The sequence below is a fragment of the Lampetra planeri genome, chromosome 16 (assembly GCF_965212315.1).
Source record: "Lampetra planeri chromosome 16, kcLamPlan1.2.h2, whole genome shotgun sequence".
NCBI classification, from domain to species: domain Eukaryota; kingdom Metazoa; phylum Chordata; class Hyperoartia; order Petromyzontiformes; family Petromyzontidae; genus Lampetra; species Lampetra planeri.
The window spans coordinates 5779387-5887073 of record NC_136122.1 but is presented as its reverse complement, the minus strand read 5'-3'; the positions used below and the strand labels follow the sequence as shown (position 1 = coordinate 5887073).

Sequence of the window (107687 nt, the reverse complement as noted above, 5' to 3'; positions counted from 1 at the left end):
CAATTGTCATCAAGTGGGACAACAGCAGTTTTTTCTTGCTGTGGTTGTTCCACCTGATGAAGATTGCTTGTGTTGCGATCGAAACGTCGTGATCTTTTATTTTTCTACCTACGTGACTTTACCGAAAGAACCAAAGAGAATGGATGCCTATTCTGTGAAGATGCTGACCCTTGACTTGGAAATGTGGATTTTCTGCCACTGGCTCAGGGCCATCAACAGAGATTATCAAGTATCAGGATCTCTGCGGGAGTGCGTGTTAGCAGACAACAGGGTAGCAACATCTATTGTTGTAGTATAACGTCGTGATCTATTATGTGTTCTACCTACGTAACTTTACCGAAAGAACCAAAGAGTATGTTGTAGTACACTGCTATGCATCCACGTCTATACTCCCCACCTTCACCAGTCCACAATAATCAGTGTGGTGACGGGACATCCATGACCCACACAGAGAGTAGGGAAGTCCTCATCCAGTAGGAGATTCAACGAAGGCTGGACATGTGTAGTGGGATCGGTGGAGGCAACTGCATGAGGCATAAGCCGGCCTGTGTGAGGCCCGATGCGCGCGGCTCACACCAGCCACATGCAGTGACAGCCTCTGGCGGTTTGGGGCCGAGAGCGCCAGGGAGGGCGAAGGGGTTCACCTGGAGCCATGGCATTCCAGGTGAACCCGGAGGCCCGAGGTCGCAACCAGGTAACCCGATACCCGTACCCTACCCGATACCCGGCTACCCGTACCCGGCCGGGTACGGGTAGCCGGGTACCCGTACCCGGCCGGGTACGGGTACCCATTTGCGACCCTGGTGCGGCCGGGTACGGGTACGAGTAGGACGTGAGTCACTGGTGAGTAACCGTTTGTCACTCATTTCGGGTAGGGTACGGGTAGGGAACGGGTACCCATTTGCGACCCTGGTGCGGCCGGGTACGGGTAAGGAATCAAAACCCGTTTGCGACCTCTGCCGAAGGCCTGGTGACCGGAGGTAACGGCCAAGGGGCCCCAAGGAGGGGGCTGGCCGGACCACGGGACCAGGTCCCTCTCGAAGGCTCGAGAAGGGAGGTGTGGCCAGGGGCGGAAGAAGCCCCGGGACTGGCAAACTAAGCCGGACCCCTGAACGGGTCCGGCAGCTGTTGCAAGACTGAAGACAGAAGCCGTCACCCAGAGAAGACCTGCCCGACTACAGGACACAGACTTGAGCCAGGGTCCGGTCCGAGATAGCCACCCCGTGTGAGCGAGGGTTAGCCAGCCCGGAGGAGACACCTCCATAGGGGAGCTGGGAAGGGGCAGTTATTTCCATTCGTGGTTTTAGGGCTTATTGTACATCAACGTGTTGCCTCCAAGAAGTCTCTGTCTCCCTCGTGCGAACCACTACACATGTACATGCCAAATGTAAAAAGATAAAATACAATGGTAAATCCCCACACAGGGTGTGTATCCAAAAACAAAAAGGCTTCATAATACAATACCAACGATACCATTTTATTTTGTACACCTGTTAATACAAAGCTGCTTCACGTACGGAACTCGTTTGAACCTTCACAAGTCTCGAAAAAAATGCATTCCATAGCAACCATTACAAACATGTAAACATCACAGTAAAAATAATTTTAAACTGGACAAAAATAGCAAAGGGTAAATGAAACGTGACGTGGTCTCTCCGCGACACCGGTAACGGCAAACATGCTTTCGATCTCTTAGCTACTACAGGGCACAATCAACAACACTGCCAGTCACTGAGATTCTAATGTGATTTTTGCTCCACAAAGTGCAGTTTGAGCAAAACAAACCAGATAGAAAAGCAATTAAATGGATAAAAAACATATCTAAAAGAACCCAATCTTTATCAAGACCAGGACAATATATTTACACCTGATGTATATATATATTTAGAAGAAATATTAATTGTACTACCAAGTAGGTTGTCGCAGTTGTGCTGCATAACTCTGATGTGTTTCGCGATGCGTTTGACTCCACGTGTCAGGGAGCTTCAGTTCCTAAAGAAGTTTTCAGCACGTGGATAAAATCATCGGACATCGTGCCCAGCAACATGCGGAAACAACCCAAAAACGCATTGGAGATCTAAGAATTTAGGTCGTTGGCTGTAACTATGGGGATTTGGGATTTTTCCTTTCACATATGCTAGTTCTCCTACTTATAATTGGAAATTCAATAAGCGACTTTGTAAACACTGGCCAAGGTTGCAGTTGGCGGCTTGCCACCTTGTGACCGTGCCAATGCTTCAAAGCACCGCTATCCAAAGATGTCATTTGACCTGCGACCATTACAAAATGGATGGCATGTTTTCAAATTTAGCCAACTCAAAGATTATTCTGGGAAGTGACACTTGGCGAAAATAAAGACTTCCAGTTTTGGCCAGGAAACCAGGGGATTTTAAGAATTCACAGAACCAAAAAAAGCAAGCTTGTCCATGCTCAAACAAGCAATGGGGGTGGCATTCAACACCGGTAATGGCTTCTAGATTTGAAGCTTTCGTGACTGCAATGATTCATATTCTTAGGTTTTATCGGTAAAGTCACGTAGGTAAATACATTAAAAAGTAAAATTAAATAAAAATCACGACGTTTCGGAGGCAACACAAGCTTCCGTCTTCAGGTGGTACCGTCACAGCCACGACAGCTGTATCAAGTAAATGAGAGATTGCAGGAGCTACCACTCCGTTTAATGACATCTTTGGATATATAAACGGAGTGGTAGCTCCTGCAATCTCTCATTTACTTGATACAGCTGTCGTGGCTGTGACGGTACCACCTGAAGACGGAAGCTTGTGTTGCCTCCGAAACGTCGTGATTTTTATTTTATTTTACTTTTTAATGTTTTTACCTACGTGACTTTACCGAAAAAACCTAAGAATATGAATACCAGTAATGGGCCTAAGCCAGCAGTGGAAATTCCACATTAGCATGGTGGAGGCTCAGTGTCTAAAAGACAACCATTCCTGACTTCCCACTAAACGATACTTACTTGTATTAAATCCAGAGGAATCATGGGGTTGAGTCAACCACCGACCAGCATAAACTCGCAAGGCGAGCATTCTAACCACAGCATCAGACACGATACAGATACATCCACGGACATTATTTATAACACGGTGTGAGATCATCAAGACAAACTATTTTATAAGGGCGAGAATATATCAAAATGACAAACCATATTCTACAGATGTATTAATAACCTCGAAATTGACAGTAAATATTAACGGTAAATGTAACAAAATGTTCAACCAAGAGCACAAGTTTAGTTATGCTTTTGTTCGTTTCATATACAGTATGTATTTTTGCAAACCGGGACAAAGCCACCTGCCTTCTTATTTGGAAACTGATTCCAAATACATTTGGCCAGACTGACAGATGATGTTGGATTACAGAGACAATAACAGCACATGCATTAAACTGAATCGACTCATTTCACACGTACATGCGCAAGTTGACATTTTGACTTTCATAATGTATTTGGTTGACGTTGTGCAGTACAACGCCATCAATTTGGCAAGTTGGCACTGAACACTTCCCGGCCTAGGCTTTTCTTGTGGTGAGAAGTTACCCTCCACTGCAAAATAATTCGACAAAATTGCACACATACCATGCACCTAACCCAGCGGCATGCCCGTAGAATTTACAGGGGGGAAGCTTTGTGCAATTCAGATTAACAGTATTTAGATAAGCATTGTTCAGATTGATAGGATTTAGATTAACGTTGTTCAGAATAGAGTTGAGCTTATTAGCAGCGCTATCACGAGCATCATTCACAATATTACTCTGCAGATTACTGGTGTTCAGAAACGCTTTCCCAAGAGTTTCCGGGATGTTCCGTGTGTTGTTTGTTGACCTGATGCCCGACGTTTCGTTCCACATGCTGGGACCTTCTTCAGGAATGGAATATTTATTAAATATTTTTTACAGAGACTGAATATTCACTAAATATTCAGTTTTGCAAGATCCCAGCACGTGGAGTGAAATGTTGGGACATCATGGCGAACAAACAACGTAGGGAACCCAAAAGCACATTGGAGAGCTATACGACCTTCGCAGTTGTTCCGGTGAAAGTTGTTCCGATTAAAGTTGTTCAGATGAGTCATCGTTCAGAACGTTGGTGTTACGAGATCGGCATTGTTCAGAGCACAGGGTCGGACAATTATTGTCCCGAGTAGCATTGTGAAAATTAGCAGTGTTCAGACGAGCGGGGTTCTGAACAGCGGTGTTAATATTTGCGTTCCATCAAGCAGCGTTGTACTGTACAGCACGCCATTTAAAAAAAAAACATTTTAAAAAATCAGAGCCGTTAATTCTTACTTTAATAAAAATGTGACAAAAGAGGACATTAACGCGTGTGGTTGAACAACTCGGTGTAACGCGAACAAACAGAATACAGACTACACTCGTGTAAATACGATACAAAACTCTATTTGTATTTACTCGTAACACTACCAATAGTGAAATAGCTCCTTCAGAGACATCGTGGTTACTGAAATCGATCAGGTGTGATAGCACAATTCTATAATTCAAGTGATCTAAAAGTGGGTTTTTGGTGGATCATGTTAGGATCATGTGCACAATACACCCATCTGCTGGGAACAAGGAGGGGTACAGCAAATAGGTTTGCTAATCGAACTACGTGGCTTTGCCGAGTGTTTGCTCCCTCCTCGTAAATGTGGCTATCTCGAGACATCTGGGCTTCCACCCAACACAGTGGAATTATAATCGTGAGGACATTGGCCAACTATTCCAGAGAGGGAAAAAAAATTTCTCGAGGCTCTCAGTAAGGATTTTAGACAGCAACAAGTAATGAGATGTTTTCCATCGTTATCTCACATGGCTGTGTCTATCATGGTTATAACATTTGATCAGGAATACAGTTTCTGAAATTGTAACAGTTTTGTGTTTAATGACTTTCTCTGCTCCACGAACAATAAAAAAAAAACATGACTGAAATACAAAATAAATAAGCACACATTTTAAATTTGTAAACAATGGCTGTCTAAATATATTTAAACCCCAAAAATTGTAAAACAACAAAAAAAGTAAATTTTTCAAAATGAGATGAACATACAGCAACTACGTTAAATATACCTTCACAATATCCATCACGTTAATCACAGCGAAAAACCTTCATATGCATAAAGTGATATCGATACACCTCCAATTCGTCCACCAACAATAAAAACCGGCCTTATTTTGTCTATCAAAGAATGAAGAATACCTCTCCCTTCTTTATCAATGTTCACAAGTGATAGCCGCAAATGCTCCAATACCCAGAATCCCAAGCAGATACATATTTACAGCTGATGGAGTGATGAAGATTTCCGATCTGTGTGGTTGTTACCGCGTGTCGTTCGGCACAGTGTCAAACGCTTTGCCCCCAAGTGCTGGGAGCTTCATCAGGAGCTGAATAAGAAGATCCCAACACCTAGAACTGATTCGGCAGTTCTCGGCAAGCGGAGTGAAACGTCAGACATCGCGCCGAACAACACGCGGGCACAACTCGAGCATATTAAACGATCACAAGTGTTAATCATGGTACAAGCACTTGTGCATTCGTCTTCATTGCAGTCTCAATACAAGTTGGCATTGCTATGCCGAGCTGAGTATTTTACGTTAAGATGCACGGTATTCAAATGCTGTTTCACACAAGGCAGTGTTTTTCTTCTACCAGTGGTGCAAACTGTGGGCTGGACACAAAGTGTGTTTCTGACCTATCTACTTGGATTCTTTTTCTCTGGGAACTTTGGTTTCCTCTCACATGCGAAACATATACAGACTGGAGACCTAGACCCAGCATGGTGTTGTTCCTGGTAAGATAGAAGCCATGATTATAAATGGCCGGGTGTTGCTGTGGTCCGAGCGCTAAACTCACCATAGGAATCTTGCAAGTTCAAACCTGACGCGGAATCAGCTGAACCCATGATCCTTCCAGGGGCGATAATATGAGGACGACTTTGTGGGCAGTCAGTCAATTGTGGTAATCCCCTGGATAAACGGGCCCGCCCCTTGCATTGAAATGTGGAATTCCCACTGCCGACTGGGGACCACCAGCAGAAATGAGTGCTGCGACGATAACTCTTCCATTCGAACAGAAACACGCAGGCCACCATTTCAAGAATAAGAGTCACCCCTTGTGTGAAAGTGCGTTCACAGAGTCTAGAGTCTCTATAAACAAACCCCCGCTTTGGTCTGGTGAACTGATAAAAGGCACACAGTGCTGCTATGGCACAATCACTCCGAATCGGCTAAATATGGTCTCCCCGCTGTGTGCAGTTTAAGGGCTCGCTAAAAAAGACGATGCGTGGTTTATGAAATTTTTACGCGGGATAATCTATTTGGGGCGTCGTTTTCCCAAAGCTGCGTTTACTCTCTCTGACATGTTTTCGGGTCACGCACCTGCACGTGAGTTTTGTTCAGCAAGATGTCCCGACGTTTCGTTCCGCGTGCTGGGAGCTTCGTCAGGAACGTCCGATATCGTGCCGAATAACACACGGTACAAGCCGAAAATGCCATCGGAGAGCTTAAATAGCACAACCGCGAAAAAAAAAACTCCGCAATCAAGCTGTTGTACTGTTATTACCGTTATCACTGATCCGGTCGAGCAACACATTGCTTGAAGGTAAAAACAAATGTAATAATTTAATTTGAATACTAAATCATTTAAATGCTATTCTTACTATAGTTTTTAAATGCACATTTGAAATGTTCACTTGTGCAATGGCTATCTTTATTTAATTAAAATGCACTGCGATTATTTAGCTAATTTACCGTTACATTTAAAAAAACACGTCAGCCATAAAACGAGCATGCAAACGTTTAAATACAACTGAGAAAATACAACGGCTTCCATTGTGATCTAAACAACCAGTGGGCTCCCACCAAAGTTGCTCAAACACAACCACCGTTACACAAGAACGCAAAGCGTGCCCAGTCGCTGTCCACGAGAGACCGAGGCATTTCATCACATGTCTGCAATGGGCGCTCGCCCAAACCCTGTGTCAATTGCGCTGTCTTTCTTTTACTTATTATAAGTAGCTTACAAAAAGCCCAGGCAGAATTCATACTTGGGGTGCACAAGCGTAAAAGCTACTGCTGCGCTTTGCAAAATGTGGGTACTTGAAACGTGTGTATTTATTGTGGCCCTGTCAATTGTTTATATAAAATAAATTCTATTCATCTGCAATGTTATTCCAATTGTGCTCTTGGCTCATGGGACGAGATGAAGAAAATTCCTTTTTCAGGACTCTCACGGACGAGCGAGCGAGCGGTGTAACGTTAGTGACTATCAGATAATGGCCCCAGAAGATTATTTTACGGGGACTTTTTTTGGAGCCACTTCACGCACTAGGTGCCGCATCCCTTAATATGCCCTGCAAAGAGTGCTGATGGTATGGCAATCCGACCTCAGTTTAAATGTTGAAATAAGTAAAACAATTGTGAGCAGGCCTGTGGAAGGTGATACCACTGAAGCACTTCTGGCATCCCTTCAAAGTGACCTCTCACTCACACACTCGGGGCACACTTTTTCATGCCCCCTTCTATTTGTAGCTGATCATTTTCATGGCAATCAAACTTCAGTTTCGTTTGTTGATTCTCCGAACTTGATTTTTTTAAACCAAATTAAGTGAGAAAAAAAACGATTCAAAGATGTTCCCACTGCAGTAATTGTTGACTGGTCTGAGGCTGCCACCTCACTGCTGCACAAGGGTACCTGATTTAATCGCATATGACTGAAACTCGGACTTGAACCCAGGTTCTCTGCAATGCTGGATAATTGTTCTAACACGATTTTATTTGACAATTTATACACCCAGCCACATCACTGAGCCTGCCAACTGCTGCTCATGAGCGAGTATGGGTGGTATCATCCACGTTTCATATGAAAGCTGGACTGTGCAGTTATGCCTGAGAACTGAAATCGATGAGCATCAAGTAAAACAAAAATCCCTCCCTTAAACCCGATTCCAGTACAGCTTTGTTGTAAATGAATAACACAACAGAAGCGCATTGAAATTTGGTGTTTGATAATCTACTACAAATAAAAAATGATATATATGGCATGGGATATAAATTGCTTGTCCAGAATAGAAACATTTAAACCAGAGCCAAGTTTGGAAAGTAACATATGACTCACCATATATATCCCAGACTATTTAAACTTTTTATTTATAAATAATTGTGGACTTTTTTTTGGGAGGGCAACATCTTATTTTGACACCAATGTACTGTACTGTTCCACATGCGTACAAATTTACAAATGTAGCTTTTCGCAATGTGGTCCAATAAATTGAAATGTTGACATTTGTGAACAACGTTGCTACTATGTCGAACTACCATAATAGCACTCCTTCGTAACTTACCACCGCACGCAGTCGGCAATGATACACATCGACCGTGGGGTGGCGGCGGACTGTGTGTGTGACTCACAATACCAAGTTTGTGAGTTAACGTTCAACTAAACCGAATACCAAAATACCGAGTCGTGGAACGAGAATGTGGAATTTCTCCCACTAGGTTAGAACTGCGAACGTATAAGTACCCAAAACTGTACTGAGAGGGGGGAATATGAAAACCAAAAAAAATCCTAATGTAAGATCGTGAACCGCAAGTCTTGTGCGAATGTGCTACGCTTTGAATTCCCGGTTCGCAAACGTACACACGGCCACCCCGCTTCACGTGTACATTTCACGTAATATATACACGATAAAATCTACACACAAGATGCAGAGGCTGCTAAGCTGAAATGCACAATGCACTGTAACTTCATCAATCTCACCTAAAATAAACATCCAAAAGTAAGAATCAGTGCAAAGTCAGTTTAATGCAAACTTCAGTAATAAGTACGTGTGTCTAAAAGAACCCACCACTTTTTCAAATGCTACACAATTATAGTAAATGTATGCTAAAAAGATACTTCTCATTAAGTTAAAGTTTAATTTGTCCTCGTTAAAAGGTAAACTGCTCTGAATTTAAGAACAGCCGATATGTCTTCGTGAAACTTGAAAATTTGGCCTCGGGAGAAAAACATCAGGAACGATGCAACCGTCATATTTAAATGTGTGCCTTATAGATTAATAGCAATTGCGGTAAAAAAAAGCCTAATCTGCACTGTCGGCTAATGTGTGGGGGTATTCGTGCACCATCTAGCACCTACATCTTACATGCATTTTCAACAAAACATTCAAAGTTTTCAACACGAGCGGAAAAAAAAATTGTTATGCCTGCGAAAACAGCAGTTTTTTTTTTCTATCACCGTTTCTAGGAAAAATCAAACGGGTGTTGCGAAAAATTAAATGACACTCGTCTTTAGTTTCCTGCCCACCGATTCGCCGACTCAACCTGGCGTTGTCTTACGCGGATTTCGGTGGAGCGAAGCTTGAGGCTGATCGTGGCTTTTGATCCAGTTGTGTGGGATTGAGGCTGGCGTGAACACGTGCAAATTGTGTCACATTGTTGTTACACCTGAAAAGCGCCAGCGAACGGGTCGCTTCCCGTGTCCATTCGCAAAACGAGCATCAGCCTGACGATCATTTCTGCACTCGTGTCACCCGCCCGTCTCATTCACAGGCGGAGAAGGACGGACGGCAGTGGACACGGCGAGGCAGAGTGTGAAAATAAATGTAAGCGTTCTTAAAAGTCAGAAGTCACCGTGACACCGACTGCCCGTCCTCTCGCGCTCTGGGCCACGCGGGGCCTGCAGCACGGAGAGCGGTTTCACCGGCTCGTTAATTACCGCGGGGGTCCTCGCTAGGGGCGCAAGGGAGGAGCTCGGCTTGGTGAGGTGGGTGGAGTGGGTGGGGGGAGGTCACGCGTCCGAGAGGCAGCCCTGGATGTGGTCGCTCCACTGTTGCGCCGACGCGGCATCCTGGGCGCAGAAGTTGTACACGCGCTTCGTCGTGCGCACCTGTGTGTCGACAAGAGCGCCAAGTTTTATTTTGCGACCGCTATCAGGTTCGCCGCCAAAACGCCGCCGTGTGAAGACTGCCAGAAGTATAATTATTGACTATTATTGAAAGTTGTTTTGTTATACTGTACTGCACAGCGCTATGAAACCTCCCTGTGGTCTGGTGCGCATAACGCATTTAAAAAATAAATTTAACATTTTAAACTTAACTATTTTCATTTTACCAGGTGAGGCCCACTGAGCTATGTAGCTCTTTATCAGAAGCGACCTGGCCACAAATAATAGCTCAACTGAAAGTGGCTCATCACGTGGAAAGTTACAGCAGCCAAATACTCTAAATGCATGTTTATAAACGTGGAGGGAAAAACCGGAGGACCCGGAGAAAGATCTACGCGACCACGGGGAGACATGCAAACTCCAAATATATAGGTGTCAGTGGTCAGAATCAAACCCGCGGCCTCCTGTATATTAGGCGAGGTAATTAACATCTTGTCACCGTATCGCCCCTAACAGTACTCCTCCCTTGTCTACATTGATTTAATCCATTAATGTAATTAGTATTTTCTTCAAATATGACTAGGCTTACCATTCAATGTTTTCAGTTTGTGTGGATAATTATGAATTGGAAATGTAATTTTTTCAATGTTATATATGAATGAATGTTCTTAACTCCCGTTTGTCAGTTAAATGTAGTTTGACAATTGTCAAACTGCTATTAACACGACCGAGGGGAGAACATGCAAACCCTCAAATATAGAGCAGGCGTTAGGGTCGGGATCAAACCCACGACCTCCTGCATGCCAGACGAGGACGTAAACATCTCGCCACAGCGACGCCCCAAAAATAATTAGAGCCCGGCTCCAGCTCAGTTCCCTCGTTTTAAGGACCCGTGGTGAATCGAGCGGTGGGGCGGCGCCGACGTACGTCGAAGAAGGCCTTGTCCTCCATGTTCTTGGGGGCCCCCAGGGTGGCAGTGGCCGGAGTCACGGACTCCACGTCCCCCAGGTCGATCTCGCCCCTACAGTGCTGGTCGTCCGCCGTGTCGTAGTAGCGCAGCTGTGCGGGCAGACACGAGCGCACGCACGGTCGTCACGCACGCAGTCACGCACAGGGCCACAGGCACACGTGCGCGCAAATACACGCACGTACACATCCGCCGTCCGGCCATGCGAGACTCCCAAGTGCTGTTAGCGAGCACCTACGAAGGCCGGTGGCGGCACACGAGGGGGTGGGTGGTCAGCATCACGCCCATCCACTTTTGACTCCCTCGTTGGCGATATTTACACACTCTACTAGGTGCTCATTGAGGCCAATTTGATCTGAAAATTAAATACGAATAAGCTGTTCAGTTTCTGCTTTGGTGCAATTATACGTGAAACACCAGGCGAATAGAAAATAACACCAGGTATTTAAAAACAAAGAGGAATAAAACAAAAATCTCAGTTTTTTGACCAAATGGCCTTTTTGCAACAAATAGTCAACAATCATTAACTGGTTTAAATATCTTGATTTGAAGCTTTCGTGACTGCAGGAATCCATACTCTTTGATTCCATAGCCACTTCCGTGCCCTCGTCTAGGAGGCCGCTCTCCTATCTTACAGTTACATGCTAATTTATCACAATAACATCACTAGCCCCGGCCACTTCTTTATAACCCTTGAGCTACACCCATTTCAAACCTTTTAAAACAGTCTGCCTGGGACAACAGCAGTTTTTTCTTGCTGTGGTTGTCCCACCTGATGACGATTGCTTGTGTTGCCCCCGAAACGTCGTGATTTATTTTATTTTATACCTACGTGACTTTACCGAAAGAACCAAAGAGTATGGTTTAAATATCATCATAATATGATATTTTAAAGGGAACTGCAGATCAAAACAACTTTTTTTTACCAGGTTTTCAGAAGCAACCTGGCTATCACAAATGATAGCTCAACAAAGTGGCTTCACATCTCGTGGAAATTTATAGCAGCCAAATACTCGAAGCATATTGATTGTAAATGTGGAGGGGAAAACCGGAGGACCCGGAGAAAAATCCACGCAACCACGGGGAGAAAGACACCGCAAACTCCAAATATACAGCAGGCGTCAGGGTCGGGATCGAACCCACAACCTCCTGTATACCAGGTGGGGTAGTTAACATCTCACCACCGTGGCACCAGCTCACTGGCTGGCTGCCTTCCATTCTTGTGTGTGGTTCCTCCTTGCAAATACTGTGCAGCATAATGGTGATCTGAAATTAATATGAATTGTTCTTGAGGTTTTCAGGGAAAGAGGAGAGAAAGAGTCTATAACAGTGTTGTTGGGGCGAAGGCGGGGGGGGGGAGAGTGGTTGCTTACGGATCGATAAAGCATTCCAAAAAAGTTAATATTTGTTGATTGTCTGACTGGAGCGTAATCAGTTTTTCATCATCCTATTCCGCAGCTGACCAAACGTGACTGATTAGCACATGTTGTAATCAATAGGACTGTGAATGTGAATAAGCTCTTTGAAGATAAAATAGCTTTTGAAGATAAGGGTCCTGCACAGTATCTGCATCCCACATGCCTGTAAATGGAGCCGCGTGGACTGCTTATTTGCCGCGTGTAGGCAGAAGACGCAAATGTACAGTGCTGAATGCCTTGATGGAAATAAAATGTCGAAAGAGGAAAACCAGACATAACTGCGTAGGTTCGCTGCAAACCAACAGATTCACAGGTGACGGATGCATTTGAAATACGCACAATTTTTCCACCTAGACAGCTTAAGCAGTGAAGTGAGAATTTTGAAAGTAAAACCTTTTCTCGAACAGGGGATATTCAGATGGTATCATGAAGTAAGCCCACAGATGACTGAACCAGCCGCTGTGCTGACAACAAACACACATTCATCAGCACAGGCTCAACACCACCCCCTCCTCCTCACCCTCCCATCCCAATTACCTTCGCTCACCCTCACACACCACTCACTCACACTCCCATCCCACTCACCCTTCCGCCCCACTCACCCTCACTTATCACCCACCCTCCCATCCCACCCACCCTCACTCACTCACCCTCCCACCCACCCACCCTCACTCACCCTCCCACCCACCCACCCACATTCATCCTCACACACCACTCACCCTCAAGCCTCACTCACCTTCACATACCCACCAACCTTAACGTACCACTCTAGCTCGCAAACCACTCACCCTCACATACCGCTCAACCTTCACGCCCCACACTCACGCTCACGCCCCACTCACCCTCCCACCCAATGTGTACCTGGTGTTTCGTTTTGTCCAGCACAAACCAGCGTGCCTTCCAGCCCTTCAGAAGGGCACCTCGCTTGTAGAGAACACCTTCGTATGACCTGCACACACACACGGAACCAAGACAAACATCCCCCTTCAGCTGCTGAGACCAACGTAGCACGCGCTGTCACTGAGCACGGTGAGACGGTGGGCCCTGGCCGTCTTTGTCTTCCCAGTGTCAACGTGCATGACCACACCACAGAAACCCATAAGAGGCTCAGTGCAGCTTCAGGCATCACTGACGTCGCGTGTGGTCAGGAATCGAATCAAGATCGCTGGAATCGCAGCACCACGCACGATCCACCTAACCACTGTTTGTAACTCCCTCGCACACGTAAGACAAAGGTCTCCCATATTGCCATATACATATTTAGGGCCAGTGCTGTTAGTGAGCACCCATTAAAGCAGACAGGGCGTTGCCGAGGAGGTGTTGTTGTGGCCGGTACCACGGCCGGCCACCTCTGTCACTCCAGTTCAGTAGTTGTATACACACTGCACCAAGTACTCAGAAACCAGCTACTCACATACCAGGTACTCACGGCAGATAGTCTTGACGTCATTGCACTGTGGAACACAATGTAATGCTCCTAAGGCATCCTGATAACCACTCAGGTTTCAATGAGAACATTTGTGGCAAGAAAAGTTAATCTCCACAGGTGTGCAAGCTTACTTACACACCAAGAGCATTTGAAGCTAAAATGAACATCGGCGAGGCCCACATCTACACTGTCAGTCCTGGGTTAGTGGTGGACATTCCACATCGCTTAGGCGGGGTCACTCTCACCATAGGATGACAAAAAGTTGACTTTCCGCAGAGTCGTACAAATTTTGTCAGCCTCGCCAACTGCAGGTTTAGTTGAACATTCTGTACTTGGTTAAACAAATTCTTTGGTGATTCTACTGCTGCGTTGGCAGTGCTGCACAAACACAATTAACAAAAACACTCAACCCATTCGTTTCAATGAGCAAAGGCGCGGGGTTCATAACTGTAGGCATTGGCGAGTGGTAGTGATTCCTTGGTCTTATAACGGGGCCCAGTTTGTCCGTGGGACATCTGATGCAGATTTTGGAATGAGGCATCAACCCCAGGAGGAAGATGATGATGATGATGGCGACAGCCAGTGAGCCAGATAAGCTGCGTGCTGGATGTTTATGCATAAAAAAAAATGTATGAATTGTGCATCAAATGTACATTTAATGAATAATAATGTGTTCGTGTTGCCCGCCGAGCCACCTCCATCTCTTTCTCCATCCGTAATCGTGAGAGATTTTTGCATGACAAAATAAACCTGATCACGTAAGCCTCGGGGGCAGGCGAGGTCACAACGACCTGCACAGACATTCTGAGCGATTGTTACAACCATATATAAAATAAAAACTAATCTCAAAAAGATGTTGAACAACGTTCTGAGCTGCAGAGCCACGTGACATGCAACTTGATTTCCCGCAGTCTTGCAGCCAACGTTTAACGGGTCTCGAAGAACAACAGCATGGCTTTAAGCACTTGGCAGGCAAGCTGCACTGTTCAATTTGAGCCTCACAATGTAATCCTCAAAGCCATATTTCACTCGTAATTCAACCGTGATTCCACACAACAACAAAAAAAAACCCATCAAGTTAAATCTGATTAATGCATTGAATTTGGCAAAATTCCAGCTCTGAGACTGAAACAATATCAGTTTGCCTGCCATGCAAAGAAGATTACTGTCCAGGACAGCTTTGGTTGTAAAGTGCTGCCCTCCTATCGCGTGGACCGGCGGTCACTTAATGTTCTTCCAACACAGAGGGCTGCGCGCACAGCTCTGCGAGCAACAGCAATGGTCTCTTCATCTCGTGACATGACACCGGTAGCGTAATGGGGATGAAATATGGATGAAATGCGCGGAAAAATATGCAGACAAATCAACCATTTCCCAATGACGTACGTCAGCGGTTCTTCTTTTGATTTGGTTCCACTTACCTATGTTTAACATTACGAGACCTCCTTTGCCAGTAGCAAGATATAGTAATAGGTTTTTAACCCTTTTAATGCATTGCGTACCCCGAGCTCTCAATACTCTGATGGTGCGATGTCTTTGAGTTGTGCGCCTTTTGGCGTCATTTGGTCCAACACCATGTAAGACTAGGCTCTAAGAAAAGCTGTCTCGGGTGTGGACCAATCAATTTCAAGGACAGTGCATACATTATCAGAGTTGTCTTTTTGTTTGCATTTTGACCGCAAGTGTTGTGGTTAATGCAAACATGATCCCTTGTATAAAGGTGTCAGTTTTTTTGCCAGGTAAAAGGGTAAAATACCTATTACCTATGTTTAAATCATCGGAACAGAATCGATTCTCAACGGAATCGTAAGTCAGTCAAAGTTTGGCGCCAACTAACGTAAAGTGCGGTCGTGTCACTATAGTTCTCTGCAGTGAGTACAGTAAAATGCCTCTAAAAACAGCGGCGCTACGCCTCTCAAAATAAAACTAACGGCGGGGAAAGGGACACCCACCCTGCAACTTGCAGAATTGGAAAGGGTGGAGGAAAACATCAAGAAGTATCGGGAAGCGAACCTCTGCTCCGAGTCGCTGATGGGGAAGCCAGAGTAGTAGTCGACGTCGGGGGTGAGCGGCGGCTGCGGCTCGTCCATGCCGGACGACGTCGGGGCCCACGACGCGACGCTGTCCCCGTCTCCGGGCCCGCCCGGGTCCCCAAAAGGGGCGTCCAGGGCCTTGAGCGACGCCCCCACGCTCCCGAGAGAGGGACGCGAGTACGGGGCCCCCGACGGCACGAGAGAGCCCTTCTGTTGGCACGGCGAGCGGCTCGTTTTTAAATGCCTCCGTCGCTGCTACGGTACCACCCCACAACGTCGTCATCATCAGCCATGATCTGTCCACTGCTGCGTGCGTGAAGGCCTCCCCAAGCCGGAAACAGTCTCTAGCGGTCCTGCGTTGTAACACTCAAGCTACCATGGAGCGAGTTGGCTGCCACCATAATGAAGGTATATATCTTCTTGGTTCTTTCGGTACTTCCCTTCTACGTGACTTTACCGAAAGAACCAAGAAGATGAATCCCTGCAGTCACGAAAGCTTTAAATCAGAAGGTAAATATGTACACACACATGCACATTATACTACCCATATAGCCATATAGACTCCTGGGGCAAGTGCTTTTAGTAAGCACTTATTAAGGCTGACGCAATACACGATGGCATGCTTTTTGGCCAGCATCACTCATGGCTGCCTCCCCCATTGCAAATGTTTACACACTTCACCAGGTACTAATTTAAGTCAACCTAGGGTTGGCCACAGGCAGGTTCAGGTACCACTGATGCTAACCGTGGATGGAAATAGAACTCAGGTCTCTGCTACCTTAGATCAGTGTAGACCTAACCACAGTCCCTTTGATAGACACACTGGTAACTACATAAAAATGTTGCATATCCAGCTGCTCACACATATCCACCTGGACTGATTAACCGCCTCGCCCAGTGATGTATTTGTACATCGTGAAACTGTCACGCTCTACAGACGTTCACAGACCAAAACTTTTCACACATCTGCTTATACTTCAATCCCCAGAGAGACAGACATGTAACGTCGTACCACTGTACTACTGTATTTGTATTCACGTAAAAGACAAAGACCCTCCACTGCCCCGTATAGACTTCACAGACTGTTGGAGCAAGTGCTGTGTGCGAGCACCTACAAAGACAGACATTGGCACACGAGGGGGTGGGTGGCCACCACCATGCCCTGCGGCCGCCTTTGGACAGCATAACAGATAAAGACAAAGATCCCCCGTATAGCCTTAACATACTGTGGGGGCAAGTGCTGTTAGCGAGCACCGATAAAGGCCGGCACGGCACACGAGGGGGTGGGTGGCCAACACCACGCACGGCCGCCTTTGTCTTCCGAGTGGCGATGTTCACACATCGTACCAGGTACTCATTTGAGGCTGAGTCAACCTAGAGGAAGCCCAGGACCGGTACAGATAATCGTCACTGGTGTTTTCCGTGAACGGGTCGCCAGGTTCATAGTGCAGCACGCTAACCGCTACACTACCGCTCCCCATTGGGACAGCATGCACATACAAACACACACACACGCACACACGCACACACACGCACGCACGCACACACACGCAGTGCGAGAAGCTACCCCTCTCGGTTCCGTGCAGTCTCACCGGGGAGGTGTGGGGAACCTTGGCCCTGGCGCGGTCCCAGGTCTCCTTCCAGTGCTCGCCCGTGCGGCCCAGAGCCGTCTCCAGCCGCTGGATCTCCTGCCGGGACACAGCGGTAGCAGCAGTGTCAGCCCTCCACTCGTACAGCTGTAGCAGCACTTGTCCACGGGCGGCAGGGTGGTGGTGCAGTGGTGATACAAGGCCTGGGTTCGGTTCACGACTCGGGTGCCCTTTCTGTGCGTGGAGTTTGTATGCTGTGGCCCCCTGTTCTGCGTGGGTTTCCTTGGGCATTTCTGGTTACGTCCCATAGCTAAACGCATACAGTAGCATTGGTGTTAGCCCAGTGGCACAATGCAGGGACCCCTTAATATTTATTATTGACCTATTGGCTTTCCTGGTTAAATAAGTAATTATCGTGATAACATCCCCTCATAAATTTCGATGTAAAGCTTTCGTGACTGCAGGGATTCATATTCTTGGTTCTTTCGGTAAAGTCACGTAGAAGGGAAATAATAAAATAATAAAAAATAAAACAATAACATTCTCACGACGTTTCGATTGCAACACAAGCAATCATCATCAGGTGTGAAAACCACAGCAAGAAAAAAAAAACGTCGTGAGAATTTATTGTTTTATTTTTATTCTTTTATTATTTCCCTTCTACGTGACTTTACCAAAAGAACCAAGAATATGAACCCCTTCATAACTTCGGCCTCGTTTACATTAAACTTTACATCGAAATCCCTGGAAAAAATAGTGTCCCAGAAATAAAATATTTAATTGCCTCTGCCAGTTTGTCTTATTTGGTACCCCGGGGTACCGCCATAAGAATCAAACGCAGCCGGGTGTGGCGTTGGCCACCCACCCCCTCGTGGATTGTGCCGGCCCTTCATAGGTGCTACTCGCTAACAGCACTTGCCCCAACAGTCTGTTAAAGGCTATACAGGGGGCGGGATCTTTGTCTTTGCACCTGCAGCATGGCGGTGATGGCATCGGGCTGAGTCCGCGCCACCCCGTCGTAGCCCCACCACAGCGTGCGCCGGCTGCTCTGGGCCACGGCCGTGCCGCAGCCGCCCCCCCCCGGCGCCCCCCCGTCGGGGGCCCACTCGTCCGCCCCGTGCCCCGCCTCGGGCAGCAGCTCGGGGTCGTAGGGGGGCCCTTCCCTGAGAGCCTCGCCGGTGTAGTAGCCCCAGAGGTGCAGCGCGGCCGTGGAGCAGCACAGGCGCAGCACCTGGCATGCGGACGCGCGGACGCTTGTTATTGTCGCGAGTGGAGAACCCGTTGCGCTGCGTAAGAGACAGCTCTCCTTAAATCTTTCGTGACTGCAGGAATTCGTATTCTTGGGTCTTTTGTAAAGTCACGTAGATAGGTTCAAATAAAATAGCAAGAAACTATGATGTTTCGATCGCAACACAAGCGGTCGTCACCCTTTTTCCTGAAGACGACCGCTTGTGTTGCGATCGAAACGTCGTAGTTTTTTGTTATTTTTCAACGGTTTTACTTAACTTGAAAGCTGTGTTGTGGTCAAATCTTGTAATTAAAAGTTAGTCTACTTCCTGTTGTCCAATTCCAAATGTTGCACACGTACTCAGATCCGGTGACAATGCATGCCTGTATTAAAATCGGCATCAATTCATCAATTAATTGCCTCCTTTCAAGCAATTACATTTTTTTTTCATGGACGGCATGTTAATTATAGATTTTTGTGTAGGTGAAAAACGCCGCGGTCTCTAAGCTGTGGAATCGGCTCGCACAAAAAGCAGGTGCCGCGTGTCTCTTGTAATCAAGATGTCGTTCACTTCCCGTTGTCCAATCGAGTTATTTACTTTTTACAGCACTTTAAAATAAAACCGTTGTTTTTTAAAAACTTTTGTAAAGGAGTTTATTTGTTATTTTCTTTGAACCTATCTACGTGACTTTACCGAAAGACCCAAGAATACAGCTCTCCTTGTTCGTACTTTCATCACAGTCCTCCTGTACTCGGATCGCTAAAAGTAACCAGATTTTTTGCGTCATTAAATGCCAATATAATGCATATTTTGTGAGTTTTGTTGTGATATTATCTCTACGATTTAAAGGATATTCCGGTGAAATGAATACATTAATTGGAGCACGAATTCTAAAGTTAGAGTGATTTTAAATGAACCATGGTCAGTCTGCTCTGTGTTCGCTGCTCCCACCTCTTCGGTGTCGCTATCCATTATACGCCTTCTGAATTTCTTCCATTTCAATTCAACTCAATGCTCATTTATTACATGGGAAATCCAGCTTGTATGTGTGTATGTTGAACTTCTTTCGAACCTTACGTAGCTAAATGTGCCAGTTACCCAGCTAGTTTCGGTGGCAACAGCCCACAGCCATTAACAAAACAGAGTGACTGTTGTGGTGGAGAGGAGCACAGCCAGCAGCCAGCCAGGAAACTCGAGGCATAGGTGATTATTAATAGCAGTACGACTACGACGCCCGTTTGCCCAGCAAAGCCTCGCCGAGTCCGAAAACTCTCTCTGTTCACGAGGGTCCCGTGCAGGTTTTCCACTCCGCATGGTCCCAGCGGAGTCACGCGTGCACCTCGCTGTCCTCGCCGGGGGAGTAGAGGAAGCTGTAGAAGAGGGGCGCCCTGCGGTGCAGCGAGTCCACGTACTCCCAGAGTGACTGCCCGCACGAGCGCGCGCCCTTCTCCTCGTACAGCACGCCTGCGGCACGCGGTCACACACACGGCAGCCTTCAGGGGGCGCGTGTTTGCGGGTGCGTGCGTGCGCATGTGTGTACAGTTTGCTCGCTGCGCTAGGAGCCCGGCGACCCGAGCTCGTGGTGACCGTGTGCTGTGTACGTGTGTTGCTGTATTGCTGGATGCGTGTGCTGTGTAAGCGTGTTGCTGTGTTGGTGTGTGTTGTGTCTGTGTATTGCTGTGTTGCCGTGTGCGTGTGCTCCCAGGAAGAGCTGCGTCTGAGCGCTCACCCCCGCTCACCCCGCACGACGCGCTCGCCCTGCTCATACCGCTCACCCTGCTCGATGCGCTCGTAGTCCGAGTCGAGCAGGAAGGTACGGAAGCGGTTGGAGACGTGGTGGTAGGCGAGGAACCGTAGGTAGTAATCGTTGAACTCAAACTCCGTGGGAAACTGATACTGCAGCTATGGGGGGGGAGGGGGCGGGAAGAAGAGCTGGATCAAAGCAACGGGTGAAGCGGGTTTGCGCCCATGATGAGCCACTTCATTGAGCTATCATTTGCGATAGCCAGGTCGCTTCTGAAAATGAGCTTTACAGCTCAGTGGGCCTTACCTGGTAAAATTGAAAATAGTTTTAATAGTTTAGTTTTAATCTCCAGCGCCGATCACGGCCTAGTCTAGGTCTATAACCATCCGTGCTTCCGTCTTGGCTTTGCGGAGTTATGGTGCGTTATAAACATTACGTTGATCGATCGATCGGAAAACAACGGGCGAGCGAGCGGGAGGGGCGAGCGAACGTTGCCAACGGTTTGCAGACCGCTGTCGGACAGCCGCGGGAGGCAATCACCTGGTGCACGCAGTCGAGGAACTGTAGGAAGACGGGAGTGAAGTTGGCGCTCTGCCCGCCCGCGCCCATGTTGCTGCGCTGCCCGAAGCGGTGCCCGAACGCCAGCCACTCCTTCTCGATGAGCAGCCGGAAGCCGTCGAGCGTGCGGTAGAACGGGTCGCTCAGCAGCTGCACCAGGCTCACCACCTGGCTCACGGAGCGCGGGGGGGGGGCCGCAGCGGGGGCATCGGCCGTCAATCGACGGCGCGCGCACGCCCACCGATCCCGTGGCGGGCGCGGATGTACGTACGTACGTAGGCATGTTTAACTACTTTCGCACAGCACGTAGCCAACCGTGCTGATCGGATAACGCGATCGCGTCTGCCTCGTAGCGAACGGCCCTGATCGCGCCCTGTCTCGTCCGGTCTCAGAAGCGAAGCCGCGGTGAGAATCGTGAGTGCTTTGATGGGAGACTGCCTGGGAATACCAGGGCAGGTTGCCAGAAGACAGCAGTACAGTGAGGGATTCTTGAGATTAATCTCTGCAAGCTGTGTACCCCCACGTTTATGTGGGTTACTAAGATAACACCTTTCATGACATGAGCTTTATTGATCAGAATTCGATCAACACACTGGCCACGTATAACTAGTATCTTTGTAAATGTGACAATCTCGTCGGGTCGTGGAGGGGTTTAATGACGAGAATTTGGGTATTGCACTGCCATTTGGCCCACACAGAAACAACTATCAATTGATGTTGTTGTTTCTAGACAGTATCTGGGCTTACCAATAGTGTTATGTTTGTATGTACAAAAACACAGCGGCCATGCACATTCACAGGTGTGTGTGTGGGGAATGGTAGTGTAGCGGTTCGCGCGCTGCGCTACGAACCGGGGTCCCGAGTTCGAATCCCGCTCACGGCCAACACCAGTGACGATAATCTGAACTGGTCCTGGGTTGGTGTGTACACATCGCCACGAGGGAGACAACGGCGGCCGGGCGTGGTGGTGCTGGCCACCCACCACCTTGTATGCCGTGCCGGCCTTCATAGATGCTACTCGCTAAGAGCCCTTGCCCCAACAGTCTGTTAAGGCTACACGGGGGATCTTTGCCGTTACACCGTGCCTGCGTGGTCGTGTCCCAGCCATCCTCCAGGCCCACGATGACGGACGATCCTCCCTCCAGGAGCTCCACGACCAGGCCACTCAGCTGCAAGAGGCGCTGCAGCTGTGGGTGAGGACGCCACATTGTGTGTGTGGAGGGGGAGGGGGGAGCGGGGGGAGACAGAGGGAGAAACAGAAAGCTGCATTTAAATTGCACTATGGGTTTCCACGCTGTGCCGCAAAAGCAGCAAGATACAACGTCAAGACCGTAAGCGGATGGGCTGCGTGCTAAAGATAAATGCATGGAAATCTCATCGGTGTCTCCTGGACATCTGTGAAAGAGAGGTCTAAAGCTTATCGGATTCCTCCAATATACATAAAGATTCTGATTCTGATAGGCAACATCAAGGTTTTGATGTTGCCTATCAGACACGAGGTCATCGAGGACCATGCAAGCACACTTTGCCATCAATGAAACTTCCTTATGCTAGATCCTTCATCACCTGACCTCCAAGGTCAGGCATTTTTTTTACCAGTTTCAGTAATCTTACCGACACCCAACATTGATCGCTAAGCTGGGGAGACGTGGCTCTCTCGCGCACATAAAGTATTACGACCGTCGCCGAAACACTCACCCTCTGTCCCCGTAGAACAGAACCAATCACAACGGTTTCCCAAATCTCTCGACTGGCTCTCAATCAACTCGCAAATCATCTCCAAGACTGCGCTCCCTCTCTTCAAGGTCCTACAGGAGTAACCCGCTGCCTGCCCTTCTCACCCCTCTTTCCTTGCTCTACTCACATTCAGATGCTCACCACTCCAGCAACCAATGCCTCTCCGTCGACACTCTATCACTCCAAATTGGCTTTACAAATGTGACAACTTCACGACGCATTTTCAATTGAATGCACCATGACGGCATCCCGATAACAAACAAAAAGGTGCGAGCGAGCCAAATTCCCAAACCCTTCGGCTAAAATATTACGGCCAGTTCCGCCCGAACACAAAACACGATGGACGGCACCTGTGGCAGCCACTCCGACTGCTCCAGCGCCGTCAAGAAGGCGGAGGAGCCGCTGTCCGTGGGCGTGGAGCTGGGGCAGCAGGCGTGCAGCAGCTTGCGGAAGCTGCTGCGCGTGGCAGACAGGTCGGCCATCTCCACGGGGATGGTCTCCATTGCCACCAGGCCCTCCTTCCTCCAGCCCTGCGGGGTCGGAGGGCGATGGCGGGCAAAAAAAAAAATGAGCGCGGAAACGACGGCGGTCGGAGACCCAGTGGGCTGGCTGTCCACCGCTTTAGAGTCAACGTCTCGGGGAGAGACGGCAATCGCAACCTCGGTAGAATGTGTGTACTGTGTGTTGAACTTCTTTCGCACCGTACGTAGCCAACCGTACCAATCGGAGGTACGGGGGAAGGACAACAAAAATTAAACACAAAAAGCAGTTCCAAAGAAATTAAATGTCAATCTAGACGATTTAAAAATACACCGCTCCAGTGGCTTTCTAATATTGTAAGGAAGAGCGTTCCAGACGGCCACAGAGATGAGCGGGCGGATCGTCGTGTTTGAGGGGTGGTGGGGGGGTGGAGAACGGTGGGGGGGAGCGGTGGGGACCCCCCACCTTCAGCTGGGCCTTGTCTCCCACGACGTAGAGCGCCGCTTTGTGGATGCTCAGCGGCAGCTGGTGAGGGTCGCGGCCGCCGGAGGTCTTGCCGCGCACGTCCAGGCGGGGCGTGCCGGGCGGCGGGGTGGTGGTGGTGGCCGCCGAATCGGCCGGAGTCTGGTTCAGCGTCTGGTTGCTGCCGCTGGTTGTGCTGCTGCTGCTGGTGAAGCGACGGCCCACGCGCAGGCTGCCCCACTTCGCTGCGGTGCGAGTGCGCCGGTGTGTGCATGTGTGTGTATGCGTTTGAGTGTGAGGGTGTATGTGTGAGTGTGTGAGCGTGTGTTTGTGTGCGAGCGTGTGAGTGTGAGCGTGTGTGTATATGTGTTTGATTGTGAGTGTGTGTGTGAGCATGTGTGTGAGCGTGTGTGTGAGCATGTGTGTGCGAGTAAGAATGTAAGTTATCATTATTGTGTGAGAGCGTACCGGTGTGTGAGCAGTGAACAAGTGAGCGTGAATGTGTTCATGTGTGAGGCCATGCCGGTGTGTTAGAACAGAGGGGACAGACATACATAAGCTCATGCCCAAGCACACGCGGAACAGATTCACTTTCATGAACAGACGGACAGCACACATAAAGGTGTACACACACACACACATGCAGACATGCACGTACAGGTGCCTGCGTGCACAATAACAACAGCCACCAGTGCATAGCCATTGCTGAGAATTGAACTCCAGCAGTCGTGTTCACAGTGCAGTGGAACAACCACGACACTGCAGCTCCCCACGATACACACACCTGCAAACAAGATCCCCCGTGCAGCCTTAACAGACTGTAAGGAGCAAGTGGTGTTAGTGACCACCTATGAGGGCCAAGACAGCACACAAGGGGGAAGGTGGTCAGCACCGTGCCCGGCCGTCTTTGTCTCCCCAGTGGCGACGTTTACACACCACCCCATCAACTCATTCGAGGCTGAGTCGACCTAGGGGAGGCCCAGAAACGTTTAAGATAATCGCCGCTGGTGTAGGCCACGAGCGGTAATGGAACTCGGGTCGCCAGGTTCGTAGCGCGGCGCGCTAACCGCTACACGACCGCTCCCCACGCAACTGCACACACGTGCACCTTAACCCGCAGCCTCACGGAGCGTTGGGGCGGGTGCTGTTAGCGATGAGCGTCCGCGAAGTCTCACCGGCGTCATGGTTGGCCTGGGACCCGCGGACGGTGACCCCGCGACCCCAGATCTCCGCGGCCGCCCCTGGCATGGTGGCCATGATGGCCAGCAGGTACTTCTCCTGCTCCAGGCTCGCAGAGGACTCGGACGAGGCCGGACCTGATTCGGGTGTCAAATCAACCAATCAAGAGATCAATCGATCAATCAGCGAATCGATTGGTCAGACCGACCGACCAATAAACAAAATAATAAAACCAAACTGCCGACCGATCGATTATAATTATCTGATCAATCAGCTGACCGATCAATCAATCAGCTGATGATGATAAATCAGTCATAAATAAATTAATCTGGCAATCAGCCACCCAATAAATCAATCAGCCAACCAATCGTACAATCAGAGAATCATTCAGTCAGCCAATCAATTTAGGCGCCCAATCAATCACTTGGCCATCAGCAAACCAACCAGCTGACAAAATCAAGCAATCAATCACCTGATCAATCAATCAATTTATTATTTGACCAATGAAGCCCGCAATGGCAGTCACAACCACTGCATTATATAATGACGATGACTGCTTTGATTACCCGGGACAGCCTCAGTGGATCTAATAATGAAGGTGACAAGAGTGATGATGATGATCGTCCGTAATTTGATCTTCGGTGGACCAGCCGCAGTGACCGTCATTCTCGATCACCTTCGTCGACTCACAATTCACGTTCTATCAAAATATATGCAAAAAAAAACGCTTCGTCGACAAATATTAACGTCTCTGATTTCAGTTCGCCAAGGGTTGGGCGGGGGGGGGGGGACACGAGGGGGTACGGAGAGCTCACCGAGGCCACCGTTTCCGCTGCCGTGGGGGCTGGGGTTGCGGAAGAGGCCTCCCACAACCCCCTTCTGCTGCAGCCCCCCCGAGCGCAGCAGCACAGAGCGGGCGCGCGGGTGGCGCCAGCACACCACGGGCAGCCGGCCCTGACGGTAGCAGCGAGACACGCGCTGCAACGCCGCGTCGCTCGCCGCCTGCGGCACGATCAGCAGCCCCGGGTAGCTGGGGGGAGACGGGGTGGGGGGGGGGACGGTGCACAGGAGGGGAGGAGGTTGCCCACGTGAGTGTTGTTTAACGTCATCGTCACTGCCGTTGCCATTGGTGTCATTGTCGGCAGCAGCAGCTACAGCAGCATTACAAATGGAGCCATCGGCAGCAGCTGGAGAAGGAGATTCATCGTCATCATTATCATCAGCAGCAGCAGATCCATGATCATCAGCAGCATTATTGTCATAAGCAGCGTCACCATCATTATTACCAACAGCCTCAATCATCTTTGTCTGTGTCACCACCAATAGCATTGTTATCATCATCATCATCATCGATGCTGCAGAAACAGCATTAGCAGTATTTCAATATCAGCAGCATGATCACTGTAATATTTAATATCATCAGTCACCACCACTATAAAAATATCAACTTGTCAGCTTCGATGACGCCCACGCTGGGCAAGTGTAGAAGCAATCCAGAAGCACGCCATGCGTACGCGAGTGTACGTACGTGTAGGTATGTGTCCATGGGGAGCAGTGGTAGAGTGGTTTGTACACTGTTCGTGGCCAGATCCCAGCCACGGCTGACGTCAATGGCATGTGTGCTACTTGAATCTGTCCAGCTACCTCCTTTCCTCATGGCGGGCTCAGCCTTAAACCAATACCTCGGGCTGGCCACATCACCTCCCTCGTGGATTGTGGAGACCAGAGGAGGGGATGCTCCAGTCGCGTGACCACATTATCGGCTCAGGGGGGTGCGGCAATCGGTCATGTGGGGCCCCGATATTTGATTTGCGCGATTTGCAGAGGCCAAACGTTACTGCTCTAATTAAAGTACAATAAAACGTGAAACGTAAATGAAAGCATGTTCGTAAAAATGAATGTAAACCGCGTTTTAAATAAGTTTATGTGGTTTTTTTTTTGCACCGTTGTTGAAAACATATCTCACGGCGGTTGTCAAGGGGGCCCCCCAACTCGTAGGCTTGGCCACCAGGGGGGGTGGGGGCAAGGCACCCTCCTGCCCCCATACTCGTTACGCTACTGAGGTGCTCGCAAACAGCACAACATTCTGTTTGGCTACACGAGGACACCATCCGTGTACTTATCTACACATAGGTGAAGCTTCCAGGTCAAAGGTGGCGAGGTGGATCAGAGGTCACAGCACTGCTGAGAGCATGGGTTCGAATCGAGAATTAAAGTGAGTTCTCAATGGTGGCATATTGATGGTCTCAGCCTGGTTACCAATGAATGCGCAAAAAATGCTTTGAGCTGAATTTGGCCAAATTATAGCTCTGAGAATAAAGCACGATATTAGTACGATTTGCATATGACAAACAATTCTCAGTCGAAAATCCTGTGGTGAATTGCATCAGTTTCCGAATGGACACTTTGTCTCATGACATGACACCAATAATAGCATGTACACAAATGTACAGCCCGCTATCAATCCACTGCTAGATGAGTGGGGGTCATAGTGGTTATCAGACCATACTTCACCACGCTGGATCAGTGTGGGTTGGCGAATGCGGGGATGAAAGTCCACTACAACAAGAGACATTGCTGCTCACAACGTAGCCCCGCAGCCCGTAAAAACACCTGTCATTGCACGGTGGTAGCCCATCCAAGCGTTCCCGTGTGATTTGCCCGTGAATAGGTAACAGCCGTATTGTAACGACACTGCGGAAAAAGAGACAACAGCGGAGAGCTGGCCGGCCACCTGTGGCAGAGGTGGTAGAGGCGGTTGGCGGCTGTGATGCGGAAGGGCTCGGTGCCGGCGCGGTTCAGGCTGTTGCTGAGCGTGCCCAGGCCCAGGCGCTGGTAGTCGAGGCAGCACAAGCGCTCCGAGCGCCGCTCCAGCGTCGCGCGCTCCGGCCGCAGCGTGGGGCTGCCCTCGGGAGGCTCGCCGTCCTCGGAAACTGCGGCCGCACGCAGGCACGCACAATCCCGCCGCACGGCATAGTCAGCCACGACGACGGCCGTGTCCCCAGCGACGACACCGCGAGCAATGTCGACAAGGCAAAGCCACGGAGTTTTAGAGCTCCCACGAGAGTTAGGGCTGCCGACCCTCAGAGACTGCGGCGGCACCAACAGCCACACGGCCGGCCACACGGCCGGCCAGACGGCCAGCCCTACGGCCAGCCACATGTGTGAGCAGCCGGTCAATCATAGGCAAGAGGGGGAAAAAACCGAAGGCCTTGGAGCTTGGAATTCAACAGGGCCAGTAAGTCAACAGCACGGATGGCTGAGTAAAGAGAGTTTCTGATTATGTGAACAGCATAAGAAACCTTCCACTTGGCAAAGGCTGACCGAGGGCTTGCTTTGGTTGCTGGAGTGGAGAATTCAGGGATATTTCCTCTCCCACTGGTTGGTAAAACGTTATTTTACAACGTGTAGGATAAGTGCAAAATAAACAACACAATGGGTCATGCCCTTTGGTGAATACCACCGGTGGCTAAACGTGAATGGCATCAGTGTGAGGATGTGGCCGTGAGCCTCGAGTAACGGTGGAAAGAGGGAGGAGGGGAGGAGAGGGAGGAGGGGAGGAGAGGAAGGAGAGGGAGGAGGGAGCTGTGTGTCTCACTGGAGAGTGTGTCGTCTTCCTGCATGACGGGCAAGCAATGGCCGGGCTGCATGCCCAGCTTCTTCTTGGTCGGGATCTGCAAGCCGATGGTCCTCATTCCAGCCTTGGCGTTCCTCACGATGTTCTTTGATATCGAGCTGCGATGACAGGGAGAGAGTTGCACAGCAACAACCGCAGCGCAGGTGAGCGACGGTGGGCGCGTGAATGAGCGAGTGAGTGGGCGCATGAACGAGCGCGGGCCTGAGTTGGTGAGTTGAGAGATCAAGTGTGCGAGTGATGGAGGTAGCGAGCATACGAATAAGTGAGTGGGCTCGTACGTGTGAGGCGGTGAGTGAGTGAGCGAGCGAGAAAGACAGGAAATGAGCGCTATCAGTAAGCGAAGTGAGTGAGTGGGTGAGAAAGTTAATGGGGAGCGGTAGTGCAGCGGTTAGCGCTACGCTGCGCTATGAACCCGGCGACACGGGTTCAATTCCCGTTCACGGCCAACACCAGTGACGATAATCTGAACCGGTCCCGGACCTCCCCTAGGTCGACTCAGCCTCAAATGAGTACCTGTGTAAACATCGCCACAGGGGAGACAAAGACATCAGGCGTGGTACTGGCCACCCACCCCTCATGTACCGTTCCGGCCTTCATAGGTGCTCGCTAACAGCACTTGCCCCTACAGTCTGTTAAGGCTATACGGGGGAATCTTTGTCTTTGAGAAAGTTAGTGAGCATGTAAACTATAAATTGAGATATTGATGTATATATGTCTGTTGAACTTCTTACTTCGCCAACCGTGTTAATTGGAGGTGCGGGGATATATTGAATAGGCTGGTGAGTAAAGCCAGTTGAGCTAAGAATCTCTTTTGCAAGGGCGACTCGGCTAGTAGACAACATCAAAGCATTCCACAATTACAGATAAAAAACAAACAAACGTAAGAATAGCAATTATATTGAAAGATTACATTCACACTTTAACTTTAGTCATTTTAATGCTGTCAGTTTAAATGAGGACACAGACGGCTGAGTGCAGATGCCAAGAGACGAAACGTTGGGGCAGCTACATTCATTGCTTTTGATCCGAAATGCGTGCAAAATCTGGGAACTGTTTAGTGTGTGAGAGGGTGAGCGAGTGAAAGAGCGAATGAGCAAGGACGTGCTCAAGAGAACGACTGAGCGAGCGAGCGAGCGATTGAGCGAGCGGACGCCGGCAAGCCAGCGGGACGAGTGCGTGCGGCACCGTGCGAGGGAGCGGACGAGCCGGGCGAGTGGGCGGCCGCGCTACTCACACGATCGACTGGTTGTGCTTCTCCTTGGGCTTCAGGGCCAGGCTCTGGGCCGAGCCGGCGCAGTGCGACAGGGCGAACGTGGCGAGCGCCGAGGGGGGGAATCGCAGGCGCGCCAGGTGCCGCCGGAATCCCTCCACCGTCTCCGAGCTGACCTCCACGTCGAAGCCGAGCTTCAGCAGCTGCCCCGAGAGCGAGGGGACAAGCCCGCGGGGAATGACGCACTCGTGAGCACTCTGTGCAACGCGCCTTCCTAAACGCGCTTCGTCTCAAAAATTATTTGTAAACCGGCAGCTAGCCGGCAGGGGAAAATGTGTTTGCGCGTTTGCTTTGGTTTGCGTCTCCAACGTTTGGGAAACCCTTTGATCAATTTGGCCGAATTTCAGAAGGATGAGTCTCGCACAGCTGACGCAGCTTTATACTACTCTGTTCTTATTGGATCATTTTTACGACAGTCACAATCGCCTCCCATTCAGGACAAACAGAGCGAATGCAATAAAAGCGTTCAACCTTAGTTGGTAGATGTTAGAAATTCTCCCTTAAAGACCACAGGAGCAAAGGCTGTTGTAGTGAGCACCTGCTGAGGCCGGGGTGAGACAGGGATGGGTGGTGTGGCCAGCTCCAACAAGAAAACCAACTACTCGTCGCAGTGGCGGTGATGTCACCACAGCACTTGTGCCAGGCTAGGCACACCTGGAGGCCATGCAAAGTGTCGAAGGCTCGCTGGAAGGTGCATTTTAAACTGTTTGTGTGTATTTAGCTGCGTGCCAATAACCAGTGAGTGGCATGTGCGGGGTTCTGTGTTGGGTTTATTTAGCTGTGTGTGTGTATCAAGCTGTGTGTGTGTATCAAGGTGTATGTGTGTGTATCAAGCTGTGTGTGTGTATCAAGGTGTGTGTGTATTAAGCCGTGTACGTGTGTATTAGGGGAGCGGTAGTGTAGCAGTTAGCGTGCTGCGCTACAAACCCAATGACCCAAGTTCAATTCCCGCTCATGGCCAACACCAGTGATGATTATCTGAACCGGTCCTGGGCCTTCCCTAGGTCGATTCAGCCTCAAATGAGTACCTGGTGTGATGTGTAAAAATCGCTACTGGGAAGACAAAGGGTGCCGGGCGTGGTGTTGGCCACCCACTTCCTCGTGCGCAGTGCCGGCATTCAGAGGTGCTCGTTAACAGCACTTGCCCCAACAGTCTGTTCAGCCTACACGGTGGATTTTTGTCTTTACCTGTGTATTAAGCTGCGTGCGTGTGTGTGTGTGTGTGGATAAAGCTGCGTGGAAATGACCAGTGAGTGGCATGTGCTGGGTCCTGTGTTGGATCCTGTGCTGGGTGTGGTACTGGACGCTGTGTTTGGTGCCGTGCCGTGCCGGGTGCCCTACCTGGAAGGTGGCCGACTGCAGCTGCAGGCCCTCGTGCACGTCCTGGTGGAGCTGCGCGTGCACCGAGACGCGCTTCTCCTTGGTGAGTGACGACACGGGGAAGCTGCGCACCACCGGGTACTCGCCCACTGCACGGAACAAAGACAAAGATCCCCCGTGTAGCCTTCACAGACTGTAGGGGCAAGTGCTGTTAGCGAGCGCCTATGACGGCTGGCTCGGGACACGAGGGGGTGGGTGGCCAACACCACGCCCGGCCACCTTTGTCTCCCGAGTGGCGATGTTTACACATCGCACCGAGTACTCATTCGAGGCTAAGTTGACGCCACCGCACGCAACCTGCCAACTGACAGAATAGTGGAATGACTATTTACGCTGCTGGGTGGACATCGGTGTGAGTATTTAACAAACGTGCGCCTCTGTTTCAACTGCCACCCTCGCACATCGAAACGGCGACCTCTGGATAGAAAGCGCTGCGCCACAGCTCTTAATAATTTGCAGTCAAAAGGGCCGTGGGTTCAAATCCCATTTGGAAGTCAACCCTGCCCGTCAACCTTCGATGCTCATGTTCATAATTACATTCGCATCAGCTTTGCGGGAAATCAATGGCGGTCGTCCTTTGGACAAACTGGGCCCAACCACAGGAATGGGGAATGTCTACCTCTGGCTGCGGACCACATGTGGAAACGAACGCCGAACCACCCTTGCATGAGCAGGGAGACACTTTGTCGACGACAGTGACTTGAGAACCCGCTGAGAGACATCGGGTCTTTTGATAAGAGAGACTGTGAGCAGGTCACCAGGCGGCAGAGGTCGCAAACGGGTTTTGATTCCTTACCCGTACCCGTACCCGGCCGCACCAGGGTCGCAAACGGGTACCCGTACCCTACCCGATACCCAGCTACCCGTACCCGGCCGGGTATCGGGTAGGGTACGGGTACCCAATTGCGACCTCTGGGATGAAGCCATGTTGCAGGCGCGGGTGGGTTGATTCTAGGAACTTGAATTGTGAGAAGAGACAAGACGTTGGGAAATGAGTGACAAACGGTTACTCACCAGTGACTCACGGCCTACCCGTACACGTACCCGGCCGCACTAGGGTCGCAAACGGGTACCCGTACCCGGCCGGGTACGGGTATCGGGTACCCGGTTGCGACCTCTGCCAGGCGGGACATCCCCATGCTGACACTGCTGCTGCTGCTAGTACCTACTGCCCTGTTACTGCTGCTGCTGCTGCTGCTGCTGCTAGTACTACTGCCCTGTTACTGCTGCTGCTGCTGCTAGTACCTACTGCCCTGTTACTGCTGCTGCTGCTGCTAGTACTACTGCCCTGTTACTGCTGCTGCTGCTGCTAGTACTACTGCCCTGTTACTGCTGCTGCTGCTAGTACTACTGCCCTGTTACTGCTGCTGCTGCTGCTAGTACTACTGCCCTGTTACTGCTGCTGCTGCTAGTACTACTGCCCTGTTACTGCTGCTGCTGCTGCTAGTACTACTGCCCTGTTACTGCTGCTGCTGCTGCTAGTACCTACTGCCCTGTTACTGCTGCTGCTGCTGCTAGTACTACTGCCCTGTTACTGCTGCTGCTGCTAGTACCTACTGCCCTGTTACTGCTGCTGCTGCTAGTACTACTGCCCTGTTACTGCTGCTGCTATTTCTTCTCCTACCGTTCTTATTCCTCAGGCTTATTTTGGTCTTGCTACCGCTGATGCTCTTCAAACCAGAGCTGATACTTTCGCCTCTGACGCATCTGTTGCTTCTGCTGCTGTCCACTGCTAATACAACCGCTACTGATGGTGCTCCATCTGCTGCTGCCACTGTTACTTCTACTGCTGCCAGTGATACTGCTGATGCTACTGCTGCGTCCTCTGTGGATACTGCTGCTGTTGCTGCTGCCACATCTGCCGCTTTTTCCTCTGTGGCGACCTCTGCAACTTGCCAGTGATCCTGCTGCTACTTCTTCTGTGGATCCTGCTGCTGCTTCTTCTGTGCCTACTGCTGCTGCTTCTTCTGTGGCTCCTGCTGCTACTTGCCAGTGATCCTTCTACTGCTTCTTCTGTGGCTACTGTTGCTGCTTCTTCTGTGGCTACTGCTGCCACTTCTTCTGTGGCTACTGCTGCTACTTGCCAGTAATCCTGCTGCTGCTTCTTCTGTGGCGACTGCCGCCACTTCTACTACTGTTTCTGCCGTCGCCGCCGCTGCTGCTGCTGCTGCTGCAGAAGTGGTTGTGCGCGAGCACGGCGCTCACCCAGGGGGTCGCTGGGCGCCCCGCGGAACATGACGCGGTAGGTGGTGAGGAAGACGGCTCCCTCGGCGGGCAGGAGCGGGGGGCCCCCCAGGAGGCGGCCCCCCACCGTGCCGTCGCGCCCGTCGGGCAGCAGGACGGCGCGGAGGCCCTCCATGAGCAGCTCCTCGCCGGGCAGCAGCAGCGGGCGCACGATCTTGGGCTGCCGTGGCGACGGGGAGGGGGGTGAGGTGAGGGAGGAGAGAGAGAGAGGAGGTGGAGATGAGGGAGAGGTGGGGAGGAGGGAGTGAGGGGATAGAGGGTGAGGAGGGGACATATGGGGGGGGGAGGGAGTGGTGGGTAGGAGGGGGTGAAGGGAGAAAGAGAGTTACAATGAGATAGAAAGAGACAGAGAAAAAGGAGAGACAGGGACAAAGAGTGAGACAAGAGAAAAGACGGAGATTAACAGAGAAGGGGAGAGAGAACAGACTCAGTATTGGCAGAGAGCCCAAAAAATATAGGTATGCTGTGCGAGTGCATGTGTGTGTACGTGTCCATGTGGATGTATGTGGGGGATCTTTATCTTTGTATGTGTTGTGGGGAGCGGTAGTGTAGCGGTTAGCGCGCTGCGCTATGAACCCGGCGACACGAGTTCGATTCCCGCTCACGGCCAACACCAGTGACGATTATCTGAACCGGTCCCAGGCCTCCCCTAGGTCGACTAAGCCTCAAATGAGTACCTGGTGCGGTGTGTAAACATTGCCACTAGGGAGACAAAGGCGGTCGGGCGTGGTGCTGGCCACCCACCCCCTCGTGTACCGTTCCGGCCTTCATAGGTGCTCGCTAACAGCACTTGCCCCTACAGTCTGTTAAGGCTATATGGGGGATCTTTATCTTTGTATGTGTGTGTTTGTATGTGTCTCTGCAGAAGAGCCATGCTGCTTGTGAGTACACGCGACCACACTGCGTCACCTTCTGAATGGGCGGCAGGCGCTTGCTCTCCCGGTGAACAGCTTCCAGGGACTCCAAGTGAAGGGCGACGATTCCTGCAACGAACGTGAACGGCATCGAGAGTTCACGAGCGACCAACGCGCGCGCGCGGGGAGTTCACGCGGACAAACTCGTCAACGTGCAGAGTTACCGTGAGGGTTTTTAGACCGGGTGCTAAGTCGAGCTCAGCGAATCATCACCGATGTCAGTCATGGTCAGGAACTGAACTAAAGTACGCCCCCCCCCCGGGGTTCATAGAGCAGTGAGCTCATCACTGCACCACCCACCGCTCCCCCAAACTTTGCTGACGTACGGAATATTCATGCAAGAGGAAGGAAAGAAAGGGAAGAAAGGGGAGGAGGAGGGGGAGAAGGGAGGAGGAACGGGGTGAAGGCGTGCCACCGTTCAGTGTGACTGGAGGTAACAAAATTGGGGACGAAAACATTCGCCAGCAAAGTGTTTTGTTTAGTCTCTCAAATTTAGCAATATTTGGAAGAACGTAATCTGTGTTGTAATGCATTATATTTCTAAGTTTACTAGATTTGTTTTCTCAGTCATTCATACCTGATGTTGCAATCGAAACGTCGTATTCTATTTAATTAATTTTCTTTCTACATGACTTTACCGAAAGAACAAAAGAGTGTTTTATTCGTTTTACCGAGCGACGGCTCCGAGGGGCCAAACGGAACAAGCGCGAAACCCACAGATTGAGACCGTGCACTAAAAACGCTGGTCACGCACGTACATGCATGTAAGATGCTCAACTTCTTTCGCACCGTACGTAGCCAAACAGCGCTAACCGGACGTGCACGAACACCGCCGCGGTCGTCGCTCACCGGGCAGCATGGCGTCCAGCGCTCGGACGTGCTCGTTGGTGACGCCGCACTCGGTGCACACCTTGTCGGCGAAGCGCATCACGAAGCGCGTCACGGTCCCCGCCACGTCGGCGCCGTCTGCCTCCTCGAAGCCGCTCTCCATGTCGAAGCTCTCGCCCACGCTGCCCCCCACGCTGGCACGCGGCGCGCACCACGCACACACTCACTCACTACACGACTCAAGACGGCGCGCACCACGCGCACACTTACTCACTACACGACTCAAGACGGCACGCACCACTCACACACTCACTCACTACATGACTCTAGACGGCGCGCACCACTCACACACTCACTCACTACACGACTCAAGACGGCGCGCACCACGCGCACACTCACTCACTACACGACTCAAGACGGCACGCACCACTCACACACTCACTCATTACATGACTCTAGACGGCACGCACCACTCACACACTCACTCACTACACGACTCAAGACGGCGCGCACCACGCACACACTCACTCACTACACGACTCAAGACGGCACGCACCACTCACACACTCACTCACTACACGACTCAAGACGGCACGCACCACTCACTCACACACTCACTCACTACACGACTCAAGACGGCACGCACCACTCACACACTCACTCACTACACGACTCAAGACGGCACGCACCACTCACACACTCACTCACTACACGACTCAAGACGGCACGCACCACTCACACACTCACTCACTACACGACTCAAGACGGCACGCACCACTCACACACTCACTCACTACACGACTCTAGACGGCACGCACCACTCACACACTCACTCACTACACGACTCAAGACGGCACGCACCACTCACACACTCACTCACTACACGACTCAAGACGGCACGCACCACTCACACACTCACTCACTACACGACTCTAGACGGCACGCACCACTCACACACTCACTCACTACACGACTCTAGACGGCACGCACCACTCACACACTCACTCACTACACGACTCTAGACGGCACGCGCTCACGCCACTCACACACTCACTCACTACACGACTCTAGACGGCACGCGCTCACGCCACTCACACACTCACTCACTACACGACTCTAGACGGCACGCGCTCACACCACTCACACGCTGCCCTCCTAATAAGAGACACGCCTGTGCTTGTCCTCCTAACCTCTTCCTCCCTAACCAGACACCTGCATTGCATCGCTCTCTCCATAACCAGAGACACACCCGTGCTCGCCACCTGTTCCTCCTAGCAAGACACACCCCGTCCCGCATGGCCTCTCCTCTCCTCCCAGCAGCAGCAGACACACCTGTCCCACGCCTCCACCGGCGTCCCCCCCCCAACCCTCACCTGTTAGTGGGCACGCTGTTGCTGCCGCTCTCTCCGTCGCAGGCGCCGCTGGCGCGCAGGAGGCCGCGTCCGCGGCTCGTATCGAGCGGCACGAGCAGGCAGGCCATGCGGTGCGCGTACTGCACCGCCTGGCTGAACACGACGCCCTCCTCCGCCGCCTCCTCCTCGCGCCGCCGCTCCGCCCCCACCGGGCGCCACGAGCGCAGCCGCTCGGCGGCCACGTCCAGCGCCGAGCGGTCCTGCCGCGGGGATTTCGCGCGGTTACGTCACCCCCACGCCGACGCTGCCGCCCCCCCCCCCCACCTGCCCGCCCGCCCGCCCGCCCCGCGCTTCTCTCGCTCTACCCGCAACAAAAGCAGCGGCGCGGCCTAGCGGGAGCGCGTCCGCCGCTTGTTGTAGAGTTTTTGAGCCAGTTTCTCTCCAGTACAATTTGTCATTTTATCTGTTCCGTATGCATGATGGGGTGAGTTCAGAATCATAATCTTTATGGAGAAATCCGATGAGCTATGATTCCCTTTTTCACTAGTGTCCAGTCGGGGTAGGTCACAAACTTACAACAGAGTATAGGAAAGGTAAGCGAATCACTACAAATTAATATTCGTAAAAAAGTATATAAGTTCAAATTGCATAAGTACACCAATTCCCAAGCTTAGGCAAGGCAGCAAAACAACAGCAAGAACAGTCCCGGACCACACGAAGACAACGACACACAGTCGCTCAATAGAATAGGACATTCAATTTGAACTGTTGATGCATGGGTAAGCGTGAAAGAAGTTACAAATCGCAATTGCAATTGGAGTTAACCCCCAACGAAGGCTCCGACCCCACGCCGGGCTCGGGGGCGGTCCCCCCACCGCGGCACGGAGCGTCACCTCGCTGTCAGGCTGCGGGAGGTACAGGGCGCGGATGTCTCTCTGCACGTCGTTGTAGAAGGCTGCCTCCCAGAACTGCGTGTTGGTCCACACCGGGTGCTCCTGCACGCACGTGTAGGCAAACTGCACCACGCCCGGGCTCAGCTTCTGCAGCGGACAGGGGAGGAAACGCGCAGTGCGGCGGTCACTGGCTGAGCGTGTGGGTGAATGTCTGGGGGGCTGATTGCGTGGGTGGATGTCTGGGGGGCTGAGTGTGTGGGTAGATGTCTGGGGGGCTGAGCGCGTGGGTGGATGTCTGGGGGGCTGAGCGCGTGGGTGGGTATCTGGGGGACTGAGGGCGTGGGTGAGTATCCGGGTGGAATATTGAGTGATTGGGAAGGTGGTTGGGTGAGTGATTACATGTCTCAGCAGGTTGCTGGATGACTGATTGAGTGAGTATCTGAGTGGGTGGCGGTTAGTCGGTAAGCAAGTGTTCGGGTGGGCGAGTTGACGGATGGATGGGTGGGTGAATTGATATGTGGCTGGATATCTGGCTGACTGGATGGGTGGCTGGGCGAGTGCATGCCTGGGGTCTGGTTGGGCGGGTGGGTTCGTGGGCACGTGTCTCGGTGGCAGAAAAGATTCATTGAGTGTCTCAGCGGAATGCTGTGGCGCTGGCTGGTTGGGCATCTGGGGCCTGGCTGGATGGATGAGTGGGTGACCGAGTGGTTGGTTTAGTGTGTGGGTAAATTTCCGTACTACTGGCTGGCTTGGTGGCTATGTGAATGGGTGCGTAGCTGGCTAGGTGGCTGGGTTATAGCCAAACAGAACCTTCCTCTGGCTATCGTCCCGATCGCTCACCCTACAGAAAACGGAGGTGATGGGAAGCAGGGCGGCTGCCACCCCATATTCGTCCATGCAAGAACAGTCCTGCGGGGAATAAAATACCTGCTGTCACATCACCGTACGCATTCAAAGCAGAGAGACCACGTGATGCCGAGGTTAGAATATTCGACTCGGTTTCGGAAGGTTGCGAGTGCTAGTACCGGTCGACGTTGACCAGGCCCTTCATTCACCCTCGTCATTAAAACGAATATCACTTTGTGGGAAGTCAATCTTCAATCTTGGCGGTTCTATGGATATAACCTCGCTTGACTTGGGAATTTGCAATGTCCACACAGGTCTCGAACCTGCGCATGTTGTCTAATTCCTGCGTTCCGCTTTCTGTCTCTCAGTGATATTCCAAGCATGTACATTTCCTAGCTTGTCTGTGCACCTTTAGCTTTTGTTCCAACTTCTTTGTTAATATTCAAGTTTCTGGTCCACGTGTCGGAGTAGGTAATGAATACATTGATTTGCATCTCTCTTCTGTAGGCACATTGGCAATGCTGCTTCTCATTATCACATTCAGATTTCCAAAAGCACTCCAATCTTCCTCTTGTCCACCTCTTAATTTCATTATTTGGATTCCGGTGCACCTTAAACAATTACCCCGAGGTACACATACTCTGATTGCGTTTTATAGTTGTGTCCCTCGCACAGATATCTTCCGTCGTCTAGCGCAAGCGTTGTTCACGACCTTTGTTTTGCTCATATTTGCAGCCTTCTTAACAAGTCATAACGGAGGGCACATTAACCCTCTCGGCTTTGCCGACGGCATAGTCATCACAGCTGCAGAACAATCTGGGTTTCGCTCACTCTCAAAGACAAAGATCCCCCGTATAGCCTAAACAGACTATTGGGGCCAGTGCTGTTAGCGAGAACCTATGAAGGCCGGCATGGTACCACGCCCCCCCTCCAGTGGCAACATTTACACACCGTACCAGGAACTAATTTGAGACTTAGTCAACCTAGGGGAGGCCTAGGACTGCTTTAGATAATCGTCACTTTGTGTCGGCCACCAAAGGGGTAGCCGGGTTCATAGCACAGCACGCTAACCACTACACTACCGCTCCCCATCAGACAAATTGAACTGTCATTTCCTTAGACTGAAAGCTCATTTCTTTAGAATTGCTTTTTGTGTTTAGTTTGTTGTCCTTCCCCGCACCTCCGATTATCACGGTTGGCTACGTACAGTGCGAAAGAAATTCAACATACACAGATACATACCAGACAGACATCCACAAACATCCTCGAGATTTACCCCCCCCCCCACCACAGGCGCCTCCACCTGCCGCGCGGAATAGAGAGAGAGAGAGGGAAAAGACAACGAGGGTGTCGGCGAATATCAGAGCACCATTCGCCGTGCCACGCTGCGCACCCGGCAGTGGGCGGGCGCTCACCTGCAGGGCACAGTTGACCATGCGCACGACGTAGTCGAACTGCTGGTGGTCGAGCACGGTGCGCGGCTGCTGTGCGTACGAGCCAAGCTCCTGGGCGAAGGCCTGGCGCGCCAAGCGGCCCTTGAGCGCTCGCAGGGCGGCTGGCAGCGCCTGCGTAGCGGAGAAAGCGAGGGGGGTGGGGGGAAGCGGCGAGAGACCGGGAGAGGCGATTGTCTCTCGGCACGCAGGTTTCCGCAGAAACAAATAGTACGGTTCTTAATCGACTCTTTTGGGCGAGGCCACGTAACGATCCAGCCGAGATTACGCCGCGAGACCCCTCACCACCCGATATAGGCAAAATAATAAAATTGTGCAAGCGCCAATTGTTAAAAGTGCCAATTGTTAATGTGTTAACCAACCGGTTAAGTGGAAAAAAAATTCTCGCAGCCAAATTTGGCAATTAGATGCCCATCTAAAAAACTATGATTACTTTTATCATCATTTGAACTCTAACCATTACTGTCAATAACCATTATCAGTCACCGTGATCATCATCAGCAGCAGCATTATTATGGACAAGCAAGGATTCATAAATTTAGCAATGGAGATATATTCTTACTCTCAAGATGCAAATAATCACAGGTGTGAGATGACTCAAAATGCTATGCATACTAAATAGAAATGTTGCTGGGTGGCGAGATGTTAACTAGCTCGCCTGGTATACAGGAGGTCGTTTGTTCGATCCCGACCCCGATGCCGGTATATTTGGAGTTCGCATGCTCTCCCCAGGGTCGCGTCGATTTTTCTCCGGGTCCTCCGGTTTTTCCCTCCATATTTAGAAACATGTTTTTAGAATATTTTGCTGCTATAAATTTCCACCTGATAAGCCACTTTATTGAGCCATCATTTGTGGCCAGGTCACTTCTGAAAAATATCTATATAGCTCAGTGGGCCTTACCTGGTGAAATAAACATAGTTCAGTTTAGTGTCCACCAGTTGGCCAATTAATAAAACTCACGTATGCTGGCAGACCATGTAACTTGATGTCACGACTGCAGACGTGATGGTATCACATGGCTTCATGACGTTATAACCCACGTACATCAACAGCTGTGATCTATCCACTGGTCTCCACAAACTGTCGCCATCCCTGTACAGCCACGCGGATTCAACAATCCATCACGCGCCTGCACATGATCTCATATCATCGCTCCATCTCTTTGGGAGATGTCCGCTGATGTCTGACTTGGTGTTAGTGCTGCCCCCATCTCTCACAGCACTCTCCGTCATTGTCAAGAGCCCATGGAGGGACGGGATACCTTCTTGGCCTCCAGCAAGTTGTTCTCAAAGATGTAGGTGATGCAGTTCTTGATGACCTCCAGCCGCCGGGCGCTGTTCAGCACGGCGCACACGCCGCTCCTGTCCAGCGCAGACGCTAGGGGGACACAGCAGGAGACGACATCAGCACACGGTTGGGCAATGTTCACGAGCATCTCAGAGGTGCCGGCGGCTCCGTGCTCAGACTTACGAGCCGCCCAGCCACCCCTTGCTCCGTTAAATTAACCTTCACACAACCCCCATCCTGACTGCAATGGAACACCTCCACCTATCAGCCATGGCCATTCTCGACCACCTGGTGGACACACGCTTAAAGCAAAGGAGGCAGATTTTAAAAAATCCATTCCTCAAGAACCCATTTAAACCCCCCCCCACCCTCACGTCGAAGGCCCCCGGGCCCAGTGTGACCAGTGCACACACCTTGATAACTGTGCGAGATCCCCCAGGCAATATGCACAGCTCCTCATCGTCCCACGTGTTAGCCACTCACACCCTCCCCCTCTCATTTTTCCCCCACCCCTCGTGAGTTTGTTTAGTACAAAAGTTCAGCCAACGCTGTAAAAATCCCAACATCGAGCCCTGTAAACAAGGACGCATGCATGCGCGCGCACAAACACACGTGACCTGCAACACCTGGGCAGTGTGTTTATTGTTGGAATATACCACGCGGTCGGGAATGCAAATAAATAAAAACCTCTTAAAAACAAGCAATAACTTTCACGCCCGAAGCGTACGATCGCTCGCGGGGGGAGAGCGGACGAGGAGCCCGTTGGGCGCGGCCGGGGACCAGCTGCCATCGCCGCCACTCACCAGCGGGCGGCCCCGCGGGCACCACGGCACGCCTCTCGATGCGCGCGCTGGCCGGGGTGGCGCTGCGCTGGCGCGAAGACGCGTCTGCCGCGGCGCGTTCCAGCGCGTCCGCGGCGAGCGGTGGGAAGGGCTGCTGGTGCAGGCGCAGGTGGGCGCCGTCTGTGGGGCGGGGCACCTTGTGGTGCGACAGGTGCGGGTTGGGGTTCTCCTGCCGCGCGGAAGGGGGGGGGGGGGAAGCGGCACGACAATGCGGTGAGGTCGAAGACGAGGCCAAGACATAGGCATGGAGAGATTCCAATTCGTTAAGATGTTAACTACCTCGCCTGGTATGCAGGAGGTCGTGGGTTCGATGCCGACCCTGACGCCTGTATATTTGGAGTTTGCGGTGTCTCTCTCCCCATGGTCGTGTGGATTTTTCTTTGGGTCATCCAGTTGTTCCCTCCACATTTAGAAACGTGCGTTAAGAGTACTTGCCTGCTACAAATTTTCACACGCCAAGCAACTTCGTTGAGATATCATTTGCAGCCAGGTCGCTTGTGAAAAAAGAACTACAAAGCTCAGTGGGCCCTACCTGGTAAAATAACAATAAATTTCGATTTAAAGCTTTCGTGACTGCAGGGATTCATCTTCTTGGTTCTTTCGGTAAAGTCACGTAGAATGGAAATAATAAAATAATAAAAATAAAACATAATAAAATCATTCTCACGACGTTTCGGCCACAACGCAAGCAGCCGTCTTCAGGTGAAGAACAGGTCTGTCAGAAAGACAGACGCTGTCTTTCTGACAGACCTGTCTTTCTGACAGACCTGTTCTTCTGTTCTTCACCTGAGGACGGCTGCTTGCGTTGTGGCCGAAACGTCGTGATAATTATTTTATTATGTTTTATTTTTATTATTTTATTACTTCCCTTCTACGTGACTTTACCGAAAGAACCATGAAGAAAAAAACAATAGTTTATCGTTTTAAGTGCAATCAGATCGTGAGCGTCGGCGTTGATTGACTTTTAATTCGTTCAAATGTTTTGGGATACTTTTTTTCTGTCAGGCTTTAGGCAAAACACAATTGGACCCAACAATAACAGACGTTACAAACGAGATTGACGATACAGACGAGCCAGGCAATAAGCGAGACGGCACGGGTGAGACAATAGCAATGAGAGTTGGCGGTACAAACGAAACAGGCAGTAGAAATGAGATGATGTCAACAAAGACAAAAAAAAAGCAATATTTGAATAAACTCGTGATTTATGAATCAGAAAAAATTACCTAATCACAGGGTGGGAGGGGAATTCGATAATTTCACCCCTGCCGTGAGATTATCATGGCCAATGCCTTTGATGGCACCATATCAATACGCATCAATGTCTCCCCACACAGCATGCAATCGAGCATGAATCTCAGCAGACTTGATGCACTCTTTCAGCATCAACGTCATCACGGATTTCCGCTTGATCCACGTCAGTCGTCTTCTCGGGGGTCACAGCGGTGCCTCCGTCTGGCTGTGACTGACGTTGCCTGGTGCACGGCTGTGATGGCTAACCGAGTTAACAGACGGCGGTGGCTACCCACGTGGCCTGCAGTCCGACATTGTGGAAGCTGCGAGAGTCGGTGGATCATCACAAAGATGTTGTGAAACCCCCTTCCCGTGTGCGTCGAGGTGGTGCCCGCACCCCTAGCTCGCAAGAATGCAGTACGGAAAAATGTGGACTCCATCCCTTCCGTTTGTACGGGTATAAAGTGTTATCCCCACAAACGTGAGGTTTTCTCCGGGTGCTCTAGTTTCTTCCTCCCACGCGTAAACACTCATTATATTGCCAAAAAAACACCTTGATACGTAGAGGACCGCAGAACTTAAGCAATTATTGCCACCGGCTCAACGCCTCGCTACCTTCCTGCTGGTTCCTCACGCCTCCGGGTAAATACGTTGAAATTATTATTACGAAAGGTGGTTTGTCTCGTTTGTTTGCATGATCGACTTTCGTACGATTCATATATTGGTTTATTGACAGATTAAATGGCCAATTGAACGATTAATTAGTTGGTTGCTCACGTTGCTGTACAGCTGATGAGCCAGCTCCATCACGTGCTTCAGCGTCTTCCTCCGGTCGCCCTCCTCCGCCCGCATGCGGTCCACCTCAAACGCCACCAGCTGTGGGCAACATCATGGCCAAGCCGGCTCATTCACACTCTGCACAACACCCAGCAGCATCAAGAACCAGAATATAACCTGGATCTTACCCTTTCAATACCGCGCGTGTGAATTGTCCGTTGGCTTTCTCGACGGTGAATTTGTTGGACTGGAATAGACTGGTCGACTTTAGATATTACACAAGTTCCATCACCTCCTTCATGCCCCCTCTGCCTTCAAGAACTAAACAACAAAACAACTCCACGCAGAGATGTGCCTGAGTCAGCAATGGAACCCAGGTCCATCTTGCTGTCAGGCACACGCATTACCACTTCGCCACCCTGCCGCCCAGATGAAAATAATGGTCATCATTACGATCATCCCCACCGATGAGGATAATGATGATAAGTCTTGGTGCTGTTGTGATGTTGCTTTTAATGATGGTAAAGATGTTGGTGATATTGTTTGTAAAAAACATTTACCCCTGGCACGCCACAGGAAGGGGAACAGAGTCAGTTACACAAAAGGGCAGCAGACAGGGCAAGGTGACCAGGAAAGGAAAGGGATTGCTGGGAAGAAAGTCCCTAAAGGCAGATGGAGAAGGCACGGCTCAAGATGAGCAGCAGGGAGAAAGGAGCACCAGGCAGGAAGGGAAGGAGGGGGAGAAAGAACGAGCGGGCCGAGACGTCGGGGATGACGAGAGGGGAGGAGGGAAGAGAGAAAGAGAGAAAGAAGGAGTGAGCAGAAGTGAGCTGCACGGACAAGCCTCTGTTTTCACAGGGGGCAGGGAGAGGGAAGGGATTAAGATTGGGGGTGGCCACACAGAAGTCACGTGATTTACAGGAAGCTGGTTTAGATCTACAGATTGATGGCCGCACTTGGACGCTTTGCGAGTGAAACCGGAGCTGCATTGAGGTGTAGGACCTCGTCAAAAATGTCGCAGGGACGGTAGGGGGGGCCCCTGTCGGAGATGAAGGTGGCGAAGGACATGCCCTCGAGCAGCCGCGACAGGAAGTCGTCCTCCACAAGGCCCCGCTGGCCCAGGAACGCCGACTGCAAATGCGCACAAACATAAAAATGCGCAGGCACATTTACACACGCGCACATGCGTACACGCGCACGCACGCACTTTAACACATGCGCGCACACGTTAACATGCGCAGGCACATTTACACACGCGCACACGCGCACGCACTTTAACACATGCGCGCACACGTCAACATGCGCACACACACGTACACACGCACGCATTACACACACACATTTACACACGCACGAACATTTACACTCGCACACGCGTTAACACATGCAAACATACGTGTTAACGTGTATATGGGGAACGGAAGTTAAGTGGTTAGTGGACCGCACTACGAAGCCGTCGGCCCGAGTTCGATTCCTGCTCAGGACTAACACCAATTGCGAATAACTGAACCGGTCCTGGGGCTCCCCTATAGGTTTAATCAGCCTAAAAATTAATAACTGATGCAGTGTAGAAACTTACAGACCGGGGAGAAAAAGGCGTCTGGGCGTGGTTCTCGCCACACGACCCACGAGTGCGCCATGCCGGCCTTCATTGGTGCTCACTGACAGCACTTGGCCCAGCAGTCTAGAGAGGCTACGAGGGGGAATCTTCGTCTCAGTGTGCTCCTCCTGCGCTGGGGCGACAGCTCTCACCCCCGGCCGCGACCCCGTCACATAATCACCTTGTGGAAGCGCAGCACGGGCGTGGGCTGCACTCGCACCAGCTGTAGGCACGAGCGGTAGCCCTGCAGTAGGCGTCCGAACAGACGCAGGAAGATGGCACGCAGCTCCTTGTCCTGGGAAAATACAAAAACACAGCTTCTGCGTAGGTTTTCGCGGTTGCGGTGTGCACTGCTCCTGTGAGTTTTCGCGTCGTTCCGCGCGTTGTTCGGCACGATGTCCGACGTTTCGTTCCACTTGTTTGGGGCGTTTTCAGGAAATGTTTCAGCAGCACGTGCAGTGGAAAGTAGGACTCCGCGGTGATTACATGGTAAAAGCCGAAAGCTAAACTAAACTGTTTTATTTTACCAGGTAAAGCCCACTGAGCTATAGAGCTCTTCTTCAGAAGCAAAACCTGGTCACAAATGATAGCTCAACGAAGTAGCTTATCGTCATGTGGATATTTATAGCAGCCAAATACTCTAAATGCACGATGTTTCTAAATGTGTAGGAAAAAAAAACGGTGGACCAGGAGAAATATCCACGTGACCAATGGGGAGACCATACAAACGCCAAACATACAGCAGGTGTCAGGGTCGGGATCGAACCCACAACCTCCTGTATACGAGGCAAGGCAGTTAACATCTTGCCACGCATCGGAGAACCAACACGCACACGTTAACGACGATGTGCGAGTTCGCGGCTCTGTGTGCCCCCCAGCCCCCACTTTAGACAACTCAAGCGACAGCGAGCATTCAGGAATACTTTAGTTCTGCCAATGGCACGCGAAGGGCGACCATCATGAAGCATTACATCAGCTCAAGCCATCAGACTGAGAGCTGTGCTCACAGAGCCGTCATCCAGAGGACGAAGCTGGACGAGACAAACTGATGCATGGCGTAACGCTCAGTGAAATGCATGATCTTACAATAACTGTTGGGGCTTACGTAAAAATACGAAATTATGATGATTATTAGGCCGGCCAAGTGAAATTACCCCCATGACCAAACATGCTTTCGCGCAGCTCTTATCTCCATTTGTGACACTGAACCAGTGGTGGAAATTCCACATTTCCATGGTGAGTACCAATTTCCTTTGTGTTTTACTTTGTATAGATCATGGACAGATGATGACGATGATGATGAATGCTTGATGATGATGCTTACAATGCTGCTGCTGTTACTTCTGCTGTTAACAATAATGATTAAGGCAGAACCTGGCTCAAATATGAAGTAACTATAATCTCGATGAAACAACAGTCTACAACAGCCAAGTCAGAACTACTTTGACTCTCTATACAGCAGCACAGGTGTTGGCAAGTCCTAAGACCTTCATCACATTACAGTGTTGTGGAAAAAAGCCCCCACCACATTCGTAAATAAACCTGTGGCTCTAAAAGGAGAAGTTATAAAATAGGCGGCGTTTTAGGGCACGGCCCTTCTTCATGGCACATAGAGGCCAGAGAGTCACGGTGATTTGTAAGAGTTGCAGACAGCACTTGTTGATGAGCAATACATTATGATGACCAGTTTTTAGATCCACAGGAGCTTAATATCAGCTCCTGTGCAACAGCTGAAAGCCTTCAAGTAATCAAACACAATTACCAAATAAACGAATTTAAAATTAAAAGTATCATTGTTTATCATTGTTACAATCCACAAAGTTCACCAGGCTCTGAGTATTTCTCCAGCAGTGGTGAAAGAGTCACGTGTGAGAAGGCAGTGATATTGTTGTGTTGTCGTTTCCCCCCCCCTGGGCGTTACCAGTCTGTCGAGGGGCGAGCAGGCAATGCAGGAGGGTGGGAAGGCATTGTCTGCGACCCCCAGGTCTGGGTTCAACACCTGCAACACAGGGCCCGCAACCGTCATCTCAAAGGCACCGAGTGCTTGCCACAAATTAACCACAATACCTTGCTGATCTCGTCAAGGACGAGTCACCTTCACAGCAGCGGCTTATGGCTAGCCATCGAACAAAGATGGTCACCGCATCGCGCGCTTCCAGATGCGCTTCTGTGGCCGTCTGGAATGCTCTTCCTTCCGATATTAGGAAGCCACTGGAGCTATGCACTTTTAAATCATCTAGATTTAAAACTCGTTTCATTAGAACTACTTTTTGTGTTTAGTTTGTTGTCCTTCACCCGCAAATCCGATGAGCACAGTTGGTTGCGTACGGTGCGACATACATAAATACATACATACACCGAGGCTCCACGTTATTACTGTTAAGTGCAGAGCTCTGTCGCACCGTCAGCGTCACGCAACGAGAAGAATACAAACGCACGCGTGCAGCAGCAGCCCTGTTGCCAATCCACTGCTGGATGAGGGCCTTCCCCACACCATGCACGTCGTGGGTGTTTTTCGACCGTACTTAATCACGCTCGTCAGTGTGAGTTCATAAAGGCGGGGAGCCAAAGACGTTGAAAAAAGAATACGGTACAACATACATACACAAGGAACGCAGTGATTCGCTCCTCCCTCCACGGTTTGCTTTATGAACTGTCACAATTCGGGGGTCACAGTTTGATGCAAAAGCCGATTATTTCTTTGCCTCGTTTTTAAGTCTCCTTTGGTATTTCCGGTTTAATTTTAAAAAAATCTTTGCTTATTGTAATAGTCTAATGATGAAAGTGGACGAACCAAATTATTTGGTGATGCTGGCAGCGGCGCACTCGATCGAGTAGCCAAACAATGCCACGCGTTCGCAAATAACACTCTCGCCTTCAATTGAAAAAATATATATTTAATAAGCAACGTTTCAGGCAATGACCGTTATTTATGTTGGATTTTTTGTTAAGCATAAATTTGGATGTTATTTTTATGTAAAGAATTAAAATTATTCCACTGCTGGATGAAGGCCTCCCCATGCTGTGTTGATCATGAGGGCCATACTTCACTACGCTTGTCGGTACATTTTTGTGAAGGTGAGAAAGGGGCATAGGACGAGTCCAATTCTTGACACCTCGCTGAATCACCGGGGGTAGAGGAAGTGGCGAATAGCACCACCCCTTGGGGTCACACCCGGTCAGACACGTGGGTGTGCGGACTGTCGTGTTGGTGTCAGTACCATGGACAGCGCCGTCAGGGTTTGTTGCAGCAGGGGCTCGGGCAGTAGAGGGAGGTGCACGCATTCGGGAACGGCCACCGTGCCTCCGTCCAGCTCCACTACGATCACGTCCAGCTGCGACGCAAACCAAAGACAAAGATCCCCACCCGTGTAGCCTTAACAGACTGTTGGGGCAAGCGCTGTTAGCGAGTAGCACAAATTATGGTCAGCAAGGCACACGAGGGGGTGGGTTGCCATCACCATGCCCGGCCGCCTTTGTATACCAAGTGGCGATGTGTACACATTGCACCAGGTACTCGGCCGAGTCGACCTAGGGAAGGCCCGGGACTGCTTCAGATAATGGTCACCGGTGTTGGCCATGAGCGGGAATCGAACTCGGGTCGCCTGATTCATAGCACAGCGCGCTAACCGCTACGCCACCGCACATCACCAACACAACCGGCAGGGTCAATGTGAGATTCATTACCATCATCGTGACCTCAATAACAATAATATAATGCATAAGTTTCATTATCTCAATAATAATCACCACCAGCAGGGTTCAGTGTGATATTCATCATCTACATGACCGCTTTTTCTTATTATGTCCTTAATAATAGTAAACATCAGATTCATCATGTCATTGATCAACACTTTGACAATGAACAACATCATAATCCGCACCCACTGGGCTTCTATCCAAACTCACCGCAATCATGTCAACTTCAGCAGGAATAATAATCAGTGCCATTGTGAATATCATCATCATTATTATCATCATCACATCAATCACCTGGATGATCATTAACACAATCATCTCAACAACCAGATTAATGTGATCATTATCATCTGAATAATCACCTACATCATCTTCTTCATGACCGTCTCAATAATCACCTAGATCATTGGCATATTAGCATGCTATCGTACTCTGCATCGCCATCGTCATTATGATCCAAATGATCACAAACAACTAAACATCTTGATCACATCATTGTTTTCCCTTTTCATCTAAAAAACCACTATGATCACCATCACAATCATCTCAATGTTCACTAAGAATATAAACAATAATAACTGTCATCATCACCACCACCACCACCACCACATAATAATAAAAAGTTTGACTGAATTTTATCCTATTCTTGCATATGATGGCAGCAATATGTTTAGGAGCTAAATATCAATGTCGAAGTCTGCTAGCCACCATAAAGATTTCAGCAGAGAGTTTGTGTAGTTTTGCAGGAGCACAGTAATTTACTATATGGTCCATAGTTTTGGTTGCATAACCACAATCGTACTACTGTGGCCTGTCTTTAAATTTCCATTCATTAAGGAGATGTGCACATCGGCCTGTTGATGTTCTGTTACACCAGTGGTGTATTCGAGGAGAAAGCATGTCAAAGCCAGATGGTGCGATGTTTGGGTCTCGAATGATGTGTTTATTCTGGATGTCCGCCTTTGTTCCACGTTGTTTGCACAGTAGCAGCCTTCCGGATCTGGCTGAGATTCTAGGATGGTGACAGCAGCACGATCCCAGAAGGGGGATCGGGACTTTGAATTTCCATAACGTATCACCTCTGTGTATTCTAATGCTTATGTCAGGTGTCCCACAGTTTAGCTGTGACCTACTCATCAAGTAATTGCTTACAGGAAGTAAACCTTGTGCCTTGCATACAAATCATAATGCATATAACATATATGTAAGTATGTGGTAAATCAATGGGCTCACGTGTTGTGCTCTCACACACACATACGTGGCTCGAGTATTTCCACTACCTCTCTCTCAGCAAGAGCGAGCAGCTCAACATCAGAAAGTTCCGAGTCAAATCCCATTTTTCTGTTGTTGACTCAGCCCATCATCCCTCCGCCGTTGATAAAGTGAGTACTACTTTGTGGTGACGACATCGGCTCATATCGCCTCCCGCCATAGGAACGTAGAATTTCTTACCACCGGCTTAGGGCTGTAAGCGGGACAGTAGCACTGCCTTAAGGCCGACAAGAGCAAGAAATCACTTTGACTTTTGACATTCTGCTCTGTAATGCGAGCAAGGGCAACGGTCATGTGAAGGTCACGTACAAACTCTTGGAGCAACATTTGCAGAGTCAGGATCTCAAGGACAAAGACGCAGCTGTTCGGCAGCCAGCTCGCTCGGCTGTTAAGCGGCAGCTCATGTTCTTTGCACCTGAACAGAATCAACATTGTATTGAATTGAAAAATATTAATATTTTTGCACTGGTTTTGTTTTTTGTTTAATTTTACAGCTGCATCCAGAACGATCCTAAGTTAAAAACAACACTTCCTGATAATCGAAACTGAATTTGCTTAACATCACAAGTAAGATCATCCGAAAAAATTAATTCTCGAAACTCAGTGTGACTTTCCTGCCCCCCCCCCCCCCAGTACATGAGCTACACGTTCATATTCCCCCCCGAGGTACACATTACGTCGTTAATTTCCACAGGATAAAGGTAAATAAAGTAAGGGTCGGAGTGTGCTGTAAATATTAACATTCAACGTGACGTCATTACACCACGTGACAACAAAGCTTAACACAGGATAAGGCTAAAAACGAATATTTACAAATAAAAAGCCTCACCGAGTCTCAAGAATAATTTTCTTGATGTTCCTGTCCAGGATTGTTGACCAATTCCATATTGGGTATTTTTTTTGTGTGCGCGAGGACATCAGATCGACTGGAGAAAAGCCACGTATATTAGGAGAAAGCACCCTTCATGCCAGACAGAAACTGTAAGGTGCAACACCGAGTTTCTGTACTGCCTTCCAAAGGCACCATCTCATTACCATCTCACGGTCTGCAGCTCGATCTCTGCGTGATCGGAGAACCCCACCTTCAGATGAGTGCCACCACGGGAGGTGTGGTCAAAACGCTCGGCTCACAATCAGGATGTTACGAATGGAAGTGCCGGTTGGGGATCAACTTAGGTCATCGTCCCTTCGGGTTGAAAAAAAAAAGGTACCAATTTGTGAAAAGTTGACAGTGGTAAGCCAATTTTTACCGGTCTCCTGCCATATGAATGTGGAATTTCCACTACTGGTTTGGCTACCAACAGAGATAAGTGCTGCCGCCAATACTCATTGACCAGTAAGACAATTTTATTTTACTGATGTCATTAAAACTATACCTCAGCCATTAGGGAATTATTTTAATTGTTTTCTTAATTGCCCCAAATATATTCCCACTAGTTGGGGCCCGTATGAAAAAATTATAATAGGTTTTACCCTTTCTGGCAATAAAACAGGTGTTAAGATGTTCAAACACCAAATAGAAACCTTTTGCAAGGCATCAGGTTTGCATTAACCACACGTACTTGTGGTGAACATGCCCAACAAACATGCTGTGACAATATACGCAGTGTATTTGAAACTGATTGGCCTACACCAGAGACAGCCTTCTTTATGGCCTAGTCCCGCCAGTGTGGCCACATCTGTGGCACTAAAGGTTTGCTGCCTTCTTGATTATGTGCCTTAATTCCCATAATCAACAGGGTAGTTCAACCTCTGTGTCACTCGTTGCTCTCTAAGCTCCGCCTCCTTCCTCTCTATGCCCCACCCCCTTCCTCCTTAGGCCCCACCCTTTCCCGATGAGGTGCCACCTCTTTCCACTTTCGTCTCAGGGTGCCTTTCTCTTTTTTTAGACATCGCCCATTCTTCTTTAGACCACGCCGCCCCTTCCACCCGGACACAATGGTGGCGTGTGGGAGTTGTTGGGGGGGACTGTTGGGGGAGACTTTACGACCACGAAATCCCCCTTTGAGCGGCAATATAAAAATAGATTCTGCAACCGGATCCACGTCACGAGATAAGGTAATTTTCATTCGTAGCTTCCGTAGCCAGACGTCACAGAACTATTTTTAAAGTCACTTCAGTTGACATTTGAGTGTAGCTCATGGGCCAAGAGGTTTTGTTGGTACCACCTGGGGCAGAGAATTCCACCAGTATTCACCATGCACAGTACTACACACCATGGGCGCAGAGCTTAGTAATGTACATACCGTCTGTTTCACAGATGCACTTCCTGTTATTTCCATGTGCCGTAGATGTTTCACATCACAATATTCTTTGTCAAACGTACCAGAGGACAACATTTTTCTCGTAAAAATAAACATTGTATAGCGAAAAGCAAAGCACGGTGACATTTCTATCATACATCGTTGCGATCTCGAGATGCGTTTCTGAAGTAAAATCATTGTTAGCATTTGCCACCCTGGGTGGTACCGATAAGCCATTTGTAGCCAATGACAGCTCAAGGACCAATGGTGTATGCCTCACCAGGTCGGGCAGGTGGTTGATGAACATGGAGTGAACACCGATGATGAACGGCGTGGGCGTGCTCAACACCTCCAGGAGCTGGGCTGGCAGAATTGGGATGTAAGGGTAGCTGGAAATACACAAACAAACAGAAAAAGACAAAGATCCACCCCCGCCCTAATCGCCTTTTAACAGACTGTTATGGCAAGTGCTGTTAGCGAGCACCTATGAAAGGCCGGCACGGCACACGGTGGAGTGGTTGGCCACGACACAATATCAACAGCACAACTCTCGATAGGACAATTTAATTACATAGCGGGGGAAAAGATGAAAAAAACAATTCAATTGTAATCGATGAATCTCATTCTTAGTCCCCACTCGGCTCACGCTTGGCTCTGGCTCCAATGAGGCGGCTCACAATGCCAAGCTTACCCTTGAGCTGGCTCCAAGCAATATCCCAGCCGTGCTCAGGATTTCCACGAACCGAGCCCGAGCCAAGCCATGGCCGAGCCGCTTCACCCGTGCTCGGAGGCAACCGAGCGGCTCAAGCCCGAGCGGAGGCGCGTTAGGAGGCCAAACCAAGGCCACCAAGGCGTGACTGATAATACGCAGCCATTCCGAACCACCGGGCCAGCCAGCCACGCGGCTGTGCGGCTGGCTGCGTACGGCGCAAAATAAGTTCAACGTACATACACACACATACATACACCTCGCCGCGCGGCTGACCTGTACTTGAGCGGGAACATGAGCGCCAGCATGGCGCGGCACGCATCGCTCAGCCGCTGGTAGCTGCTCGAGTGGAACAGCACCTTGTGCTCCGTGACGGCGGCACAGAAGAGGTTGAGGACATGGCGAATCCCTGGTCAAAGGCAGCATTCACGCAGGGGATAATGACACATAACACACACACGGGATACAAGCACGTGGCTAGGTGAGCTTGGGCTGGAGACACAAATCGACAAAGATACTCCTCGTAGCCTTGACAGGCTGTTGGGCCAAGTGTTGTGAACGAGCACCTACGAATGCCGGCATGGTACACAAGGGGTGGGTGGCCAGGAGCACACCGTACCACCTCTGTCTCCCTGGCAGCGATATTTAAACACGATGCCTGGTACTCATATCGACCTGAGAAAGGCCCAAGACTAATTCAGATAATCGTCACTGGTTTTGGCCGTCAGCAGGAATCAAATTCAGTTCGCCAGGTTCGTAACGCATCGCACTAACTACTGCACTACCGCACCCTCACATGGTGTATGTATGTTGAACTTCTTTCGCACCGTATGGAGCCAATCATGCTAATCGGTGGTGTGGTAGAGAAACACATGGAGGAGAAGCATACAAAGGATAGAAAAACACACACATTTGTAAAAATTGTATGCAATAAATATGAAGTTAACAGTTCCAGTATTAATCCTATGAGTCCTGCAGCCCACATTCACTGCTATTTCCCCTCTCTGGGAAAAACATGAATAAATCACAGTTCAGGAAAAGAAACCGATCTGAAAAGTGCCAGGAGTACACAAGCGTGGTGCTCTGAGAAGTTCCTGCATGGCGCATTGCGACCACCGCATGTGGTGGGTTCACGTGAACCCTGCAGCCACGAGTGGTAAAATAAAATACCCTTGGATCGAATCACGACCTTGGCATCGTGGGCTTTTAATATCCAATCGCTGGGGCGGGGGGGGGGGGCAGGGCGGGGGCGGGGGGCAAATTATTCCACCTCTAGTCTAACGACAATGCCAGACTGGTCCAACAGAAGGGCTTTCCTCACTCCAGTCGTCATGAAGCCACAATGAAAATCTGAACAAGTTCATCAATTCACCTCTATTGTCTAGAGACCCCATCAGAGACCGGTCTGTCAGTCTATTGTCTAGAGACCCCATTAGAGACCGGTCTGTCAGTCTATTGTCTAGAGACCCCATCAGAGACCGGTCTGTCAGTCTATTGTCTAGAGACTCCATCAGAGACCGGTCTGTCAGTCTATCGTCTAGAGACCCCATCAGAGACCGGTCTGTCAGTCTATTGTCTAGAGACCCTATCAGAGACCGGTCTGTCAGTCTATTGTCTAGAGACCCTATCAGAGACCGGTCTGTCAGTCTATTGTCTAGAGACCCCATCAGAGACAGGTCTGTCAGTCTATTGTCTAGAGACTCCATCAGAAACTGGTCTGTCGATCTATTGTCTCGAGACCCCATCAGAGACAAGTCGGTGAGACTACTGTCAAATTACCCAAACTGTCCTTTCTTGAATGCCTGCTGCCGACCGTGAGGCAATGCCTGTGAACCAAACTGCTGCAAGGCAATACTTGCTGACAAGGACAACGGCTTCAGTCACCGTTGCAGCCTACGTCAGCAGCACAGCAAAGGCGGGAGTTGCTTTGATTGGAACGAGACAAGGGCTTAGACTTGGCGTCTGCAGTCACCGCTACAAAAGCGCTCTGACCTGATCGAATATTGAGTTCATAGGACGTCGGCCCAAGATAGCAAAAGGCTTGGCCGTGCGACGGCTTGTAAAAACGTCACAACAAAAACGGGACGTCCGAGATTTTCCAAGAGCTGGCACAATGCTGTGGCGAGCGTCGAGTTTCCACCAGTCAGCTACATCAATTCCCGGGCGCGCCTTCTATAAACTAAAACTCTTTTTTATTTTACCAGGTAAGGTCCACTGAGCTACACAGCTCTATTTCAGAAGTGACCTGGCCACAAATAATAGCTCGGCGAGGTGGATTATCAAGTGGCAATCTATGGCAGCCACATACTCTAAAATGCATGTTTCTAAATGCGGAGGAAAGAAAAACCTAAGGACCACAGGAAAAATCCATGTGACAGCGGGGAGAAAATTCAAACTTCAAATATGCGGGCATCAGGTTCGGGATCGAACCCGCGACCTCCTGTATACCAGGCGAGGTAGTTAACACCTTACCGCCGTGGTGAATGGACTTTGCCGTATAAATCAAGCCTCTGACAAAATCACCTGGAATGCCCCCGATAGTCATCTGATCTCATCAGCTAATCAGTTTTGAGCCTGGAGAGTGCTTGGATGGATGACCATTGTGCACGGGCCGGTCGTCACATTGTTTGTGGGGCTACAAGACGTCAGGGTCGGAATTGAGCCCACTGAAATTCTGACACGGCAGAAAGGTGGAAAGGACAGAGTTCATCTCTGTTGGTGGCCCTCCGCCAGCGGTGGAAATATCCCACATTCCCCCAGCAAGGGCCTGTAATCTCCACTGCGGGCTTGCGACAAAGTGGCATCAGGTGTCAAAAGACAGGCGTCTGATGGGGATCTCTGGACAAAGCACTGAGACACTGGTCTACTACCCGTGGTGTCCCATGGGGACAATACACTGGCAGAATGGTCTGATGGCATCTTTGTAGAATAGACTGACAGACTCGTCACTGATGAGTTCTCTAGATAATAAACTGACATTGACCTTTGGCTGGGATTTGAACTCATGCCCTTCCAATTGTTAGTCGAGCCCACTCAGCACAGCGCCACACAGAAGTAAAGTACACACAGACGGGCAGCAGGTGCAGTGATCTGGCCGAAGGAAGGTAAGCGATAGTGAGAAGTGGCAACATCAATGGAACTGGTCGCTATGATCGTGATGAAACGCAAGTCGTTATGCACGTCTCTCCTACTGTATAGGTCAGAGAGTTGGACTTTAAGAAAGCCGCTGGAACACAAATGTTTAGGGTCCTTGAGGAGGTGACAGTGGATGTTGCTCGGAATGCCAGAGTGGTATAAGGGGTAAGCGATGTGTAAAGAAAGAATGGAACATGTCAGGAGAACGATGTAGATGTAATGAGGAAGTGGAGGTCGTGACGGGCCATGTGTGCAGGATGGGCAGGTTCCTGAAACTGCCAAGTGGGCACCCAGAGGTAGGAAAGCAAGAAGAAGAGCTAAAGCCAGAAGGTGGTGGTGGAGATAAGACTGGCAGGGCAGACCCTTGGGAACTAGAGCACTGACTGTGCAAGACTTGCTTGACCTGGCAAACGTATATGCATATGTTGAACTGCTTTCGCACCCTACGTAGCCAACCGTGCTAATTGGAGGTGCAGGGAAGGACAACAAACTAAACACAAAAAGCAGTTATAAAAAAATTTGTTTTCAATCTAGATTGAAAAGTGCTTCCCAACATCGGAAGGAAGAGCGTTCCAGACGGGCGCAGAAGTGCACGCAATGCAGTGACCGTCTTAGTTCGATGGCTGGCCAAAAGCCGCTGCGAGAATGACCGGAGTTTGTGCGATGGTTTATGCTCCTTGACGAGATCAGCAAGGTATTGTGGTTCATTTGTGACAAGCACGTTGTGTGTGTGCAATGAGTACGACCTCATAAATGATTCGTTACGCAACCGGCAGCCAAAATGGAAGGGCATTACGGCGAGTGTGGTGGCAACCAACAACTGGCGCCCTGATGAATAGTGCTGTGTGTGCATTAACCGTGAAGATACGAGCCACCTGCTTCACAGCAGACGTTAAACACCTCGTCACGTCATTCGCAAAGAGTAGGCCATCGTGTGCCGGCGTCATGGTCCCACTTTGCCAAATGTGAAAATGACACCACGCATTACTCTATTGTGACTACACACACAGCAATCATCGCCACCCGACCACAAAAAATTGGCAGGACCCTTCCAAAGAAAAGCCAGAAAACTCTCGGTGAGGCTTTTCCGGGAAAACAGGCGTAACACGTAAACAATAGTAATCAACCGCGAGGGCAAATGGTGACCCCTCGACCTGGTTCTGCTCGGACATCGGTGACTTGGAGGGGTCGTTACCGAGCTGCCGGAAAAGAATGGCGACGCTGCTCCCGGTGATGGGGAGGGTGTCGTTTAGTGGCGCCTGGATGACCTGCCTGTCTCCCGCCCCCAGCGAGAAGAGTTTCTGCAAGCACACAGCTCGTCATCAGCATCATCGTCACACAATAGAAAGACACAGGGTCAACTTGAACTATGATCGTTTCAGTTTTAGTGAACCGCAATAACGCTGTGCAGCAATATCCTGATTGACGTCGCCGCCTTTCACGTCATTTCGCAAATACGTCGCCTCAACCCCACACTTACGTCGCTGACAGCGTCGTCTGTCCTTTCTCGTTATCCTGTCGCCTCTCAGCCTTCGGCTCCACCTACCCTGTACATGAACTACTTTGCGTCATGCACAATGTACTGTACTGTATGGTACAAAACGTTATCTGCATGGAGTATTTTGGCAATTTTGAAAATTTGCTTTGATTGATGTCGTTTCAATATTCGTTGTACCTTTCACGAATGCATCCCCAACAAAATCGGGGGCATGACTGTTATTGTAATTTTCAGGGTTGAGAGTCGAGACTGGATTGTGATCGGATGGGTCGCTACGATGCTCAGCAGGATGTTGTTGGCAGCAGTGCAGCATGCAACCATTATTGTACTCAACGTCTCTATCCCCGCATCTATGTTGCCCACCTTCACCAATCTGACAATCGACCAGCGTGGTGAAGTATGGTCAAAACCCCACAACCTGCAGGGCATAAGGCACTCAGTGTTCGCTCGCTCTCGTACAGAGAGAACGACTCAGAGGCGCGGGGAACCACAGACGAGCAAGAAGGCCAGCCACGCGATGAGCCGGGCCCAACAATTCTCCAAGCTCTGCGGTTCTCTATATATGAAGGTGTTTTCGGCCAATTAACGAGCGCTTGCATGTGGGTGAAACCGGAGCACCCAGAGATAACCCATGCGTGCGAGGGGGAAACACTAAATACCATACAGACGGAAGAAGTGGAATACGCATTTTTGCTGTGCCGCCTTCTCCAAGAAAGCCTGGGCGTGACATTCTAGACGCAACGCGTGAAGGGAGTTGCGCAACATTTGTGCGATCCATCAGCCCTCGCCCTCCACAATGCTGGATTACAGGCGTGCATCGTCACCGCCGCCGGCCCCTCCATCCAGCAGCGGATGGACAAAAAGGGGCTGTGCATGAGCCTTGGCCATTTTGCAGTGGGGTCTCACAAGCTCAGTTGGGGGGGGGGCGGGGTTCCTGGTTACCTGCGCTCCGCCTGCCGTGGGCACCACACATGACAACAGGTTCCCCACGAGCGTCTCCAGGGGTACGCGCAGGCTGTCTGTGTGCGCCGTGTACAGCAGCCCCAGGCAGTTCTGCGCGAGGGCGAGAGAGAAACGGAGACGACCATCCAAAAAGTTTTTTGTTATTTTATTTGAACCTATCTACGTGACTTTACCGAAATACCCAAGAATGTGAATTCCTGCAGTCACGAAAGCTTTAAGTCAAGATTCATCCAAGAGGCTTTTACACGACACGCAGCGGGACACCCCCTTAGCAGAGTGCGCGAATCGCGGGCCCTTTGTGTGTGGCCGCCTCGGTGGTTCATTTCCATTCATGGATTGATGAGCGAGCGGATGGAAATCGTCGAGCACGACGATGACTGCGACTGACGACCAAAGGCCAAAAAAGCGATCGACTGTGAGGAAACGAAAGTAACGAGTTTGGATGAAGGCACCGGACCAAGATAGTTTAGCTACGTGATTGAAAACTGCGGGGAACTGAGTAAAACCAAAGCTGCAAAAAATGTTGCGGTATATTTATATTAAGAAGATTTACTGAGTTCACTGATAATATAGGGCTGATCAGATTAAATTGGGTGGAAAAGAATTGGCCCACCGTATATACCAAAGAATTATGATGGTGTTTGGCCAAATGTCTGACTGCTTTAGTCAAACTAAACTCATAGAATTACTCAAATAAATCCACAGCCCAAGGCGAGAGACTAAAATAAAAAAAATTACTACCGACAAAAGACGTCGATTGAAGTGACTGCAGACGTAATTGTGTAACATCATCTACTGACGCACTGTGATGTTAGAGCTCTCGCTGCGAGGGTTCGGCAAGGACGTGTCATCATCCCTCGAGAGGCGGTGTCGGCGGCATGAGCGGCATCACCAATGAACGCCGTTCAAAAGGAGACGCACATTTTATCGCGGAACGAATTACGAGGGACTACTAACCCTGAAGATTTCGGTGCAGTCCCGTCGCGATACCAGGACAAGGCTCTTGGGAGCAAACACTTGTGCCGGCTTCACGAGACCTGTGTCATCCACTTCCTCTTGCTCCTCCTCCTCTCCATCACTGTCATCTGACGTCTTCCCCGCCTAGACTCACGCAACACACGGGACAAGACAAGAGTCTCATCGCCCCACGGACCGTCGGTCAACTAGCGCTCAGCATCAGCCATGATCAATCCACTGCTGGATGAAGGCCTCCCCCCAAGTCGTGGCCATCTCCCGTGATGCAGCGTTCCACCTGGCACCGGCAAACGAGCCGATTTCACTGCCGCATATTCCTCGGTGGACGCCCTCCCAGATGCGTTCCATCCTGTGGTAGCCACTCTGTCATTATACTTGGCCATCGGCCATCATCCATCGCTGCTGGTGGTGAAGAGATGGCCGGCCAAATGCGCGCAACATTTTAATCCAGGTTCAGATTTTTCTTTACATTGGGTTATGAACAAATGTACCCACACTAATGGTGTGAACAACATTATTTTTTTAATTAATTAACAATTTTTTTCCATTTTACCAGGTACGGTCCACTGAGCGATATAGCTCTTTTTCAGGAGCGACCTTGCCACGAATGAAACCTCATCGAAATGTCTTATCACGTAGAAATGTATAGCAGCCAATTACGCGAAACTCATGGCTCTAGATGTGCAGGGAAAAAACCGGGGGACCCAGAGAAAAATCCACGCGACCACGGGGAGAGAGAGACACGCAAACTCCAAATATACAGACATCAGGGTCGGGATCGAAACCCACGACCCTCCTGGATACCAGGCGAGGTCGTTGACACCTCGCCACCGCAGCACCCTTGGGGCTGAAGAGCACTCACGCTGGGCTCGAGGAAGGGCTCCTGGAAGGTGAGGCAGGCACAGTAGTGCCTCTCCGAGTTGATGTCCGTCAGCACCACCACGAAGAACGAGGGCGGAACCCTCTCGGTGCTCGTTTTCCATCCGCTCGGCTGGCAGAACTGAGCGACGCAACACGCACGCAGGCACGCACAGCGACGACAACGACGAGAAGCTTCAAGTTACTGTCGTTTAACCAGGCGAGAACTCACGACACCAGGAGAGTCTCATTTGCAAGAGTGACCAGGGGCATTAGTCTACCAGCATGGGGGCGGTGATTGCTGCGGTAGTAATTTGTGGTGTCGTTTTTTAATAAGGCAAATTTGGATCCTCAACGCCAGCACACAATGGCCTACTCTTGCGAATGACGCCAGGTGATCTTTAACACCTGCTGTGAAGCAGAGGGGGCGTAGCACTATTATGGTTTTCACACCCCGCAGAAATAATCAGGGCGGTCGATGGCTTTGACCGCTGAACAAGAAGAACAGCTGCCATTTGCCACGAAGTGGTGGTGATGTCATCACACCACTGGTGGCAGGCTACACACATAGGCACTCAACCGCGTGCATACACGCGCATGCGTGCACTCACACAAACAACACAAAACACACACATAAGCACGCGGAAATGCACAAACACACACACACGCATGTACAGAGACATGCGCACGCGTTCACACACACATAAGTGCACACACGAATGCACGTGTGCGCAACATGTAAGCACACGTGTGCAACATGTAAGCACACGTGCACACGTGCACACGCAAAACAATGCAAAGCGTGCAGCAACACAGCTGAAGGGAGCCATGCGAAATACAGGTACATCGATCCTTGAAGTCACTAAAATTGCCCAGGTCTGATGGAGGGAACCTGCTTCTTCTTTATCACCGTTTGACTCTCTCTTTAATATGACTCTGGCGCCGTGACATTCTCCCAATGACCACTTGCGGAAAGCAGTGTAACACCGTCAAAACAGTCTAACATCATCCCTCGTTGACCGGTCTGCGGATGGTGATATCACAGAGATGTTCATCGCTTGGCAGGACAACCAATACATATTTTAGTGCTGAAAGCTTGACATATACAATGTTGATTGAAAACCAAATGTATGTGGAACTTCTTTCGTGACCATACAAAGCGTGATAGGATTTTGTTGTGCAGCTACTGGTGACCAGGCTGAGACCATCAGCTCGCTCTACTTGAGAACCTGGTTTAGTCACAGGCGTCTGAACCCCAGACTCAAACTCAGGATGTCAGTGGTGCTGGCTCAAGAGACTCTGAGCTGGTATCAGCAGCCCCTTGAGCCTCTAGGGCCTAGGCCAACCTCATGAGATTTCATCTGCAAGATTATTATCATCATCACCATCATGTATTATTAATTACTCAGTAAGGTAATGATTGCATGCCCAACAGTGTTAAAATCCATGCGACCACGGGGAGAACATGCGAACTCCAAATATACAGGCATCAGGGTCGGGATCGCACGCACGACCTCCTGTATAGCAGGCGAGGTAGTTAACATCTCGCTACCACGGCGCCCTTTGTTTGTATGCATGTATATTGAACTTCTTTCACACCGTACGTAGCCAACCGTGCTAATCGGAAGTGCGGGAGAAGGACAACAAACCAAAACACAAAAAGCAGTTGTAAAGAAATGAGCGCCGGCATAAAGAAAAAACAACACAAAGTGAGAGGCTAAAACACGGCGCTCGAGAGGGAACGAGGCACCCACCAGCTCGAGGCCCTGCGGGAACGGCGCGTCCTCCCACTCCTTGGCAGGAAAACGCTGGAGGATCTTGCCCCGGCCATCACCGCAGCCTGGGTGAGAGGGTGAGCAGCAGACACGCGAGCCACCAGTCACTCACCACTCGGCTACTCACCCCTCACAGCCGCGCGTCGCGGGGGGGGGGGGGTGGACGTGGCCCGGCGGTGGCGCGTTCGCCGCTCGTTGTCACGGAGGCTCGCGGTTTCGAATCCGGCAGGCTGCCCACCCCCCCCCACCACCGGTTACCGCTGCAGGTGTATCGACCGTAAAATACTTACGCTTCTGTCTGTGCCGCGGTGGACGTTATAAATCCCGTGACGTCACGATTCAATTTTGCCAAATCCGAATAGATGTGGATTACTCAATCGGGGATTACACAGAGCAAATCACTTCCTAATGGCAAACTATATCCGTCCGTAAAATGTAGCACTTTCGTGATTGCCCTGCGGAATAAAAATGGCATGCATACCATTATTTACTTGATTTCTCTAAATTTCAACTCTAAGAATTAAAATATTAGTTTCACTGCCATGTGACAGACATGACTCTAAATGTCAGAGTGGGTATAGAAAATGTGTCCTTCTATTGTGTGGGGCCAGAGGTCACTTGAAGGGATCTCAGAGGTAGTTCTGTGATATCCGCTTTCACAGTCTGTTCTCCAACACGAAGGGATGTTCTCCTCTGTGAAAGATCGCATTGGATTCATCTCATAACATGATGATGACAGCACAATTAGATACGAGTGGAAAAAGTAAAAAAATGGGTGTAAGATGACTCCGTGAGAATTGGAGAGCATCCCTCCTGAACAACACCTCTAAGCATGCACAATGAAAACTTGCACCCCGATTTCCTTCAGCGCTTTTCACATCTACGTTTGTTAATATTTAATTTCGTATAATGCTCAATTTATGCACGCCTGATTTTCATGTTCCAATTCCCATACAGTTTGACTACAGCATTAAGTAGAATAACCTTTGAGATACCTATGTATATAATTGCACGACTATACAATATTAACAAGACTTTCAGTAGAACTTTGTGGGAAGTAAACAGGGAGTCCCTTTGCAAATGTTGACTCCTGGTATTGCAATCGCAGCATCGGAGCGTCTTGAAGCATCACCCAACGACGCATACAAGTTACGCGACGCGGCAGCGTCAAAATCCTCGCGTCGAAATTTCCTTCGGAGATTGTGACACCAGGGGTCACCAGGGGTCGCCGAGAGCTAAAGCCAGGGCGAGCAACGCGGACATCGGCATCGCCGCCGTCGAATTACCTAAACAACTCATTCGGCCTTTCCCAGGAAATACAAAAAGAAAACCAAAGTTGAAAGGACCAACAGGGCTCTTCCCAGCGGAACGCTGCACATTTCCCCAGACGTCACTGGGTATCTCCCACCGAGGACAGGCCCCTTCCTGTGTGTCCCTGGCGAGACGGCAGGGCAGTCGCACGCCGTGTTGTCCGAACGTACAGCAGCGTGCAAATCCGCGCTGTTGTGCGTCACTGGCACACCGATTCGAGCAAGAGCCAGGGCAGGCAGCATGCCAGAAAGCAGAGGAACGTTTATAGATTCTGCTGATGTGGGCGAGCGGGCGAGCGAGGGAACGAGGGACGGGCGGGCGGGAGAGCGAGCGAGCGAGGGATAGGTGGGTGGGTGGGCGAGCAAGGGATGGGCAGGCGGGTAGTGTTATGCCTGAGCATTGTGGGGAAGACGTATTCATATTATATCCCATCACAGCATCACTCGTTTATCTCTTTTCTGTTTATCGTCATGGATGGCAGGGTTGCTCCCTCAGTGGATTAGCAGGGCTCCCAGTTGTAATGTTGAGATTAAAAAACTGCAGCGAGGACAGAATTGTGGTAATAGGAATAACAATACGAATGCTTTTATTTATCCAGGAACGCCTAGATGAGTCTCAACCCTCTTTTACAGAAGGATCCTGCATTGAAATGTTAGGATAATTGCATTAATGAGTGTTTGCCATGTGGGAGGAATCTAGAGTACACAGGAAAAAAACAAAGCTACACTTGCACACAATCAAGAAACCACTGCAGCATTGCCATCTACTGGCCACATTGCAGCCCAGGCCTTCAATACCAGGAGGTAGTATCCCATCCAGTTACTATCCCATCCAGTTACTATCCAGGCTAATCCATGCTTAGCTGCTGAGATCCAACAGGAACAGGTTAGTTCCATACATGCTCATCGTCATCTCACTGAGGTCAGTTAAATGAATACCAGCTCAGAATCTTGCAGAATCAATTTTTTTTATTTATCCTTCAGAAATTCGATGAGCTATGAAGCTCTTTGTCACAGATTTCCAGTGGGGGGGGGGCGAGTTCAGAAAAAAAACTGTTGAGGCTGCACAATTTGGTCAAGGAGTGGTGGTTGTCTGATGTAGACAATGGACTCTGCCATAGCAATGTGTAAATTCCACCACTGCCAAAGAGCAGTGACTAATGCTAAATAGATATAGAGATGGACTCAGAGGCACATTGCAAGTGAAAATAGATGGCGGGATGGCCGGATGGAAATGTCCAAAGTACGCGCGGGCTGCTAATAAAAAAACTGCAACCAAGCCATGCATTACATTGCTTGGTTGTGTTGTATTTCATCGTTGTATTTCAGCGCATGACGCTGTTTAAAAAAAAATCAGCTTTGAAAGGAAATAAAGGAAGCGTCTAATCTAATGCGTTTCTACAGGCATACTCCAAGATTTCGCTTAATCTAATCAAGGTCACAATTTCCGTGCCCACCGTGACATCCCCGGGAAAAAAAACATCAGCCTTACTCCAGATCATCCAAGGACACAGTAGCAATTGTAGGACTGTTCGAATTAACCTGTACAAGGGACCTGACCTAGTTCCACCAAAGACTCCTTAAGTAGACGGTGGCTGCCCTGCCGTTTCTTTGCAGTGACCCTGTCTTATTTTTAACCCAGGAGCCCTGCCTAGAGACAAGCCCAAGGAGCTGCGGTTATATTGGCAACGCTCCAGAGTATTCTACACAACACTGATAGGTGCGCAGCTTAATATAGATAAATGACGATTCAAACTAAATTACGTGGGTATTGATCGTCTTGTCTTAACAACCGTGGATGAGATTCAACGTTTAAAAAAATATATTCATATATGTGCGCTACAACTTGGCATTTTCCAGAGTCGCGTAATATCCGCCCCGACCAACTAACAGCACACGCCCAGTGGTGCAGTGTTTGTGCGTGGTGTCTATTGTCTCTGTACGGAGATATTCACAAATCTGACATTTTTCGCAAACAGCTATGCACGTCAATGTCGCGTACATCCGTTCACTTCTTGAGCACAGCGAAGTGTCGTCTCCGTGTTTAAATCCGTTTGCGCATTATTTCTGTCCAGTGAACTATTAGTGCACGCACGGCGTAACCTGCCATCCTCTGTAGAAGCTCACGTAACCGACCTTTTCACATATTCGCCTACGCCTCACTCCACGACTAGTCCGACTATGCGATGTTGTACTGTCCGCCGCATCAACGTCACTCATTCCCTATCCACGACAGCATGAAGGTCTTCACACAACCGACAACTCCTCGTGGCCCTGCGGTGCCACAATCCATCTCACTCCTCCACACGAACTGATCTCACAGCTCCATCTCCACAGGTGGTCGCCCTCACAGTGGCGTTCCCCCTCCTCGGGCTGACGTTCTTTCGCCAGTCTTGTCCATCAGCCATCGTCCCTCTCCTCTGGCGATGTGACCTGCCCAAGCCCACATACTCGCCCGACTGCTGATGAGACGCTTCATGTCGAAACCGGTCCAGAGTTTGCGTGTCTTGAATCAATGCCGTGCGGCTGATGGGTCGTGGAAGAAACATTTTGTGGTATTTTTTTTTCTACGTGGAAAGATAGATACGTGAAGCAGACGTATTCTCTTCTTATTATTGTGATACTTTTTTTCAAAGATCAATTTGATGCATCTAACTGGCATTGGTTCACTAATACTGTACCCCCCTCTTTCCGTCTCTCAGTATAATAAATACACGGCACTGCATACTACAAGGATTTATTTCATTATCTAATCTCCGTAAATATTTATTTTATTGAATTCAAACAGTCCATTGAGACAACTATGGAGGATTTTAGGTCACATATTTATAAGGTGCAAATAAATATCTGCAGTCTATTTCTAGAATAAACATGGGATACTCTTTTTGTATTCTCCGGCATATTTTCATAAACAACTCATTAAAGCAGCATTGGCTTGGACATTCCAAAGCAGGCCATGACTGAAAAGAGTAATGAGAGTCATTCAGGCTTGTCTGGATTAAATAAATAGCATTATGAAGGTATATTATATAAGTGAGTAATGGCAAACCTGCAAATATGATTCTCTACCCAAGACGTCAACACGTAAACGTTTACTCTTTCAAATTAAGTTAACGTCCACACTTTATTGCGAACAGTATATTTTAACTACCAATAAAACAAAATTTTAATTTTATCAGGTAAGGCCCACTAAACTACACAGCTCTTTTTCAGAAGAGACCTCGCCACAAATGGTAACTCAATGAAGTGGCTTATCGTGTGGAAATTTATAGCAGCAAAATACTCCAAATGCATGTTTCTAAATGTGGAGGGAAAATCGGAGGACCCAGACAAAAATCCACTCAACCACGGGGAGAAAATATGTAAACTTCAAATATACAGGCATCAGGGTCGGGATTGAACCCACGACCTCCTGTATACCAAGCGAGGTAGTTAAAATCTCGCCACTGTGGTGAATGGACTTTCCCATATAAATCAAGCCTCTGACAATCACCTGGAATGCCCCTGATGTCATCACATCTGAGCAGCTAAGCAGGATTGAGCCTGGAGAGTGCTTGGATGGGTGGCCATTGCGCACGGACTGGTCGCCACATGGCTTGCGGGACGACATGGTGGGCAACGCAGGGCAGTACAGCCGAATCCATAATTGTACTGCACTTATCTATGCTGCCCACCTTCGCCAAACCTGTATTGAGCAGTGTGGTGAGGTATAGTCAAATAACCCACAGGGCCCAGACGGTGTGGGGGAGGCCCTCATCCAGCAGTGGATTGACAAAAGGGCAGTATGTGTTCATAGACATCACCCAAATTATTTGATGAAGCTGCTACGTTGGCAGTGATGCAAAGGCGCATATAACAAAAAAAACATTCCTCAATACAACTCTGGTCTTAAAATAAAAATATATAATGGGTGACATCTCGGGCAATGGCCCTTCTTAGATGTTCTATGAAGAAGGGCCATTTCCTTAAAATCACCTGTTATATCTTTATTTCCATTTAAGAGCACAGTGTTATTTACGAATTTGTTGAAATTGTATTCTTATATCACATTCCAGCTTGAAGCAGGAACAGAACCGCAGAGCCAATGCAACCTGACTCAGAGCTCCAGTTGATCGCTGAAGCACACAACGCTAATTCGCAAATGCTTACAGCATTTCACGCAAATTAAAGTACTAATCCTGCACTGTATAAAAATGCTACATGTAGTGAGCATTACCGACAATACAAGCAGGAATACTGACCAAGCCACAAAGGACATTTTTCAAAGAGATTTGCTAGCCAGCAAATAGCGAACAGATCAGAAAACACAAGCATCGTGAATTCCAAAGAGGCCTCGCTGCCAAAAGATTTGATGGGAAACATCTCTCCTCCTCCCGTGCTAGAATACGGACACCGCATCGCGTGGGCCCCTCCGTACGTGTGCAGGAGGCCCAACCTAACCCACGGCTCCTCGCTGCCAAATTCGTGCACTTCCAGCCGCGTGAACCGGCATTGCGACGACTACTGCCGTGGCGCCCGACAGCCCGCTCCACGCCGGGGCCGTACTCAGCCAGCGTTGCACGCATCAAAGGGGCGCTGGATTGGTTATTTTTCTCCCACTGCAGAACTCAAGCCATGCCTTGGACGCCGCATGCATTGAACGGATCGAGATGTTAACTCTCTTTTATGATTGTCGGTTCGATCCAGACTTGACGCCTGGATATTCGGAGTTTGCATGTTTTCTCGCTGCTAAAATTTGTACGTGATAAGCCACTTCGTTGAGCTATCATTTATGATCAGGTTGCTTCTGAAAAAGAGTTACACAGCTCAGTGGGCCTTACCTGGTAAAACAAAAAAAATTAGTAATCGAGCGCACCGACTGGTGCAACATCTGACAAATACAATAACCTCCAGACCCTGGGCATTGCTTGGCTGCAGGGCTTGAGATGGCTCGTGAGGCAAACGTTTCACAGTTTGGTTTTGGCTCGGCACGGAAAATAACCGGTGTGAAAACGACCGTGCCGTGAGGGCCCTGTGCTGCTGGCTCACTCGGGTGTGGCAGTCGAAAAGGAGAAGATAATCACTTTCGGGTTGAAGTGACTCAAATGGAACACAACATCTCGACAGGTTGATTTCTGCAGGTCACCACACCAGATGCTCTCTCATATCTCTGAACGTTCTTATCTTTTAAATAGATATAGCACCTTGTCCCCGCACCTCCGATAAGCGCCAATGGCTACGTACGGTGTGAAATAACTTAAAGATGAATACATATATCCCCAAGGCACTTTCAAGCAATTGTTAAATTGTATATAAGACGGTAGTAGTTGAGACGTGAGACTGTGCGCGGGGTTTCACTGCCTCAGAAGGCACCATTGTAGACTCTGCATGAGGTCGGTCCATTTCAACTTCTCCACCATCGTCACTATGTGATATTATTGTTATTGTAATGCTTGCTTATCTAGAAACACCTCATCGAGTCTCAAGACTCTTTTTCAGGAGGGTCCTGACAAGTTTTTGCAGGAGGGGGGGCAATGTTACTGTGTGAAATCCCAATTGAATATTTTGAAGGTACAGTTTCAGCATTGAGATAGCTATTGGAGGAAATCGCAGACCCCAAAAGGAAACCCATGCAGTATAGATGAACTTGCAAATGCATGAAGGTGCCGTGTTGTGGAATTGAACTCAGGTCCTTTTTGCTGTGAGACACAAGTGTTACCCCTACGCCACCCTGCCACCCACGTCGATCAAGATAATCAGAAATATCTGAGCAGAGCCCGTGGATCTTCCCAAATGCCTAGCTCATATTTCTTTCTGACATTGGGAGGCCTTTAATTAGCATTCGATTTAGCAATGGATTCTTAAAAGGTCCATAAACAAATATTATTACACATTGGCATGGCTCACCACAAGCTCCCATAGTGCTACCCTGCAGCAACCATGCATCCGGCACCTCGATGCAAAAGTCCCCACCCCCTGCTGCGCTGCGCGAGAATCTGCTGCCGGCTGCATTTATTGCCCAGTGTTCCCGAGAACATGAACACTCAGGGGAAGTGCAACATTCTGCTTCCTTCCCTCCCTCCCTCTGCATAAAAAGCCCCTCCCCCCTCCCCTCTTTACCCTGCCCTCATAACCCCCAACCCACTTCTCAGTAGCGGGTCGTACACACAGTGGCAACGAAAGTGAAATGAAGCGAAGATCGAGCGAAAACCTTGACAGGACAAAGCCCATGGCGGAAGAACAAACTCCTCGCTGGGCACAGCCGAATCTGCTCCACTTTCCGGAGCGCTGGCAAATGCTCCCGCGGCGGCTTGCGATTTCCATCCCGTTCGCACAGCCGTTTGTCGACGTTTTCCTTTTTTTTATACGAACGGGGTGAGAAGACACTGTGAACGCCACGACAGTAGTAGAGGGGCGAGAGCGATACTCGGAGGATGACGCTGTGAGCCGTGACGCTGCATTCAGCGGCGATGGGTTTCCGAGCCCAAACTCGCACGACATTTTGCGAACGCACCCAAATTGACCGCATTACTACTACTCCACAAGATCACGTATGACAGCGATGCTTGTACACGCAAAATCCAGCGGCGGTTCGAGGTGGGGTTGATGGATGTGGGGTCACCCAGTGCAACAATATGCCTCGTACAGCAAGCAGGTTGCATGTCTATCTGAATATCAGAATCTTCACTTAGACTGGGGGAATCGATGAGCTGTGAAGCTTTTTCACAAATATCCGGGAGGGGCGGGTCAGCAAGTCACATAGCTTCTTCATCCTCGGTATGCATGGGTTTTCTCTGGGAATTCCTCTTGCCTCCGCGTCAAATGCAAAAAAAAGCTCAACAAGTGGACAAACATCCCAAGCGGGCAGGACACACATGTCAAAATGCATCTTGAGTTTTGAGTGAGGATTATCTCAGCAAAGTAAAGTGTCTGGAGGAAGCCAAGTGGCTCAGATGGCTCATTCCGTGGAACAACACTGAGCCGGCTGTGCTGAGATTCAGGGTTTGAATCTGGGAAGTCACCCTATGATTAAAACTGGGTTCTCGAACGCAGTGATTTGACGGCGACTTTGAATGCAGCTCTGTGAAACTGTCTTCCAGGGCCGATCTGACACAAGGATGTGCACTGGCTTTCTGAAGTTAGTTTTTAAATGGAATGTCATACTCTCATCCAAATATAAAGCCGATAACACAAGAGGAATACTGTGTAGTGTCTCCGCACAGGCAAACATGAGCCGGTGGTGAAAATTCCACATTCTCACGGCAGTTGGTCAGTCTCTTGATCGGGTAACCACTGATCACTGCCTACAAAGTGGTACTCATTTTATTGACACTGGAGGGATGATGGACTAATCGTGCCCACAACCAGGATTTGAAATGTGAGTTAAGTACTGTAATTATAGGGGAGGCACAACTGTTGACATTAACAAACCTTCCACAGGCTCAATGCGATGCCATTGCTCTCCGATGCGATTCCAGGTGGCATCAATTACATTTTCCTGAACCTATTCATAGTCTCAAAAAGCTGCCAGCTCACGAAGCAAAAACGTTGGACATCGTGCCGAACAACACGCGGTGCAACCCGAAAACACATCGGAGAGACATCTATACAGCACAACCGCAGATGCCTACACAGCAGTATCAATGCAACGCTGTATATTGACCAGGGGTGAGCGCGACACACATACGTTTTGTGCAGCACAGCAGAACTAATGATCCGAGAAAATGAGTGGCCAGGGAGCGGTGAGTGTGATTGCCAGTATTCTTCTTCGTCGTCATAGTCTTCGTATGGCTGATGTCGACGTAGAACAACAACGACGATTTTATTTTATATCGAGGCAGAGCAGGAGACGGCAAGCCTTCACGCGGCCTACTGCTCCATTACGTGAGAAGTCACGACGAATGGCATCAACCCGATGACCAAACACCGATGAATGATCTCCCCGTCTCGAGAGCAACAACTCAAGCCAGTTTGCTACGTTTCACGGCGCTGGCAGTTCAATTCGTCACGGCCGCCCAAACTTTCTGGCCGTCGTTACCAAACCACGTAATCTTCTGCAAAGTGGGCACCAAAGCGCATCAAGAGCCTGGTCACCGCGCCAACGTGTGCAGAGTTCATGGCTTGTATTTGACATAAATGGATGGAGATGTTTATTTTTCTAATTAGAGGAACACCAAGAACGACTCCGAAGGTATTTTGCAAGGAAGGGCTTCATCTTGATGAAGATATCCAAATATAGCCTGTGATTGTATAAGCAGGAAGCCGGGCAGATTAATAGCTCGTATCGGCAGCGACCGCTCTGCAAGGCTATGAATAACGCGGCGCGTTGCGTATTCTCTCCGAAGGGGCTGTGTTCTGAGCACAGGAAATGCTTGCGGGTCCATCATCTGTCAAAACGTCCCCGTGTGTGATTGGTCGCTAGCAGGAAGTCGCTACCCTCCAAAAAACACGCATGAATGATCACACTGGAAAAATACCTCACTAGAACGAGAACTGTCCCCCCCCCCGCTTCCGACAATGTGGTGATCATTTTATCAGACACAGAGGGATGTGATGGGCCAAGTTCTTTTTATGAGCAGGATTTGAATTCACGACCTTCTGAAAAAGATTTGGGTGCTCTACTGCGTCCTACAACGATTGGACTTCAACAATGATTCGACATTATTTTTGCCCAGATTTTTCAGGTGGCATTAAGTGCGCTTCACTCAATCAGGTCCCAAGTGCAAATCCTGGTCAGAGGTCACCTCAAGCCAAAGTGATTTCCTGCTCAAATGAACACCGAGATGGTGTCCACCCCCTGTGTACGTACATCCCTTAACGAGTGAGGTAAATTTCACATTCCTATGTCAGGGGCGAGTCCATCCATGGGACAACCACTGTTGACTTCAACATGAAGTGGTGCTCATTTTATGGAACATGGAGGAATGATGGATTGAGTCAACAATCGACCAGGATTTGAACTGGAATCCTTGTCATTGTCAGCTGCTGGCTCTACTGCTGAGCCATCTCTGCCAGATGCCCATTATTTTTCCAGGATCACTCGAATGAGCACCACATTGTGGGAAATCAACCATGGGGTCATCATATTTAGCCCTGAATTCACCGTCGTGGGAATGCAGAATGTCCACCACTGGCTCCGAGCCACCGATAGATATGAGCATTTTAGCAGAAGACACTTTGACTGAGCTTCTGAATGAATTCCTTCTGCCAAAGCAAGTCACACCAATTCAACAAAAAGTACTCCCCATGGTCACGTGGATTTCTCCGAGTCCTCTCGGTTTTGCCTCCACATTTATAAACATGCATTTAGATTACTTAGATAGCTCAACAAAGGCCACTTTGTTGAGCTATCATTTGTGGCCAGGTGGCTTCTGAAAAAGGAAGATAATAGCTCAGTGGGTAAAATAAAAATAGTTTAGTTTTCATTTTTATATATTTTTTAAGTGATTTATTTACCTTGTCTATACTGTACACTCCTATTGTGTTTTTGTATTGTTGTTGTAACTTTCTGACCCGCCCCTACTGGACATTGGATTCCTCCAGAATAAATATTCTGATTCTGAATAGAAGAGTACATAAAAGAGTAAGAAGAGTACAACATCCGTGGCAAGATAAATATTTGCACAATAGCAATCACCGTGTGCGGAGCTGGTGAGATGACTCAGAGGGTTAATACTTGAGCATGAGCATTGAGTGGGCACTACTAAGATCCTGGGTTGAAAAAGACAACCACTCAGACATAAACCAAGCGTAGCGAGTTGATTATCTCAGCCTGCCCACCAATGACGGCATTAAATTTGGTTTTCACTCTATGCCGCTTATTCCAGCTCTGGAGAGAGCAGCATTCGTGGTTTGATCATTGTGTGAAAAACTCTTCTGTCTACAGCAGGGCATGTGAGGACATGCAGAGTCCATAGTCTGCCTACGAGGCAATTGAAGAGACCTCGGCATTAGCTATGTGATGTATTCTTCCACAAACTGTTCTCCGTCATACAATATTCACTACTCTATGCAACCGTTCCAAATTATTTCTCTCTCCAGGTTATGATGCATATAGCCCAATCAGAAGATAACTGGGAAAAGTTTTATGACTAAAGTCTCCGTTCACTAAATATACAAATTTCACTGGTGAATTTGCTATTTTACTGATACCTGAATGCATTTGCATGAGGAGATTTTAGAAGCCATCCACAAAGAGATTTAAAAATCCCATCAAAGGGAGAATCTGGAATTCACTCCCAAAAAAAAATCCAAGATCCAATCCAAGATCCAATCCATTTTTTGGATTCTGGATGTGAAAAAAATGAGAATGTTGAATCCACTTACAGGAGAATCTGGAATCCAGAATACCATCAGAGAGAGATAAAAGCGAATTTCACAAAGAAAATCCAGGATCCACTCAGAGGGAGAATCCATAATCCACTCGCAGAGATAATCCATAATCCAGTCGCAGAGAGAATTCACTCACAGGGAGAATCCAGAATCAGCTCACACAAATCGTAACCACAGGCAACCGTGTGGCCCCACAGCTGAACCTGCCCTACAGGGAGTGGTCTTCTCCTTTGTCCGTGCCACAGAGCGGAGGCCAAGGCCTGGCACACCAGACGCCTCCACACAGCCGCTCTAGGGGACATGGTCTCCAGAGCAACCCCGGTGGAAGATCGCTCCCGAAGCATGGAGGCACTAATCCCTCTCAAATAACCAATAACTGTGTGTGTGTGTTGGGGCCTGAGAAGGGAGTGGTGGCGCAGTGGTTCGTACACTGCACCACAAACCTGGGAACCTGGGTACGATTCTTGGTCACAGCTGTTGAAAAGTTCCGCCACCTACCGCGTGGCATAGAGGTCACCTGAGAGGGTCTCAAAGGTTTCTCTCCGATTATCTGCTTCCACGGGCGATCATCTAGCGTGAAGAGTCGCAGTGCTCCGTGAGAGCGCCCGATGGATTATTCATCTGACGACGCAACGTCGATCGTACAGTCAGGGATAAAATTGTGGAAACAGACGATATAAAATATTTAAAAACAGACTCCATGAACAAAGGCCACATTTTTGTTTATTAACGGACAACGTGCTACGATCATGTCCGGAAATCATCTCGATTAACCGTCGACTTCCCCTTTGCTTGCACCTGGCCTTGTTAATAAAAGCCACTCGCAAATATACAGCCACTGCGCAGCATAAAGACCACACACACAAGCCACGCTGAGCCACTGGGCTCCCTGAACGCAGTACGACCTGCAGCTGGTAAGCAGAGCATGCCCAAGTCGACAATTATGCTCTCCTGTGAATCTCTTAAAAGAACATCGCTTAATGCATTTGATCTTTTTTTTTGCAATGAAAGTGCTTTCGGCTAAAATCGTATCCATCTATGGCACCCTCGGTGTCCTTTTTTTTACCGGATCGCAACATCGAACATACACAATGAATTATATAAGCTGCCTTGCTCGCTTTGGAGAATAAGCCTTGTGCCTATTCCGCCAATCAAGGCCAGCACCAGCAGCAGCAACAACAAAACATCTGCGGCAACCTCCGGTTCAAATTTGACGGCATGTCACGAGCCAAATAATTTTTGGTAGAAATATGCAGGGGGAAAAGAAAAAAAACTACAACATCTTAAAACGCCGACTCTTAATGCGTTCAAACCGGCACGCTTTTGCCAGCAATCCTGGACGAATGGGACACACAATGCACGGCTGCTGCAGATCTCTCGAATGACGTAAGGTTTTTAAGCTGCCACACAACGTCGAGATGTGCTTCGAGGACCCCCCCCCACCTTACTTGCATCAACGCGTTCCCTTAACGTCGCCTCTCGTAAAAATCACTGCCTATCAAAAAACAATTGAAAGAAAATTACAATTCCCCCCCATCCACCCCCAGCCTGCTAAGAGAGCGAGGGCAGTTGCTGATGCACACCTGCTGAGCGTGCCACCTCTACGCGATGAAATGCAATTGCATTGTCCACTAAGAGGGGTGGGGGGCGTCACTTAATGTTGGGGAAATGCAGCAAAAAAACCGCACACGCCAGAGGTCGCAAACGGGTTTTGATTCCTTACCCGTACCCGGCCGCACCAGGGTCGCAAACGGGTACCCGTACCCGGCCGTACCCTACCCGTACCCGTACCCGTACCCGGCCGGGTACGGGTAGGGTAGGGGTGTCGGGTACCTGATCGCGACCTCTGGGATGAAGCCATGTTGCAGGCGCGGGTGGGTTGATTCTAGGAACTTGAATTGTGAGAAGAGACAAGACGTTGGGAAATGAGTGACAAACGGTTACTCACCAGTGACTCACGGCCTACCCGTACCCGTACCCGGCCGCACCAGGGTGGCAAACGGGTACCCGTACCCGGCCGGGTACGGGTAGCCGGGTATCGGGTAGGGTACGGGTATCGGGTACCCGGTTGCGACCTCTGGCACACGCTGCTTGGACGGTCGAGTGGCACATCGCTTTGGTGGTGGCCACCAACGGGGCTTACAATGCTGAAACACTGCACGGTGTCGAAATGGCTCCTCGCGTTTTATCGCTTTACATTTGTAGCCCCCATATGAATCCACTGCTGCATGAGGGCGTCTGCTGTGCCATCCATGTTGGTTGTGGGTGCTTGTTTGGTGGAAGGGGAGGCAGGGAGCCAGAACTGCGGTTCGAATATCACTTCGCTACCGACGTTAGCCTTCGCTGGGAATTGACCTCAGGTTGATGGGGTCACAGTGCAGAGTGCTGACCACTAATGCTGCCTCGCCACACCATGTGGCTGTTCACATAACCGGCAATTCGATGATCTGTCACGGCTCAAGATTGCGATTCCATTCAAGAATCGATGATTGTTTTTTTATATTGTCGATGGATGTAGTGGTCTCAAGTGAATGGAGGGGCACAATTGAGCCGATGGCATGCATCGCTTACCTATTGAAAAACATTACTTCGTACACGTGAAATTTGTTGCACACATCGTGATCTTTGGATTTAATACGAATCGAAGCACAGTTCACAATTTCGATTTAAAGCTTTCGTGACTGCAGGGATTCATCTTCTTGGTTCTTTCGGTAAAGTTTAGCTGGAGGCATATTATATTTTTTGCGACAAAGAATTGTAATGTATGACTTACTGTTAGTAGCTCAGCTTATTGGAGAGTATATTTAGTATATTGATACTGTAGTTTATATTTTAGTTTCTTACATGGTGGTTTAACTGCTGCAGCTCCATACTATTAACATTCCTTCCCTTTATTAATGCTAACCCTATTCCCTCCCTTGGATGCTGCTAATCCTGCATAATGCACGGGCATAATATGACTTTGAAAACCCCCCGCCCACCTCCTACGCATTTCACAAGTAGTGACTAATCCCATATCTGCATTTCCCATAAATATGCTAAATTCCTCTTGATATGCAAATTCCTTTGTCAAGGCGCTCTTCCTCCTACAACCCAGCTTAAATATACGCTTCCAAGCCTGGTGGTGTTCATTCAGACGCTATCTTTCCGACAGACCTGTTCTTCACCTGAGGACGGCTGCCTGCGTTGTGGCCGAAACGTCGTGAGAATTATTTTATTATGTTTCATTTTTATTATTTTATTATTTCCCTTCTACGTGACTTTACCGAAAGAACCAAGAAGACAGTTCACAACCCAACTACAAAGTACCGCAGGTGATCGCGGCCTGTGCCGACCAAGGATGCAGGGAATTAAAAACTAAACATCGATTCATGTTTGTGGAATATTTTCCATTTCTCATGTGACACATACTACGGTAGATGTTATTTCATTCTCGGATTTCTATTTGCTTCATTACTGTACTTGATTCCATTTGTTTTGCCTTTGTCATTTTGGTGGCCCTGGGTGAGTTCTCACCTGGTTACACAAATGAACCTCGCTTGAAACCTGAATGCCACAATTCACAGGCAACAATTGAAACATCGTTCAACCTAAGCCTATACACACACAAGCCGGGTGGGTGGTGGGTGGGTGGTGGGTGGGTGGTGGGTGGGTGGTGGGTGGGTGGTGGGTGGGTGGTGGTGGCTTTGCACACCTGTTATCCAGCACTGTGGAGGTGAGGGTTGCTGGATAGCACAAACGTTGTAAGATTCCCTTCCCGGTGGGCGTCACGGTGCCATACCCTGGCTTGCCAGGAGAAGTCGGTACAGCAAGAGGACTATCTCCATCTGTCCTTGGTGCTGCCCTCCCACACACATAGGGTTTCTCCGGCTTCCTAGCGCGTCGTGTATAAACACCCATAAAATTGGCTGAAAACATCTCAAAATAAAAACCCAATGCCGCAGTACCCTCCTGATAGTCCTACCACTCAGCGTGGCTTTCCTGCGTAAATAATAATGCCAATTGGATGTAATGCAATTAATGCAGTAGGGAACACGTTTTTTTTATAACGCGGATGCCAATTGGATACAACGCGATTGAGTGAAGAGAACTACGTCGTGCGAGTAGGGATACGCGGTTGTACGGCTGCCTCGGCGTAGCATCACACAGGTCGGGATGCTGCTGGATGCTTCCAGACGCTACCCACAGGCCTCAGTCTTTGTTCAGCCTGCATACGCATCTCACGTGTTATCACGGACTGTGCTTTACCCGACATTATATACTATTTATAATTTCGCGATTTTTCCATAACGCGTTACAGGAGAAGAGGCTATATTACACGTTGGGTGTCTGCATTATATCCAGGTCAGTGTCACTGTGGCGATAACTCGAATTTCAATCGAAAGGTCACGAGTTCAAATCCCAGCCGTGGGTGGACTCAGCCCCGCCATCCCTTTGTGGTAGATAGTATAAATTTCGCTTTGTTAAAAGTCAACAGTTGTTGACCTCTGGAGAGACTTGACCCAGAATGACCCAAGCGATGAGAATGTGGAACTTCCTCTGCAGGCTCACTGCTGCCAATGTCGAGATGAAGCATCACCCAATGCTCGTCTAAGCAAGACGTTTCTGTGGCTTCACTTTAATCTGCAATATCGTGACTTGTAAACAATTGTCATCATATCTGGGCAGATTAGTGGCCATGCAGTTTATTCGTTTGAACGACTGCCATTCGGTTGTTTTTTTATTCCCATTCCCAGCATAACTTCCTCGGAGGGGGGGGGGTCATCCTGAGCAAATAGCATAGGATGACAGCAGTAAACACAGTACTTGTGAAATAATATTAAAACTCTAAGCGACTGACGCTTATTCGCAATCCAGAGTCACTGGTGGAATTTCCCACAATGATGCAACACTGTCAGGTGATGCTCATTTTGCCTCCGCTGGAGGGATGAAGATAACGATCAAAACGAGGATGATTCATAGGCGGCCAATGAGGATGACAAAGATGATGATTCATAATCAACGTTTTTGGGTTTAGATCGCGTTATTTATAAATGTGTCGTAACCCTCCGCCACCCGACACGGCCAATCAGTAAAAAAGTGTCACGTTGACAAAAGACAAAAACGTGACACTTTTTTACTGATTGGCCGTGTCGGGTGGTGGAGGGTTACGACAGATTTATAAATAACGCGATCTAAACCCAAAAACGTTGATTATGAATAATATTGGTCGCGAAAGCCTACGTGTTAAAGATGATGATGCTGCAATATCAACCTATACTTGAAATCAAACTCATAATTATCCCTTTTACTGAAAGCCCTGCTTCACTACCAACTGCACTGCACCACAGAGGCACATCCTGTAAGTACCCGGTATGTGAAAACACACACACAATGTATCTGAAAACTCAATACGTTCATCAACAACACCACCCCAAATGGGGAAAACAAAAATTAAGGCGACACTTCGGGCACTATCCCTTCCCCACATCATACAACTATCGCAGGTTTGCCGAGGACATTTATATAAATACAGGTCGATCTACGTTCCCACCCTCACCTATGGTCATGAGCTTTGGGTAAAAACCGAAAGTATGAGATCGCAGGTACACGGGGTCAAAATGAGGTTTCTCCGCAGGGTTGCCAGGCTCACTCTCCGTGATCGGGTGAGGAGCTCGGTAATCCGTGAGAGCCTCAGAGTCGAGCCGCTGGCTTGGGCACCCGGTAAGGATGCCCCCCGGTAGACTCCCCATGGAACTCTACCGGGCGCGTCCCACTGGGCAAAGACCCCGGGGCCAGCCCAGGACACGCTGGCGGGACTACATCGCTCGGCTGGCCTGGGAACGCTTGGGAATTCCCCAGGAAGAGCTAAAGTCTGTGTATAGTAGTGTAGTGGAGCGTATAATGTATTGTAGTGCTATAGTCTGTCGCCAGGAAAAGGGAGGTCTGGACCGCCACTACTCAACACGTTGCCGCCGTGACCCTCATCAGGATAAGCCAACGGAGAAACGAACGAACTTCATACGAATGTGAAAAACAAACCAAAGAAGCTATTAATACCCTAATCAAGCAGTCATAGGTGGCCATGAATTTCACTGCAGTTATGACTCAACGTTGCGGGTCTTACTTGTGACTACAAAGACGGCGCGTGACTGCACGAGAACACAGCTCACACTGTGCGAGAGTATACTCATCTGACATTTGAGATTGCAGCCGCTTGCCCGCCGAAATGCCGAGACCACGACTTTGTTTTGTTGGGAACGATCCACGGTGCGGTTAAATAACACAAGGAATAAATAAAGTCACTGCGTGCAAACGTGCACACGAGGTGGGGCGGTGGCGAGGTGGGGGCGGGGTGGGTGGTTGGCGGGGGGCAGGTTTGGGGGGGGGCATCCGAAGTTCGGTTTGCAGGCAAGGCTAACATCAGTGGTGAGTGACATCTGAAACGGTCCCGGCCACCTTCTTTGACCAACCCACAATTATTATAATTCGAGGCACACGAGTGCCGAGGAGATTTGGTCATTGCAAGGATTCATTGCAAGGATTCATACTCCCACCTGATGACGGAGACTTGTGTTGCCTCCGAAGCGTCGTGATTTATTATTTTATTTCAATTATTTTTCAATTATTAATACATTTTTTGCCTACGTGGAATTACCGAAAAACCGAAGAGTATGAGATTTGGTGAATCAGATATACCAGGCTGGGTGGCTGAGTAGCAAAGAAAGTGCTCACACCGAGCCAGTTAGCAATGAGTTGAAGGTTAGATTCCCATTACAGTTGCACGGTAATTTTTGTCGAGAATTACCAAAGCAACGGCCATACAAATTTATGCAAAAAATCAATCGTTATTCATCCACGTATTAAACTGACTTCTGGTGTACAGACCACAATCCCAGATTTATCATTTAAAATGATAACAAATTACGAATTTTCCTGTATGTATGTGAAACTTCTTTCGCACCGTACGTAGAAAACTGCGCTAATAGGAGGTGCGGGGGAAGAACAAACAACAAACAGCTGCCAGGTCTCTCTGAATAGAATTAAATAAAGCTGAATGGGATCGGCTCACGCCTGGATGAATTGAGGTGCTCGCTAACCTGTCATTCCTTTGGGCTACACAAGTTTCCTATGCTGTATGAAGTATCGTACGCCAAATGGGATGCTAACGTCAAGTAGCTTTAACTAATAACGCTGTATTTACATTGCGGGTCCCAAGGTGCCCATGAAGAAAGGCCATCTGTGAGTCCCATTACCCTGCCTTAAGTTCACTCCAAAACCTTCCCTACGAGCAAACTCATCACCAAAAGAAATACACCCCAGGCTGTATTTCCCCACGATAGCAACGGTGGCAAGATAAACTCCCCTGCAAACGGTGCTCTCACGCGTCGACGCAAACACCAAAACAACCAAGACTCAGCGCGCACGTCGATACATAAACACTGCGGCCTTAACAGGAGAAGGAAACAACAAGGTTCAGTGGCCCTTCTTCACGACACACACACACAGAGAGAGAGGCCAGAGAGGGAGCGTGCGCCCATGCCAATGGGTCTACGCAGTTGCGCGCCCGTTTGAAATAACAAGAGAATCCGCGAGCAATAAAACAGCGCAGGAAATCACAGCGACGGCTCTCGCTCTGCAGTTGCAGTCCTTCGTAGCAGCAGCAGCAGCAGATGCCGGGACAAAGAACAAGAAGGATGGAGGTTGGGGGGGGTAGTGGGGGTGTAAATAAATGATCGAGTACACCGAGCGCTGCGAAATAAATGGGGCCCTTTGTACGACCCGCGCTGCAGCACGCGATTTTCCGAGCAACAAACTCGCCGGGGTTTGCTCAACGGAGGCGAATGAACCGCGTGTGTTTTGTGCGGAGCAGCAGCAGCAGCAACCAGCGAGCGGCTAAGAGCAGAGAGAGATGGGGGAGTGTAAAGGAGACAGCCAGCGGGTTTGTTTACACGCGGGCGGAGAGCGGCAGCAGGTTGAGAGAACACATCTATCTGGGTTATCGACAACGCCATCCATCAACGCGCTTCCGAGAAGAAATGCGGCGCTTGTTTGGCGGTTTTGACTGCATGCATGCTGCTATATTTAGCGGCTTTCTAAACGTCACGCCGTTTTGCATATGCCGCCGTGCTGTGTTTGTTCATAAATAAAGACGCTCCCCAATAAAACAAATAGCTTTCATGTTACAAATACGTGTCTATGCTGTGTCCCAGACCGCCCAACACGCAGTCTGAAGTTGTATTTGTGATAAAAAAAATACTTTCAAATCGTGCAGAAATGTGCCAACCAGTTTTGGCCAGACACTTCTGAAAAAGAGTTCCGCTGCTAATCAGGTTGTTCCAGCTTAATTTTAACACCATCGCAACGCCACTTCTGTACATTTCCATTTGTGTCGATGTAACACGATAATTATATGCCCACCCGAGATTATCAAGTCTATTTTGCTCAGTCAGAGCGCCTGAGATCCTGGCTTCGAATCCATGCAGCAACCTGTGATCAAACCAGGCTCTCGAATGTGCTGAGTTCATGGTCTCAGCCCAGTCGCCGGTGACTGCAATTGTAACACAATTTTTGATTCCTGGGTACTAAGTGTTATTTTTACATTTCTTATGCGTAAAGAGTATAGAACATTGCTATTATTCCCCACAAACGTCGCTTTTGTGACCAGGACTTTACGTGAACGAAAGACACAAACGCACACGTTTTCTCATTAAAAATAGGTAAATTTCTAAATATCACTGTCCTGGTCACAAAAGCAAAGTTTGTGGGGAATAATAGCCATCTTCTGTACTTTTGAGGCATCAGCAATTAGGAAATAACACTTACTATACAGGAACAAAAAACATTTTTTTGTTACACAGTGTAACCATGACACTGCGGTGACTCACACCATCTCCGTCTGAAGTGGCCACACCTCACCCTCTCCACAAACATAACGCTGGGCAGCGGTGGCACAGTGGGCTTGCTTACTGCACAATGAAATCGGGCATCCGAGTTTGATTCCTGGCCATGGCTAGCATCAGTGGTGAGTGTATCAGAACTGGTCCTGTGCCCTCTCTCCTTTACAGAGTGGCAACCAACCCCCATGACTGAAAGGCACTGGGAGGCCTTCATCCAGCAGTGGATTGACATTAATCCGCTATTTATAGTGTAATTGTAATGTGTTACATTTATGTAAATGGGGTACAAATGAGATGGAAAAATATCAGAAACAATACAAATGAGACACAGAGGAATTGATTCATGAATTAAATAATTACATCGAATCATGAAAATGTTTCGGATTGCTGAAGGGGTGAGACTCATTACTTCCCCAATGACTGGTATCAAACCAGACATCGGGAGACATTGAAATTGAATAATTGCGGTAAAACTTGGCCAGAAAACCCAGCAATATCAGTATATTCTTGCTTAAAAATAAAACACAAAAACAATTACCGTCTAATGAATCAAATTACCCACATACAATACAACAGCCACACGTTTGTAAGTTTAAATCAAGCAGTGTAATGTCTCGAACAATAAGCCAATTCATAAACCGATTCATGTCTGGTGGGCCTATGAATGCTTAAGATTTATCAGCAAGGCAGCTGCACTGGTCAACTCAGGCCACATCTACCACCGCTCTAAACAATTCTCAAGAGGCAGTCTAGGTTTTACTCCGTAATAAAGTTTTTTTTGGGTTAGTTCGCGTAAATATAAATGTGTCATTCGCCCACCACCACCACCCGACACAGCGAATTAGTAAGGCTTGTCAAGAAAACAAAACTTGCCAATTGATTACTACTTCAGCACACCGGTGTGTTGGAGAGTAAACCCACATTTACGATTTAAGTTCGAGACGTTTCGTTGGCGATTTGCCAGAATTGTGGGTTTCCTCTCCAACACGCAACGGGTGTGCTGACATAGCAACTCGTTGGCACGTTTTGTTTACGTAACAAACCTTACTAATTCCCTGCCGGGTGGTGGTGGGGTTAATGACACATTTATATTTACGTGATCTCACCCAAAAAAAAATAACCCCTTAAGTATGGATAACATCGAATGCGAAAGTCTACGTGTTAAACTTGGTTGGACTATTTACAGGTTAGGCATTTCCACTGAACACTGCAAATCTTGTAAGCTCTATATTTTCTTTGGCAGCTCTGTCGCGGTGACTCACTGGCCGTGAAGGTATTTGTTTTACTCCTTTTATGTTTAAAGACAATGTTTTTTTCCCCCATGCAGATGTGATACAATGCGACTTGGATTTACGTGGGATTTAAATGTGACCACGCCTCAAAGCGCTCTACGCAGAAACAGTGGGGATATTTTTTTTTCATAGAGAGAAGCAGTCGGTCACAGGCAGATGAGAAAGGGAACGTCTTGAGCCTGGAATTAAACATTGGCAGGGAGTCAACAGCACGGAGGGCTGGGGGAAGGCAGTGAAACTTAAACTTTAAAACTATTATGCCCAAATGAGCTGTAATAGCTCTTTTTCAGAAGCGACCTGGCCACAAATGTTATAAATGTCACGTCGACATTTATAACAGCCAAATACTCGACACGCATGTTTTTAAATGTGCAGGGGAAAAATCCATGCGACCACGGGGAGAGAGACATGCAAACTCCATATATACAGGCGTCAGGCACGGGTTCGAACCCACGACCTCCTGTATACCAGGCGAGGTAGTTAACATCTCACCACCGAGGGAAGAAAAGAAAATGAGTGATGTCCCACTGAGCTAAGTGTTGACTGGCGTGGGTTGGGGGGGGCTGGAGGCCTTCTGGAGTGGAGAGAGCGTCGAGAGTAGCTGAGTGAGATGAGAGGTAGGCAGGGGAGAGTCCATGGAGGATCTTGAAGACGCTGAGTGCTGTCTTGAAATTGATCCAGGATTAGATGAGATTCTGAGCCAGCGAAGGGATTGGAGTAACATTGTAAATTCTACATATTAATAATTAGTCTCCATTACGGTGCCCGCATGCTGGCACAGAGAGCACACGCAACATTCGACTGCACATGGTGGAGGGACATCACACGTTCTTAGCCACCAACTTGCTAACCACTTTTCTTTTAGTACATGCCACATTTTTTATTGACAGTCCTCAATATAAATTAGTCCGAGTGATTATATTTCCTGGAAGGTATTTCAGACCGAAAACTACGACAGTGGCCATTCCAGTAGCTACTGAAGTAGTAGTAGTAATAATAATGAGACAAATTGTTTGGTAACCATCAAAAGATTTAAACATTTAAGCCACAGATGGACAGGCTTTCACCATCTCTGTATTCCAGCGTCATTCGACCACACACGGAGTTACAGCCTTGTATTTACTCAACAGCTGACCTTTATCGACCATTCACTGCTAAATTGGCTGAAGAGCATCGCTCCACCATTTGTTGCGTGTGCGGCACGAAGGAGGAAAACGCCTCTTCCGATTGACCATCCGTGGCTTAACAGCCAATTACGCCTTCAACATAATTACGCCTGAGAGATGCACGGTGGTGCGAGATGACATCTGTTCGCTATTCACAGAAGACAAAAACTAGAGCCAATGAACTGACAATGTGTGGCTAGACAAAACAAAGCTTTAAAAAAAAACCCCGCTCTTGCTCCGTCTAAAACGTGATGAAAGGAAGGGTAAATAAAAAGCTAATAAAACGAGAGACGGGCAGACTGCGGTGGTTTATCTTGGCATTGTGAGTCCACATGGTTTGTATTTAAAGATACAGTGAGCAACACGCGATACAGCAAATGGCTACCAAGTCATCTCAGGATAAAGAGCAGCTGGAATAACATAGAAATGGCGCAAACAGCGTTGGCCGATCCATTGCCAGGGTGTTCACCAACAACCATGGCACGGTAATTGAATAGCGTAAACTTAACGAGCTCGGGGCATTGTGAGATTCGGTTAGGGAGGGTTAAGCGAGCGTCTCGTGTCTCACGTGGAGTGAAACGTGTTCGTACCACCAGAGTGGAATGTAAATCCGGAATCATCAGAATATTTATTGGAACTGTTAGGGTCACGTGGTGCTAGGTAATTGTTCGATCACCACGTGACTGGCACGAGAAGAATGTCAGAGAGTCCGTAGCTGCACCCCCTTTGCTCCTGCCTCACTCTGATTGGCTGCCAGTTAGATGACTAATTACCGTCTAAAGTTCAGCCAGGCGAATAAAGCAGAATTTTCACTTTGGACAGCCTTGTGACGTCACTTAAGTGAGACTTAAGCGGGTGTTATGTGATATTGCACGTGGTGTGTGATATTACGTGTTCCGTTAGAGCATCAAGTGTGAGGAGCATCAAGAGTGATAAAGTGTGAAGCCACACTTCATATTTTTTTTATTTTGGGAACCTCCACAGAGCCTATAATTCGTCCAGGGTGGATAAAATTTGTATCGCTTCGTGAAAAGTCGACTGGTTGTCTTATGGAGACGATATTTGCCATGGGAATGTGGAATTACCATCACTGGTTCAAAGCCACCAATGGAGTTGAGCAGTCCCTCACCTGTATGAGCAGGGATACATTAGAATTGATGATTATCGAATAGTATTTATTATAATTAATTTCGTAGGCAATCTGGTAAGTTTTTTTTTTATATTGACATCAGAATACTCTTGCGAGTTACATCACAGGCTCTCTCACCTTCACTTTACAGCATAATGCGAGCTTTGTTCATTTTCCAGCTGTAACAATGTAGGCATTGTTTTCCATTTGCAGCTTCAATTATAAACGTGGGGGCGTGCCTTTGACGCCAGAGCACAGTTTACCTACGCTACTCAATATACTGTTGCCTTCTCTGACATTCACCTTGTGGCAATGTGCTTTGGCGATTCCATGCAGCGGCCGCGATGGAAATCGAACCGTTGACTCGGTGCAAAGTGGCTCAGTGGTGAGTGTGCTCTATAGACATACAGCACACTCACCACTTGAACTTCTTTCGCACCGTACGTAGGCAACCGTGCTAATAGGAGGTGCAGGAAATGTATAGCAGCTAAATACTCTAAACGCATGTTTCTAAACGTGGAGGGGAACACTGGAGGACCTGGAGAAAATCCACTCGGTCACAGGGAGAGACACGTGCAAACTCCAAATATACAGGTGTCAGGGTCGGGATTGAACCCACAATCTCCCGCATACCAGGTGAGGTAGTTAACATCTCGCCACCGAGGCGTCACGAGGCCGCCAAGCCACTCCCAAAGTTTAAACGTGGACCAAGGCACCTCTCTGTTCACAGCTGCTGCGTTCTGCCTTCCTGTCCGCACCCCCTCCTGGCTGACCTCTACCACCTCCCTGGGACCTCTACACGCGACGCGGGGTCAATGCCACTTCTCCGCCCTTGCTATAAAGACAACAAAGGCAAAGATCCCCCGTATAGTCTTAACAAACTGTTGGGGGCAAGTGCTATTAGCGAGCATCTATTAAGGGCAGCATGGTACACGAGGGTGTGGGTGGCCAGCAGCATGCCCGACCGCGTTTGTCTCCCAAGTGGCGACGATTTTAAACAACACACAAGGTACTCATTTGCGGCTGAGTCGACCTAGCGGAGGAACAGGACTGGTTTAGATACTCTCCACTTGTGTTGGCCGTGAGTGGGAATCAAACTCGGGTCGCCGGGTTCGTAGTGCAGCGCGCTAACCGCTACACCACCGCTCCCCACTTCTCTTCCCTCGCTACACACACCCGCACACACACTTGCTCCAATTAGGTTGGTTCATTTTAATTTGTTACACAGACGATCCCATCTAGCCAGTTTGCTGGGTATTTTGCAAGGGAGATGTGTGGTGTGGCGTGCGCACAGCAGCAAAAAAAACCCCACAAAAGGCTAGTCATGTTTGTTAAACAAAAACTTGTACACTCAAAATTGTAATATTTTATAGGGGGAAAAAAGAGGACCACCTCTGGTCCGTTCCTCCACAATGTTTCGCCTTTGCAGCCTATTGGCCCTCTGGATGTAAGTGTTAGCCAGCAGCATTCGTTGAAGCAGCGGTGCGGTGTTTTGTTTGTGGGCACTGGTAGGCGTATTGCTTGAGCTCATAACATCTTGCTGGCCAGCAGTATTTGTTTAATAAGCCCGAGCATTGATGAGATCCAAAAGGTCAAAAACATTCCAGAGTTTTGCTTGCCTAAACAGTTTCTGCTGGATAACATAAACCGAGAATATCCCGAAAGGCCGATACACCAAAGCGCATTTATTTTCATTTGGAGATGCAAGCCGGTGATGGATTTTGTTACCACTCACAACGCTTCACAGCGGCACATTCTGACTTTTTATACAACTTTCGCAGGGCTCTAAATTCAGTTGACCACCGCAGTTGTTGTGTGTGCTTTTGCAACAAAAAAATGCTTAACGTACGTCATGTAAAAAAATAAAAAGTTTATACAGCATCGTCATTTTTCTTTCATACAAAAAAACCACAAGTTTACAAAATTACGAAAGCCAGCACGGGGAGGCCACGTGAGAAACACCGCCTTGATAATATTTCAAAAGCTGCCACGTCAAACGAGGCTCGCACGTCCCTTTGAAAATGTCAGCCAGGTGACCCGCCACAGAAAACCCACCCTGCCCTGTGGCCACGATTAAAACAGCCGCAGTTACTACGACCTCAGCCCCGTTGCCTGGGAAACAGGCCACACAAATTCTACTCCTTCACACAAAGACCAAGCCGACGGCCGCCAAGTAATTAGGACGGCGCATTTCAATACGTCACGTAAAAAAGGTTTCAGACCCTGCAGCCAGAGAGGCCAAATGAACGTCCCGTTTATTTGTTCGCGTACTGCAGCCGCTGCTGCTGCTGCTGCTGCACGAAGAGTCGGTGTCCCCACGGCTCCCCGCTCAAGTGGGGCCGCGGCAGAGGTCGCAAACGGGTTTTGATTCCGTACCCGTACCCGGCCGCACCAGGGTCGCAAACGGGTACCCGTACCCGGGCACGGGTACCCATACACTACCCGTACCCTACCCGAAATGAGTGACAAACGGTTACTCACCGGTGACTCACGGCCTACCCGTACCCGGCCGCACCAAGGTCGCAAACGGGTACCCGTACCCGGCCGGGTACGGGTAGCCGGGTATCGGGTAGGGTACGAGTATCGGGTACCCGGTTGTGACCTCTGGGCCGCGGTTGCTAATCTGGATCGGTGTCCTGAGGCGCAATCCACCTCCAAAGCGCTGGATGTCTGTCGAGACGAGCAGTGGAGTGGCGGAGGCTCCTCGCCACGACTGGTGGCCCCTCGAGTCGATGGCAGAAATTCCACCTTCCCATGGCGGGGCCACTCTCTCCGTCGGGCAACAACCACCGTTGACTTCCCGCAGAGGGGACTTTATCGACCACAGAAGGATGTTGGTAATTTAGGCTGACGACGTGAGTTGGAAAAAGCAGCCTCCTGCTCGTGAGTCACCCCACTCTGTGCACGATGTCACCCAGCCACGTGTGTGCGTGCGTGCATGCGTGCGTGTGGGGAGCGGTAGTGCAGTGGTTAGCGCTACGCTGCGCTACGAACTTGGCGACCCGGGTTCGATTCCCGCTCACGGCCAACAGCAGTGACGATTATCTGAACCAGTTTTGGGCCTCCCCTGGGTCGACTCAGCCTCAAATGATTACTTGGTACGGTGTGTAAACATCGCCACTAGGGAGACAAATGCGGTCGGGCGTGGTGCTGGCCACTCACCCCCTCGTGTGCCGTTCCGGCCTTGCTAACAGCACTTGCCCCAACAGTCTGTTCAGGCTATACGGGGGATCTTTGTCTTTTGTGCATAAAAAGGGGGAGCGGTGGCACGGCGATTAGCGTGCTGCGCTATAAGCCCGGCGACCTGAGTTTGATTCGTGCTCACGGCCAACGTCGGTGACGATTATCTGCACTTGTCCTGGGCCCCCCCCCTAAGTGGCCACCCACACCCCTCGTGTGCCACCGTGCCGGCCTTAATAGGTGCTCGCTCACAGCATTTGCCCAAACAGTCTGTTAAAGGCTACATGTTCATCTTTGTGAACGCGTGTGTGCGGATATACGCGTAAAGTGCTCTCTTGAGCAACTGTCTCAACAAAAAGCCACGGCTGCAAGAACGAAGGATGGGGGGGGGGAGACTGCTGAACACTGCACCTGCAGGGTTCAGGAGTGGCACGTTTTCATGTTCCCAACCAACCCGAGCAAGACAGCGCCACAAAAGCACTCTCACCCTCTCACCTTCCACCACCTTCCCTTCGCCCTGGGGCTGAAGAGGGTCGGGGTGGGGGGGGAAAGAATAACGCTTCCCTCGTTCATGTTTCAGGTCTCGTTAGCAGTACACGGCAGCGTGCTGGTGCGCAGCCGACCGTGACCAAGCGGCCCAAAGTGGCAAATCGTTCGCTCCGTCCGTAGAAGGTGGGGATGGGACGGGACGGGTGGGGAAACGTGACATAGCAAAGAAAAAATTTCATACAAAAATGTCGCAAAATGGTTACATTTGTCATGTTGAATGTTAAAAAGAAAGTGGGCTGCACCCTGTCCTTCCACTCGTGGGTTATCCGAGTTAACGAGGTAGACACCAGCTATGTAGAGTTTATTGAAACACATAGACAGATTCAAAATATAAAACGTTGGTAAAAAAAAATTAGCATTTCGCATTGTGTCCATCCTGGTTTCGATTACCATGCATGCCCCCTGTGTGCACCTGAATCGTTTGTTCGATCAAATACCTTTGGGGGAAAAGAAGATCAAGTGGGCTTGGGCAGGACACATCATGAGCACGGATAACGGCTGATAGGTGAGACTGGTAACAGAATAGCAGCCAAAGCAGGGAGGATACCCGAGAGTTGGCCATCATGGAGAGAAACCAATGCAACGTGTCTCAGTGAGATGGATCGTGGCATCGCAGGATCACGAGGCATGACAATGACGCCTTCATCTAGCAGCAGGCAGCCAATGGCTGATGATAATGATTATGTAATCGGCAATGACTCAATAATCACCAATTAATCTTAATTTAAGAGCTTTCGTGACTGCAGGAATTATTATTTGGTTCTTTTCGGTTAAGTCACGTCTAAAAATAAAATAATAAATTAAAATAACATATTACGACGTTTCGATTGCAACACAAGCAATCATCATCAGGCATAAAAAAAAATAGCAACAAAAATCTAACTAGAAAACTATAGACAGACATACAAGCAGACAGACATCACAATGGCACACAGAGAGAGGACACAAATCGGCACAAAGAGAGGGGTCGTTTCTGTGACGGTCCCTTAAATATAGAGAGGGGGGGGGGCGGGGACGGAGAGAGGGAGGGGGCAGAGAGAATTAGCATATCAATGAGTGTACGGCAACGTACTGCTGTTGCAAGTAAGATGACAATGTGGAACGGGCACGCAAGCTTGAAAATTAGGAGACAGGCACACGAAAATTAAATAACCTAGCAAAATATCGAAATGTGATGTAATACAACACAGAGAGTCGGTTAACACACAATTAACGCATAGCCTGGTTGATTACGTGTTTAAAAATTTGCTAAGTTAGAATTTTAAGTGTGTAATTCCTGCAGTCACGAAAGCTCCTAAATTAAGATTGAACCACTTCTACGGGGAAGTTTTAAGCTTATCCTTTTTCTTTCTGGCTATTTGTTCTCTCTGCCTGTGTCCTCTCTTTGGAATTTTCACACTTAAAATTCTAACTTAGCAAATTTTTAAACACGTAATCAACCAGGCTATGCGTTAATTGTGTGTTAACCGACTCTCTGTGTTGTATTACATCACATTTCGATATTTTGCTAGGTTATTTAATTTTCGTGTGCCTGTCTCCTAATTTTCAAGCTTGCGTGCCCGTTCCACATTGTCATCTTACTTGCAACAGCAGTACGTTGCCGTACACTCATTGATATGCTAATTCTCTCTGCCCCCTCCCTCTCCTTGTCCCCGCCCCCCTCTCTATATTTAAGGGACCGTCACAGAAACGACCCCGCTCTTTGTGCCGATTTGTGTCCTCTCTCTGTGTGCCATTGTGATGTCTGTCTGCTTGTATGTCTGTCTATAGTTTTCTAGTTAGATTTTTGTTGCTATTTTTTTTTATGCCTGATGATGATTGCTTGTGTTGCAATCGAAACGTCGTAATATGTTATTTGAATTTATTATTTTATTTTTAGACGTGACTTAACCGAAAAGAACCAAATAATAATTCCTGCAGTCACGAAAGCTCCTAAATTAAGATTGAACCACTTCTACGGGGAAGTTTTAAGCTTATCCTTTTTCTTTCTGGCTATTTGTTCTCTCTGCCTGTGTCCTCTCTTTGGAATTTTCACACTTAAAATTCTAACTTAGCAAATTTTTAAACACGTAATCAACCAGGCTATGCGTTAATTGTGTGTTAACCGACTCTCTGTGTTGTATTACATCACATTTCGATATTTTGCTAGGTTATTTAATTTTCGTGTGCCTGTCTCCTAATTTTCAAGCTTGCGTGCCCGTTCCACATTGTCATCTTACTTGCAACAGCAGTACGTTGCCGTACACTCATTGATATGCTAATTCTCTCTGCCCCCTCCCTCTCTCCGTCCCCGCCCCCCCCCCTCTCTATATTTAAGGGACCGTCACAGAAACGACCCCTCTCTTTGTGCCGATTTGTGTCCTCTCTCTGTGTGCCATTGTGATGTCTGTCTGCTTGTATGTCTGTCTATAGTTTTCTAGTTAGATTTTTGTTGCTATTTTTTTTATGCCTGATGATGATTGCTTGTGTTGCAATCGAAACGTCGTAATATGTTATTTTAATTTATTATTTTATTTTTAGACGTGACTTAACCGAAAAGAACCAAATAATAATCACCAATTAGCTGGGTGGTCATGGCGTACACCTGTAATCCAGGACTGTGGAGGCAGTAAGGGTTGGTGGATCGTGCAAATGCTGCGAAACTCCAATTCCCGTGGGCATCGAGGTGTCATACTCTGGTTCATCAGGCGGTACAGCAAATTGCGAACGAGTATCATCTGTTCGTTCCGTATGGGATAGAGTGTTGCCCTCTCGTATGCGTGGCTTTTCTCCAGCTGCTCTGGTTTCCTCCCACGTGGATAAAGATTCATTGGCTGGCTGAAAACGTCTTAATATATATAGAGGACTGCAGAGCTTGGGAAATTGTTGATGCTGGCACACTGCCTGGCTGCCTTCGAGCTCGTCTGTGGTTCCACAGCGATTGAGAGATGCAATTTGCATCAGTCACAACGCTTTGCAAAACTAAACATTCGAAGTTGGCCTACTTCAGCAGTTTTTTTTCTTGCTGTGGTTGTCCCACCTGATGACGATTGCTTGTGTTGCGATCGAAACGTCGTGATCAATTATTTTTCTACCTACGTGACTTTACCGAAAGAACAAAAGAGTATTCAAAGATAATTACTGTAATATATAATAGCTAACAGATGGTGGTACAGCAAATATACGTTTCTGATCTTTCTCTGTACGAGCATGAGAGTGTTAAGCCCTTGTATCTGTGAGATTTCCTCCCAAGGTGGAAAAAATACAACGGTCGACACATTGCATGAGATATTATGCTTTGGAACACTAAAATGTCATATTTTGACAATGGCACTGCCACTAATTTCAAGCAAAATTGACAAGGCGGACCTCGCAGGAATACAGCCTTCCGCTCGGTGCAAGCTGACTTTGTGGCGAGCGCTCTAACCACGAGACCACTCAACCAACCAATATTATAAATAGTATTTTATGGCACATACACAAGCACTGTAGCACATTTTTCAGAGCTACTCGACTCCGCAATCTTGACAGCTCGTCTCTTGTTGAATTGCAGGTAACAAATAGTACGTCGACGGGTTTACGAAACTGAAGCAACGGTGTGGGCTTTGTGTTACTTTTTTCAAGCCATGTACTTCAGCCAAAATCGCACAACCATGACCAAACACAAGTGTGTGCTTTCCACTGCACCCCACTCTTTTGACAACTTCCTACCACTGTATGACGGACAGCCCAGTCACCCACTTGGCACCACTTAACCTCTGTTTGTGATCTTTACGAAACAAAAACCAGTTCAGACTTTTGTGGTGATAATGCAATCCGATCCCCCAAAGTTAGGGCAGACGCAAGCAAGTTTCTCAGTTGCCGCCATTCGATTCCCGCGGTTGCCAACGTAGAGGTGCGAAATAAGTTCAACATACACACGTACGTTCGTTATCAAGCACGCGAGCGGTATCTTGCGCGATACCGCTCACGTTCTAAAAAACTTCCAAGCTCGCGTGCGTGCCATCCGTACATCAGTGTTGCCCCGTATCGTTACTGTGCATGAATGCTATTGGGCAACGCAGCGCTCGCTTGTAACACGGGAGCCCAGAGCGCGCAAAAATATCTCGGCGCGCGCGCGCGCCCTTGATAAAATGAGCCCAGGTAAAACACACGCAGGCCACACAACCACTGCAGGAGGGAATTCACGAAGCGGCGTAAGTCGACCAACTTGCGCGCACAATGGATCTCGGGCGGTCGAGGTTCAGCCGACCAAATCGCCGGCGCCAGGCTTTGGGCGAGAGGTCCGACAATTTACGATTGCACGCCGCCAAGGAGCGACCCGGTCGCTCGTTCGCTCACTTAATAACGGCTGAGAACAGTGTGGCCCTTGTGCCCAAAATTCTACACCATTGGGTGCCACACCAGCCGGCATTATGCATGTGAAATAAGAGTCGCCTGTGTTTCGCTAATTTAGGACTCAAACCAAATGCCCAGTGCTATTGAGTTGCGAGCATTTTTTTTTATTTTTGGCCACCAACGTGACAGCCATAAATAAATAAATAAACCGCCCATCAGCATGCTATGACCCACATTTTAAATTGGGGATGTATACAAACAAAACAGGCTTGCCGTTTTAAGAACCTTTTAAGGCTAATTGGAACGTAATTGAAAAATGAGATTGGTGCGACCTAAATATTTCAACAAGGCATGTACAACAAAAGTAAATGTTGTATCAGGTTCACTGCATATGACAGGAGTGGTGAATGATTTATGTTTGCAGCGGAGATTCCCTGCCAACACTGAATATCAAAAATGTTTTTCAAAGATCACCGTTAACAACAAATTGGTGTTAGGTGATGCTCACCTCCGCTGGCAGTCGAAAGGCTGTGATGAAAATTTCAAATTCTATAAACCATTTTTATTTTACCGGGTGAGACCCACCCATTGAGCTATATAGCTCTTTTTCAGAAGCCACCTGACCACAAATGATAGCTGAACGAAGTGGCTTATAATGTGGAAATATATAGCAGACAAATACTCTAATACCCATGATCCTAAATGTGGAGAGAAAAACAGGGGGACCTGGAGAAAAACCCACGCGACCAGAGGGAGAATATCCAAACTCAAAAAATACAGGAGTCGGGGTCAGGATTGAACCCACAATCTCCCGCATACCAGGTAAGAGAGTTAACATCTCGCCACCGCAGAGATCAGTATCTCTAGGAACGTAAAGATTATTCCCCTTCCCTCCACCAAGCGAATCAATGAATTGTCACAATTCTAGGTCACGATTTGATTAAATAAAATATTCCTCTCATTTGGTCTCAATGCTTCTGTCTTGCTTGTACAGTTTTATCAACTCCATCAAAGGCTTGGGTAAGACACGTAGCCTAGAACGGATGATGGAAGATAGTAAAGACAAACAGCAGAGTGGCAGCCAAGGAATGGAACACATCTGAGAGGACATCCGTCAAGCAGATGGAGTGCTGAGATCAGTTCATGTGCAGGTGCTGTTTGAATTGTTGCATCGCAAGATCACGAGAGGTGGCGACAATTGATCATGGTTAATGATGATAATGACACAAAGATTAGAGAAAATATGTAAGTTAGAAACACATTTTTGACCATAACTACATAAGTGGGCTTGGAAAGGACATATCTGAAAGGGATGACGGTTAGCGATCACGATTAACAATGGAGTGGCAGCCAAAGGGAGTGAACACGCCTGCAAGGGCGACCACTGCGGAGATGGAGCAATGAATTCAGCTCATGTGGAGGCGAAAAATGTTTTGTTGCATCGGAGAGGCCTTCATCCAGCAGTGGAATAGCCAGGTCTGCTGACGACGATGACGTTATTGCATTCATGAATGTGTTACAAGGTTACAATTCCTTAAAAAAAAACACTCTTAAGTATTTTCTAAACATAGTAACGCGTAGATCAATGCACTTGATCCATTACTGCGTATTATTAATATTTAATACGAAAAAGCAAATTTCGATGTAAGGGCAGTTCTGTAAAAGGTCAGCACAATATATTCATTCTCGTCAATCTGAAATATTTTGACTGCTCTTGGCAAGAAGGCAATATTATCCAAAACGCTCATCTTGCCGAGCTAACAGATGCTGCTACCGGTAATGCACGGCAATATTAAACACCATTACCAAATAACAGCCTGTGATCAAATCAACTTGGATGCACCGTCACATCTCGGAAGCTAATCTGGTTTGAGACTGAATAGTGTTTGGATGGGCGACCGCTGTGAATAACAGCTGTTATAGGCTGCCAGGCTACAACAGATAGCAAAACTCATTATTGTGCTGCACTTCTATGCTCCCGCGTATATGCTTCCCCGTCGTCATCCATCCGCATTGACCAGCGTTGTGAAGTATGGTTAAATAACCATCGCGACCCGCACATCATAGGGAGGTGCTCATCCAGCAGTGGAGTGACAAAAAGGACTGTACAATCACCATCGTGTTTTGTTCACCCAGGAAAGTCTCACCGAGCATCATGGCTCCTTCTCATGAGGGTCCTGCTTTCGAATGTCCGGCTATCCATTTATTGAAAGCGATGAAACTGCACGGATAAAACCACTGAACAACACAGAAATCTTTAACCCCGCAGTGTAGATGGTCCGTCAGACACCTACTTGCTAAACTGCCCTCTTACAGGCAACTCGATACCCCTATGGTCAGGTCAATCTCTGTGTGATCCACCAACCCTTGCTACGGGTTGCATGTTACACGTGTGAGCACTGGTTAATAAGAAACCTGGACGAGTGGTGCCGAGGTCAGATCTATAAACTATAAAAATGCCGACCAAGGGTCAACTCAGCCCATCATCACCACTATCTATAAAGGTATTCTAAAATAGGTACCACTTTGCGTAAACTGGGCCCTGCTATAGGAATGCAGATTTTCCATCATTAGCTCTAGGCCACAAGCAGACATACGTGGTGCCCTAATCCTCATATAAGCACGGAGAGAATGTGACTTTGACAATCAGTCAATAATAGGCGGCACAGTCATGAGCACACACGCCATGACGCTACATTGCTCAGCTGCGAACGCTGCAGCCCCTTGTCGAGCGTCACAAATCAATCGTGGGTGGGGTCACGGTCTCCTCTTCTGTTCCCCCTGTCTGCAGGAGGCATGCCCTTTTCACCCACACTTCCGACTTTCTGTTTTCACTTCTTGTATGCGCACCTGTGTCGCACTGTCTGCGTGGAGTGGCGGTAGAGTGATCAGCGTACTGAGCTACGGACCCGGCGATCCGAGTTTGATTTCCGACCATGGCCAACATAAGATGCGGCCACTTGCTCCACACGTGGAGCATGAGGACCAGCACAAATTATGACTGTGGCCACCAAAACTCAGAGAATCGCCCCACGTGCCGAACTCGTGCCCTGAGAGATGAATTCAGGGTGTCATCACAACCGCTCACTCTGCCTCGCCTGAAGCTGCTGAATGGGTTTTTAACCTCGACATCAACACAACTACAACTGCTTCCCCAGCAACACGCAGAAAAAAAGTGGTTGTGTGACATTTAAATTGGTCCTGTGCTTCCTCGAGGTCGACTTTCCACGAGTATCTGTTAGCGTGTGCGTGTTAAAGATTAGCACTAGGGAACGGTGGTACTTACCACTCTACCCCTTGTGTGCCTTACAGGCATTAACAGGTGTTCGCCAACAGCACTTGCCCGAACATTATGTTAAATGACACAAGGGGGATCTTTGTATTCATGTATTTTGCTTCTGTAATGTATGTGTTGCATGCCATATCCACGGTGCCTCAGTGTGAAATATAATAAGTAATTCACATGAATATTAATTCATTCTTGAACAACGCAGTGAATCATATACGTTAGGACCAAGAGGCAGTTAGTTACAGGCAGATGAAACAAGGAAGGTTTGGAGCCTCCTGGACTTAAACAGCGGCAGGGAGTCGAGAGTTGAAAATAAATTCACGTGTTTATATCAGTAAATATTCCATAGATTCATACCACTATACATGTCGTGAGGATCACAATGGAAAGGCAGGAACTGATTTGAGAATAACAATAACATTTCCCCGAAACATGGAAGCGATGAATTGTTACCTCCCAAATGGTAGTGCGGTGCTGTGTGCGTCTACCGAGGATGTGACATCGATGCATTTGTGCAATGATTAAAATAGCCTCTTTTGCTCATGGACACACGCATCAAATGGCACCTGTCAGAATCAGATAGTAACGATTCGTGCAAACTATGCGCAAAGGCACGCAAATGTTACAATTAGACTAACGGAGTGAACAAAACGAGGGAAATTGTGCAAACGAGACGGTAATATCAAGACTAAAATAGTTCCTTGTAATGAATCAGCAGAGTTAATGGAATCGCTGTATGGGGGGTGAAACATCACATGCCTAATTTCAAATGTGCAAGTTTAATTGTTAACACCAGAGGTGTGGACTCGAGTCATGTGACTTGGACTCGAGTCAGACTCGAGTCATGAATTTGATGACTTGCGACTCGACTTGGACTTGCATAACAATGACTTTGTCCCACCTATGAGATGTGGACTCGAGTCATGTGACTTGGACTCGAGTCAGACTCGAGTCATGAATTTGATGACTTGCGACTCGACTTGGACTTGCATAACAATGACTTTGTCCCACCTCTGGTTAACACTAAGCATACACGTACAATGTGTCGTGTATGAATTTCCATCGCAGTGTGTATGTATACAGTGCTTTGATATTAATTAAATGGAGTGTATCATATTTAGCATTGTGTGTTGGAGACGTACTTTTACACGTAATTTTTGTTTTGCTTCTGTCATTTTTCAGACAAATGCCAATCCACTGTTGGATTAAGCTCACCCCCCTCCCACTGCACACATCATGTCAGTCTGGGCTGTTTGTCCATACTCCATGTTGGTCAGTGCAGATGTTATCCGTGGCCAGGAATCGAACTCAGGTTGGTGGGGTTCATTGTGCAGCATGCTAACAATTGTGCCACAGTTATGCATTTACACATCACACCACATGAATTACTCTATACAGTACACCGAAGAGAACATTACAGACTGAGTGTTTGCATAAAATAATGAATGAGTACGGTGTCTTAAACGAATCATATTTTCTATTGGTTAATTGCTGAACACAACTTGAGTTGGTTTTGAACTCGATAAGAATCAACAATAAGCCACAAAACATACAACTTGATATTGGAGGCCTGCCAGCAAAAAGGATGTAGATTTTTATATATTTCTGAAAGTCAAATATATGCCTATTATTGTACAGCAATGACAACCTACTATTCACTGAAACAGCGAATTACTTTAATTATAAAAACTTGGCCAGAGTTTGGTTCAGTGAGAAAATAAGTAGTGCTCCAAGTCATGAGATCCCATCATAATCGGTCCCATCAATAATCATAATTCGTCGTGGGATACTAAAATAGGTACGGGTCCCTGCTGTACTTTATATTGCTATTCAACATGGGCTCTTCTGTGGTAAATAAAATGATTACCACTTTGTGCAAAATCATCAGTGGTTGTGAGACGAATAGCCTGTCCCCACCATCTTCTTGGTTCTTTCGGTAAAGTCACGTAGAAGGGAAATAATAAAATAATAGAAATAAAACGTAATAAAATACAATTCTCATGACGTTTCGGCCACAAGACGCTGTCTTTCCGACAGACCTGTTCTTCACCTGAGGACGGCTGCTTGCGTTGTGGCCGAAACGTCGTGAGAATTGTATTTTATTATGTTTTATATCTATTATTTTATTATATCCCTTCTACGTGACTTTACCAAAAGAACCAAGAAGATGAATCCCTGCAGTCACGAAAGCTTTAAATCGAAATGTTCCCACCATTTGAACATGGAATTTCCATCACTGTGTATGTGTGCATTCACTTGTATCTTTGATATGTGTGATGGCATATATGTAGGTATTTGGAGCGTGGGCATGTTAATGTGTTGTGTGTATGCAGTATATGTGGGAGTCTGTCTGGTATGTGTCCTTGTCTTATGTGTTGATTGTGCCTATATTTCTGTATGCGTGTGGTACATGGCCGTGCATATTTTTGTAAGTGTGTGTTGTGTGCATGCATGTGTCTGTGGGCAAACACATCTAATATATATGCGGTAAGGACAGATTGATGCAAATTCTAATGATGTTCTGTTCTACAGGGGCTAGAAAGTAGAAATTTGCCACAAATATTGTCGACGCTTATAACCTAACAAATTTCACAATCTACATGATCCAATTTGGATCAACCAAAGTTCAAAATTGCATTCTCCTGCTAAGCACTTACAAATATGATTCCCACCATCAGCGAAACCAAGTAATTCACCTTCCGTGGAGTGAGACAACTCACGCCGGAAAGCCCCTTTAGAATTTCTCTTTTGTACGAATACACTGTACATCCACACACTCCGCTAGGCACGGAACAGGACACGGCAGTTAACCTCAAACAATGGCATCACAATTCAAACCAAATGATTTCCCAGAGCTCCTGCCGGAAGGGTCCGTCGCTCATCAATGCCCGCCCCGAAGCGGGTTCAACATTCCCTGTCTCACAGACACTTGACACGCACAAGGCAGCAATCGCAAACACATTCACGCTGGAGTTCAACAGCTGACAAGTCACCGCTGAACAAATACAAGAGACATTAATACACTGCCCACAGCTTGTAAGTGGGCAGTTTTTTTCGAAGGGCAGTAACACTGCCGCAGACACCAAGACAAAGCTCGCCCTGTGTAGTGGCACACACTGTTGGGGCAAACGTTGTAAGAGAGCAACCTTTAAGGCTGGCACCGCACGCACGCACGTGGGTGGATGGGTGGTGGTGGTGTGGTCAGAACCACTTTTAACCCACCTTTGTCTCCCCCAGTGCTCATGTTTACACGGTGCATTCGCTGATCTTGTGCGGCTACTTGTTTTTTTTAACCTCGGAGAGGATCACTATCAATTTAGATGCCATTTTCCACCGATGCTTTAAATACCAGTGGCCACTGATGGCATGGAATCAAAGCTCTTAATGCCTTTGGCTTCGCTTTTTGCAGTGAGCTCACCGCTGTAACAACCACGACTCCAACCGCTAACGCGTGAACACGTAAAGGCAAAAAGAAAAGTTGGCAACCACTCGCATACAGTAAAGTTTGTTTTTTGCCGCCTCAGCGAATTCTGATACTAAAAATAGATAAGAGTGTTTATTAAGTGGTTTGAAGGAAATAACATTGTGTCCATCAGGCTTTGGGGGCCTCAGAATAATAAGGTTTGTCGGAGCAAGGTAAACATTAGAGGCCAGCTCCACACGGTCACTGCGAGTGCATTTCACGCGTATCTTTAGGGGCTCGTCTGGAGAGTTCACAAGAAATTCGTAATAAAAGCCACATGCAACCACACTGCATTATGTAAGTGTCCATGCGAACGATTGTGGGACCTCATCCAGGTCTCCCTTATGGAAAGGTAATGATCCTCAATGGACTCTGGTCCGGTTAAAGAAGGCATACTGAATATCATGGCGAGGATAAAAATAGTGTTGGGCAGAGCTCAACTACATTGGTGGTTCTGGGCCAGTGGTGGAGATTCGACATTCTTATGGCAAGGGAACAGTCGATAAACGTACAAAAATAGACGATGTGTGTTTGTACATTAAACAGGGTGGGTAATAAGTCCCTGTGCATGAAAGCAATATGATTAACCTCGTGAAGATAAAGGGCATGGAAGACTTCCTTCTTAATACCGTATATACTGTCCACAGTACTTCTCAAAACTACAAATTCCAGGAGGAAGAAGGCAAAGAGTGGCATTCGTCTCAGAAGAGTAAAAAAATAATGTCAACTCAGATGGCTAGGACATATCGGATCGGGTTAGCGGTAGCCATCTCAGACCAGCCGAGAGCAACGTAGACTCAGATGGACAGGGGGATCTGTCGTAAGGAGAGAGGAACCACAGCTGACGGTAAAGGTGATGCACATGGGAGCACCAGGGTGGAGATGGAGAGGTAGGCCGAAGTGAGAGGCGCTTTCCAAGTGGTGAAACAGGACATGAAAGACGGTGGAGTGGATGTTGAGATGATAGCCCTGGACAGGAGTGGACAGAGAGGGGGGCCAGGATGGCAGACCTTACCACGTGAGTGGGGGAAAAATGCAAGCAAGAGGATTTTACAATTTTTCGGAATTTTCTACCTGTAGTTAAATGCAAATGCTGTGTAATTATGGAACATTCGCCATCATAATGACAACCCTGGCATAACCCACATGAATGGGAAAAAATGCGAGAAAGAGGATATTAGAAATTCAGATTATTATTTTTACCTGTCGTTAAATACAAATGCAGTATGAATATAGAACATTCACCATCACAATCACAACCCTGATATGAACCTGATGGCAGGTAATTAAGGCAACAGGCGGCCAATATGCACACGCACACGTAAATAATAATGCAGTAAAATCCATACATGGCCCAGCCAGTGGCCCACAAAGACAAAATTCGTACACGCAACGACATTTGCACAACAAATGCGTCAGATACGAGCCGGCCACTGTGTGTTAAAGTCCATTGTGTGCATTCCATTGTGTGCATGTCATTACCTGTGACATAGGCTGTGTCGGGTGGTGGCGGGTTTAACGACACATTTAAATTTACGCGATCTAACCCAAGAAAACCTCTATGACATAAAACATTAGTCGTTAAAGCCTACGTGTTAAATTGCTTAGTATACATAGTGTCATGTTGCAGTATGCATGTGCATTATAGTAAATGTTATGCATTATTGTACGTGTTGACTATACACACCAGTGTGTATGTTCTCGTATGTATACACGTGTGTGTGTGTGTTTATATTGTGTGTTTATACACACACACAATGCAATACACAATGAATGTATATTACAGCAATGCATTCATGTACGTATTCCAGGGAGGGATGTGCATGTGTGTGTGACACCACGTTTGCAACATCGTGCTATGGCTACACACGTGTTACGCGTGTTCATCATGTATCGCATCTTGTATTTAAGTTGATGTCTGTGCACCATACCTGTCAACCCCTTATCAGTGCCATACCTTATCACAGATCAATTAACACCTCATCGGACACCCCGTGCCCCTTATACATCTCAAGGTTCATCCTGCAAAGTGCCATCGCAAGGTAGAGACGCACAAATATAATTGTTTTGCCCGTATTGAAGTGGCTGTGTACGCCTTGTGGACCCGAAAACTCTCGTATGGGGTGACATGATGCACGTGTGTGCACATGTGTGTGCACATGCATGTTGTGTGTGACCTGTCACTTTGTGTCACCACTGCTTCCGGCCTCGTCTGTAATGCTGCATCATCATCATCACACGTGATAACAGTGTGCATGCCAAATACCTATGGGTTCATATAATACTGTGTATTATATGTACGCATGTATGATGTTTACATGTATGATGTTCTCATGTATGATGGATGTATCTGTGTGTGTGAGTGTGTTTCACCCTTTCTCCCAATCTCGTATCCATCAAACACGTGTTACTGTACCGGTGAACGCCTCAATAAAGCATTACATGTGGGGTAGCATGTGTGTGTACACGACATGTATGAGCTTGTAATGCGTGTGTGTGTTGTGTATCTGTGTGTGTTGTGTGTGGGGTGTCGGTATGTGTGGGTGTGGATGTGTGTTGTTGTGTGTTGTGTGTGTCGGTGTCTGTGCTGTGTTTCGGTGTCTGTGTCATTGTGTGTGTGGGGTTCGGTCGCTGTGCTGTGGTGTGTGTGTGCTGTATGTGGTGTGTCTGTGTGTCAGTGTCTGTGTGTCGGTGTCTCTGTGTCGGTGTGTGTGTGTCGGTGTGTGTGTGGATGTGTGTGTGGATGTGTGCCGGTGTCTGTGTCATTGTGTGTGTGGTGTGTCGGTCGCTGTGCTGTGTGTGCTGTCTGTGGTGTGTGTATGTGGTGTATGTGTGCTGTGTGTGTGCTGTCTGTAGTGTGTGTGTGTGTGCTGTGTGTTTGCTGTGTGTGTCACTGTATGTGCTGTCTGTGGTGTGTGAATGTGTGCTGTATGTGGTGTGTGTGTGCTGTGCTGTAGTCTGTGCTGTGTGTGTGCTGTCTGTGTGCTCTGTGTGTGCTGTCTGTGTGCTCTGTGTGTGTGTGCTGTCTGTGTGCTGTGTGTGTGTGGTGTGTGTGTGTGCTGTCTGTGTGCTGTGTGTGTGCTGTGTGTGTGCTGTATGTGGTGTATGTGCTGGGTGTGGTGTGTGTGGTGTGTGTGGTGTGTGTGTGCTGTCTGTGTGCAGTGTGTGTGTGCAGTGTGTGTGCTGTGTGTGCACTGTATGTGCTGTCTGTGGTGTGTGGATGTGTGCTGTGTGTGCTGTATGTGGTGTGTGTGCTGTGTGTGTGCTGTGTATGCTGTGTGTGCTGTGTGTATGTGCTGTGTGTGTGTGCTGTCTGTGTGCTGTGTGTGTGCTGTATCGGCGTCACCTTTGCTGCCGGCCTCGTCGTATTCCACAACGACAAAGTAGTCTGCGAGTCTCGCCATGAGCTCCCCGTGGGCTCTCTCGCTCCTCCTCCTCGTCTCTCTCCTCCTCCTCGTCCTCTTCGTCCTCCTCGTCGTCGTCGTCGTCTCTCTCTCTCCTCGTCGCGGGGCTCATCGCCCAGCCGGCGAGGAGGAGGAGGAGAAAGGAGAGGACGAGGCGGAGGCGGCGGCGGCGAGCGGTGGAGGAGGCTGAGAGGGGAGCGGAGCGGACATGGCGAGGGATGGGGGTGGGGGGGGCGAAGGATGGGGCGAGGGATGGGGGGGGATGGAGGGGGAGGATCGGGGGGGGGATGGAGGGGGGGGATGGAGGGGGGGAGGGGGATGGAGGGGGATGGGGGGGGCTAGGGATGTGGGGGGCGAGGGATGGGGGGGGGTTGGGGGGTGCGAGGGATGGGGGGGTTGGGGGGGGCTAGGGATGTGGGGGGGGGCGAGAGATGGGGGGGGCGAGGGTTGGGGGGGGCGAGGGATAGGGGGGGTTGGGGGGGGGATGGAGGGGGGGGGATGAGGGGGGATGGAGGGGGGGGGATGGGGGGGGCGAGGGATGGGGGGGTTTGGGGGGGCTAGGGATGTGGGGGGGGGGGCGAGGGATGGGGGGGGCGAGGGTTGGGGGGGGGGCGAGGGATAGGGGGGGTAGGGGGGGGTGCCTCCAGTGGCCGCCACGCAAAGCCAAAGGTCCCCCGTGTAGCCCACCGCAGCGCTGTTTGGGGGCAAGTGCAGTTCGGACGGAGCCGATTGCAGCTGTAGCTTTAAGATCAGCATCACGCATCAGCGAAGGAGGGTGGGGATGGGGGTGGCCAACACCACGCACGGCCGCCTTTGTCTTCCCGGTGCTGGTACTCTTTTAAGGATGAGTCCATACCTGGTCAGTGCCCCTACATTATTACAGACCATTTCAGACCTTATTGGTCACCCCGTGCCCCCTTATACATCTCAAAAATTAATCCTGCAAAGTCCCATGGCGAGGGAGAAACACAAAGAAATAGACAATCACCACTACTACAATCACCACTCGCTTTATTACAGAACAATTCAGATCTTCATCCTGCAAAGTCCCATGGCAAGGGAGAAACACAAACAAATAGACAACATTTATTAAAACGGCTGTACGCCTCCTGAACCTGAAAACTTAATTTCCCAGTGGTACAAGAATACGGGCTAAACCGTATGGGTTGACATCTGTGTGTAAGTCGGCCGAGGGAGGACCCAGAACCGGTTCAGATATTCGCTACTGATGTTGGTCGTGGGTGGTGAATAGAACTCGGGTAGCCCGGTTTTGCAGGGCGATGCGCAACCACTGCGCCACCGCTCCCCGTGAATACTCACAAAGCCAAAGAGCCCCCCTGTAGCCTGAACAGACTGTTGGGGCAAGTGCTGTTAGCGGGCACCTATGTGAAGGCCGGCACGGCACACGAGGTGGTGGGTGGCAGGCACCACGCCCGACCGCCGTTGTCTCCCCAGTGGCGATGTTTACTACACACCGCACCAGCTACTCATTTGAGGCTGAGTCGACTTAGAGGGAGGACCCTGGACTGATTCAGATCACCGTCACCGGTGTTGGCCGTGAACGGGAATCGAACTCGGGTCGCCGGGTTCGTAGTGCACCATGATACCCGTTGCATGACCGCTCAACACGCGAGGCTTTAAATTTCGTTGGAGCATTCCCAGGGCAGAGCTCAGGGAAATGCAGGGTGCTTCAAAAAAACTGTTAACACTTCTGAAAATTTGCAACAATGCCACAAGAAATGTGCCTCCTCCGGGCTCTGGAGACCACCTGGAGAAGATCCCAGGCACGCGTTGACAATGATGGCGAACACCTGGAGGCTCTGTGACTTTTTGAAGCTTTTAAAATACATTTGTTATCACGTTACAGTGTATTATCCGTTCTTTTTCCATTAAAACGATAGTCGTATAAAAAAAGTGTTAACATGTTTTTGAAGCACGCTGTATTTCTACCCCTCCTCTTCTGTCTAGAGTGGGGGGCGGGGGAGGGACGGATGTTCGGAGATTTTGTAGGTCCTAGATAATAGTACCGTACATTATTATAAAGAGGGGTTTTTGTTGTTGTTCTTTTAACATGTTTATTTTTGTATTATTATCTTGTTGGGGCATTTATATTTTAAACAATTGTTTTAGAAAACACAACTGGAAAATGTGATCCATCATGTCTCACCGTAAAGGAGCTATGCATAGAGTTTATGCGTGTACAAGTCTTGTTAAGATGATGGCAATGAATCATATATTGGCGAATGTCCCATTTTTTAGGCCAATATCTGACAAAAACGACCCAATGTCTCTCTCTATCGTAATGATGACATGTTTCGGCTATTTCGTAAAAAAAAAAGTGAACCAGGCTTCTTCAGAAACGGAGTGGAATGTCAATACAGTTGATAATCCAGTCATGGAAGATTGTCTTCTGACAATAACAACGATTTCTGGGACTGTTGACATTTCATGTTCCACACGGGTGCCTAGACTTTTGGCCATCAACCAGGAACGACCTTATGCACAGTCATACTCTCTGTGGCTATTACAAATACAATTATTAAAATATTCTCACCAAGTTTGTAACATTCGGTCCATCATTTTTCAGAACATTAGTCCCATCCACTAGGAAAAAATAGAGTTCATCCCTCTGTTGGGCAAAATGGTGGTCTCCGTTTTATTGGAAAGTAAATAAATTCTACAGTACTGACAAAGCTCACCTATAGGTGTGTGTAATTACAGAGAGGGCTCTTTGAATATAGTAGGAACATGACTACTCTTTTGTGATATTTGCATGTTTATTTTGTAACCGTATGTATGTTGAACTTCTTTCGCCCTTGTATACAGCAAATCATATATTAGCCACTGTGGAGATGATGTGATGCATCACGTCAGCTCATGAGCAAGACCGATTGTGGCATCACAGAACCGTGAGGATGGTGATGGCGCACAGTGAGGAAGCCTTTAACCTGAAGTGTATAGAGATCATGGCTGATGCTGATGATACAATTGTT

The 107687-nt window shown here is 48.7% G+C and overlaps 1 protein-coding gene across 1 annotated transcript; it reads right to left on the bottom strand.

Moving 5' to 3' along the window:
• Positions 1–7771: 7771 nt before the first annotated feature.
• Positions 7772–104910, bottom strand: LOC144722958 (myotubularin-related protein 5-like). The gene is made up of 40 exons (XM_078601408.1): positions 104637–104910; positions 62385–62470; positions 60635–60772; positions 59755–59898; positions 58777–58887; positions 57532–57637; positions 53478–53610; positions 52773–52881; positions 48500–48613; positions 47200–47277; positions 45460–45573; positions 44681–44809; positions 43679–43777; positions 41630–41837; positions 40801–40916; positions 39503–39652; positions 38082–38150; positions 37242–37388; positions 36370–36608; positions 35018–35190; positions 34164–34237; positions 33216–33414; positions 30972–31099; positions 29595–29773; positions 28322–28458; positions 27458–27656; positions 25539–25753; positions 24720–24860; positions 23548–23789; positions 22953–23132; positions 21951–22052; positions 20848–21033; positions 20339–20465; positions 19903–20027; positions 18305–18565; positions 17338–17433; positions 15726–15955; positions 13145–13232; positions 10826–10957; positions 7772–9901 (listed from the first exon to the last, which is right to left on the bottom strand). The coding sequence occupies exons 1-40, from the start codon at positions 104692–104694 to the stop codon at positions 9803–9805; spliced, it is 5661 nt and encodes a 1886-aa protein (XP_078457534.1). The 5' UTR covers positions 104695–104910; the 3' UTR covers positions 7772–9802.
• Positions 104911–107687: the final 2777 nt, after the last annotated feature.

What these genes read in the sequence shown, in the direction of transcription:
- LOC144722958 (XM_078601408.1), bottom strand. Translation starts at nt 104,694, where the DNA reads ATGGCGAGACTCGCAGACTACTTTGTCGTTGTGGAATACGACGAGGCC. An exon ending in AGCCCTTCCTCGAGCCCAGC is followed by an intron (nt 59,899 to 60,634) that starts GTGAGTGCTCTT and finishes GCGTGAGTCTAG; the next exon opens with GCGGGGAAGACGTCAGATGA. An exon ending in GGAAGACGACACACTCTCCA is followed by an intron (nt 27,657 to 28,321) that starts GTGAGACACACA and finishes GTGCGGCCGCAG; the next exon opens with TTTCCGAGGACGGCGAGCCT.